This window comes from Pelophylax lessonae (genome assembly GCF_965119305.1).
Source record: "Pelophylax lessonae genome assembly, chromosome: 2".
Lineage (NCBI taxonomy): Eukaryota > Metazoa > Chordata > Amphibia > Anura > Ranidae > Pelophylax > Pelophylax lessonae.
Window position 1 is genome coordinate 353,967,694 of NC_138769.1, and position 144,179 is coordinate 354,111,872.

General features: G+C 44.0%; 2 protein-coding genes across 2 annotated transcripts in view; both read right to left on the reverse strand.

The window, feature by feature from the left end:
* Nucleotides 1-30,699: 30,699 nt before the first annotated feature.
* On the reverse strand, nt 30,700-100,500 carry RRAGC (Ras related GTP binding C). Its single transcript, XM_082248351.1, has 7 exons — nt 100,201-100,500; nt 81,207-81,410; nt 61,721-61,920; nt 52,969-53,083; nt 41,197-41,339; nt 35,063-35,211; nt 30,700-31,926 (listed from the first exon to the last, which is right to left on the reverse strand). Exons 1-7 carry the CDS (start codon nt 100,378-100,380, stop codon nt 31,775-31,777), a joined length of 1,143 nt encoding a protein of 380 aa, XP_082104477.1. The 5' UTR covers nt 100,381-100,500; the 3' UTR covers nt 30,700-31,774.
* Nucleotides 100,501-141,553: 41,053 nt separating this feature from the next.
* The window catches only part of MYCBP (MYC binding protein), an 18,609-nt gene continuing 15,983 nt past the window's right edge, over nt 141,554-144,179 (reverse strand). Inside the window, exons 4-5 of the mRNA XM_082246310.1 lie at nt 142,644-142,773; nt 141,554-141,725 (exon numbers count right to left, since the gene is read on the reverse strand). Of these exons, the coding sequence (XP_082102436.1) occupies nt 141,681-141,725; nt 142,644-142,773 (175 nt within the window). The 3' untranslated portion in view covers nt 141,554-141,680. The remainder of the gene's footprint in view (nt 141,726-142,643; nt 142,774-144,179) is intronic.

Here is a 144,179-nt window from a genome sequence, read left to right on the forward strand (position 1 = left end):
AAGGATATATACAGATCACAATAAAGAAACAACGAAAACTCTATATATGTGCATATAATACTAAGTCAATGTGGATCTTGCCACTATAGTGCTGAAACACCTAGTGCCAATTAACTATAACGGTGTGAACCACAAAATAAATGTCCACACAAATAATGCAAATTAAAAAAAAAAAAGAAGTTATACTAAAACTGAATTAAATAAAAGTCCATCAGTGACAGAAGTCCATTAGCTGTTTCCTCATAGTGTTAGGCCGAAGAGAATAATCTCTGTGATTATTCAGTGTACTTCAATTGACAATCTATAAAATGTGCATCACTTGTGCTGCATGCACTGCTCTATTGCTCCACCGGGTGTGCTCTCACCTGGGAAAATGGATCATATATAATAAAATGATCAGATAACGCTTGTGTTATGTGGTTCAATACTGGAATCGTTTCCTCCTTCTCCTACCAGTCTTTCCCATTAGCCATGTACAGTATCTCACAAAAATGAGTACACCCCTCACATTTTTGTAAATATTTTATTATATCTTTTCATGTGAAAACACTGAAGAAATGACACGTTGCTACAATGTAAAATAGTGAGTGTACAGAACAGTGTAAATTTGTTGCCCCTCAAAATAACCCAACAAACAGCCATTAATGTCTAAACCGCTGGCAACAAAAGTGAGTACACCCCTAAGTCATAGCTCCCAACTGTCCCTGATTTCGAGGGACTGTCCCTGATTTGGCACAAAGTCCCCCTGTCCCTCTTTTCTCCTCATTTGTCCCTCATTTTGGTCTGTTCTATATAGTTGTATATAAAATGCATTTTTTAGCTTTCCAAAAAGTGTTTCCCAATGCTAAACCTTTCATCCAATTTCTAAATTGCTGCATTTGAAGATGTCAAAAGCCAATATAAAGGAATAGTAGTGGTAAATAAAAAACACTTGTGGATTTACCTAACCATTTTTTTGTATAATTCTCCTTTAAGGGGGGTGTGACAGGGAGTGCGTCCTATGCCTACATACTTTTACTAATTGGTGTCCCTCATTCCCATTTCAAAACGTTGGGAGGTATGCCCTAAGTGAAAATGTCCAAATTGGACCCAATTAGCCATTTCCCCTCCCCGGTGTCATGTGACTCATTAGTGTTTCAAGGTCTCAGGTATGAATGGGGAGCAGGTGTGTTAAATTGGGTGTTATTGCTCTCACTCTCTCATACTGGTCACTGGAAGTTTAACATGGCACCTTATGGCAAAGAAATCTCTGAGGATCTGAAAAAAATAATTGTTGCTCTAAATAAAGATGGCCTAGGCTATAAGAAGATGGCCGAGACCCTGAAACTGAACTGCAGCACGGTGAGTAAGACCATACAACGATTTAACAGGACAGGTTCCACTCAGAACAGGCCTCGCCAAGGTCCACCAAAGAAGTTGAGTGCAGGTGCTCAGCATCATATCCAGAGGTTGTCTTTGGGAAATAGACGTATGAGTGCTGCCAGCATTTCTGCAGAGGTTGAAGGGGTGGGGGGTCAGCCTGTCAGTGCTCAGACCATACGCCGCAAATTGCATCAAATTGGTCTGCATGGCTGTCATCCCAGAAGGTAGCCTCTTCTAAAGATGATGCACAAGAAAGCCCACAAACAGTTTTCTGAAGACAAGCGGCATAGGTTAGCGGCTCTGACGCCACAACGCTCTAACACAGAAGAATAACTCTAACACAGAAGAACACAGAAGAATAACTCTAACACAGAAGAACACAGAAGAATAGCAAGTTGCGTTAACATAACATCTCTAAATTCCATGCTGGTGTACTGTACATAGCTGATATGCGTTTTAAAGTTTAATGCACTGCCAGCACCTTTTACATGTGAGTGTAATGTTTGGAGATTTTTAGCAATAAATGGAATATTTAAACATAAAGCACTATTGGCGTTTTAATATTTATACAGTTGTGCCCATAAGTTTACATACCCTGAAAGAATTTATGATTTCTTGGCCATTTTTCCGAGAATATGAATAACACAAAAACTTTTCTTTCACTCATGGTTAGTGTTTGGCTGAAGCCATTTATTATCAATCAACTGTGTTTACTCTTTTTAAATCATAATGACAACAGAAACTTCCCAAATGACCCTGATCAAAAATTCACATACCCTGATGATTTTGGCCCGATAACATGCATACAAGTTGACACAAAGGAGTTTGAATGGTTATTAAAGGTAACCATCCTCACCTGGGATCTGTTTTCATGTAATTCGTGTGTGTGTGTATATATAAAAGGTCAATGAGTTTCTGGACTCCTGACAGACCCTTGCATCTTTCATCCAATGCTGCACTGACGTTTCTGGATTCTGAGTCATGGGGAAAACAAAAGAATTGTCAAAGGATCTGCGGGAAAATCTAGTTGAACTGTATAAAACAGGAAAGGGATTTAAAAAGATATCCAAGGAATTGAGAATGCCAATCAGCAGTGTTCAAACTCTAATCAAGAAGTGGAAAATGAGAGGTTCTGTTGAAACCAAACCATGGTCAGGTAGACCAACTAAAATTTCAGCCACAACTGCCAGGAAAATTGTTCGGGATGCAAAGAAAAACCCACAAATAACTTCAAGTGAAATACGGGACTCTCTGAAAACATGTGGTGTGGCTGTTTCAAGATGCACAATAAGGAGGCACTTGAAGAAAGATGAGCTGCATGGTCGAGTCGCCAGAAGAAAGCCATTACTATGCAAATGCCACAAAATATCCCACTTACAATACGCCAAACAGGCCAGAGACAAGCTTCAAAGCTACTGGCACATGATCATTTGGAGTGATGAGACCAAAATTGAGCTTTTTGGCCACAACCATAAACACTACATTTGGAGAGGAGTCAACAAGGCCTATGATGAAAGGTACACCATTCCTACTGTGAAACACGGAGGTGGATCGCTAATGTTTTGGGGATGTGACCGCTACAAAGGCACAGGAAATTTAGTCAGAATTGATGGCAAGATGAATGCAGTATGTTATCAAAAAATACTGGAGGAAAATTTGCATTCATCAGCCCGGAAGCTGCACATGGGACGTACTTGGACATTCCAACATGACAATGATCCTAAACACAAGGCCAAGTCAACCTATCTTTGGCTACAGCAGAATAAAGTGAAGGTTCTGGAGTGGCCATCTCAGTCTCCTGACCTCAATATCATTGAGCCACTCTGGGGAGATCTCAAACCTGCAGTTCATGCAAGACAGCCCAAGAATTTACAGGAACTGGAGGCTTTTTGCCAGGCAGAAAGGGCAGCTTTACCATCTGACACGATAAAAGAGCCTCATCCACAAATACCACAAAAGACTTCAAGCTGTCATTGATGTTAAAGGGGGCAATACACGCTATTAAGAACTGGGGTATGTAAACTTTTGATCAGGGTAATCTGGGTAGTTTCTGTTGTCATTATGATTTAAAAAGAGTAAACTCAGTTGATTGATAATAAATGGCTTCAGCCAAACACTAAATATGAGTGTAAGAAAAGTTTTTGTGTTATTCATATTCTCTGAAAAATGGCCAAGAAATCATAAATTCTGCCAGGGTATGTAAACTTATGAGCACAACTGTATGTACATGGCTGATGGGGGAGACTAGTAGGAGAATGAGGAAGCGATTCCAGTATCAAACCCCAGAAACTACATATCTAGTCTCCTTGGGAGGGACACAAGCGTTATCTGATCATATCACCCGGTGGAGGAATAGAGCAGTGCATGCAGCACAAGTGATGCACATTTTATGGATTGTCAATTGAAGTACACTGAATAATCACGGAGATTAATCTCTTTGGCCTAACACTATTAACCTCCCTGGCGGTATGATTCTTTTGGATTTTAGGTGCTGAAAGCGGTACCATTATTTTAGGTGCTGAAAGCATGTAATTCTTGTGAATGAGCAGCCCAAACCAACTGTATACATTTATTATACATATTATATATATATATATATATATATATATATATATATATGTATACATATATTATGTATACATATATTATGTATACATATATTATATATATATATTATATATATATATATTATATATATATATATATATATATATATATATATATATATATATATATATATATATATATATATATACGTGTACATATATATATATATATATATATATATATATATATAATGTATACAGTTGGTTTGGGCTGCTCATTCACAAGAATTACGTGTATATATATATATATATGTACGTGTATATATATATATATATATATATATATATATATATATATATATATATATAATATGTGTGTGTGTATATATATATATATATATATATATATATGTATATGTGTATATATATATATATACGTATATATATATATATACTGTATATATATGTATATATATATATATATATATACATATATTTACATAAAAAGTACAGTAAAACTGCAGGAAAGGGCACTGGGGGGTAATGTAATGTGATATTTTTTTATTTTGAACGATATCAGTGTGTTTGGTGCATTTTACATTCGAATTTGCCACCGGTTCCACCCCCCGGCGGACGTCACGTCGCCGGAGACGGAAGCCGGGGCTCGCAGACGATCGGGAGAGAGCGCCGCCGCCGCACACCGCTCGCAGTCTTCGCTGGATCCAGGAGAAAAGGTAAGTAAAACCTCCTCCAGCATCCAGCGATCTTCTTAGCGCTACCCCGAGTGTGACTCGGGGTTACCGCTTTTGGCACTAAAATCTTACCCCGAGTCACACTCGGGAATACCGCTAGGAAGGTTAAGAGACAGCTAATGGTCTCCTGTCACTGATGGACTTTTTATTGAATTCAATTTTAGTGTAAGAATTTTTTTTTATTATTTGCTTTATTTGTGTGGACCTTTATTTTGTGGTTCACACCGTTATAGTAATTGGCACTAGGCGTTTCAGCACTAGGATCCAAGTTGCTTTAGTATTATTTATATGCACATATATAGAGTTTTCACTTTTTCTTTATTGTGGTCTGTATATCCTTATACTTGAACAAATCGACACAGTGTATATTGATCATAATATGGTGATGTTTATATATTTTATCTTGGTTAAATTTTTGTATCACTTTTCCTACAGTATTCTGACTGATAAGTAAAGCTTTAGGCCCCTTTCACACAAGCGTCCGTTTTTCAGGCGGATATGAACGGATGCCCCATGCATCTCTATGGGGCATCGGATGTCAGCGGAGACATATCCGCTGACATTCTTATATGTATGGGTGGTTCCTGCGCTATCTGAGGTAGTATGTATTTTCCTTCCTACTGCTGCACCACGGTACTGGTACCAGGAACCAGTTAATACAGGATAAAACAGTTTGGGTTTGTGGCGCGCTTCAGAAGTCAAAATATAAATTATTTATAAAACGATGTGAATATATAAAATAAATAATTTATATTTTGACTTCTGAAGCGCGCCACAAACCCAAACTGTTATATCCGCTGACATCCTATCCAATCCGTCAAATCCGGACGGTCCGTTCTCATCCAATTCCCCCAGAGAGAAGAATGGGGACCTGACAGCTCTGTCTCCGCACGAGACACAGCTGCCATCCGTCTGCTCAGCGGGGGATCGGCGAATCGATCCCCTGAGAGAAAAACGGAGTCCGCCGATGGACTACCATGTGTGAAAGGGGCCTAACTGATCTTCTTGTAGCCTTCACCTTTCTTGTGTAAAGAAATTATTTTCTTGTGACATTTCTCTTCCATGTGGTGCCATTGCTGACAGCATTAAATAGGAAGGGAGTTTTCTATGTTAAGTAATGCCCTTTTATAATCAACTGTCTGCTGGACACCCGTTTAATGAATCATTAGACTCATCTGTAGTTCAATTCTTGTTAATTAGGATTTTGTTGTCTAAAATTTAGGTTTCCTCCTAAGATTTTAATTGGGTTGTATTCATTTTCGCAACATGGTCTTGAATTAATTTGTTAGGAACAATACTTTTTTTATGTGTGTAAATTAACAAATCTTGGTTGCAATCAATGGCCCACATTTGTGGGAGTATTTTGTAGTATAGTGTCCTATAGAACATGTTGATTCTGAAAGGAAAGTAAAGGTTTGCTAACAAATCTGTTGGGGTGTACTCAATTAGGGTTGCACCGATACCACTTTTTTAAGACCAAGCACCGATACTTTTTTCAAGTACTCGCCGATACCGATTACCAATACTTTTTTTTATATGGCAGTTTTCAAAGAACAATACAGACTTATGATATCTTCTTTATAATTATGAAGAACTGTAACTGAAGACATTATAAAAGAATACAACGGTTTTATTTGCTAGTCACAAAATTGTAAAAACTCACTGATAGGTGGCACTGATGAGGCGGCACTGAAGGGCACTGATGGGGTTGGCACTGATGAGGAGGCACTAATATGCAGCACTGATGGGCACTGAACTTATAGGTGGCACTGATTTGCACCACTGAAAGGTGGCACTGACTGATGGGCACTGATAGGCAGCACTTATGGGCAAATATAGTTGGCACTGATGAGACCTGACAGGCGGCACTTATGGGCAATGATAGGTGCCACTGATGGGCACTGAAAGGCAGCACTGATTGGCAATTGGCATTATTAATAACTAATAGGCCTTACTGCAACCTATGTTAATAAATAATAGTTTTTATGTTGTTTTCCCAAGACAAATGGCGGTGTTCCATCAGAATCGGCGACCCGTCAGATTTGGCAAGGGAAGTGACGTTTCGTCAGAACACCGCGATGCTCATCTTGGTATACCCTGCACTCGGCCGCAGTAAGCCTGCAGTCAGAAGGCGGCAGTGGACATCTTGTTACACCCAGCCCATATAGAGAAATTATTTTATAGCAGCTGTGCCCCTGCCCCATCCAACTTATCTGCCAGGGTGTTGTTGACTCCCTCTGTCTTCTTTCCACCCACTGACTTCCAGGAATGAGCAAGTGACGCCTCTTCGTTCCTGGAGGTATCGGATTAAGCATCAGAGCATTTGCACATTGCAAATGCTCGCTATCCGTGCAACCCTAATGCTGAGCACTATATATTGCAGAAAGGCCCAACAGTTCATTTAACATTGTTTCCTATGGGACACTTTCACATCTATGCTTTTTTCAGCTGTTGCATTTTTGGAAAGGGTCAGGGACTTTTTTAAACGCAAAACGGAAGTTTTTTGTTTTGGTTCAATAGACTTCAATGGAGAAGCTGCAGAAAAGCATGTAGTATGTTTTTGCCTCAATTCGCAATTTGCGTTTTTTAATCTGCCCAATAACAAATTGTCCAAAAAAAGAAAAAAGAAATGCAAAACGGAAATTGCTGCAAAATCGCAGTAAAATCACCTGTGCCAAAATGCACAGAAAAAAGCACAGCAGAAACGAATCAAAAGCAAACTGCATAGGTGTGAACTATGGGGGTTATCATTGCTGAACTCCTAAAAATGCTAGTTGCCTGTCTCTGGTAATAACCACTTGCTGCCTGCCCACCGTCAAATGGGGGTGGAGCTGTGCGGCTTTTGTTCTGGGACGACGTCATATGACAGCGCCCCAGAATGGCCACTCTCGTGTGCCCACAAGTTACACAGCATGACGATCGGAGCCGCTCTGTGTGCCTAGGACGTGGCGTGACCCTGATCTTGGTAAAGAACCAATGACGCGGCTCTTTACCCATGTGATCAGCTGTGTCCAATCACAGCCGGTCACATGTAAATCCGGAAGTGCCGTTTATCGGCGCTCCTAGCCTTACACTGTCAGAGCGTGTCGTGAGGAGAGCCAATCAGCGACTCTTCCTCAAAGGGGTGACCAGAACAGGTAATCAGGGCACTGATCATTAGTGCCCTAAATGCAGTATGCCCATCAGTGAACCCAATCAGTGCCCATCAGTGACCCCAATCAGTGCCCATTAGTGCCTGCTCATCTGTGCTAACCATCAGTGCCCCCCACCAGTGCCACCTATCAGCGCCACTTATCAGTGCTCATCAGTGCCGTATATCAGTGCGGCATATTAGGGCCTCCTCATCAGTGCCACCTAATCAGTGTCCTTCAGTGCTGCCTCATCAGTGCACATCAGTGAAGTAGAAAAATTTCTTATTTACAAAATTTACCGACAGAAACTAAGAAAAACTTTTTTTTGGGGGGGGGGGTTTCTTTTCTCAATTTTCAGTCTTTTTTTTTGTTTTGTAAAAAAATTTAAAAAAAAACAGCGGTGAATAAATACCACCAAAATAAAGCTCTACTTGTGTGAAAAAAAAATGATAAAAATTTAATTTAGGTACAGTGTTGCATGACTGCGCAATTGTCATTTAACCACTTTAGCCCCGGAGGATTTGGCAGCTCAATGACCAGGCCTTATTTTGCGATTCGGCACTGCGTGACTTTAACGGAAAATTGCCCGGTCGTGCCACGCTGTACCCAAATGAAATTGACGTCCTTTTTTTCCCACAAACAGAGCTTTGTTTTGGTGGTATTTGGTGAACTTCTCAAATAAAAATGTAAAAATCAAATTTTTTAACATTTTAGGCCAATTTGTTTTCTGCTACATCTTTTTGGTAAAAGAAAATCGCAATAAGCGTATTTTGATTGATTTGGGCAAAAGTTATTGCATTTATTAACTACGGGAAAGATTTATGTCATTTTTATTGTTTTTTTTTTTTAACTAGTAATGGCGGCGATCTGCTACTACACTAATCAGTGCTATAAATATGCACTGTTACAGTAAAAATGACACTAGCAGGGAAGGGGTTAACTTTACTGGTGATCAAGGGGTTAAGTGTGTCCCTAGGAGACCAGTTGAAAAATGCTACCATTTTCTTTGACCTTTTGAACAAAAGCAGGACATTAGTGCTGTTGAGTTATTTCAACGTTATGTGGAAACACCTAATCCTGGGTGTTGGTTGCCTTCACAAATAAGCCAGGTTATAATCAGGAGAATTCATAAAAAGTGTCTTTCTCTATCGTTCATTGACAGACGCAGTTCCATATTCTTCCTAACCATTGAATACGCTGCCCCCTACAGGAGTAGGACATTAGGCAGGAAAAATCTTTACCACGCCTGTGGGGCCGTTTTTCTGCAGTATTCTTAAAGTGACACTGCCCTGTCCCCGGGATAACATGCAGTCCCAGTAGCAAGTCTCACCAAATGATCCCCCTCCTTCGGGTTGCAGGGACCTCTAGGTCGCAACCCTTGTCTGCCTTAATGGCCATTTTGAAAAACCTGGTGTCAAAAGTTGATTTGGTCCTAAAAAAAGAAGCCTAGTAAAAAGTGCCTACTGCCCTCACCTGCCTCATCTGTATCATCAGATGCTGAGGTTGATATGGCCACCACAGATGCAAGTCACCCTGAGGGACCTGCGTCATCGCACTCTGATGGTGATGATGAAATATCCCCAACTGCAGCCACGCGGGAAAACGCACTGGTGGAGGCACTTATAGTGTCAGTGCGGGGAAACTCTAAAAATGGCGGATGATTCTACAGCGTCAGGGATGCAGGTGTCCTTTGGCACACGCAAATCCCAGAAGTCAGGCAAGGTTTCCCCTTGCCTGGAACTTTTTGACACAATTGTCACTGAACAGTGGGGGCGCCTTAAACATGTTAGTGGTGCTGAAGCGCTTTAAAATGCACTACCCCTTTGCGGATGCTGTAGTCAATAAATGGACCGTTCCACCGAAGGTGGACCATCCGGTCTCCAGACTGAACAAATCTACTGTGTTCCCGGTGGAGGAGTCTCCAGTCTTTAAAGACCCTGTTGATATGGACTTCCGGTTCCGGCGCCCATGTAAGCAGCAGCGCGGGACACCGGCTCCAGACATTGCCTGCTATTAAACCGGCTTTATCAGCCCTAACGAGCCGGCGGATGCTGCTAATACCCGCACGTCACCCCGAGGACCGAGCGGTCATGGATCGCTTCCTGCAACACGGATCTACGCCGCCGCAGCATGGTGGAGCTCCGCTGCCCTCACAAATCAAGCCCCCGGCTTCAACTGTGGCCTCCTACGAGATAAACATGGAGGACTCGGCCTTACACACTGGCACTGCGGGACCCGGTCTGCCACCAAGCCCTATACCAGAGGCTCAGATCGCCTCATTAGCCCAGGCAGTAGCCACCCTACTTTCTCCCACCATCAAAGATGCCGTGGACAGAGCCGTCTCGGATGGGATCACGCAGCTGCGGAAAGAAATCGGTGACCATGCTCACAGGCTGACCGAAATGGAACACAGGATGTCTGACCTGGAGGATGAGCTGCAGGGATCCTTCGCTATGGATCAGCAAGCCAGGCAGACCCAAAGGTATTTATTGGATAAGGTAGACGATCTGGAGAACAGATCTAGGAGAAATAACCTCCGGATCATAGGGCTGCCAGAATCCTATGGGACTCATTCTCTTTGCGACATTGCCTCCTCTCGTCTGCCCACGGCCCTGGGGATCCAGTCAGCCTGCTCGGTGGAAAGAGCCCACCGCCTGGGGGCTCCATCCAATGACAGACGCACACCTCGCGCTGTGATCGTGCGGTACCTGAATTATATGGACCGGCAAAATATTCTGAAATCCTTCCGCAATTCTAAGGCCCTGCAAGTTGACGGACACAAGCTCTTAATATTTGCAGACTACTCCCAGGAGGTATCCCGTCGCAGGAAAGCTTTTCAGCCAATTTGCCGACAACAACGGAGCCCCAGAAAAGACCCGGTTAAAAAACGAGTCTCAGGCTCCTCTTCCAGACGCAGATACCTTTGAAGGCGCCCTGGCTGTCAGCTTTCAATTTCATCGCCACCTCTTCTTTGAGGCAAAAAATGCGATCATCCTGTGTTTGCCCGTGCCAAACTATTCCTCTAGTTACCACTGGTAAATATGTCTATAATGTATATGCTATATTATTGTTGGTTTGGTCTACGTGCTATGATTCCTGTTACCCGATCGGGACGCACTGACATGTGTGGATGAGTAATCTGCACATGTCACTGTCCTCCCTCATGCCTATCGGCTGGTTACAAGTATTATGTTCCCTATATTACATCTTCGTGGTTATTGCTTAGTTCATCTACTGCTTATAGTTTGTGTTATATTTGGTGACCGCTCGACCCGCACACCTTTACTAGTACTGTCATCTATGACCCCTTTCGCCGGTGCGGGACCCTCTTTCTGGATCTACTGAACGCCCGCCATTAGTGATGCTTTGTGTTGCCGGCTGAAGGGGCTATGTGATGATTACGTCTGGTAACGCTGTCCGATGCGCGAGCGAGCTCCCATGAGGAAAAAAGAGAAGTCCGTTAACTCATATTGCTCTCTGTTCCCCATACACCCTTATGCCCCTGTTGGGCTGTACCCTATACCTCACCCTCCACCTGTTCCTCCAGCACCTCTTGGATTCTGGTTTTACTCGGCTACCTCTGCACCAACGATTAACAGCAAAAGTACACACCCCACGGCACCTACACTCACGATTGCTAACCGGCATCTAGCTCCACTTCCCTGGAACCCACCATGAGTGTGATTTCGTGGAACGTTAAGGGCCTCAGATCTCCCAACAAGCGCATGGCAGTGCTCAGACATTTGAAAGCTAACATCGCGATCCTGCAGGAGACGCACCTGGAAGCCAAGGACTTCAATCGCATGCAAAAATTATGGGTAGGACAGGTTCTGGGCTCCCCTGCAGTTAAGGGAAAGGCGGGCGTAATGATACTCGTACATAAAAATCTTACTACAACTGTAAAATCGGCCATTACGGATGATGCTGGCCGGGTAGTTGTGTTGCACCTGGCGACCGCCCTTCATGAATGGGCGTTGGCCGGGATATATGCTCCCAATGCTCCAACGGAATCTTTCTTCCAGTCGGTTACTCGCACGTTGGCCCCGTACCTACACCTCCCACTACTGGTGGCGGGTGACTTCAACATACTGATGCACCCCACGGAGGATAGGTCCTCGGCAAAAGACACCCACCTACCCAGACCCTCACGTCACTCTCTTCTGCTGAAGGATTTTGCGGATAGTATCCAACTCTCGGATGTCTGGAGACTTAATAACCCAGAGGGCAAAGAGTATTCCTTCTATTCGAATCCCCATCACACGCTTACGAGAATTGATTACATTTTTGCTAACCCTAAAATGCTCCCCTATGCGGTTTCTCCGCGAATACACGACATAGCCGTGTCTGATCACGCCCCGGTCTCAGTTAACCTCACAATCTACTCGACGGTTGCAGCTGCCAAATGCTGGCGGTTCCCATCCTTCCTAAATAAAGATCCTGGAATTGCCTCACTAATCAAGGAGGTCTGGGCGGATTATGTGCTCCTCAATGACTCGCCTACGGTATCCCCCGTACTCTTGTGGGAGTCGGGGAAAGCAGTGCTCAGAGGGCGTATTATCTCATACGCTGCGGCGTACAAAAAGACTATCGCCAAAGAATTTATGTCAGCCAGCTCCCTGCTGAGAGACACGCAATCTGCGCTAAACGCGAGAAACACCGAGGAAAACAGAGAACGATGGCGCAATGCCAAAGCAGCTTTCGACGGCTGGGCGACGAAACGGGAATTGCTTTACAAATCGCACCAGGATTGGAAGTATCACTTCTTCGGGAACAAATCAGGCAAATTGTTGGCCTCTCTTTGCAGAGGACCCTTTACTCCGACACAAGTCTCTGCCCTTAGAGATGCCGACGGTAACAGGGTAGAGGATCCCCAAGGCATAAACGACGTCTTTGCAAAATTTTATCAATCCTTATACAGTCAAGAGCATATGAACGAGGATGCTGCCTCGGACTGGCTTTCCAAAGTCCCCCTCCCGCAGGTCACTCGGGAACAACTTTCACAGTTGAATGAGCCTCTTTATTAAGGACATAAAATCTCTCACGCCAGGCAAATCTCCCGGCCCTGACGGGTATACCCCGGATTTCTATAAGTTAGCGGCCGACGCGGTTGCCCCGACACTGCAACTAGTGTACAATCATATATTAGACGGCAACCCTTACCTTCCCACGGGCCATCAAGCCCATATAAAATTGATATATAAGAAAGGGAAAGACCCTCTAGATCCCGGCTCCTACAGGCCAATCTCGCTTCTCAACGTGGACTCCAAGCTGCTCTCCAAATTAATGGCGGACAGATTGGCGTCCATAATGCCCTCTATTATTCATCCCACGCAATAGGGGTTCACAAAAGGCAGGTCGGCAACATCAAATATTAGGAAGGTATTATTGGCTTTAGAGGCTTCCAAGGCAGACCCGAGCACGGACGCGGCGATAATCACTCTCGATGCCGAAAAGGCTTTTGATAACTTGAATATCCAATGGCTGGATCGAGTCCTCACTAAAGTAGGCTTTTCAGGCAAATTTTTGCACTTAATTAGGATGATGTACGCGAGTCCGCAGGCGCAGGTGGTGATAGCGGGTCATATCTCTCCCTCGTTCCGATTGTTCAAGGGGACGAGGCAGGGATGCCCACTCTCGCCTCTACTGTTCAATCTAGCTCTAGAGCCCCTCTCCAGGTATCTGCTCTCTCACCCTGACCTTCGGGGAATAAGAGTAGGTGCGGAGGAATTGCGCACCGCTATGTTTGCGGACGACGTGCTTATCTTTACGTCAGATCCAGGTCACGACCTTCCCTTGATCCAGGCCATTTTCGCCGACTACCGTTTGTGCTCGGGTCTCTGTATCAACTTCCACAAGAGCAAAATATTACCCCTGAACACGACGCGCACTCCACAGTGGGCAGCGTCGTCAAGCCTGCGTGTAGCATCCACACATCACCTATTTGGGAGTCAAAATTGGTCGCTTCCCCTCCACCATATACCGTTTAAATTTTACACCGGTACTGGACAAGATGGTAGCCGAGCTAAAATCCTGGGCTAACTTACCACTTTCCTTATTTGGCAGGTGCCACCTGTATAAAATGACCACCTTCCCAAAACTTTTATATCCTATGCAGACGATCCCGATTTTGCTAAAACACTCGGATGTTAATAGACTCCACAAAGCAGTGTCTTGTTTTATTTGGCAAGGGAAAAGGCCTCGTATCTCCCTCAACAAGCTGCATATGTCTAGGAGGGATGGGGGGGTTGATCTTCCTAACACGAGAATTTACAACCTTGCGTGCCTTCTGAGAGGCTGCTTGGACTGGATCAGCAGGGAATCGCGGTATACTAATTTTTCAATGGAGTCCCAATTGGTTGCTCCTCATGACCTGGTCGCGTTGTTGCACTGTGGGACAGGGGATGTCCCCATCGCTCTCCGTCACAATATCCTGATTAGAGATACGGTGGCAGCCTGGAGAGAGGTGAGGAAGAAGTTGGGATCCTCCCAACGCCTGTCCAGATATCTTCCTATTCATAATCATCCTGGCTTCCCACAGGCGCAGCAACATTCGGCATATGGGACCTGGTCCCAAAGGGGGATAAAATTTATGGTGCAGCTTTTTGACGTGGGTACTGGGATTCCTCTAAATTATAACTCTTTTGCCGAGGCACACGATTTGCCGAAAGGCCACTATCTGTATTTCAGGCAATGTATAAGCTATGTGAATGATTTGTGTCGCACATCATCTCTACGATTCCGCCCTAACCTGATGGATCAATGGATTCTACAGGGCAAACACAGGATATCGCAGCTGTATAAGCCTCTCCTCCAAGAACTCTGTCAGGGGTCTGTGCACTCAGTCGCTAAATCCTGGAATAAACTGCTCAATTCACCTGATGCTCAATCCAGGATCTTGAAGGGCTACCTGACAACTCGACAACATGTAAACTGTGAATTCTGGAGGGAGCAACAATTTAAAATTCTCCATGGAGCTTACTACCCTCACATCCGATGGTCGAAAGACCCAGCCCATCATCTCTGCACTCTCTGCAAAGAATGTTTTCCTTCTCTACTGCATAAGCTGTGGCTTTGCCCGCAGGTATCATCATTTTGGGACAAAACGTTACACTATATTACTAGAATGTTGGGGGTGTCTATCCCTATAGATATCTACCCACTCGTGTTCAATTGTCTAGATTCAGAAAGTCTACCAATGCCAAAGGACTCCAGAAAGCGCATAGCACAATTCAAGCCATGGTTGGTCAATTGCCTGATGGCAGCCCGCAGATTGATTCTGCGCCACTGGATGTCTGACACCGCCCCCACTATTGCTGAACTTTCCTCTGATCTCACCTCTTTGAGAAACATTGAACTAGTGGGATCAACATTGGATCCACGCCTAACCCGCACAATCATAGATCGCAAGTGGAACCTACCTACACCCAATCCCCTTTCTCCGACAGGGTCACTAACACCTCCTCTGAACTGATCTGAGACCCCAATACTGACTTGGTGGACAAATGCCCGCACTCATGCGGTTACACTTTATTACACGTTAACCAATAATGCATATGCTGGTGTGCTAGGCAGCTATGGTGCCTTACTTTAGGCTTCTTATGGTGTAGAGGTAGAACTGTCAACTATGTATAAAATAACGGTAGCCATTCTGCAGTTATGAGCACTCTCGAGGTGCCGTCCACCCCTCCTCCCTTTTTTCCCTCACCCCTCCCTAGAACCCCCAAACCCTCCCCACCTACCCCCCCCCTCCCATCAGGCAGTCCCCCCTCCCTCCTACCCACCCCTATTTCCTTATGACTGATGTCAGCGAAAAAGGTACTCAATATCCAATTTATTCTAACATGCTTCTATGGTCGATGGAATCCCTCGACATTCAGATTAGGTTATCGGAGCTCAATTTATTTACAGTTTGAGTTTGTGGTTTGTATGCTATTGTTTCTGCTCAACAATTGTATTACTTTGTACTGAGTTTGAATTCCAATAAAACATTGCTTAAAAAAAAAAAAAAGACCCTGTTGATAGAAGGATTGAGCCTCTGTCCCGCCATATGTGATAGCGGGTTCAATACTTAGACCGGTCTTTGCTATTACTCTGGTGTCTCAGACCATAATGGAATTGGAAAAGTTACTAAAAAGTGATTTGGAAGCAGAGCAGCTTCCACCGGGCCTTGCAGACCTAACAGCCCAAATGGTCTAAGCCTAAACTGTTTATATATGATGCGTCTTTAGATGCGGCCCTCCCTTGCGGATAGAATTTCCACGGTAGGGGTGGCCATAAGATGCATGGTGTGGCTAAAAAGCTAGTCTGCGGACCAGGCTTCTAAAAAGGCTCTGTCAGATCTCCCCTTTAAAGGGGACCGCCTATTTGGTTCTTCGTTGGATGAACTTATCAAAGGGCTTACAGGTGGGAAGAGTACTCTTCTTCCTTAGTCTGCTGAGGGCAAGTCTCCTCGTCACAGATGGGGCTCTTATTTTTCAGCACTCAGGAAGCCCTTTCGTGCCTCTGGCACGCAGGAGAAGATATCTAAGTCATTTGGATCATCTGGGGGTTCCAAGAAGACATGATCGTGTAAGCCGAGAGAAGGCCCCTCCAGATCTGCAGACAAGTCCCCTTCTGCATGAAGGGGCGCCCTCACCCGTAACTGGGGTGGGGGGGGGGGGCCTTAATTTCTTCCAGAAACCATGGACCTTCTTGATTCAGGACAAATGGGTCCAGGAAATGGGGCAGTCCCTGGGGGGTATATACACCCACTCACTCTGCTACAGGATTCAGTTTTTCTCTGCCTAGTTCTGGAGTAGGACCTAGTTCCCTGCTTGGATTTTGGTCCTAGCATGTTTTTTTTATGTAAAAAGGGAACCTTGTGTCTAAATTTTATTTTTTGTAGCTAGTTATGTTCCTGAGAGAACTATAATCAACAGCCGGACTGGGCGCCAGACTGGATATTTTAGATACTTATGGCCTCCCAGTCTGGCCAGCATTCCTAATTGGTGCCAAAGGTGCTTCAAAAAAGTATTGAGCAAAGGCTGTGAATACTTACAGTGGAGAAAATAATTATTTAATCCCCTGCAGATTTTGCAAGTTTGCCCACTTACAAAATTAAGCACATTTACTGTAGGTAATGGAGTGGCCTAATCAGTCTACAGACTTTAATCCTATAGAAAATGTACCTTATTGTTGTTTACCCCACTGTTAATATAGGCTTTTGTACCACAATTTTTTCACCCTAATAAAAAAGTTTGTATACAAAAAAAAAAAAAATTTACGGAGGTAGATGAAACTGCAAGTTGCCAAGGGACAGTCAACAAACCTTAAGGATTTAGAGATGATCTGTAAAGAAGAGTGGACCAAAATCCCTCCCGAGATGTGTGCAAACCTGGTAACCAACTACAAGAAACGTCTTACCTCTGTGCTTGCCAACAAGGGTTTTTCCACCAAGTACTAAGTCATGTTTTTGTTGGAGGATCAAATAATTATTTTACTCCCTGAACTGCAACTCAATTTATAACATTTGTATCGTGTTTGTTCTAGATTTTTGGTTGATATTCTTTCATTTAAAATACACCTATGATAAAAAAAATTATAGACCCTTTATTTCTTTGTAAGTGGGCAAACCTACAAAATCTGCAGGGGATCAAATAATTATTTTTCCCACTGTATGTACATGTGATTTTTTTTCATTTTTAACCACTTCCTTGCCGCTGGACATCATATGACCTACAGGGCTTTAAGTGGGGATATCTGAATGAAGCCTGCAGCTGCAGGCATCATTCAGATATGATTTTTATCCACGAGCGATTCTCTGCACCATAAGATCATAGTGGCTGTTAAGCCGCTCGATCGTTCTTACAGGCGGTGGGAGGGGACAACCTCCCCCTCCCGCCGCCCTCTGATGCTTCTACTGGCTCGCCTGTGCGATCGTCAAGCCGGAAAAGGAATCCGCTGATGGCGAAAGTACACCATAGAGTCTGCCAAGGACCAGATCCCCGGCAGGCTTTAGGACTCTCGGAAGCATGGGCGCGATGTGATGACCTCACGCCCGTCCTGGCAGTTGTCAATACTGCCGTGATCTCGGTTGGATAGCCGAGAAAGTTTTTTTTTTTTTATTTCTTATTGACCCCAGATCTCCCCATAAAGAGGACCTGTCATTCACTATGTTTACTTTCCTTGTAATAGGAATAAAAGTGATCAAAAAATTTAGGCTCCGTTCACATCTAGGCGTTTTGGGGCTTTTTTGGGGAGTTTTTCTGCTCTAGGATCAGCTCTCAAAACACCCAACAAGACAAATCCTATTCATTTCAATGGCCCCTGTTCACATCTGAGCGTTTTGACGCTGTAAGCAAAACGCCCAATGCTCAAAAAAGTACATGAGCTTCTTTTTGGGCAGATTACAGGCGTTTTCCATTGGTTTCTATTCAATCTAAAAACGCCTGCACAAAAAACGCCTGTAAAAACGCCTGTAAATCGCGGTAAAAATCGCTGTAAAAATCGCGGTAAAATCGCGGTAAAAAACGCGCGAAAACGCTACGCTCAGGTGTGAATGTAGCCTAAAAGGGAAAGTGTAAAAATAAACAATAAACAATAAAAAACAAATAATAAAAATTTTAAAGTGCCCAGTCCCCGGGTGCTCGCACGCGGAAGCGAATGCATGCGTACGTCGTGGCCACATATGTAAACAGCGTTCAATTCATACATGTGAGGTATCGCTGCAAAAGTTTGAACGAGAGCAACAATTCTAGCCCAAGACCTCCTCTGTAACTCTAAACCAGTAACCTGTAAAAATTTTTTAAAGCATTACCTATTGAGATTTTTAAGTACTGAAGTATGGAGTCATTCCACGAGTGTGTGCAATTTTAAAGCATGACGTGTTAAGTATCTATTTACTTGGCGTTACATCATCTTATACATTATACAAAAAAATGGGGCTGTCTTTAGGGGTTTTTTTTAATTCCTAAACCTTTTTTTCCCCAAAAAAACAACGCATTTGAAAAATTTCTGCGCAAATACCGTGACATATAAAGGAGCAGTGACCGCCATTTTATTCCCTAGGGTCTCTGCAAAAAAAAAAATATATATATATATATATATATATATATATATATATATAATGTTAAGAGGTTCTGAGTAATTTTCTAACAAAAAAAAATATTTTTACATGTAGGAGCGGAGTGCCAGAAATGGCCCCGTATGGAAGTGGTTAATAAATTTGCAAAGATTTCAAACAAACTTCTTTCACGTTGTCATTATGGGGTATCATTTGTAGAATTTTGAGGAAAATAATGAAATAAATCTATTTTGGTGTAAGGCTGTAACATAACAAAATCTGGAAAAAAGTGAAGTGCTGTGAATACTTTTTGGATGCACTGTATAACTCAATTGAAAAAGGATATTTTGACAGGAGTTTCTTTATTTTCCTGCTTACCTGTGACAAATGAAAATATATAATGGTGCGTACTTGTGTACCATTGGTGAACATTGAGCAAAGTTTTCACTGTACAATGGTCCTACAAAGCCTACATAATAATCAGATTCAGTAGGGTCTGGACAGAGTGGGAGCAGGGGTAATGGGGATGGTAGTCCCCAAGCTTGACACAGCCCAGGGCTCCAGAGTGAGAGGGATTAAACCTCTCAGGGCGCATGGGAGGACTAGATGTGTTTGAGAGAAAGAGAAAAAGAAGTTGGGACCTGTAATATGTGGAGGGAAATAGACTACAGGCTTGCACTGTCCTGAGGCTACTATTTCTCACCTGGGCTATGCTGTTGTGAGCCAGTAGCATGATAAAGGGACCATTATAAAACTTGGTCGCTGAGCGTCAATGCTGGGGACCCACATGCCACGTGTTTGATCCAGCAAGGGACTGCGGCTGTATTCCAGTAAGAGTCAAAAGCTGTACCTAACTTTAAAAGAGACGACCACCTGGAATTGCTGCCATACACCAGCTTGGGGGGCTTCATTGGCCTTTATGGGTCTGCTGGAAACCCAGAGGCAAGCTACAATAGTGAGAGCCCTCTTGGCTACTGACTTTCCCAGTGTGCCTGTTCTGTGCAATAGTGCTGTCTGTTTAGGTTTACAAGACTGTACAAGAGCGCCATGCCCAATGTTAAAGGACCCAATGCCAGCAGGACTGGGTTTAACATAACTAGGCAGTAGGGTCGCTAGAGACTCAGGTTTCCCTTAGTTAGGCCTTGTGGTAATTTGATAGTCCATCGTATAGCTGTGTACATTCCCAGTCTCATTGCAATATTTTGTATATCTGTATCCATATTGACTATCCCTTATTTTTTTGCGTTGTGCGTGTGTGTTGCATCTTGTTAAAGCATTTTTGCCAACCACAAGGTGTGTTAGTAAGTCCTGGGGTCAGTTTTGGGTTGGTCACCACTGGACCAGGACAGAAAAACCTGATCAACCCCTCCGCGTTACGCGCTAAATAGTTATTGAAGAAATAAAGTATAATATTTCCTCACCTTTATTTTACACACCATAGATGAACTCAACTAACACATGAAGCAAATCAGTGAGCTAATAATAATATTCAACATTACAGCAACTGTATTAAGATTAGATAATAACTCACTCACACTAAAATAGAACTAATGCCTCCCATCTAAAGAAAAAAATATATCGTTTTCTTCTAGTCCCCCTTGCAAAGTCCCACAAATACCTGTTGGACCTGTAAGTGATACTGTAATTTTAGGGATATCATTCACAATAACTTCTAAACCAATAAAGGCATTTCAAAAGAGAAGTATGGGTTTTTTTCCCCCCATAAGCATATTCACCTAGTGTCCCCCGCTTGCTCTAAGACTGAGAAACGAGCGATCAAACACCACCGATTGTTACGTTTTTAGGGCTCCCTGAGCAGAGAGCTGGTAATTGTCAATCATTGCTGCCTGCTCTGCCCTACTCCCCCCGCCACATCACTCACTGGAGCACTGCGCTAGGGCGGGAGCGGCCAGCTCAGGCTTTCATTGGCTTGCTGAGATGGATGGCGGTCCATGCATGTGGGCAGATTCTGATGTCACTATTTTGCCCCAGCCTGTACGAGCTTTGTGACGTCAACCTGCTGAAAATGGGTCACAGGAGTGCAGAAAAAACTGCACTCCTGTGATCCACAGGAGAAGTACACCCAAACAAGCTTTAGCTGTACTTCTTTTTTAAAGCATTACCTATTGACAATTTTGGGTAGCATTGTTTTTCACCATTTCACAGGCATCAAGGCTTGAAATGTTTTGTATCCATTTACTTGACTACATCTATAATACGAGGGGTCCTGATGAAGTTTCCGCACTTTTTTTTTTTTTAATTTGTTTTTAAAAAGTGCAGAATTTTTTTGTTAAAAAATTACTTTAAACCCCTGAACAATTGTTTTCCTTTTCTGAAAGTAAAGGCACTTAAGAACAAAATTGTGGCAGTAGCAATTGTTTTGTTGCAGAATATTTATAAAATGCATGTTTTCAGGAGAAAAAAAATTTAATTAAAATGAATTTTAGAGCACACGAACATAACACCCCATTTTTGTTAAAATAAGAGAGTTCTTCAAAAAATGTCTGCAATTTTTAAAAACACTTAAATAAAAAAAGTGCGGAAACTTTTTGAAGAACCCGCTTATTTTAACAAAAATGGGGTGTTATGTTCGTGTGCTCTAATATTCATTTTAATTAATTTTTTTCTCCTTAAAACATGCATTTTATAAATATTCTGCAACAAAACAATTGCAACTGCCACAATTTTGTTCTTAAGTGCCTTTACTTTCAGGAAAGGAAAAAAAAATTGTTCAGGGGTTTAAAGTAATTTTTTAACAAAAAAATTCTGCACTTTTTAAAAACACTTAAATAAAAAAAAAAAAAAGTGCGGAAACTTTTTTAGGACCCCTCGTATTATAGATGTAGTCAAGTAAATGGATACAAAACATTTCAAGCCTTGATGCCTATGAAATGGTGAAAAACAATGCTACCCAAAATTGTCTATAGGTAATGCTTTAAAAGAGAAGTACAGCTAAAGCTTGTTTGGGTGTACTTCTCCTGTGGATCACAGGAGTGCAGTTTTTTTCTGCACTCCTGTGACCCATTTTCAGCAGGTTGACGTCACAAAGTTGGTACAGGCTGGGGCAAAATATGCAATAATAATAATGCAATGCAAAAATAATGCAATTGTTTTGTTGCAGAATATTTATAAAATGCATGTTTTCAGGAGAAAAAAATTCATTAAAATGAATTTTAGAGCACGCGAACATAACACCCCATTTTTGTTAAAATAAGAGGGTTCTTCAAAAAGTTTCCGCACTTTTTTTATTTAAGTGTTTTTAAAAATTGCAGAAATTTTTTGAAGAACCCTCTTATTTTTCCAATTTTTTTTAGTGACTTTTTTCTCCTGAAAACATGCATTTGATAAATATTCTGCAACAAAACAATTGCAACTGCCACAATTTTGTTCTTAGGTGCCTTTACTTTCAGAAAAGGAAAAAAATTGTTCAATTGTTCAGGAGTTTAAAGTAATTTTCTAGCAAAAAATGTAGAGAACGTGCAAAAGAAAAAAAGAGAAGAAAACTTGCCCTGGTAGAGAACAAGTTAATCTTAGTCTTCTATTATTCCTGTAAGATTCCACTTTTCTTCCCACAGTAACACGTGTAGTGTACTTCTTGAAGCATGTGCTTTCACTTTTTTTCTCTGCTTTTGAATCAACAGCAACATCCAAGCTTCTTATCCATTTTTCTCTGCCAAGGACGGTCAGAACTAAAACCTTACGTTCTTGGCATTCATTCCCTTCTGCTATAAACTTATAGTCATTTCAGCAGCATGAACTTGTAGTAAAAGGGTACTCCTTCCTCTGCTGATCAAATGACTGGCTATGATCAGCAGCTGAAAATCCACTGATTATAACTATTCATTCAAAATGTGATGTTCCTTAGACACCACCTGCAGTGTTCCCTGCCTATCAGTGATGCTTCTTCACTGTGTGCCTGCATTCTGATCCCGAGTGTCCCGTGTGCCCTCTACTCTTTCCCCACCTGTACCCATAGAGGAAACTTTTGGAGAGAACACAGTAGAGAAGAATGTGGTCACATAGCAGAAGTAACGACTGGCAGGATAGAGACTAGGGGAGTCAGTAAATACAACATGCATGTTATCAAAGGTCAAGACTTATGTCCCTCATCTTTAATAATAATAATAATAATAATAAAAAATAAAAAAAATCGATCTTAAAAGTATAAATAGTTTTTAATGTCCATTAAGGGATATAGGGATTTTAGGAATTCCTAAAAAGTTAGGACATCCAAAAGCTGGCCAACTGAGGTGTGGGCAAAACCCACTTTGGTCATATGGAGAAAGGCAGGGGTCTCCAAACTATGGCCCTCCATTTGATCAGGAACTACAATTCCCATCATGCTTGTCAAGTCTGTGAATGTCAGAGTTTTACAATGCCTCATGGGACCTGTAGTTCCGCAACAGCTGGAGGGACATAGTTTGGGGTTCCCTAGACTATAGAATAGACTCTTCAGGGAAGAACTCCTGAGTGTGCAAATTCAAATGGGATAATAATCCCAAGAACTGACCCCTACTAGAGTAGCAATTTTGAGGTTGGAACCAGAACTAGGGAAAACGGATTCTGGTGACAACCAGGAATCTCCCGCACTTTCCTTTCTGTTCGGGGTTTAAGTCAGAAAATCTCCCCAAAGAGTTATAGATGGCAAAAAGAAAAAAACCGGGGTTATACTCTCCCTTATTCCATCCAAAATTGAAAAGGTTTTGGCTCTAGTTCTACTTTAAGCTTGCAGAACTATAGGCACAATAGGAAGTGAAAAGAAGTCCCTGCTAATAAAGGGAATCTTTTGAGGACCCCCAGGTCAACAGAACTAGTGTCCCCATTGGAAGATTTCCCCTATATTACTGTTCTGGGGACAACCCAAAATGTGTGGATTTTCTTTCAACGATAAAGGTAAACAGGACAAATAGAGAGGGGGGATCTCCCTAACAGGGACACAGACAGCAATAAAAACTGACAGGTGTTTCAATCCCTCTCCACTCTGGCCAAAACTAAAAAAAAAGTTTTGCCTTTGGTTATACTTTACATATAATAGTCCAATTTAAAATACAAGGGACAGTAATAATACAAAAATATGTATCTTTACATAAGTAGATTAATTTAGGCTGAATGATTTTTGGCCAAACAATTAGTGAATGCACGCTAGTATTCATCACCAGTCAAACAACACTCTAAAGCACAGGTGTCAAACACAAGGCCCGCGGGCCGAATCCGGCCCTCCAGGTCATTTTATGTGGCCCTCGCACCTCTCCTGTAGCTGCAGGAGAGCTCCAGTCCTCCTCCAGACCTTATACTTTCTGCTTTCCAGCAATTCCTCCAGCTTCTTCCCAGCAGCACCGCAAGGTAAGGGAGGTGCACTGTGATGTAAGGGAGGGTGGGGGACTCACTTTTGATGGTGGAGAGGCTCTTGACGTCTTATGTAAGGGTAGGGGATGCTCTTGACATCTAGTATTATAGATACAACCGGCTTTGAGTTTGACACCCCTGCTTCTAAAGGGACATGTATTTTTTTCGTCAAGTGGCCATCTCGCTTTAACTGGTCATGGGAGGAGACATGCTGATTGTGAAGTTGTAAAGAGTCGATCATGAACTACTGGAAGAAGCTTAACAAAGAATGACCAGAAAGGGGAGGCAGAATTGTAGCCAATTTTTGAACAGAAAAGCAGGCTCCACGTAAAAGATATTGAATATCTAACATGCCGGTGAGTAGTATATAAAACATCACTCTCTTTAAGAGCTATGGATGCTGTTAGCTGATGGATACAACAACCTATTCAAAAACAAAATGCAAAACATATTTGTATCGATATAAAAAAAAAAAAACACATTATAAATACCTTTTCCCCATTTTTTAAGTGATCACATTCCCTTTGTTCTCAGCTACAAAAGGAGAAGCAGCAGCGCACTGAGCTTCCCAGTGAAAGGCTGTGCAGGGGAGGAGGGGGTGTGAGGACATGTCTGATCATTGGAGGAGAACAGGCTAAGTTCCCAGCATAGCTAGAGAATGGACCACAGTGTGTTTTCCTGCTTAGTGTGGTCAGTTTTTAACCCGAAAGCTAGGATACTAGCAGGAATCCCAGGGATTTCACACAAATGAAGCAATACAAAGAAAACAGGATACTTTTTCATACAAGTACATGGTACAACAGGCACATATCAGGAATATGAAAGGTTGGGGTAACAAATGCTTTAAGTCATCTGCTGCACCCTGTGGTTCCTCCTGCCTGTTATTAATAGGAAGGTAGGGTTACTGTAGGTGCGTTAAAGTGTTACTAAATTCAGATCCTGCATTCACTATATCTGGTCTCCCACAGTACATGGAAATGCAATAACTTTAGTAAACATAAACTGCTAAATACCTTTTCTCATCAGCAATAAGAGCAGCCTTGTGTCACTGTCTGGTTAAAGCTTGTATGAGGAGTTTTACTTTTACGATAAACCTCTGTCTGGACAGTGCTGATTGGCCCTGTGTTGATCACATGCACCCTTCCAAGGAAAAAAAATAACTCTCTAGCAATACACACCAAACTAAGCACGTGCAGCCTGACTGCTAATGCTCTGGTCTATCAGGAAATGGTCTGAAGTCAGTGGAAGAAGATGAGGATCAGAGACAGGATCAAATAGCCTTTATACACAATGCAGAGGACTAGCCCCTTAGGTTCCCCAGTATGCTTTACTGCATATAGACTGATTTTACTGTTGCGGATTTAGTAACAATAACTGAAATGGTAAAATTTCACCATGTCAGGAAAAAAAAAAAAAAAATTCCTTCATCCATTCTAAAGAGAAAAAATGTGAGGTGAGGGTGGAAACTGCTAAATGAATGTATGTTCCACATTCCCTTATTGCCCCAAATAAGGGCAATATTATCTTCATGGGGAATCAGTGGCTAAGTGGTTTGCACTTCCACCTACCAGAACTAAGGTCATTGGTTTGAATCCCAACCACAGCACTACCTGACTGGGGTTTGCATGTTCTCCTTTGCGTGCGTGGGTTTCCTTTGGGTACTCCAGTTTCCTCCCACACTCCAAAGACATGCTGGTAGGTTAATTGGATCCTGTCTAGTATGTGTATGTATGATTAGGAGTTAGAAACCCTAGATTGTAAGCTCCTTGAGGTCAGGGTCTGATGTGAATGTAATTAATTATATATCTCTGCCTAAATTGACGGCGCTATGCAAGTACCTGTAATAAAAAGACGAAGCACATCCATAAAAGCCATGCATAAAGTCCATCATTAGAGGGTAGGTAGACATGCTCTGCTCAAGGCAGGGAACTAGTGAATGTGTCCAAAAAGATCCTTTTTAACAGTTCATCTAAGATAAGCTTGATATTAGCCATATTTGCTGGAAACCCCAGTTTGAGAGAAGGGGTTTGCTGATCACCTCCGCTCTCTCATCCTTAAATTGGGTGAATGGAGAAAAAGCAGACAACACATGTCCTTTACCGTTTAACATAAGAAGCTGTAGACAACGTTGACAAATAAACTGGGAAACAAACACTAAATGTAATTTTTATTTAGAAACATCAATTACAGAATACTACTGAAAAGCATAAACCAAAATTATATAAGAACCACAATTATGAAGTTGTGTTTGTTAGGCGACTTGGACCACCACTAGAGGCCACCAACCGTGCATTCGGACAGAATAAAAACAAGAAAAAAAAAATAAAAAAATTATATATATTATATAGTGAAACCATAATTTGTAAATTTGTATATTGTTAAAAGGCAATAACGTGATGGTCTGAAAAGTTGGAATACATGCTGTTGGGAAGTAGCAGGCACTGCCATGGGTAAATATCTTAAATCGATAATCCTGGTTTTACATAAGTCAAATATAAATGCATTCTTTCCACTGTCTATAGGCTTTCACTCAAACATATGAATACCCAGTAAATCAGCTGCTCGTCAGGATAACCAACCATGCAGAATAGAAGAGGTTCATACACAGACAGGGCACACAGTTTTGCAATTATCCAGCACAAAAGAGCCTTTGGTAGAGCAAGAGGTGCAAAATAGTGGAATAGAATAGCCTTCATATTAATATAGAACTGTGGATTAAACTATGTGGAACACAGAATTACCCTGGAAATCACAAGTTGCAGCAAGTGCTGACCTCAAAAAACGCATAGTATTTATAAAGGACTGAACTGAAAACACAAGATAATTCTGCCCAAGACTGAAAGCTCAGTGTTGGTAGAGGTTTGAGAGGCTGATTATATACTCCTTTTTAAGTAGGCTGTTTGCTGAGTAAGCAGATTTAGATTTTTTTTTTTTATTACCATGTAATGCTGACCATGGTAGTCTATGCCTGGTCAATTTAGGCTATGGTTAGAATGCCAGCTTTAGTGGGGAAAAGAATGTGCATTTAAACTGGAAAATTTTGAGACTGTTTAAGCGAGCAGAAAACCACCAAATTGTACCAAACAATTATTTTTCAGAGTTTGAGGGCATTATGCTTAAAGTGGTTGTAAACTTCAGACAAGAGATATGAACAAAGCATATACTTCTATAGTGTGCACTTGTCCCAATTAAGAGCACTAAGGCTCCATTCACACCTGTGTATAGTTTTCAGGCTTTATTTTGGGCATTTTTTTCAGGGGTTTGGAAGCCAGCATTGACATCTAATAAACACACTTGTAATCTGACAAAAAAAGAAGCTTATGTACTTTTTTGAGCTTCAGGCGACAAAACGCTCATATGTGAACAGGGGCTATTGAAATGAAAGGGATTTTGCTTGTTGGGCGTTTTGAGACTTTAGAGATGAGCGTTTTACGAGCTGAAAAACCCTCAGGTGTGAACAGGCCCTAAAGCCCCGTACACACGTACTGATCGTCGGCCTAACGATCAGCCGTCTTTTGTCCAGGGCTGTCGTGTCTGCTGAAAACTGCAAAAGACTGCACACGAATTTTGTCGGCCAACAACAGCCGACTGCAGAAGTGATGTCATGTGATGGTTAACTTTCCTTGTCTTTTTTCTTTTCTGAGCATGCCCAGTCTTGCTAATCTGCTGTCTGTCGGCCGAAATCTGTACTGACTGGCGAACAATCGGCCTTTCTGGTGACGGCCAACAAAAATTTTAATGCCTGCACACCCGATTCTGTTCGGCCGAAAATGCGCTGTCGGCTGTCGGAAGCATCATACTAACAAGCCTACAATCGGCCGAACGGTCATCGGCCGAATATTTACGGCCGACAATCGGTACGTGTGTACGGGGCTTAAGTGTCATTTTTGTCTGCGGCTTCTTTCCTCTGCATGAATCCATTGACAAGTTTTCCTGACACCAAGATAAGAAATGACAGGGGAGGGACCTCCAGCTGATTGCAGGAACACAGGAACAGAGCTGAGGCTGCAATCAGCTGTCAGAGCTCTCCTCACTGAGCTCTTCAGTATGCAATTTCAGCTCTCCACCCCCTTTTTTCTGACATCTCAGACCAGCTGAATAGATTCTAGCCTTTGAATGATGTAGAAAAGAGAAGACTGCAGATAAATTAGGTACAACTCGTGTAGGATTTGTTTCATCTCTATGCATCAGCTGAGGCAAGTCACTTCACTGGCTAGATGTAAGGGTTCACAACCACGTTAAAATAAGGGAGGTAGTGTTACTGCAGGTGCATTAACAACAAAAGAATATAAAAAATAAAAGACACATTATACATGTACTGTTAAAGCAAGGTCCTCACACCCCAATATTATTATCTGTGACACTTTAAAGTGAACCTGCATTTCCATTCATTTTGCTAAACTGCCATTAGAAAAGTAATGCAGAAGGTAGAGGGGTCTGTATGTACCTTGGATGTCTTCCAAAGTACCACAGGAGCATCAAAAAACATAGGCAATCAGTTATACAAACAGTGGCTTTAGTGCCTACTCACAGTTCTGGACAACTTTTTCTGTCTTGTGCACCTCACTAATGGTTTAACAATGTGATGCATGGTCATACTGACTCATATTGAGGTGCAATCAAGTGGCTGTCTAGAGTGGCACTTCTGAGCCTAAGGCTGTATCTGCATAAGTGAACGCTCCAAATTTCAGGGCTCCTAGGACACTCCGTAAGATATGCAAGGAGCTTTGCTTATCCTTGGAAGGAGGATGCCACTTAAAAGTCAGCACAGGTTCACCTTAAAGTGGCATATCCCAAAAAGGTAGGCTGTGATGTGAGAGCAGTGTTAAACATACTAATGCATTGTGCATCAATGCATACCAATCTGCTCCTACAGAATATTACAGGTCAAGCTATCCAGATCTCCTAAGATAATGAGCTGAAATAATTAGTGAGATTTATTTACCACTTAATACACCTGTACTCCTACCTGGACGTCTTGTAAAAATGACCAAATTATAGTTTCCAAGGATTGGAATAGGAAATGCTTGTCCACATCGAGGAAAAAAAAAAGGGGACATTTTTGAAAGCTAGCACAATCAATTTCTTTTGTTTACCTTTCTTAATTGGGTTTCAGCCCACGTTCACACCTTCGCATTTTTTGTGCAACGCGTTAAAAAATTAAAAAAAGAAAATCCTGCTTGCTGCATCTTTGATGTGCTTTCATCAGAACGCATGTTTAGTGGTAACACCGAGCATAGATGTGAACTGGGCCATTCAGTTTATGGTTTGCCAAGCAAAAAATTAACAGTTCTTTTAAAGCTGAAATTCAGGTGGACAATGAAAAAAAAATATATTGCAGCTATGTATTAAAATTATATGTATTTATTTTTAAATGCAGCTAATGCTACTATCTAAATCTGACTTGGTATCAAGCCTCTCATAACCTCATGAACAGCAGCACTTGAAAGCAACCAGGTATGCTGCACAATCATGTGCAGACAAGAACATGCAGACATGAGGAGAGATCATCGTAAGCAAAGAGTAACTCCACTTTTGTTGTTGGAGGAAAAAAAAAAAAACAATCCTCTCTGGGTGACCAAAATAAATTGCAAGCATATTAATACATTTTGTTGCAGATTCCTACCAATTTCTGCTCTGAAGGAATAGCTGTTTATTCCACTTTTCTTCCTTTGGACACTCATTCTGAATGGGAGGGACATATTTATTTTTATCAGCCGATTAATTTTTTGTATTCCGATGAGAAAAGTTGCAGTGTTAGCGTCCCTTTGGAAGTGATTAGCCATTAAGCCTAGGTTCCCACTAATGCGGTTACATAACCCTGCATTTTTCAGTGTGTTTTTGTAGTGCATTTTATACCTAAATATAAAACCCTGCCAAAAACACACACATGCATTTTACATATGCTCACATTGAAGTCTATGGGGCCAAAATGCAGCAACAAAGAAGCACCTGCACCTTTTCAAAAATCACACTGCACCATAAAGAATAATGAGACTCCCATAGTCAAGCATGGCAGCACTATGGCAGGCGCAGGAGAAAACCCACTAGTGTGAACAGAATCTTAGGGACATTTTTGTTGCAGAGGATGCCTAAAACCTGGCTTGTGGAATGCTTGAGGAAATTACATTTTTAGGGGCCTTTTGTACAACAACCGTATACAAAAAAATCTCCAAGTTGCTACATTGCATTGAATTTTACAGAAAATTAGCTGCAGCTTGAAAAGAAAAATGTTATTTTAGTAACAATAAAATTACAACATGGCCTGTGCAGCAATTGTATATGCTATATATATATTTAACTGCTTTATTTTTTTCCTGCGAAAGAAGTTACTTTTAAGGTGCTGCTGCTTCCCCATGCTATCACTGACTGGGGGCCTAGCTTTATTGCAGCAGAGAAAAGTCAGGTCACCCGTCAGTCTGACAGAGCTAGATGTAAAGGAATACAAATCCTATGGCAGTAAAAACAGTCCCATATATATGTATTTCCCCTGTGTATTATAGTCCTCTGCCAGCTTTAAGATAAGGTGCAGTCGGGGTGCCTTGTGTTACTCATTTTGTAAACATTCCAAAATATTCATTACATCACGCACTCACCACCATAGTTCAGAGATCAGTGCAGTCAATTAGCAGCTCACACAAAAATTCTCTTGCACCATAGTTTACTTTTAGACAGAATTTAACAATTATGCAAATAAATCATTGACATTACTGATAGCAAAACTTTCTTCAATCAGCTGTAAAATGCTAAATACTCATTCAACACCGGTATGGCACCATTTTTCTTAATGTGCACTTTATCCCACATCAAAAGCTTCAATCCAAATTGAAAAATCTAATAAACTTTCTCAATATATATAGGCACCTGCCCAAAAAAGGCATTTGGAATTAAGCAACTTGTAAGAGAATCAGAAATGGTATATTTGTCAGCTAGAGTAAAAGCTATACAGTGAAAAACTACTCATTGATATCCCAGCTGTTGTCACAAGTCTCTAAAGAAGGGAATGGCGGAGCTTCCCAAGTTAGCTGCAAGTCTTCTGCTTCTTGAGTAGCACTTCGAAGCACTGCAGGATAATGCACTTCCCGCCTCTGTAGAGTCACCTGACGAATGCCAGTCCCAGACATAAAAGATGAGCACTTGCATCCTTTTTTGGAATGTTTTAGGGTCTTAACGAGGCTGTAATTTGCAAAGCTGAATAACCCCAAGTGGAGTATTGCTTTGGCATTCTCCCACAAGTATCTTGTACACTTTGAAGGCCAACGATGTGCAAATCAGTCAACTATTTACCAGAGAATATCTGTGCTAGTCAATATATGGTGCAAATTTTTACATGAGCACTGGCTCGGAGATTTGTGCTCCAAACCAAAAAACGGATACATTTCAAATGGCACACAGATGAACCATTGAAAGAACTAAGCATAAGGGCATGACCCCAACGCCTCAAGGATGCTGAAGAGCGCATTTTGGAAATCTGCAGTTTGTTCCATGTGTGCTACCCTGTAATTCTTTCACTGGTCTTGTCTTAGGTGACATAATCCATGTGGCGGGCAGTGTTCTTGGGCTACAGGTTTTTGAAGAAGAGTCTAAGTTTTCAGTCTAGACTGTGTTTGCAGGAGTGCCATTGTGAGTCACTGCATTAAGGTTGGGACTGCTGGCTTGATGGCTGAAGGTCCGATGCGTGGAAGCTCCTACCTCAAATACCTCATGGATAGCTTTTCGAAAGCAGTGAAAATTGTAGTCTATTAAACCTACAGAGAAAAAAATAACAATTAAGGACCAATAACGTGCAGGAAACACCACACAACTGAGTTTCTGACATCTTAACTTAATACACAATACTTTTGTTGGAAATACATGACTATGCAGAAGTTTTAGGCAGATGTGAAGAAATGCTGTAAAGTATGAATGCTTTAAAAAAATATATATTTTAATTGTTTATCAATTAACAAAATGGAAATTGAGCAACGAGAAGAAAAATCTAAATCAAAATTTGGTGCGACTATTCTTTGTCAAACCAGTATTAATTCTTACATTTGCACAAAGTCAAAGATTTTAAAGGATTTGAGTCAGGTGTACGATTCATTAATTATACCAAGCAGATGCAAATGATAATTATTTCATATGTAGACAAACACTGTCTGGCCAGAAATGGTCTTTATGGAAGAATTTCATCCAAAAAGCCATAACACTGACATGGAAACAAGGCTTAGTGACTCAAATATTCACAAACACATAGGAACTGGGGTGCAGAAAAATGTCAGCAGGTGCTCTGGACTGATGAGTCATAATTTTAAATATTTGGCTGTAGCAGGAGGCAGTTTGCTCACTAAAGGGCTGAAGAGTGGTACAATGAGTGTCTGCAGGCAACAATGAAGCATAGTGGAGGTTCCTTGCAAGTTTGGGCCTGCATATCTGCAAACGGGAGTTGGAGATTTGATCAGAATTAATAGTGTCGTCAATGCTGAAAAATACAGGCAGATACTTATCCATCATGCCATACCATCACGGAGGCGTGCAATTAGCCCAAAATTCATTCTACAGCAGGAAAACCACCCCCAAATATACAGCCAACGTCATGCAGCACCCCCACAGCCTTGATCACATCATGGAGTCTGTCTGGGAATACATGGAGACTGAATGATTTGAGGCAGCCTACATTCACAGAAGATCTGTGGTTAGTTCTTCAAGAGGTTTGGAGTACCTACCTGCCAAGTTCCTTCAAAAACTGTACAAGTATACCTAGAATAATTGATGTGGTTTTGAAGGCTGTCAAACCAAAATATTTATTTGATATGGATTTATCTTCTGTTCATTTACTTCTATTAACTGATAAAAATAAACTATTACATTATTATATGTCTCTCTATCGCTCTATACACACACATTTACAAAAGTGAGTACACCCCCTCACGTTTTTGAAAATATTTTATTATATCTTTTCATGTGACAACACTGAAGAAATGACACTTTGCTACAATGTAAAGTAGTGAGTGTACAGTTTGTATAACAGTGTCAATTTGCTGTCCCCTAAAAAAAAAAAAAAAAAAAAAAAACTCAATACACAGCCATTACCGGCTAAACAGCTGGCAACAAAAGTGAGTACACTAAGTGAAAATGTCCAAATTGGGCCCAATTAGCCATTTTCCCTCCTCGGTTTTATGTGACTCGTTAGTTTTACAAGGTCTCAGGGGTGGTGAATTTGGTGTTATTGCTCTCACTCTCACATACTGGTCACTGGAAGTTCAACATGGCACCTCATGGCAAAGAACTCTGAGGATCTGAAAAAAAAAAAAAAAAAAAAAAAAAAAAAAAACGACTTGTTGCTCTACATAAAGATTGCCTGAGCTATAAGATGATTGCCAAGACCCTAAAACTGAGCTGCAGCACGGTGGCCAAGACTTTACAGCGATTTAACAGGACAGGTTCCACTCAGAACAGGCCTCGCCTAGGTCAACCAAAGAGGTTGAGTGCACGTGCTCAGGGTCTTATACAGAGGTTGTCTTTGGGAAATAGACATAGGAGTACTTACAGCATTGCTGCAGAGATTGAAGGGGTGGGGGGGGGGTCAGCCTGTCAGTGCTCAGACCATACGCCGCGCACTGCATTAACCTGGTCTGCATGGATGTCGGAAGCCTCTTCTAAAAGATGATGCACAAGAAAGCCCGAAAACAGTTTGCTGAAGACAAGCAGACTAATGTCCTGTGGTCTGATGAGACAAAGATAAACTTGGTTAATATGGTGTCAAGCGTGTGTGGCGGCAATCCGGTGAGGAGTACAAAGACAAGTGCGTCTTGCCTACAGTGAAGCATGGTGATGGAAGTGTCATGGTCTGGGGCTGCATGAGTGCTGCCAGCACTGGGTAGCTACAGTTCATTGAGGGAACCATGAATGCCAACATGTACTGGGACATACTGAAGCAGATCATGATCCCCTGCCTTCTGAGACTGGGCCACAGGGCAGTATTCCAACATAACGACCCCAAACACAACTCCAAGACCACCAATGCCTTGCTAAAGAAGCTGAGGGTAAAGGTGATGGACTTGACCAAGGATGTCTCCAGACCTAAACCCTATTGAGCATGTGTAGGGCATCCTCAAGCAGAAGGTGTAGAAGTGCAAGGTCTCCAACATCCACCAGCTACGTGATGTCTTCATGGAAGAGGGCTCCAGTGGCAACTTGTGAAGCTCTGGTGAGCTCCATGCCCAAGAGGGTTAAGGGCAGTGCTGGAAAATAATGGGGGCCACACAAAATATACACTCACTATACATCTATACATTGTAGCAACGTGTAATTTCCTCGGTGTATCACATGAAAAGATACCATAAAATATTTAAAAAAAATACGAGGAGTGTACTCACTTTTGTGACATAGTGTGAGTGTGTATATATACACACACATATATATATATATATATATATATATATATATATATATACATACACACACACACACACACACTTTAGATTGAAAGTGTGTTTTTTCCCCATTTGGCCCCACTAGGAAGATTCCTGTCTGACGTCTCAACTAGGCAGTAAGAAAAAAGGAATATCACCAGTGGGAACATAGCCCAAAAAATTTTTTTTCATGTCATCACTTACAAATAACTCCTACCTGGAAGTATGGAAAGCTTAACCTGTTGAGGCAACATTGCCTGCTCATGTCCTGAAATACTGCCAAGTGCCTCCTGACATAGATAGTACATGTATATTATTTAAAAATGAATCGGATTGCTGAAAGATCTTTCCCCGTATTTTATAAAAAGTGCACATTTCAGAGAGCCACTGCCCTAAAAAATGAATTTCCCAAAGAGGTCTGTTGAAGTAATGAAAACCCAAAACCAAAAAACCAAGCTCATTCCTTTCACAAAATGGCCACTATGCTCACCTTTTCGTTCAAAGCTTTCTTCTCGAAGAATGCAGACGAGTGATAGGAACTTTGTCACTTCTTTTAAATAAAGTACTGTGGTGTTGTTCAGCTTGATAATTGCCATGGATTCCTTGTCATACGCAGTGCCATTGCATTCAGCATGCAAACTGTGTAAACAAGAACTTTATTCGTTAATGAAGAAAATAAGAGAAAATGGGACAGGCTCTCTGCCTACAAAATGTATCTATAGTACCAACGCATGGCTTTATTACACAAATAGAAACTGCTCACCCCCACCATGAGAGGACACCATAACTGAAGCTGAAGCTGAAGTGGTTGCCCTGCCAGGGAGGTGTAGTATCCATATGACAGATAAGCTAACAATCAGGTATCCCACTGTCTGAAAAATTGCCCCGACAAGACATGCCTGCCTGTTTGACAAAATCTTGGCTAAACAAACTGCTGAAGCACCAGCTACCAATAACCTGTAATACTATTAAAAAAGGGAGCAGGCAAAAGGCAAAATATTCTGGTATTCCAGCTTAGATATATTAATATATTAATTGGTATATTAGAAACAAACTAATTTTAAACAGGCTATATGCTGAAAGCTAAACATCCCCTAAATGATTAGTAGATACAGAAAGGATTACTTCGACAAACTCCAAGTGAAAAACTGGATTTTTGACTTGCTGTAAAATCCTTTTCTCTGAAGTTTACTGACAGATGCAGCCATTGGGTTATGCTTCCCCCTACAGGAGTAGGACACTAGGCAGGGGAAAAAAAAAAAAAAAAAAAAAAAAAAAAAAAAAACACTTTACCACGCCTATGGGGCAGTCCCTGAGGTCATACACCCGCTCACTCTGCTATAGGATTCAGTTTTGTTGCAAGCAGTGTCAGAAGTAAAAAACCCCAACCCACTCAGAAATAGAGGGGCGGGTGCTGCGTCTGTCAATGAACTTCAGAGAATAGGAATTTACGGTAAGTCAAAAATCAAGTTCTCTCTATCGTTCATTGACAGACACAGCTCCATATTCTTCTTAACCATTGGGACGTCCCAAAGCAGTATTTGCATGAGGGGTGGGAAAACAACGCAGAGGAAGAACATAATTCCCCAAAGGCTAAACTTAGCCAACCAGGTAACATGGAGCTCAACCAGGAACTGGAGCTCACCTAGAAACATACAACCTCAAAAGAGAAAAAAATTGCTCTTTTAAACAGCAGCTTGCAAAACCTTGCAGCCAAAAGCAGCATTTGAGGATGCCAACACATCTACTAGAACATGTGCACAGACGACCTTGCAAACATTTATTACTGATGCCTGATGGTGAAAGGCCCAAGGGGCACTCAGCGCCCTAGCAGGAAGCACCTTAAAATGCAAAGGTGGAACCTGACCCTTAAGTGAATACGCCTGTACCACCGTCTGCCTGACCCATCTGGGTATGGTCGCAGCAGACGCAACCAATCTCTTCAGAGGTCCTTCCGTGAGGACAAAAGGGGAGTCTGATTTCCTGAAAGACTCAGTAACCGCCAGGCAAACCCTAATTGCCCGAACCACAGCCAAAGAGAGCAAGGCAAATTCCTTGGGATGCTTGGGCTTGAGACAGAGTGAAGGCAGCACAATGTCTTCATTCAATGGAAATCAGTAACCACCTCTGTAAGCCACTAGAGAAGGAGAACGGCAGGACAGCACCGCCAATTCAGAGGCTACCTTCTGTGACAGTGTAAGCAGAGGAATCTAAGTTTTTAAAAGGGAGGGTTTTTGAAGAACAGACCATACCAAGTTAAGATCCCACAGAGGTAACGAGGACCGTATCGGAGGAGCCACATGACGAACTCCCTGGATAAAAGTGCAAATCAAAGAATGCGTAGCTAAAGGGTATTGAAAAACCACCCCAAACACGACACCTGGCCTTTAATAGTACCCAAGGCCAACTTCTTGAGTTTTGACTCAACCGAATCAGATTGTCCAAAGATTTAGGATCCTTGTTCCAGTTGACAAGAATACCCCTTTGTAGAGGTCTCATGCAAATTCGTAATGAGGACAGGGTGCTGGATAACGGCAACCTAATTGCCCTCTGCAACTTTTGCAGCTTTTCCGGGGGAAGAAACACCCTTCCAGAGGCTGAGTCCAGAGTCAGTCCCAGATAAACCATTTTGGAGGCTAGGACCAGAGCAGATTTTCTGAAATTGATGGTCCAACCAAACTCTTGCAGAGTCCGTACAGTGATTGACAGATCGCCAACCAAAACTGAGTGGGAGTCTGCCCTTAAGAGGAGATTGTCCAGGTACCCTAGTACCGCATTCTTCCGCTGTCACAGTAATGCCAATACCGGAGCCAACACAATGGTGAAGACCCTGGGGGAGGAGGCGAGACCAAAGGGTAACGCCACAAATTGATAATGTTCCTCTCCTACAGCAAAGCGAAGAAAACGTTTGTTTCCAGTGTAAATAGGTATATGCAGATATGCGTCCTCGATATCGGTAGAGGCCAAAAAGTCTCTCCTTGGTGTAGGAACGCCACTACCGTGCAAATGGACTCCATTCAAAACCTCTATACCCGCACAAAGATTCAGAACCTTGAGGTTCAAAATTGGACGCACTTTCTCTTTCCTGGGAACAGTAAATCGGTTTGAAAAAAAACCCTTGAAATCATTCCCGAGATGGAACCGGCACAATCACCCTTTGCGACAGCAGATCTTGTACCGCCTCTCGTAGATCACTTAACAGATCTGAAGATAGGCGTAGATTGGACGGGAAGAATTTGTCCGACGATTGGGACCTGAATTCGATCTTGTGACCCGATCGGAGCAGCTCGTGGGCCCATTTGTCCTGAATCAAGGAGGTCCCTGGTTCCGGGCAGAAAACAAAGACGTCCCCCTACCCCAGGTATGGTTGAGGGCGTCCCATTATGCAGTTGGAGATTTGTCCACAGATCTGGAGGGGCCTGTTCTCGGCTTACCCGACCACGTCTTCTTGGAACCCCCAGATGACCTAAATGGCTTAGGTCCTTTCTCCTGCATGCTGAAAAATAAGGGCCCCATCTATTACGCTGTAACCTGCCTTTAGCGAATAGAAGAAGAAGAGTACTCTTCCCACCTGTGAGTCCTTTGAGCAGTTCATCCAACAAAAACCCAAATAGGCGTTCCCCCATAAAGGGGAGATCCGATAGAGCCTTTTTAGAAGCATGGTGCGCAGACCAGCTTTTTAGCCACACCATGCGTGGTTACCATTATTGCGTTTGGAACAACTCCACTGATTTGCGACAATTTTGTCGCAGTAGACAGGAAAAGGGAGTACCTCTGCCACTTTTAGGGGATCTGCGGGCCCCGAGGGGACCGGCGCCCCCCATGTTAAAATTTTCTGCACCGATACAGTCAGTTCATCCGCCAGCGCCCTTGCATGCGCAGTAAAAAAGGGAATCATCCTCACCGCACAGCACTCAGTGTGTGAACGCAGACCCAGTAGAGTCGCTATATGCTAAGCTCACCCTGAGAACATAAGCAGGGGAGATGGCCGACCACAGTCCCACAAGAAGCTGGCTAAAGTTCCACAAAAATAACCCTATTATACCTAAGGGTCGCCCAACATAAATGACATAAAAAAGGACATAGCCCCCTAAAAAGAGGAAGACGCAGATGCACAGGCAGAGTACCCCCCACAAAACAATGCCCCCATCTGCTGCTCTATTACCCCGGTCAGCAGCTCAAACAGCCTGGTCAACAGCTCAGTCAGCCAGCTGTGAGTAGGCTGAGTAGGCTGCAAAGGTGTTACCTAAATTTGGGCCCCGATCCAGTTCGCCGTCAGCTTGGTTAGGCACTCAGACAGCCAGTTCCATCAGCCACGAGTAGGCCGCAAAACGCCACCTCAATTTTTGGCTTGATACAGCCGCGTGAGGCATCCGCCGGTCAGCTTGCGCAGGCACCTCATCTCGGTCAGCTTGGTCAGGCACTCGGTCAGATGAGAGTAGGCGACTTCGGGGGGGGGGGGGGGGGGGGCAATTTCCGTAGACATCTGTGCAGAAACCCGCTGAATCAGCGGAACTCGCATGATTTCAAAAAGGCCTCAGTGTAAACCTGGGCTAAAGTTAAAACCTTTCACAAGAAAAACAGGTGCTTCCAAAGCAATATTCTTTATGGAAAGGTTAGTTTCCTGGCTGTCACACAACCTCTAGTTTTAGTACTTTTGGGTTGAGCATCAAGGGGTTAGAACCACTTGCAGTAATTCCAAAACTTTACATACACTTTATGCCAATATCGCCAGACAGCTAGACGTTTTAGAAATGGAAGTGGCACATATCTGCCATAACAGGTTTTCTTTAAAGTTGAAATCCAGCCCAAACTTTTTTCTAGCTTTGGACTGAGTAGGAAAGATACAGAATCTCAGGTAGTCACTGTTTTGTGGAGATTTTCCTTCATTCCCTGTCAGACATAAGATAGGAAAGTAAAGGAGATATCCCAGAGTATAAAAAAAACAAAAAAAAACACTTTCATAAATGTTAAAAGTGTATCCTTTTTTTGTCCTGTCACCAAAAGTCATCACAGAGGTTCTCACATTTCCCACTTGCTCTAATGTTTTAATTTGGCCTCACAAATGGAGGCAAGTAGGTAAAGTAATGCCATTCTTACATGAATACCTAAAGGATATGTACATCTTTGGTAAAATGTAAACCGGTATGTAGGGAGGGGGGGGGGGGTGGAGGATTCCTCTGCCCACATGCGCTGTCGTTTTTTTAAAACTGCTCCACCCACACAGCTGCATCATTTATTCAAAGAGATCTGTGAATTAAAAAAAATCAGCATGCTGAAAAAAAAAAGATCAGCATGCTGATCTGCACATTTATAGTTCATTCTTCTTCTACTTTGAACTGGATATAAAGGCACACACCTGGAGGAAGACTGAGCAGGAGCCTGACATTGCAATGCTCTGAAGGGTCCTATAAAAAAAAATAAGTAAACTCATTTTTTAGAAGTATGGGCAAAGCTTTTTTGGCTGTACTTCTCCTACGGATCACAAGAGTGCAGTTTGTTCTGCAATCCTGTGACCTGTTTCCAGCTGACAGTGCTCTAAAATCACTCCACCAGTCCAGGGGCTGGATCGATCCCAACTTTACAGTTGGGATCTACCCAGATGCCTGGACCAACATTTAGTTCCGCCACTCAGCAAGTCGTTGAGAGACTGAGCCAGCCACTCCTGCCCCCTCACAGCCCTACGCTCCAGTGAGCACTGGGGGGGCAGAGCCAAGAGACTGTGACCAACAGTCACGGCTCTCTGCTCTGAGCAGCGGGGAGAACTGAGCAGCTGGTGGTCTTTGATCGCTCAGTTCTCCATTCAGAGCTGGCCAGGAACAGATGCAACATTGGATCAATGCTTCATTCACCTAGGGGAGTATAACTTTTTATTTGGAAACCCCATACTTCTATTTTAACCTGCAAAATCATGTGTAATTTTTAATTTTTTTCCAAAGTCACTCAAGTGAAAATTCAAAGTCCGCAGCTACAAAAAGTGTAGCTGCTGACTTTTAATAAACAGCCACTCACCTGTCCTATGATCCAGCAGTGTGCTCACCCTAGCCGCTTTTATCCTGTGCCCTCCCTTGCTGGCATCTTTACTATGGGTACCTGGCTGTGACAGCAGCTTCACAGTCGTGTGCCCACTTTGCATGCTCGAGCGGCGCTGCGCTCTGTGACTGGTCCTGCAGTATTCTGGGACCGGTTATGTGTCCCAGAAGACTTCGGGAGGAGCGGGAAAGAAAACCTGTCAAAATCTGGTACTTGCTCCCCTCCCCAAAAGCTTCATTTTACAAAAAGGATCAGGGAAGGAGGCCCTAAAGTGGAACTTACCCATTTTGGGTGGAGCTCCGCTTTAACCTTTAATCTACCCACAAAAACAGCAGCAGCATCAAAAACTGGAAAGAGCAGACACTGCCTAACTCCATATCTCCATTTGATGCAGATGGTTTTACTTTAAAGAAAATACCCTAATAAGAAAAGGGCAGTTAGATGGACTGATCAACCTTAACCAAGACTGCTATACTTCTAAAGCAAAATCATTTAAGAAAATATTCTAAAGTCCTCGATTTACCAAAACTATACAAAATTACTTGCTTAACATGCCAAAGGGTAGACAAAAACAAGCCCACACATAGTTACCTGTATATACAAGAAACATCTATTACTACATCTATCATATCGCAGCACAGTTCATATGACTGCATGTCTACAGGAGAACTGTCTGTGGCAATGTAGATTTTACTGACCACATCAAATAAGAAGGCTTTTTCGATGCCTGAATTCTGAAATAGAGAAAGTTGAAACAGATTAATGTTCTGTTGGATAATAACTTTTACAGAATAGAATAGAGGAAATACAAACAGTTGTAGTGAAGTACAAACTTCTGTCCCTCCTGGGCACTGATTAAAAAGTTCCTGTGGGAAATTCACAAACATTTAAGGCTGACAGAATCTGAAGAATCTGTGCATAGTAACCAATCAGCTTCCATCTTGAGCTTGTTCATTTAATCTTTGAAAAACGAAAGATGGAAGCCGATTAGCTGCCATGCACAGCTGCTCCAGATTTCACCTGCTCCAGTCTAGGTATATTCCCCTTCCAGGCTTTTTTACCAGCTGTGTGTTTTACCTGGCTCTTTCCAATTGTCAAATACTACAATGAGCCATTTGACCTAAAGCAGTTTGTTTTATAGACCTTTTTCATGAGGCAAGCTGTATATAGGGTTAGCAGCCTTTTAAACATATTACCAAGTCTGCTTTTTAAAGATCTGCTTTTTTCTCACAAGCCAGGAATCACAAGTGATCTTGAAGTCACATGTCAATGAGACAGACATTCCAAGTAATGTGCTTCATGCATGCTTTGCAGATGTTGAAACTCAGAACTTCAGCTTTTCTTGCATTTATACATTTCCCTTAAAAGGTCTTAAAACAACGTAATTGATGTTACACACAGGAAAAGTCTAGAATGTGGACGTGCTACATAAGATTAGAATAAAAAAAAAAAAAAAATGGTTTCATATGTGTGCACTAGGATGACCCTACATATGGCCCTGAGCTGTTAACCCTACAATTTTAGTATTTTCTATATTATGCCTCATTGTATTTGGTTTTCTAAAGCGAATAGTTTTTGTTAAACTATCTCAAAGTTTCTTACATAAAGATCCTGCCAGTAACAGCACTTCTAGGCTGACAATGGTAGCACACTACCTCGTAATTAGCAGCAGCATTGCCAGCTTTAGTTCTATGAGATAGGCAGCCCAAAGACCAACTAAGGGCCTGTTCACACTAGTGCGATGCCAGACATCGCATGTGACTTGCGTTATCAGCCATAAAAACTGTATGGCTGAAATGGCATCTCATTCGCACCAAAATGGTGCAGTACCCTATTTTTTGGTCCGCACTGGAATCAGATCGCATAGGTGTTCACACCTATGTGATTTGATTCCTGCACCATTTCACAGTTTGCACTGCGAACCGATCTGGGGGGTCATTAACTTTAACCCCCAGCGGTTCACAGATCTCAGTGTGAGCCACTGTGCGATTCTGGTGCGTGCAGGATAGGCACTGAACCGGGACTTAAGGAGTGCACGTGGTAGCCTGACAATGCTGATGCAAACTGAAAAATGTAGTGGCTGAGCGTTGTCAACCTTTAACAGGACTAGAGTTACTGGTAGAATCTATTTTGCAAAAGATTCTCAAAAAAAAAAAAAAGGATTTGCTTAAAAGGGATTCTAAGGCCTCTTGCATGCTGCTGCTTGAAAAAGTGCAGTACAGCTTTTTTTTCTTAACTGAGCTAAAATACAGACCATTAATTGTAATGTGCCTATGCAAACAGGTGCGTAAACAAGTGCCGTGCATTCTTCAGTTAAAATAAATAAATAGAAAAATTTGTTTTTTGGTCAGTAATTCACGCCTCATGCACATAAATGCGCTCAAATACCCATTTATATATTGTGCAGAACAAGAACGCAAAAATGCACGTAAATATGCACAAATACATACAAAAAAATAAATAAATAAAAAGTCTAAAAAAGTAAATGCTCAACAGGAGTATCATGTGCAAGAGGCCTTAAGGTTGTAATAAAAATAATAATAATCATAAATATGTCAATACTTACCTGCTCTGTGCAATGATTTTGCAGAGCTGCCCTGATCCTTTTATTTTTGGGTCCCTTGCTGGCAGTCCTGGCTCCTCCCCCCTGCCATGTACCCCCAATAGCAAGTCTCTTGCTATAGGGGCTTCTAAGCTGAGCTCCTGTGGATGGACGCTGTCCGGAGTGCAGCTTGGCCTCGCCCACGATCGCTCCTTTTTGGGTCACTGGCTGTGATTGACAGCAGCAGGAGCCAATAAGCCCCCACTTCTGTGTGAGCCAATGAGGAGAGAGACAGACCTGGGAGAGACTTTGCTCTAATGCACATCACTGGATCGGGATGGGGTTTAGGTAGGTAGAAGAGTGGGGTGGGGAGGGAGCTGCCTTAAAATGCATTAAGGTAAAAAAACCTTCTGCCTTTAGAACCACTTTAACTATATACAGTCAGCCATGATGCTAAACATACTGAAAAAAAGATTTTGAGTCTACAAAACACCTTAAAAGTGGATTGCTACATTATCTTTGCTCATCTTTCTAAGCTTTTATCCTATAAAAGATTTCACATTTTTTTTCTTGGGTACAGGGCTAACTGTTGTATTTACAGTATTCCTTACTGTATTTAGTAAGTGTTACTACTGCTAAACTACAGAAGTACAAAGTGCTCGGTTGGGAATTCCCATGACCTATTAATATCATAGTCTGTGTGGGGAAGGCGCAACTTCCTACAAACGCTAAGCACTTGTAATCTATTGATTTTGCATTTTTCAGTGTCATTACTAAAGTATAGCAAGTGAAAAACAGTATTTGTCTCCAACACTTTAGGATGGTTGACTAAACATGAAACTCTTTGTGCAAAAAAACGAACATTTGATTATTACCGAATTTACCTATTACTATTCTAGGTTTTGTCTTTCGTACACCGCTTTTTTCCATGTAAAATTTCTTTGGTCATCAGCTAACAAAAATACTGTCAAATAAGGTCACATATTTAAAGTCAATTAGCAGCACGCAAATGTATATTTATAATTTGGATGACAAAATTACAAGATGATAAAATTTATGAATGCCAAAGCTCTGCATTTAAAAATGGCAGTTTACCCCAACATTCTGTACAGGTCAGCAAAGAAAGGTTTGTGGCCAGTGTAGATCCCTGGTGCCCAACCTGTGGTCCTCTGGTGTATGATGTGTGGCCCAAGGACATAAGCAGTCTGTTGTGGGAACAGATTAGATTAATAACATTGATCTCCACTAGCCTCATATAACCTGTTCCCAGATTCCTATGGTCCTCTGCAGCACGTCTCCAGTCAAAGCATGTCCACACTCCCTCACCCTCATTTCCTCCATTAGGAACGCAGTTTCTGACAGACTCTCAAGCATTACATATATTGATCATTGTGTGTGGCCCTTTGGTGATGTCAGGGGCCGCATTTGAGGCCCTCTTTAGCTCATAAGCTGACAACCACTGCTGTACAGAAATACCTGCAAGTTAGACTACTACTGCATGCTTTGGTGATATAGGGTTTGTAGGGATGACCCAGAGTGCCCAGTGGGAACGACACTAATCAACAAAACCATAAGTCCCTGACTGAAATGGTTACTGAAGCTCTTTAACCACTTTGCCGCTGCTCACTAGAGCTGTACTGCGGCAAAGTGGCTCTTGTAGGTCTGACGACGCAGACCTACGTCGGCAGACCCTCCCCCCTCTAGGCGGCGCGCGTGCCGCCGGAGGCGCGCTCCCGCTGTATTCAGTCACAGCGGGAGTCGGGCCAGGGGAGGAGCAGTGGCGATCGCCGCTGCTCTTCCCCGATCGTCGGGGAATCGAGTGTGGAGATCCGCCCGCCTGTGTAAACACAAGCGGGCAGATCTCCTAAGTGACAGGCAGGGTCAGATTGCAGGGTTCAGCATAGCTGAACCCTGGATCTGTCCTTGTGTCACTCAGTCACCTCCCCCCACACACGTCAGTAAGCACCAGGCATACATTAACCCCTCCCTCTCCAATAAAATTAACCCCTTCACTGCCAGTGTCATTTTTACAGTAACAGTGCATATTTATAGCACCGATTACTGCAGTAATGTCCCTGGTACCCCCAAAAGTATCAATAATGTCAGTCAGGGGTCCGATCTGTCCGCCGCAATGTCGTAGTCCCGCAAAAAAAAAAAAAATTGCAGATCGCCCGCCATTACTCGTTAAAAAAAAAAAAAAAACACCAAAAATGACAGAAATCCTTCCCTTAGTTAGTAAATGCAATAACTTTTGCACAAACCAATCAAAATACGCTTACGTTTTTTTTTTTTACCAAACATAGGTAGCAGAAAACAAATTGGCCAAAAATTTTAAAAAAAAATTTTGATTTTTACATTTTTGGGGGGGGGGGGGGGGGATTTCATATAAAAAAAAAAATGTGAAAAATAGTATTTTTTCAAAATTTACGCTCTTTTTTTGTTTATAGCGCAAAAAGTAAAATTATAAAATAAAAAAAAAAAAAAAAAAAAAAAAAAAAAAAAAAAAAATCGCACAGGTGATCAAGTACCACCAAAAGAAAGCTCTGTTTGTGGGAAAAAAAGGACGTCAATTTCATTTGGGTACGGCGTCGCACGACCGCGCAATTGTCAGTTAAACTCGCACAGTGCCGAATAGCAAAAAGTGGCCCAGACATAAGACAGCAAAATCCTCCGGTGGTAAAGTGGTTAAGAGAGCAAAAGCTTAAAAACGCACTGCCTGCCTGTGAGGAAATAATGGCCATACATTTGTTTGGATTTCACCCACTTCCTGATAAGCCAGCTGAAATTCTCTACATGTGTGGCTCCATCAGCCCCCTCTCACCAGACATCCTGCAACTGATGAATCAAACGAGCCAGGTAGAAAAATCGCTGGCCGACCAAGTGGCTGCATCTAATTAGTACAAATGGCCAGCAGGTGGACTCATCCATCTGTACTGTTTAGCATGGATGGTGGCGTCGGTTCGATTTTTTCTTTCAGCCCATAGGCTGAACAAAAGAAAAAAAAAATCTAATATTGTGTGGGCAGCTAAAAGTATAACACTGAACGGAAATTTGAAGCAAATAAACACAGCACTAGAGATTAACTTGCAGTAAGTAATTAATTTAATGCCAAAACCTAAAAATTAAAGTGCTTTGCCTCTCGTTTAGGGCTGGTTCACATTGGTATGCACGCATTCTGGTTTTGACAACCCATTCATTTCATTGGACAGTCAAATGTATTTTAACATGAAGAAAGTAGTGCAACTATTACCTTTTTCAGACTGTGCCGCTTCAAACCACATGGTACTGTGGCACCATGCGGTTTGGCAACTGCAAATGTGCTGCGTCCTTCACACAAAAGGAAGCAATACAAAGAGGAGGGTACTTTTTCATACAAGTACATTGTACAGCAGGCATATGTCAGGAATAGTTTAAAAAAAAAAAAAAATTGTAATTTTATTCCCTTTGGGTAACAAGCATAATAGAAAAAAAAAATGTAAATCTATGTGGGTTAATCTCAGTGGAAAAAAATAAAACAAATGAGAAAAAAACAGGCCTTTAAGTACAAATTAGGAAGGACACCCTTGGCATTTTAGATTTACAAGGAAAGCAACGAGAAATTCAAAAGGAGCAGTCAGATGGCTACAGCAGGTAAAACAAATCCCCATTTTTTTTCAAATATATCAGTAGTAAAAAGGTTATGAAGTCAGAGATATGCACAGATCAGTCACAAAATTACAGGGAAAAGGCAGATAAATTAAATGTTTTCTCTCTTCAGTTTTTAACGGATGAAAATAATGGGCTTTATGGTCTTAGTAGTATTGCCAATATTTCTCTAGAGGTTCCTCTGGTGATCAAATCACCAGGTCTAAATGGCTTACATCCGCGAGTCCGCTTAGGGTAACTAGGGTAGGTATAGCCAAGCCGATATTTCTAATTTTCAAAAGACACCGCACTGACTGGAATGGTACCAACTGAGTGGTGTAGAGCAAATATGGTACCGGTTTACAAAAAAAGGATAAGGATATATACTGAGAAGCTACAAACCAGTCAGCCTAACATTGATAGAAGAATGTAGGGTATCCGAGAATATGGTAAGAAACAATATACAGAAATTTGTCTGCAATAAAATGTATCATAAGTGACAACCAGCATGGAATTATGAAAGACTTCTTTTCAGACCTACCTTTTGTCATTCTATGAGGAAGCAAATGAGAAATTGAATGGCGGAAGTCCAGTGGATGTAGTTTATCTAGATTTTGCATTAGACATTTGGCACTGTACCTCATAAATGTTTCATCTATAAAATAAAGCCTGTGGGAGTTGATGGAATTGTATGTTCATGGATAGGGAAAACTGGTTACATGAACAGGTCCAGAATGTAGTGATAAATGACTAAAGTTGTGAGCGGTGTGCCACAAGGTTAAGATCCGAGCCACTGAAAAGGATATAGAATGAGCGCCAAATTTACTCACACCAAGAAATGTACGCTTTCCACGTACAATGGTATATCTTGCTGGAAGGAGACTTCCTCGCCTTCACAATAGTAGGGAATCACTGATCCAGACAGCCCTCTATCCCTCAGTACCTGGCTTTCAAAAGCGAAGCCAATAAAACCAGTGACTGTAAAGCAGGATGGTAGATCAGCCCTTGGGATAACTGTTCTACTCTGAGAGGAAGCCCCCAAGAGATGTTTACAGCCACCAGGATGATTGAAAGATCCTCGCTCTTGATTCCTCACAAGAACTGCGGAAGACGCCTTAGCCGAGGATGATGATACTAGCCTTACCGTGGCCCTTGGACGCCTGCGGCATCTGTCAGAGGACCCCGTGACCTCGTCACGTACTTCGGTATCCTCTGGTGGAGCCGAACCTGCTAAAGGAGCTGCATGCAAGACTGTGCAAACAGAACTGTCTTGAAGGTGGATGCCACCAGACTCAGAACCTGTATGCAAAATGGGGAGAGAGAACTCGGTGTGAAAGCAGCCGATGAATAACAGCCTGTGGTCCCTGAAGTTTGTGCAGAGGAAGGACCACCCTGGCCAGAAACAGAATCAGACCTAGGTAAATCAATTTCCTGGACAGGGATAGGGGGGACCTTAGGTAGTTCAGACATCACCTGAACCTTTGCAGGAATTAAATCCGCACAAGGAGAATCAGGACCTAATAAACCTGAAAAGGACAAGCTGTGTCCCCCTTTCTGGGTACCCCCAAAGAAAAACATTTCGCAGATCTCCTTGATGCTCACCAAAAAAGTCCACAAGGCTAGGAACCAGCAAAGATGTACCCCCCAGCCCAATAATGGGTGAGGGCAGACCTTCATGCTGAAGGAGTCCTGTCTGCTGGTCCAGGGAAGCTAGCTCCAAGCTTACCAGACCAAGGTGGCTTGGAAATCCCCCCTCCCCCCGGGAAAATTTAAAAGTTCCATTTCCCTTATTCTACATCCCACAAGCACAAAATAAATTTTCATTGAGCCAAGCAGGGGGCCCCCCCCCCCCCCATCTGCAGCAAGGCGTTTTCCCTTTTCTTGACTGTGGTAGGAAGGTACTCCTCCCTCATTTAAAAACTCTTAATGTCATCCAGGGTAGCCCCAAACAAGTGATCGCCTTGAAAGGGCAGATCAATGAGAGTTTTCTTAGAGGCCTTGTCTGCAGACCAATTCTTATGTCACAGCACGCGCCTAATCACCACTGCTGAAACAAAGTTTGGACAGCACAGGAGCTGTATCCAAAGCTGCATCACATCACAAATAAATTGCAGCCTATGGACCAATTGGTCCGCTAAATCAACATAAGCAGCGGGGACCTACTCAGCCTCCAGGCCCTGGCGCAAAAGCTTGGCCCATTCAGTTAAGGTTTGAGACACCAGGGCCGAGCCAAAGACTGGCCGCAATGCCGAACCCGGCCATAGTAAACATGCTACATGCCACTGCCTCGGTTTTCTTGTCAGCCGGGTACTTAAAAGGATGGGGATTCCTCTACTGGGATCATAGCTGCTTTATTCAACCTTAAAACAGAAGGGTCCACCACTGGTGGACTAGTCCACTTTTTGTTTTTTTGTTTTTAAAAAGGGACTCCTCAAAAAGGATAACGTAAAGCAAAACGTTTGGAGACTACAAAGGGTAATTATTGTTGCTCCTATACCTTACAGGAATAACCAGTCAAAATAAGGCACATAATGAAACACCTTTGGAGTATGATGCAACTTATGCGTACCAAATGACACAGCCACGACGGTGGCTACATCAGCCGCATCCTCCATCTCTAAAGTCTCACGCACTGCATTAATAAGTGCGTCTACCAGCAGCTTTTTATTTGCTGCTGCGACCATAGAGGAATCATCCTCACTATCGGATGGATCAGGTGGTATAATATTAGGTCCCCCTGGACAAGCCACGTCCACGGCAGCATCAGGCTCAGAATCAGATGAAAACAGACTGAAAAAGGGGGCCGCTTCCTCCTGGGCCTTTACCCACACGCCACTTCCATCCGGGACATCAAGGACTGCAGGACCGCCGTCAGTGCAACCATGGGAAGCTGGGGTTTTAAAGGGACCTGCCAGCTCCATGGGGGGGGGGGGGGGTGGTCAGTGTGGGAGATGTGACCCTGAGGCTCCATAAGGAAAGGAAGACCTTGCAGTACATAAATGATCTTTTGGAACCACTACAAGGATTTTCCAGAGGCTCAGGGTACCTATCAGCAGAGCGAGAGATAACAGGGACCCCAAAGACTCACCCTACCGACCGGAGGAGCGCTGAGAATTCGAACCCAACATCATCATAGTCACTATCCCGGTTCCCATGTCCCGGACACAGGAAGAGGAAACTAAGAAGGAGGAGCTTTGGCATGCCCACGAGCCTTCAGTTGTCTCCTGCATCTCCCAGACTAAGGGAAAACGGCCCCGTGACATCATCCGGCTACACAAACATGGCCGCCAACCGGAGACCAGCCTGGCTAAGGGCAAATGGCCACCATCAGCTAAAAACACTGAAGCATGCTACCAGGATCTTTCCTGCACCCTCTGCAAGGGTAACACCACCGCCCCCCCCCCCCCCCCCCTTGTGAATAAATCACAAAGGTTTTAACAAAAAATAGTGAAATATTGAACAAATAACTGTGAGTGAAAGTCCCTTGTAGTTGAGAGTCCCAAGATGGGGTGCCTTGCAAACCTGCATCACTGATGTCAGATGACGGAAGGCACCGAAGGCACTAAGCGCCTGAGTAGTGTGTGACTTAACAGGGAAAGGAGGAACCTGACCCCTTATTGAATAGGCCTGAATCTGTCTGGTCCATCTGGAAATGGATGCAGCAGAAACAGCCAACCCTTTTCTAGGTCCAACCGTAAATACAAATAGGGAGGCTCCGACTCCCTAAAAGACTCCCTAGCTGCCAGGTACACCCTGATTGCCCGAACCACATCCAGGAAATGCAGAGTAATTTCCTTAGGGGGTTTAGGCCTGGGACATAGGGAAGGCAACTCGATGTCTTCATCCAAATGGAAATCAGAGAGGACGTTGGGAAGGAACAACGGACAGGGACCAAGAACCCCCTTAGTTCCGTAAACCAACAGGTAAGGTGAATGACAAGACAACGCCGCCAGCTCAGACACCCTGCACGCAGAAGTAATAGCCAACAAAAAGGTCCCCCTTCTGGGACAACGTAAGCAGGGGAACCTCCTGATATTTTCGAAGGGAGATTCCTGAATAATTGACAACACCAATTTGAGGACCCACAGCGGTAATGGAGACCGCACTGGAGGAACCAAGTGTTGGGCTCCCTGGATCAAAAAGGTACGCACCAAGGAAAGTGTGGCCAATAAATGTTGAAAGAAGACCGAAACCTGGCCCTTGATGGTACTCAAGGCCAGGCGCTGCTCAACACCGCAGTTGTAGGCAAGCCAAGGTCGGAGCCACCAAAAAGGAGCAAGGGAGAACTCCAAAAGACTCACACCACGCAACGCAAGTCTTCCAAATATGATGGTAGATCTTCCTAGAGGTAGATTTTCTAACCTTTAACAGCACAGGAATCATCAATTCAGACAAACCTGTATCCTTCAGCACCTGGCTTTCAACAGGCAAGCCGTTAGAAACCAGCGACTGTAAAAGCAGGATGGAAGATTGGTCATTGACACAGCACATCTTCCCTGAGAAGATGTCTTCAAGGAGCATCGGTGACAAGCCAGACCAGATCAGCGTACCAAGACCAGCAAAGCGAGTCTGGAGCCTTCTGAAAGACCGAAATCAAGGCATAAATCAGACGATACTGACGCCAAAGGAGCCACTAAAGCGTCCGCGGCATCAGCCAGAGGATCCCGAGACCACAAATCTCTGTACCTTCCATGGAATATGTACAGCAGAGAGGGCTGTAACAATCGTTCTGCCCCCCTTAGAATACCAGCTACTTCCCGATCTGCCAAGACACTTCTTGTGCATCCATGGTGATTGACATAGGCCATGGCCATGGCATTGTCTGATTGAATTCGTACCAGACACCCCTGAAGACGAATTGTCCAATGATCCAGACAAAGTCTGATTGCTCGAAGTTCCAGTACAATGATCGGCAGTCTGGACTCTTCCGAGTCCAGACCCCCTGAGCACAAGTTGTGCCGAAGACACCTCCCCATTTGAATTGTCTTCTGCAATTTCTGGAGTTTTTCTAGAGGAAGCAACACTCTGGCTGAGGCCAAATCCACCCAGATAGTCCAGAACCAGAGCAGACTTCTGAAGGTTCAGAATCCAACCAAACTCCCTCAGGAATCACAGAGGGATCTCCAAGGTGTTCATCAGAGCAGTCGGAGGCTCTCCAGTACCGCGATCCTCCGCTGACGCAACAATGCTAGCACTGGGCCAACACTTTGTGAAGACCCGAGGAGCGGAGGTGAGACGAAAGGTAAAAACGCCACTAACTGATAATGCTCGTCGCCCACGGCAAAATCGGAGGAAGAGCTGGTGACCAGCACATATTGGAATGTGAAGGTAGGCGTCCTTGATGTCGAAAGAAACGAGGAAATCCTGCAGATGCAAGGACGCAAAGATGTCAAAGGATTGATTACTAAAACGTAACTAAAAACGTAAATACCATCTATAACATGGAAGAACCCCTGGCCATGCAAAGAAATCCATCACATGCTTTCATAAACCGTGGAGATTCAGGAATATTTTATCTCTTTTGAGGAGTTTAAAGAACTCCCAAGTTCTTGAAATTATCCAAATTCCTGTTTACAGCCCCCACATTGCTTTTAGGAACGTACAGAAACACTTCCCAAGTGTCTGAAGGTATCAACCACTATAGTTTAAAGAGTACCCTGTGAGAGCTACACCTAGACCATTTTCTTGTTATATTGATGGTATAGAACAAAAAAACTACAAGACACAAATGTTCTAGATTGGCTATAATGCATTAGCCGAGACACGTACTCATCCATTTAATAGACATTTAAATGGTTTTATCTCTAAAATGCTGTATTCCCCATATTCCCTACCCCATCACCCTAACTTCCTTTTTGTTTTTACTAGGATTTCTGTTAATTTCTCTTGTTTATAACAACTTAATATTTGCCGATAACCTTATCCAGATTACATATTGTTGTCGCACACCAAAATATGCTGTACTAACGTTTATTTTTCTATATGGCTGTATGCACTTATAACCATATACATTGTTATGTACAGTTTTCATATTTCAACAAACTATTTTTTTTTTTCCCACAATAGACGCATCATGTTAACACACCATAACCGTATGAATGAGCTCTAAAGGTTTTTTTCTCCTTATATGTAAAACAAAGCTTTAATCCTCATTGGAAAAGTAAAGTACAGTTGCAGACCAGAAATAAAATACTTACAGATATAAAAATATTTAGTAAGTTTTCTAAAGTTGGCAACTGTGGGATAAGTTTCTGCACAACCTTACTGAACGCCTCGAATATAGAGTGGTCATAAATACTTGTCAAGTAGAAGCTGCAAGAAAAAGAAACATGCATAAAGACTTACGAAAAAGTAGCATAAAAAGTATTATTCTGCATACGGTATCTAGAACACACAATATACACCATTTTATATACAATCAATTAGCTTATGACAAATTCTAGAGAAAACGTAAAGCTTATATAAGTCACTAACTTTAGCTATGCAACTGTTCAATCCTGACTCGGGATCTCTCCATCCATTTACAGATATTATGTCTGAATTCCATTTGTCCCCCCTTCACAGGTTTTATTACAACCAGGCCATTACTTCCGTTCAATCTCTCTGCCCCTGCAAACCCAAGCGGTTCTATCCCTCCTTTCTGGATGGCCTCATACAACAACGATCCTACTCAATCTCGGATATCTACAAACGCCTACTGCTAGACCGACACTCACCACCGGAGGGAATCCCCACTTCCTCCTGGAGTAAAGACTTCCCAGGACCCAGCCTTGACAAGCGGATCACCCAGGGATATCTTAAAATCTGCAAACATATGATTAATGAAACATGGAGGGAAACGCAGTTTAATATTTTGCATAGGGCGTACGCCCCCTTCAACTCATCAGACAAGACCAGGCCTTTCCACCTACATTGCCCTAAATGTGGTCTTCACAAACCCTCTCTGCTACACAGGCTTTGGGACTGCCCACTTATAGCAGATTTTTGGGATCAAATAACCTCTTTTTTACAACTATCTCTGGACACTACATTCCCAAGACTCCCCCTCCTGTACCTTTTTAGATGTGACGCTTCTCCCTGTCCCGACCCCCTGGACCGGCATGTAAGTGTGTCTCACATATGCCTGCTTGCTGCCAGGAGGGCCATTATGAAAACATGGATCGTTCCTACCCACTGCCCCCCCCCCCCCAGTATCTATGGTTCGAAAAGACCCAACAGATCTTCTGTACAGAGAAAAATTGGATACAGAAATACAGAACTATGCCCCGACTAAGAAATTTTTCTCACGTTGGAGGAATTTCATTGAACGCTCTTTTTCACATACAGTTTTCTCCCCTTAGCCTCTCCCGTGAGAAAATGCTAGATGCTTCTACTTTTCTGTTTATCTACATAGTTTTTGGAATTTCTACAAGATGCATCCGATAATTGTACCCTAGTCCCTTCCGTGTTATAATTTGATAGATACTACATATCTACCTCTCCTCCTTACGCTGTTATGTTCTCTCTTGTAAGCCATTTGATGATCCCTCATGTTTATCTTGTGAGCGCTGTCTTGTGACCTGAAATGTCGTTATCCTTTTATTTATTTTTTTAACCTATTTTTATTCAAATTTTTCAAATACAAAACAACAAATCAAAAGTAGTCCAATCCCGCTTCCGATGTCCTGATGCAGCAAGGCAAGTGGATATTGTAAACTAGAACATGCCTTGTGTTACTGACAAAATCACCAGGTGAAAATAGAAAAAATGCGAGAAACCAGAACACGAACAAAGCCACCACACGTTAAGACTGGTAAGCTGCAAAATAACGGAATTTTTGTAAAATCTTACCTGTAAAATTCCTTTCTCTGAGTCCTCCGACAGTCGCCACCTCTTCATATTCGTCACTAATGGGGTTATTGACCTTTGCTCCGTAGGAGTAGCTAGGCAACAGAATATATTAATATCAAAGCTTTTAGCATATCCCACCCCCAGGGGGTGGTCCCCTCAGTCAATACCTCCCTGCTTCCTGCATACCAACTCAGTTTCAGTAGAATAGCAGTAGAGTACATAAACAAACTCCAAAAGAGGGGCGGGGCCGGCGACTGTCGGAGTAGCAGTGTAGACATGAGGGGTGGGAAAACAGCAGCCGCGCCTAAAGCAACGCAATACCCACATCAGAGAAAGGAACCTTACCAAAGTAAGAGAACCAACTGGGCAACAGGAAAACGTGCTCAACAGGAGCAACAATCCAGGAAAAAACAAGTAACCTAGGGGTAAAAACACCCCAACAGCCAAAGGACCCAAACAAGGGACCCTAAGGCACTGCCGCACTAAGAACTTTACGGCCAAAAGAAGCATCTGCCAATGCCTGAACATCCACCTTGTAAAATTTTGAGAAGGTGTGAACGGACGACCAAGTCGCCGCGTTACACACCTGGGCCACAGAAGCCCGATGATGACAGGCCCAAGACGTACTCAAAGATCTGGTAGAGTGCGCCTTCACAGGCACGGGAGGAACCTTCCCCCTCAAAGCATAGGCCTGCTCAATGGTCTGTCTGATCCATTTGGCGATGGTAGAAGCCGACGCCGCCATGCCCTTCCGAGGTCCCTCAGGAAGGACAAAGAGAGAATCCGACTTGCGAAAGGATTTAGTCGATGACCGGTAAACCCTGATCGCCCTAACATCCAAGGAATGTAAGGCCACCTCCTTCGGATGCTTAGGCTTTGCGCAAAGCGAAGGCAAGACAATGTCCTCATTGAGGTGAAATTCAGAGATCCTTTTTGGAAGAAAAGATGGGTTAGGTCGCAAGACCACCTTATCCAAGTGAATCACTAAATACGGAGACTTGCAGGACAAGGCCGCCAGCTCTGACACCCTGCGAGCCGAAGTGATCACCACTAAGAAGGCAACCTTCTTGGACAACAAAGACAACGAGATCTCCCTGATATATTCAAAAAGGAGCATGTTGCAACACGGACAGAACAAGGTTCAAATCCCATGGAGGCAAAGTCTCCCTCCTAGGAGGGACCAAATGTCGCACCCCTTGAACAAAGGTGCTAACCAAAGAGTTAGACGCCACAGGACATTGAAAGAGAACGGCCAGCGCAGAAATCTGACCCTTAATCGTGGCCAACGCCAAACGCTGGTCCACGCCCGTTTGAAGGAAAGCCAACACTCTCGACACCGAGTATGAGCGAGGGGAATACCCCCTGGACTCACACCAGGCAAAGTAACCCTTCCAAGTACGGTAGTAAATCTTCCCCGAAGAGGCCTTCCTAGCCTTGATCAAAGTGGGAATGACCTCAGGGGAAAGACCCCTATCCTTCAGGACCTGGCTTTCAACAGCCAGGCCGTTAAAGCCAGCGACTGTAAAGCAGGATGGAATATCGGTCCTTGAGACAGGAGATCTTCTCGAAGTGGCAGACGCCACGGAACGTCGACCGCCAGATTCATGAGGTCTGCGTACCAAGACCGGCGAGGCCAGTCCGGTGCCACCAGAATCACCGTTTTTGGTTCCCGAGGCCAACCTGCGAAGGAACCTGGACAGCAGCTGAATCGGTGGAAAGGCATACAATCAGGCGATACTGATGCCAGGGCGTCACTAACGCGTCCGAGGCCTCCGCCCGAGGATCGCGCGTCCTTGCCACGAACCTTTCCACCTTGTTGTTTAGACGAGACGCGAACAGGTCCACATCTGGGGACCCCCACTTCGCGCACAACATCTGGAAGACATCCGGGTGAAGGGACCATCTCCCTGGTCCAGGGTCTGGCGGCTCAGATAATCCGCCTGCCAGTTCTCCACCCCCGGAATGTGAACTGCAGAGATCGCCGGGACTTACGTCTCGGCCCAAGACAGAATGTCGGCTACTTCCCGAGCCGCCCGGGCACTCCTGGTGCCCCCTTGGTGGTTGATGTAGGCCAACGCCGTGGCATTGTCCGTCTGCACCCGAACTGGACAGCCCTGACGCCTGTCCGTCCAACGTAGAAGACAGAGATTTATCGCTCACAATTCCAGAATGTTGATCGGAAGGGAGGATTCCTCCTCCGACCAAGTTCCCTGGGCGGACAAAACGCCCAGAACACCACCCCAGCCCGACAGGCTGGCATCCGTGGTGATCACCGTCCACGACAAAGGACGAAAGGACTTGCCCCCCGACACCGCCGGGGACTGGAGCCACCACAAAAGACCCCTGCGGGTGAGATGGCTTAACGACAGCCGCAGATCCAGAGATTGCGGACGCCCGTCCCATTTGGCCAGGACCTCCGCCTGAAGCTCCCGTGTGTGAAACTGGGCGAAGGGAATTGCCTCAAAGGCCGAAACCATCAATCCCAGACACCTCATACACGTCCGGAGGGACGAGCACTGATTGACCCTGAGGGACCTGACTTCACACTGAAGTGTCCGAAGCTTGTCTTCCGGCAGGAAGACCTTCGCCTGAACAGAGTCCAGAATCATCCCCAGGTAGGGAAGACGAACCGACGGACACAACGTCGATTTTGGAAAATTTATCGTCCAGCCGATTTCCTGCAGAGTCTGCATCGTGATGGACAGGTCGTTCACCAGACCCTGCCTGGTCGCGGACCGAATCAGGATATCGTCCAGATACCCCAGGACAGAAATGCCCTGGGCTCTCAGTAAAGCCAGAACCGGCGCAAGCACCTTGGTAAAAAAACCCGCGGAGCTGAAGCGAGACCGAAGGGTAACGCCACAAATTGATAATGATCCTCCGCAATGGCGAATCGAAGGTACCTCTGGTGACCCTCGAAAATGGGGATGTGTAGGTACGCATCCTTCAAGTCGATGGAGGCCATGAATTCCCCCGGAACCAGGGCAGCCACCACCGAGCGCAGGGATTCCATGCGAAACTTGCGAACCCGCACAATGCGGTTCAGAGCTTTCAAGTCCAGAATCGGACATACTTTGCCCTCCTTTCTGGGCACAGTGAACAGATTGGAATAGAACCCCCGAAATCTGTCCCGATGAGGCACCGGAACCACCACTCCCTGGGCCCGCAGGTCCCGCACCGCCAGGTGCAGATCCTGCAAGCGCTCCGGAGTCAGCTGAAGGTTTGAGGGGAAAAATCTGCCCGCCGGCCGAGAGAGAAACTCGATCTTGTACCCAGATCGAACGATTTCCTGAACCCACCTGTCCCGAATGCGGTCCAGCCAGGGTTGAAGAAAACCGAGCAAACGTCCCCCCCACCCCAGAAACGGGTGAGGGCGCCCCTTCAGGCCGCATTGTTATGGGTAGCGGATCCGGACTGGCCGGACTTCTGCTTACCCGCCCACGGCTTCTTCTGGGAGCCTTGGCCTTTGAAGGGCTTGCCCCTATAGTGCGACCGAAAGGCACGAAAGGACCCCTGAGAGGGCCTAAACAAAGCATTCTTCTTACCGCGAACAAACTTATTCTTGTGAGATTGGGGCAAGAGAGTGCTCTTACCCCCCGAAATACCCTTTATCAGAGTATCCAAAGAGTCGCCAAAAAGGCGCGATCCCGCGAAGGGCAAATTAGCCAAAGTCTTGCGGGAAGATTGGTCAACCGACCAACATTTCAGCCATATCAGGCGACGGTTCAATACCGCCACACTAGAAAGACGCGCAGCCAAAAGGGACCATATCTAAGTCCGCATCACACAAATACATGACACCCTGATGAATCTGATCCACCATAGCCAAAGTTGTCGGCGGGGCAGAGTCAGCCACCAGGGTGCGCCTGAGCACCTGCGTCCAATCTGCAATAGCCTGGGCTGCCATAATGGAAGCAAAAATAGGCTTCAGCATAGAGCCAGCAACCGTATAGGCATGACGGGCCAGAGATTCCAATCTCCTGTCCGTCGGGTCCCGGAACACCGGGGTATGCTCAGCAGGGATCGCAGTCGATTTATTCAAAATCGCCACCGCGTGATCCACCTGAGGCGGCACACACCAACGCTCATCAGTAGCTGGTGTAAAGGGATAACGCAGCTTGAACCTATTGGCACAGCAAAAGGCTTTTTTAAATTGCGCCATTGCTCATCAACAGCGCGCTGAAATTCCGTAGAGCAAGGAAAAACCTGCGATGTTTTGCGTTTCCTTTGCGTCCCATAAGAGGACATCAAAGCAGGAGGACATGGTTCATCCTGCAAATGCAGCGTTTGCTTGATAGAGGCAACTAACTCATCCATGAGTGCAAGCTCTGCAGACGACCCAGGGGGAGAATTATCAACCCCTTCCACCTCAGCCTCCCCGTCAGACCCCACAAGGTCTAGGGATGAGTGAGACCCTGAGAAGGGCACTCCAGCCATAGCAGCCCCATCACCCTCTGAATCAGAGGAAATAGACACCCTGGGCCTTTTTGTGGATCGATCAGCCACCAGCATCTGCACCTGAGCAGCTAAGTTAGCCACAATAGTGGCCAGATCAGCCCCCTCGGGGGAAGCAGCAGCCCCTTGGCCCCCCACCAGGGTGGGAGGAAACTTGCAATCCTGAGAATCCATGCCCCAGCAAAAAAATTAATAAAGGATACTGCCCCTTTAAGATCGCGGTGAGCGCTGCCCACCACACCCACTGACCCCCACAGGGATAAGAAACTGGGCAAGGAATACAGGAAAAAAGGAGATATAAAACCTGGAGAGCTCACACAGGCTGCTGCACCGATCGCTGTCCCAGAGGAAAAGGAAGTGATGCAAGACTGACCGCCCCTATGAAGCCTCTGTCGCTGGCTGAGGACAAAACCCTGGGCAAAGAGAACATGGCGCTGACATGTGGGATCGATCGCTGCTCAAAATGGCGACGTTTGGCGCCAAAAACGTGTGCAGTACCTCACAGGACCTGCCACCATAATTTTTGCCCCAGAAAAAATGGCGGATCGCCGCACAGCATGTCTAAAATCTTACTGCTTCATCTGACACCCAGCAGAGCGGGAGAGCCCCCCCCCCCTCACAGCCCACACACAGGCAGCAAGTGCACACAGGAGCCGACAGGGAGCACAGCAGCCACACAGACATGCAGGGTCACACAGTCCCAGACTGACACCCAAAAAAGACAGGTCCCCACATAGAGAAACACTTACCAGTCCGGATGGCGTGGGGAGCCCGCTCCAGCGACCAAACCGCAATACTGAGGACAGGGAGTGTTGCAAGCATGACGCAGTGGAGTTGCGGTGCGAAACCGCAATGGCGTCCAGTGAGGTAGCCACCTCACCGATAGCATCCCTGCAGCGAACAGGGATGGGTCGTTCAATGTGCCAGTGCAAAACCTAAGCTGAACGCTCGATGGCAGGCTGGGAAGCCCCTGGCCCTGAGCCCTGGGATCCAGGGTGGCCAGACTGAGACCCAGCTCCGCACGATCATCTTCATCAGAAGAACTAACTAATGCTGGAAATAAACAGCTAAGTAAAAGAAAGAGAAAAATCTTCAAATAAAATCAAAAAAGAGAAAAGTGGCTGAGACTAAGATCCCCAGCACAGGAACAGCCTGCGTACTCCTGAGCTAGGCAAGTGAAACTGAGTTGGTATGCAGGAAGCAGGGAGGTATTGACTGAGGGGACCACCTCCTGGGGGTGGGATATGCTAAAAGCTTTGATATTAATATATTCTGTTGCCTAGCTACTCCTACGGAGCAAAGGTCAATAACCCCCATTAGTGACGAATATGAAGAGGCGGCGACTGTCGGAGGACGTAAGAGAAATTACATTTTTGGTTCTAGGTTCAGGGAAACTTAAAAAAGGCTATCGATGAAGGAAAAAAAAACAAACAATACATAAAAAAAATCTAAACATTAAAAAAAAAAAAAAAAAAAAAAAAAACACAATCTTTCATGCACAGTGCTCACTTAAGTTTTTTTTTTGTTAAACTAGGGCTGGAGCATAATGAATAGAATATGAGTTTATATTACTGCAACGATTTAAAATTCATGAGAGCAAAAGAGAATGGGCAAACAAGGACGAACAAGCAAGGGCAAGAGCGAGGGCTGAGAGCGAAGAGCGAGCAAGAGCAAAGGGAAGAGGCAAGGTTAAAAGAAAAAAAAAGGGCAGAGAAAGAAAAAAAAAGAAAAAAAGGCGAGCAAAAAGAAAAAAAAGGGGTGGATCAAAAGCAAAAAAAAGACAGATTAAGAGAAATACAGTGCCTCGTCAATACTTTGTAGAACCACCTTTCACTGCAATTATAGCTGCAAGTCTTTTTGGGGATGTCTCTACCAGCTTTGCACATCTAAAGTTAATTTTTTGCCCATTCTTCTTTGTAAAATAGCTCAAGCTCTGTCAGATTGGATGAAGAGCGTCTGTGAACAGCAATTTTAAAGTCTTGCCACAAATTCTCAATTGGATTTAGGTCTGGACTTTGACTGGGCCGTTCTAACACATTAATATGCTTTGATCTAAACCATTCCATTGCAGCTCTGGCTGTATGTTTAGGGCCGTTGTCCTGCTGGAAGGAGAACCTCCGCCCCTGTCTCAAGTCTTTTGCACACTCAAACCGATTTTCTTCTAAGATTGCCCTGGATTTGGCTCCGTCCATCTTACCATCGACTGTGAAGAGAACTGTATATATTGGCAGCAGAGGGCCACAAGGAAAAGCATATATCAGATGAATCAAGAAATAGAGGGCGCACTGGCCTAGCGCATTATCCTCAATACAACTGCCTCTATTGGTAAAAATACAAATTCATACTAAACAAACATGTTTGACAAACGGACCTCAACGTCAAGATTATCGCATCACAGGTATGAAGTCCTCAATACGACTGGCTTAAACGTTTCAAGGTCTTGCCTCTTCCTCAGAGCACCAGGAGATTTAACATACTGTCAATGTGCTTTCATAACTTTCAAGCATGCAGCAGTTTCTGAGCAATGAAGTGCACATTTATGGTTTGCTGAAAAGCATGTCATTACCCGACATCAAAAAAAACATAAAAAAAAAAAAAAAAAAAAAGAAGAGGCATGGATAAGGAAACCCAGAAAATCTTTACTATAAAATGCCAGGTTCCTACCTTAAGTGAAGTTTTTCTAGTCCAACATCTGCAAGATCGTCATTAGCCCTCTGGTGAATGTCTCTCTGAGTTTCTATCTTATGGTCATCTGACAAGCCATCTACTTTATGGATAAAAACTTCAAAATTCATATCAGGATTTGCTTTGTAGGCTTTGGTAACTGTCACATGAAGTCTTGCTAGCGCTTCCATATAGTCATCCTGCAAAAAAGAACAGGTTAATAAACATCAACTGCACATACTTGTTTAACAAAATAAGAAAAACTTATCTAAAAACTTGATCCATCTAGGCTTACTCAGCCTATGGCCACATGCCAGAAAACAGTACTATCGGTAAATACGTGTAATTAACTAAAATGACTCTAAAACAAACTCCAGACAGTGCAGCAAAAGGTTTCCAATGCCCAGTCTGAAATTGTATAGGGCTGTAAATACATAGCTGGAGATCATGTAGCTGAAGTTTATATAGCTGGAATTCCAATACTCTTCTGCAACACACAGCTTTTGGGTCTGAGATTTGTTTATACTGTTCCTCATCTTTCCTGTTTGGGGAGGATAGTGACAACCTTTGCTCTGTTATTGCTCTGTTCTATTACACCGGTTTTAACAACATTATTCTGGTTTATGGCAGGATGTAATGTACCCTTAAGAAAATATGAAAACGGCTGTTGGTTTAATGATCAATTCTACATCCCCGATCTCACCTTAAAGCCATAGGAAATACCTAATTTACAGGTACAACTGAAAAAAAAAAAAAATGGGAGTTTTTGACTTACCGTAAAATCCGTTTCTCTGATGTTCAATAATGGACATAGCTCCTGATACTCTTAATTATTAGGTTATACTGCCCCCTACAAGAGTAGGACACTAGGCAGAAAAAGTCTGGCTACGGGCAGTCCCAAGAGATATACTCCTTCTGTCTGCTATAGGTACTCAGTTTTGTTACAAGCAGTGTCAGAAGAATACAACTCCACAGAGGGGCGGATGCTGTGTTAGTCAATGAACAGCAGAGAAATTGATTTTACGAACACAGCACCTGATATTGTGAACCATTGGGACGTCCCAAAGCAGTGTTAAACATGAGGGGTGGGAACAGCAAAATAATTCCCAAGGCTAAAACAGTAGCCAACAGGAGCTCAACCAAAACAACTGGAGCAAACCTGAAAAAAAAAAAAAAAATACATCTTTAAAGAGGATCAGGTCCTCTCAACAGCAGCCTGCAAAACCCAGCAGCCAAAAGAAGCATCTGCAGATGCCAACACATCCACTTTATAAAACTTTGTGAAAGTGTCCGCCGATGACCAGGTGGCCGCCTTGCAAATCTGCGTCACTGACGCCTGACAGAAGGCCCAGGAGACACTAAGCGCCCTAGTAGAGTGCGCCTTAACAGGGAAAGGAGGAACCTGACCCTTGATGGAATAGGCCTGAATCACTGGGCCTTATCCATCTGGAAATGGTCGCAAAAGAAAGTGAACAACCCTTTACGAGGCCCATCCGCAAGCACAAATAGGGAGTCTGACTTCCTGAAGGACTCTGTAGCCACCAGGTACACCCTAATTGCCCGGACCACATCCAAGGCATGCAAGGCAATTTCCTTCGGATGTTTAGGCCTGAGACACAGGGAAGGCAACACAATGTTGTGTGTCACTCAAATGAAAAACACAGACAACCTTTGGAATGAACGACGGACAGGGGCGAAAAACCACCTTCCCTCTGTGAATCACCAGGTAAGGCGGATGACAGGATAAACGCCACCAGTTTCAACACCCTGTGCGCAGAGGTGATAGCCACCTTACGGGACAGTGTAAGCAGGGGAATCTCCTAAAGATTCCCAAAGGGAGGCTTCTGGAGGGCCGAAAGCACCAAATTGAGATCCCTAGGCGGCAACAGAGACCGCACTGGGAGGAACCAAATGTCGAAAATCTTGAAGAAAGGTACACACCAGGAAGTGTGTGGCCAAAAGGTCGTTGGAAGAAGAGTGCCAAAGCCGACACCTGGCCCTTGATGGTCCCCAAGACCAATTTCTGTTCAACCTCCCCTACCGTTGAAGGAAGGTCAAGATCCAAGCCACCGAGAAGGAGCGCGTATGAATCCCAAGAGACTCTCACCAGATCTTCCTAGAGGTAGGTTTCCTAGCTTTTAACAGTGTAGGAATCGCCAAATCAGATAAACCTCAATCCTTCAGCAACTAGCATTCAACAGCCAAGCCATCAAAGCAAGTGACTGTAAAGCAGGATGGCCCCTGAGACAGCAGATCCTCGCTGAGAGGAAGCTTCCAAAGGAACGTCGGCGACCAGCCACACCAGATCGGCTAATCAAGCCCGGTGAGGCCAGTCCGGAGCCACTAGATGGACCGGAATCCCTTCTGCCTCGATCATGCGTAGAAGCCTTTGCAGAAGCATGGGGCCACCAGCCCATCTGTGGCATCCGATCCCGTGACTGAGGCCACAAACCTCTGCACCTTTCTGTTGAGCTGAGATGCCAACAGACCCACCTGATGAAACACCTCCGGGTGAAGGGACCACTCCCCTTGGTCCAATGCCTGCCGACTGAGGTAATCTGCCTGCCAGTTTTCCACCCCAAGAATGTGTATAGCAGAGAGGGCTGGAACAAACTGTTCTGCCCACTTTAGAATGCCAGCTACCTCCAGAGCCACCAAGACACTTTTTGCATCCGTAGTCTGGACTCTTCCAATGTTCGGATGCCCTGAGCAAAATGCTTGCCGAGGACGCCTCCCCAGGCGGACAGGCTGGAATCCGTGATGACCACCTGTCCAATACAAAAAAAAAAGGACAATGTTTTTAATCCCTCCCAGACAGACATGAAGAGAGCAACAGAAAGCAGAGAGACTACCCATTCAGCTGCATAACAGACCTAGATTAAAATCAGCACAGGGAAAATTGAAGATGGTTTAAAAAAAAAAAAAAAAAAGATACAATCTTTATTGGACTTAAAGATGTTCATACCAAAGAAATTAGTATATTTTCTACTAATATTGCTGACCAACCATAGCAGGAAACTAAGTACCATAGGAAAGCCAGCAATAACTGATGAGGGCAAGGAGGAGCCAACAACTGCCCAAATTTACCTCTGGTGATAACTAGATAAATGCACTGGGCTATGTTCCATAGCAGCCTTTTTCAACCAGAGGATGGATCAAGCCTGTCTTTTTCTACACAAAGGCGAACATTTTTTGTGCAGCATTAAAAACCTTGGGCACTGGGTGGGCCAGCTAACCACTGATGACATCATAAAGTAGGTGGCTAAGGAGGACAAGACGCCCAAAGATGTCCTTGTTTTCCCCTCCACTCAGCACTGGGGTCATGTTAGCTGATGAAGAAAAACTGAGGGAGAAGAGAAATGCTGAAATACCAGTCAGTACCGGTATGCAAAGGTGTATTTGCTTTGGAGGAATAAATAATCTCTAATGTTGGCTATCCAATGAGTGTAGATGCTACTGGGTTATGAAAAAATTATTGGTTTCGTTTTTCTACATTCTAGAATGTAAAAAATGAGGGGGGTGCCTCGAGGTTGTGCAGAATTTCAAAAGGGTGCCTTGACTGAAAAAAAGTTTGAGAAACACTATTCTAAAGTACACACAGTGGCCTTTCCTAGCCATTTAAAAAGTGGTAGCAAAGGTGTTTTTTGTATTTATACCTACAGGTAAGCCTATAATAAGGCTTACCTGTAGGTATAGTAAAACACCTTCTAAATGTGTACAGTTTAGGAGAGATTCGCCTAAGAAACGCCAGCCATGTCATTGGCACATGTGCACTGCGCTCTCAATGACGGTGATGTTTGACCTCCATTGACAGAGCCGTACCGCGGCTGTGACATCATGGCTCAGCCAATCAGATAGCCGCAGCTCGGGAACCGGGAAGGAAGACCAGGTGAAGATGAAAGCGCCTTCTACGGTGACAGTGTGCTACTGGAAGGGCTTAGTTTACAGGTAAGTCTGTCATAATGTGCCAGTATATAATGCATACTAGAACATTATGCCTTTACCTTGCAGTTTCTTTTGCAGTTTACTACCGCTTTTTAAATATAGTCTACATCCATGTTTATTTGTAGCGTTTACATATGATATATAAGAAAATATCTACGCTCTTACTTGTTAATTTTTTTTTTTTTAGTAGTAATACAGGCAAAATAATGCAGTACCAGACTAGCCAAACACATGTGAACTGCATTTACCAACTGCCCCCATGCATGTTAAAGCTAGAGGGTTGGGTTCTACAAGAGGTAATAAAGCTTCATCTGACATTTTAAATGGGTAAATACTTGTGTCTAGCAAAGCAGAAACATTGTACAATACCTAAAGAGTACATATGTACAATACCTAAAGAGTATGTCCAGGCAATACCCATAACCTCCCTCTTGCTCTCTTAATCGCTTACCACCCGCCCACTGTACTTAAACGGCTGGGTGGGAGCTTCATTGTTCTGAGTCGACGTACATTAACTGGTACATTGCTCAGAATGGGGCCTGAGCGAGGCCGCGCAATCCTGTGACCTTCAGATACAGCCCATCACATCAGGATATGGCCGCTGTGATTGGCCCTCCCTAACACGTGACCTGTGTCCAATCACAGCCCTCACAGTGTAAACAGAGGCGCATGTCCCCAAGTCAGTTCTCTCTTCCCCCCCGCCGCTGAGATCAGTGCAGGGAGGGGGTTAGTGGGGGATGCTGCTGACAGCTCTCTGTGTAAGTGATTTTACACAGAGAGATTTTACGGTAAGTTAAAAATCCGCTTTTCTCTATCGTTCATTGAGGGACGCAGTCTCTGATCCATATCAGTAGGGACGCCCCAAAGCAGTGCCATAAAATGAGGGGTGGGAACAGCAGAAAAAAATAAGTCCCTAAGGCTAAACATAGCCAACCAGGCAACATAGGACTCATCAGAACATCAAGAGGAGGCCCACCTGAAAACAAATAGTAAACACCCTCAAGGAAGACCAAGAAGCCCCCTCAACAGCAGCCTGCAAAACTGCAGCCAAAAGAGGCATCTGCAGATGCTAGCACATCCACCTTATAAAATTTGGTAAAGGTGTGAACAGATGACCAGGTAACCGCCTTGCAAACCTGAAGCACAGATGCCTGATGGTGAAAAGCCAAGGAAGCGCTAAGCGCCCGAGTAGAATGCACCTTAATAGGGAAAGGAGGAACCTGACACTTAATTTAATAAGCCTGCACCACTCTGTCAGCCATCTGGAAATAGTTGCAGCAGATGCAGGCAGACCTTTCTTTTGGACCGAGTACAAAGAGCGAATCAGACTTCCGAAAAGACTCGGTAGTCTCCAAGTACACCCCCATTGCCCGAACCACATCCAGAGTATGCAGTGCAAATTCCTTAGGATGTTTTTGCTTAGGACACAAAGAGGGTAACACGATGTCCTCATTTAAGTGGAAACTGGAAACCAGCTTCGGAAAGAAGGATGGATCTAGACGAAGTATCCCCAAGTAAGAGCCAGGGGGAGCCCCGAGAGACTCACACCACGCAATGAAAAACTTTGATAGATCTTTCTAGAAGTCGCCTCCTCACTCTAAGAAAGGGAATCACTGAAGTAGACAATCCCCCTGTCCTTCAGCAACTGACTTTCAAGTTTGGCCCCTGAGACAGCAAATCCTTTCTGAGAGGAAGTCTCCAAGGAGCGTCTGCGACCAGCCTGACCAGGTTGGCCTACCAAGCTCAGCGAGGCCAGTCCGAAGCCACAAGAATGACTGGAATTCCTTCCGCATTGATCCTGCAAAGAAGTCTTGGCAGCAACTTGAGAAGAGGAAAGACATACATCAGCTGATACTGACCCCCACGGGGCCACCCATGCGTCTGCCAGAGGGTCCCCGGAGCTGGCCACAAACCTCTGCACTTCTCTGTTGATCCGAGACGCCAACAGATCTACACCTGGAGTGGCACAACTGCTAGAACACCTCTGGATGGAGGGACCATTCCGCTGCATCCAAGGCCTGTGGACTGAGGTAATCCACCTGCCAATTTTCCCCTCCTGGACAGTGGAGAGAGCTGGAACAAACCGTTCCGCCCATCGAAGGATACCTGTCACTTCCAAGGCCGCAAGGACACTTTTGGTGCCCCCTTGGTGATTGACATAAGCCACGGCCGCGGCATTGTCCGATTGAATGTGCACTGGCAAAGCTGGATTGATCTCAGCTCCAGAACATTGATCGGTAACCTGGATTCCTCCAGGGACCAGACGCCTTGAGCAGACAACCTGCCAAGAACTCCTCCCCACCCAGACAGACTTGCATCCGTGGTGACAATTGTCCAATATATAGGGAGGAAGGATTTTCCTTGCTTGAGCATCGGGGACAGAAGCCACCAGATCAGGGACTCCCTGGTCACCTGGCTCTGATTGTCCAGGGAATTTGGATTTTTGTTCCATTTGAGAAGGATTTCCTTCTAGAGGATCCTCGTGTGGAATTGAGTGAAGGGGACCGCCTCGAAGGACGACACTACCAGTCCCAGGACTCTCATACAGGTCCGAAGTGACGACCATTTGCTGGACAGCAACAGCTGAACCGCATGCAGTCTGGAGTTTTTCGGGAGGAAGAAACACTCTGGCTGAGGACGAGTCCAAAGTCAGGCCCAGGTAGTCCAGTCTCATGGAATGGACCAGGGATGACTTCTGAAGGTTCAGAATCCACCCGAACTCCTCCAGAGTGCTCATGGGGATTTACAGATATGTCACTAACACCTTGGGAGACTCTTGGGAGGTAACCCAGGACCGATATCCCCCGCTGCCGTAACAGCGAAAGGACCGGAGCCAACGTCTTTGTGAATACCCCAGGAGCAGAGGCGAGACCAAAGGGCAATGCCACAATCTGATAGTGATCCTCTCCCACTGCAAAAATGGAGAAAACCGTTGGTGACCTGCACAGATTGGGATGTGAAGGTAGGCATCTGATGTCTATGGAGGCCAGGAAATCCCCCTGATGTAGGGAAGCCACCACCGTGCGAACTGATTCCATCAGCATGTTGTCAAAATATGCGGGAAAGGGAAAAACCTTTGCCGCTCTTGATGGCTTTTAAGTGCCAAACTTAACCTGCGCCTCAGTCGCAGCTGCGTCCTCCATTTTTAGGGTTTCACGCAGATACATCCAGTGCGTCCACCAGTACCTTATCTTGCGCGGCAGTGGGGGTAGAAACGTCATCCTCACTGTCAGAGGAGACAGGGTGCAAGGTAGCAGGCCCGGCAGGGAGACCCCGTCTGTGGTGGCTGAGTCAGACCCCAAACCTGAGATATCAGATGAGGCAGGGGTAGGCGGAGGGCTTTTTTTTTTTTTTTTAACCACTTAAGCCCCGGAAGATTTTACCCCCATTCCGACCAGGGCCTTTTTAGCGATTCGGCACTGCGTGACTTCAATGGACAATTGCGCGGTCGTGCGACGCTGTTCCTAAACAAATTTGATGTCCTTTTTTTTCCCACAAACAGAGCTTTCTTTTGGTGGTATTTGATCACCTGTGCGATTTTTACTTTTTGCGCTATAAACAAAAAAAAGAGCGTCAATTTTGCAAAAACAACAATATTTTTCACATTTTTTTATATGAAATTCCCCAAAAAAAAAAAAAAATGTAAAAATCAAAAATGTTTTACATTTTTTAGCCAATTTGTTTTCTGCTACATAGGTTTGGTAAAAAAAATAAAAAAATAAACGCAAAAAGCGTATTTTGATTGGTTTGCGCAAAAGTTATTGCGTTTACTAACGAAGGGAAAGATTTCTGTCATTTTTGGTGTTTTTTTTTTTTTTTTTTTTTAAGCGTAATGGCGGCGATCTGCCTTTTTTTTGCGGTACTGCGACATTGCGGCGGACAGATCGGACCCTTGACTGACATTTTTGACACTTCTTTGGTTACCAGTGACATTACTGCAGTAAATCAGTGCTATACATATGCACTGTTACTGCAAAATGACACTGGCAGGGAAGGGGTTAACTTTATTGGGGAAGGAGGGGTTAAGTGTGTCCCTAGGGGCGTGCTTCTTATTGTGATTGGACATGGCTATTGGTGTAGGAACAGTGATCAACGGTCCTACATAGTAGAACCGTATGATCACCATTCCTACACAGGGGAGAATGACAGGCGGCTTGTTTACATCAGCCGCCTGCCTTTCTCCCTTCACGGCGGGCGATCGCGAGTGACTGGCAGACATCGGGTCCGCCGGTCACACGCACGGACTTCCCAGGGAACGAGCCGGGGCGGGCGCGCGCTCGCCCGTTATTGGCTCACAAGTGACAGGCTAGTGACGTACCGGTACGTCACTTATACTGCCGCGGTCAGCCCCGGCCAGGCAATGTACTTGCGGCGGTCGGCAACCGGTTAAAGTCCAACCGCGCTACAGCGCCCCCCAGAGGTCAGGCAAAGCGCACTGGAGACCCCCCAACAGAGAGAAAGACCCCCAGACTCACCACCCTGTACCAAATATGCACCAGGAGGCCCAGAACATCTGCACAGCACGTGTCAGCAGCAATCTCGATCCAAAAGGGGAGGATATGAGAAGACCAGAGCAGAGAAGAACAGATGAAGATTTTTAATAAACTTTCCAAAACGTCTCCTGTCGTTATTTACATACACTGCCTTTTACGGGGTGAATGGGTAGGGGTACAGTGTACCCCATACCCCTTCACATAGGGAGGGGGTCCGGGATCTGGGGGGCCCCCTTGTTAAAGGGGGCTTCCAGATTCCGATGAGCCCCCTGCCCACAGGCCCCCACAACCACCGGCCAGGGTTGTGGGGATGAGGCCCTTGTCCTCATCAACATGGGGGCAAGGTGCTTTGGGGTGGGGGGTGCAGAGCTCCCCCTGCCCCAAAGCACCAACACCCCCCATGTTGAGGGCATGTGGCCTGTTATGGTCCAGAGGGGGGGTGGGGCCGCTCGCTCGTCCCCTCCCCCTTCCTGCCCTAACGGGCTGCATGCTCGGATAAGGGTCTGGTATGGATTTTGGGGGGGTACCCCACGCCGTTTTTTAGGCGTGGGGCTACCCTCAAATTCCATACCAGACCCGAAGGGCCTGGTTTGGAACCTGGGGGGGACCCCCACGCAGTTTTTTTCCCCATTTTTGGCGTGGAGTTCCCCCTCAAGATTCTCACAGCGCAAGTCGCGCCGCAAGTCGGATCATCCTGACCCGACTTGCGGTGCGACTTCCATTCAAATGAATAGGCTCCCATAGGGAACCATTGATTTTGAATGGAAGAAAAAAAAAAAAAAACTTATAAAAACGTGGCTGAACGTAGGTTCATCACGTTCGGTCACGTTTCTGCGTTTGAAACGCCGGGAAACACACATTCGAACACAAATAATTGCGTTCCAAAAAACGTCCCTGAACTCAACTGCCTGCAAATGACTGTAAACGACTCTGTGTATATGGACAGATAAGATAAAATGTAGATGGGTTCAGGGGCTTCTGAAAAAAACGCCCAACTGCTCCTAAACGGCCATTTACAACGTCCCGTGTACATGGAGCCTTAGAATGAATAAATGAATAATGCCTGCAGGTGCTCTTTGGATGCTGCGCCTCTCTATGTGGCCAGGCTGTGAAAAAGTCTCACATGTGGTATCGCCATACTCAGGACGAGAAGCAGAATGCATTTTGGAATGCGCCTATGTCGTGTGTGAGAAATAACTTTAATTTCTTAATTTTCCAAAGGGCCCTTTCAAACAGGCTTTCCGATCAGGTCCGCCTGCCAGTTTTTCAGGTGGACCTGATCAGACCCTCCTTTTCACCCCTATGGAGCGGCGGATTTCAGCAGGGACATGTCCGCTGACACCCGCAGCTATCAGATCCTGTCCGCAAATCCAGACGGCTGGGGACCCTATTTTCCATCCGTATGGAAATCTAATCAATGAAAACAGATAGGCGGTCCATTTTCATCCCATCTCCTCAGAGGAGAGCAGGATTCTGACAGGTCTGTCTCAGCATAGTGAACAGAGACAAACCCGTCATCCTCAGCGGGGATCAGCAGATCCATCCCCTGCTAAGCAAAGTGGAGTCCGCTGAGCAGACTGCTCCTGTGAAAGGACCCAAAGAATTGTGGAAAAAAATTACAACTTCAAAAAACTCACCATGCCTCTTATAAATACCTTGGACTGTTTACTTTCCAAAAAGGGATCATTTGGAGGATATTTGTACTGTCTTCGCACGCAAGGGTCCTTTCACGTGGGCTTTCCGCCCGGCGGACTCCGTTTTGCTCAGCGAGGATCGATCTACCGATCCCCGCTGAGCAGGCGGATGACAGGTCCATCTACACTTACTTTGCCTGTCCGTTTACATCCGATCCTCCAGATGTATGGATAGCAGCGGATCGGATGGGATAGCCTGTCACAGCTGACATCCGCTGCTCCATAGGGGTGCATGGAGCGTCCGACCAGGTCCGCCTGAAAGAAACTGACAGGCGGACATGATCGGAAAGCCTGTGTGAAAGTACCCTTAGAGCCTCAAGAAATCAGGATGCCAGTACATCAGGTGTGATCAATTTTCAATGACTGGCACCATAGCTTGTAGACTAACTTTCACACAGACCAAATAATACACTGATTTGGGTTATTTTTTACCAAAAAAATGTAGCAGTATAAATTTTGGCCAAATTAAATTCAGTCTTTTAATTTGTAGCGCAAACAAAAACAAAACCCAGTGGAGATTAAGGCCCCTAAAGGCCCGTACACACGTACCGATCGTCGGCATACAAACGTCGGTGGACGAAGGATCTGCCGATTGTACGCGTGTTAGTATGGTGCCTCCGACAGATGTCTGCGCACAATCCGCGGACAAAAGTCTTTCTTGCAAACATGAAAATATTTGTATGCCGACACCAGAACGGACGATTGTTCGCCTGTCAGTACACAATTCGGCCGACAGACCGCAGATTTGCAAGACTGGGCATGCTCAGAAAATAGAAAACACAGGGAAAGTTAACCATTACATGACATCACTTCTGCAGTCGGTGGACAAAATTCTTGTGCTGTCCTTGTGCTGTCTTTGCACTTTTCAGCAGACACCGACATCCCGGGGAGAAAAGAGGAACATTTGTAAGCCGACCATCGGTACGTGTGTACGGGGCTTTAATCGCCACAAATTTGTCATGCAATTTTGGACATCAGAGTTGCACGACGAGGCATTCCCCATGTTTTCTAATGATAACCATTCATAGATGCACAATTTTAAGTTGTTCATGCGCTACTTTGGTCCAACTTTCATGCAACTTGAGGGCCATACACTTCGATGTTAACCCTCATAAGTTGCATGAAAGCCATACAACACAACTTGTGTGCAACAGTTGTCTATTAAAACTGGTCAAAGCCAAAGTCATATACAAGTTGCACCCATCCAAAGTTGCATCTAAGTTACACTCCAAAGTCGGCGCAACTCTGGAGTCGTACAAGTGTGAAAGGGGCCAAAATACCACTAAAAGCTCTATTTGTGTGAAAAAAAAAAAAAAAAAAAAAAAAAAAAAAAAAAAAAAAACTTACCGTTAGTGTACTGGCCTTTCTCTTAATCCTTCCAGGACGGCCTACATATGAGAGATTGTGGCTCCGCCTCACAGGAAACAACTAATTTGCAGCTGTTAAAAAGGTCCCACCCATCCTTGAGCTTCAGTAATAGAAAAGTACCTTTCCAACCGAACTTTCAAGGGATACAGTTATTCAATAACATACAGCTACACATATATACATATATATACATTTTCATCTCACCACCATCTTGGGCGGGAAGTAGGCCGGCCGTCCTGGAAGGATTAAGAGAAAGGCCGTTACCTGTACACTAACGGTAAGTTTTCTCCTTTCATCCTTCCAGGACGGCCTACATATGAGAGGATAATAAAGGAATCCATACTGGCCTACCTTAGGGCGGGACCACTGCCTGTAAAACCTTTCTGCCAAAGGCAAGGTCTTGTTGTGACAGTAATTCCACACGATAGTGCTTTAGGAAGGTATCTTGGCTGGACCAGGTGGCTGCATGGCGGATCTGCTCCCAGGATGCTCCGGCTTTTTCGGCCCAGGAAGTTGCCATGCCCCTTGTGGAATGTGCCTTTAGATTTGTTGGTGTGGGGGTACCTGACACCTTATATGACATACTAATTGCTTGTTTAATCCACCTAGAGATCGAGGGTTTTGATGCTTGTAATCCCCTCCTTGGTCCAGAATGTAGAACCAATAGGTGGCTAGATCTCCTAAAGCCCTTGGTTCTTTCTAAATATGCTAGAAGGCACCTTCTTACATCTAAGCAATGGAATTTTCGTTCTTTTGCACACTTAGGTTTTTCACAGAAAGATGGGAGAACCATCTCTTGATTCCTGTGAAAGGAAGACACTACCTTAGGTAGGTACAGTGGGTCTGGTTTAAGAATCACCCTGTCTTGGAGAATTCGCATAAAGGGTTCCTTTTAGGGATGCACCGAAATTTCGGCCACCGAAATTATCGACCGAAAATGAGCCTCTCTCATTTCGGCCGATAATGGGTTAACATTGCCGAAAATAAATATGGCCGCCGTGGGGGAAGGAGGAGGGCGCAGCGCAGCGCAGGGCAGGTTTTAAAAGTCCCGCCTCTGGCCGGCCGTCCGCCTCTTAATGACGTCCCTACTACGATCTGTGCATTATGAATGGACATACCAGGTGGGGGGGCGGAGCGAGCGGCCGCTATAGATCTATGTGAATTATCCCTGTCAGCTCAGCACGACTATGTGTGAATGAAAACAGAACTGACCTGACACCGGGCGGGGGGGCCGCCATTAGCTGTAACTATGTGAGCGCTTCACTTCCATGACAAGCATGTATCTCCGCTGACAGTGAAGTGAAGCTCTCACATAGTTACAGCTAATAGCGGCCGCTCCGCCCGCCCCCCCGCCCGGTGTCAGGTCAGTTCTGTTCTCATTCACACATAGTCGCGCTGAGCTGACAGGGAAGGATCACATTAGTTCTATCTATAGCGGCCACTCGTCCTGCCCCCCCGCCTGGTATGTCCATTCATAATGCACAGATCGTAGTAGGGACGTCATTGAGAGGCGGTGCCGCCGGCCAGAGGCGGGACTTTTGAATGAAGGACACCTGAGGAGGGGGACGCTGAGGCAGTGGGGGTGGGGGGGGAGGGGAGCTGAGTCAGCTTACCAATGGTATTTGTATTATGAAGCATGAGGGGTTAATGTATTGTCACTGCTGGTCACTCATCTATTAGTGATCGACCAGTGGCAGGTAATTAACCCCTTTGTGCTGCATTAGTGCAAACAGTATCAGTGTTCATTAACACTGGTTGCACTGATACTGGTTGCACTAATGCAGCACAAAGGGGTTAATTACCTGCCACTGGTCGATCACTAATAGACGAGTGACCAGCAGTGACAATACATTAACCCCTCATGCTTCATAATACAAATACCATTGGTAATTAAATTAACCTCTTGCCAACCCATCACAGTACATATACTGTGACAGGGTGGCAGCGACAGGTGTACGTCACTACCTGTTTTTGGCGTATGCCCCTGTTCTATCAATTTTAATTTTTTTGGGGGGAAAAGGTAATTTTCGGTTTCAGTTTCGGTTTTCGGCCAAGGGCATCCTGCATTTTCGGTTTCGGTTTTCGGCCCAAAATTTTCATTTCGGTGCATCCCTAGTTCCTTTATGGATAAACTTTGTAAATCTCCCAATCTCCTGGCTGTGGTGATTGCTAACAGAAAGGTTAACTTGATTGACAAAATGTTTAAACTAATTTTGTTCAAAGGTTCAAATGCTTCACTAGATAATGTCTCTAGTACTAGCGTTAGGTTCCAAACTGGAACATTAGTTCTGTTAATTGGAGATACTCTTCCCCGAGCTAACAGAAACCTTTTAATTAAAGGCTCTTTGGCCAGACTTTTGTCTAAAAAAAACAGAAAGTGCTGCTACCTGTACTTTAAGGGTGTTCACTGCCACCCCCTTATCTACCCCATCCTGTAAAACATCCAGGATCATCGGGATTGAGGGAGAGGAATCTTTCTTCTGACTCTGCCAAGTACAGAATGTTTTCCAGATTTTGGAATAAAATTTTCCTAGTTACTGGCTTTCTACTTGAAAGGAGGGTCTCAATGACTCTGCCTGAGCATCCTTTTTCTTTTAAGATTTGGCGTTCACTACCCAGGCTGTTAACTGAAAGAACTGCGGTCTGGAGTGAATCAGAGGTCCTTGTAGTAACAGGTCTGGAACTTCTGGTAGTTTCCATGGTGTTGTCACTGATAGGGATACCAAGGTTGCAAACCACGTCCTCTTTGGCCACCCAGGTGTGACCAGGATGAGGCGTAGTTGCGGCCATCCGCTGAGTTTCTGCAGAACTCTCGCAATTAGATTCTGTGGGGGAAAGGCATAGGCTAGCCTGAAGGGCCAAGGTTGTGCTAGAGCATCCAGGCCCAGCATACCCCTCTGCTTTGTCAGAGAAAAGAACTGTCCTACTTTTCGGTTCTGCCAAGTGGCAAACATGTCCACTTCTGGCTGACCACATTTTTGGACTAGGCGTTGAAAAATTATGGGGTTCAGTTCCCATTCTGCCTGTTTGATGTGATGACGACTGAGGAAGTCCGCTTCCCAGTTGTCCTTCCCTTTTATGTACATGGCTGAAAGGGAAATTACTCTTTTCTGCCCAGCTCAGTGTCTCCTGTGCTAAACTTAGCAGAGAGACTTTGATCTGGTCCCCCCCTGATGATTCAGGTAAGCTACTGCTGTAGCATTGTCTGAATGGACCTGGACTTCTTTCCCTAGAATGTCCTTCTCGAAGGCTTTTAAGGCCTTTTCCACAGCCTTCAGTTCCCTGTAATTGGAGGAGGCTTGACTCAGCTTCGTATCCCAGGTACCCTGGGTCCGTGCTTCTTTTAGGTGAGCTCCCCACCCCTCGGAACTTGCGTCCGTGGTAATCCTTACGGGCAGCTCTTGACCCCATAGTCGCCCCTCCTCTAGGTTTTGGGGGACTGTCCACCATTTCAGTGACAAAATTACTTGCGGGGACAGTAATTTTCTCGTCTATGGAGTCCTGTCTCTTGTTCCAAGAGGCCAGGTGAAAAAATTGGAGGTCTCTTGAATGTAGTTGGGCCCACTCTACAGCTGGAATACATGCTGTCATTAGCCCTAGAACTCGCATGATCTGTCTCCTGGAACACCAAGGATGAGAGCAGATGTCTCTTACCGCTGAGACCACTTTTTCCACCTTTTCCCTTGGGAGGAAAAGCTTTTTGAGTCTGGTATCTATTTTGTATCCTAGATACAATTGGTCCTGGGCTGGCTGTATTGAGGATTTCTCCAAATTTAATAGCCATCCTACCGCTTGAAGAACTGACATCACCTTTTAGGTGTCTGCCATAGCCTGTTTTTCTGATCTTGCAAAGATCAACATATCATCCAGATACGGGATCAACTTTAGGCCTTGTAGGTGAAGATGGCCTACAACTTCGGCCAAGATTTTTGTCAAGATCCTTGGACTTGCTGCCAAGCCAAAAGGAAGAGCTCTGAACTGCCAATGTGCAGTGCCTTCTTCCGTCACAATGGCGAATCTGAGAAATGCTTGATGTTCCGGATAAATTGGGACATGTAGGTAAGCATCTCTTAAATCCAATGTTGTCATAAAGACATTCTGGTACAGATTTTTTCTGACCGCATAAGTGTTCTCCATGGAGAACTTCTTGTATATCAGAAATTTATTTAGTTTCTTGAGGTTTATGACTAGTCGGAATTTTCCTGAGGGTTTTGGCACCACAAATATGTGGGAGTAAAAGCCTTGGAATGCCTGACCCTTTGGTACAGGTGCAATTACCCTCTGCTCTGCTAGTTCCTGAATACCCTCTAACAGTGCCTTCCTCTTTTGTTCTATTTTTGAGGGATAGGTTACTGTTATTTCTGGCACCGGCTGGGAGGCAAACTCCAGTGGGTACCCTTCCCGAATTATCTGGAGAATGTAGGGGCTGGCAGAGATGTTTTCCCATTGGGAACAGTTGGTTTCTTTGGACTTAGGTCCAGGTTTAAGGAACAATAAGTTGGTTCCTTGTTTTCCCTTTTCAGGACCACCTCTCCTGGCCTGTCCCTTGAAAGGCCTTCTTTGATTTTTGTCCTGGAAGTTCCGAAAGGAATATCTTCCCGTCTTGTCCTTTCTCTTACTGGGAATTTTTTTCCCTTTCTCTGCAGATCTGGACAAGGCATCATCCAGTCCTGAACCGAACAGCAAAGAACCCTCAAAGGGTAATGCGCAGTCTTACTTTGGAGGCTATATCACCTTCCCATGCTTTGACCCAAAGCGCCCTTCTAGCAGAATTTAATAGTGCTGCTGTTTTTGCAGATGCTACTATTGACTCCACAGCCGAGTCTGCTAAGTAGGATACTGCTTTTCCAATCATAGCCAAGGAATCTATCAGGTCTTGTGATCCCGCCATTGTGGGGACATGTTTTTGACAGTTCCTTGAGCCAAAAGTCTGCATTCCTGGCCATACAGGTATCAGCTAAGGCTGTAGTCATATTATATGCATTAGAATCCCAAGCCTTTTTTAATAAGGATTCAATCCTGCGATCCATAGGATCCTTAATATGACCGGCATTTTCAAAGGACATATCTGTTCCTTTTGATAGCTGTGCCAGGGGAGCGTCCAGTTTTGGATTTTTTGTAAATACCTCCAATTCCTGTGGCTCAAAGGGATACCTTCTTTTCCAGCTATTTGGCCTGGATAAGGCATGCGTAGGACATTTCCATTCCTGGTGTATTATGTCTTGTAATGACTGATGAATGGGAATGGTTCTGTACTGGGCTCTTTCCAAGCCTTTGTACACTTTGTCTTTACTGGAAGACTCCTTTACTGGGGTAGGGATTCCTTCAGTGGCATGTACCACTTTAAGGAGACCCTCCATGTATTCCAACGAAAAAAGGTTTTTGTTACTTTTAAACTTCTCTTTTTCCTCCTCACTGTTACTTTGAGTCCTTATCCGAACTGGAAGGACCTCCCATGTAACTAGTGCCTTCCCCTGGATCCTCCTGTTCCCTGACTTGTGTTGAGGGAATGGTTTGAGACCCTGACCAGAGAGATGAGGGTCCTCTTGACCACCCACTATCCTGGGAGGATAGGCTATCCTTGGATACTTCCTCCACTGGGGTTTGAGGGATAGCTGCTGTAGTCCTAAACGACTGAATAGTAGCTAACATTTCCTCTTGCATTGATTTAAGAAAATCTTTCATTAGGATTGATGCTTCCTGCCCTGCTAACTTATTAATACAAGTATGGTATAAGGGCTTTAAGTAAGACTTAGACAATCTAACCCCACAGTTCCCACATTTTCTAGACATGCTAGTGCTGACTGTGGAAGGGGGTCTGGCAGGGGCTTCCTGTGCCGGTGGCAGACCTGTGTATAACACAAGAAGACAAAAAAAGAGACACAATAATGTGACACAATAGCATCTCTTGTTTACCACTGCGGCTAATATTAGGTCAGGAAAATGGCAAGGCATGCCTGTCTTGCAATAGACAGCAGTCGGCCCACCACCGGTGTAGTCACTTACCCGTTCCTGTCGCCACCTGCGCTGCCGCTTTTTCCTCTGTAGGGAGTGCGGACATCCGTGTCTCTTTTTGAGGCAATTTCAGCCCTCTCGTAGCCGGAGAATCAGCCATGAGCTCACATGGACCCGGCGTCTCCTCCACGCTGTGCCTCTTCCGGGTATCACCCGCCCCGCCTCTTCCGCCGGAACTTCCGGTCTCCATAGCGAGGCTTGAGGCGCGCTCACTGGCGGGAAATTCGAAATCCTTACCGCCCAAAGGAGCTAATGGAGGAGACTTCCTGCAGAGACAACAGGACTTCAGGTATAGAGGGACCTTCACTGTAAGGTAAACCGCACTACCTGGCATGTTGGCGACCTGGAAGCTCCTGTTTCCAGGATGCAGATAGGGAGGAACCTGCCATTAGGCCGACTGAAGCTGCCTTCCAGGGGTACCTCTCAGACAGTCCTTTGCCTTCAGGTTAGTAAAAAAAAAAAAACAAACGTTCCGATGGGAGGTTGGAAACACAACTAAACTGAAGCTCAAGGATGGGTGGGACCTTTTTAACAGCTGCGAATTAGTTGTGTTTCCTGTGAGGCGGAGCCACAATCTCTCATATGTAGGACGCCCTGGAAGGATGAAAGGAGAAAATCGTAAAATTTCATATGGGTACAGCATTGCAGTAATTACTATTCAAAGTGCGACAGCACTGAAAGCTGAAAATTGGCCTGGGCAGGAAGGGGGTGAATGTGCGCAGTACTGAGGTGGTTAAGTACGTCCCAGCATTATTCTCATTTTACCTTGTTCCTGTGGCAAGAAATAGTTCTCATTACGCTCTGTAATATCACTAGGCTTTTACAATTCTTACAGGGGCTGTTGAAAGGTCATAGCCCAAGGTTTTAGATACACTCTGCCTACATTTACTGTGGCGCGGGAAAACTGTGCCGCGAGTTTGCATTTTCTCGCGGCCAGTGGTCAAAACACTCCTATCCTGAACATGATTCTTCTGCATTTTAGGAGAAGGAGGTTGGTTAGCTCACCTAACCGCAGCAGCTCATAATCCCTGCTAAAAGCCCATATGTACATTGACACCGGCTTTTATGGAGTGGCGTTTAGGAGCTTTGGCAAAAAAAAAAAAAAAAATTGCCAGATCTGTAGTCAACCAGGCACACAGCGTTGTCAGCCCAAACTGCAAGTTAGGAGCACACTGATTTTTGTACTTGCAGAATTTTTAAAGAGGCAAAATATAGTAAAATTTCCAAGTATTGCAAAGATGTAATGAATGTTTTTTTATGTTTTTGCCTTGACATACACTACCCTTAAGTCATCTAAAATGCTGGGTAATAAGCCCTGGTTAACATTATAAAAATCACACAGGAAAGCACTGCGCATTACTGTTCGTCGATTAACAGGTTATTCAGCTTGGTGCGATTTAAACCCATTCATTTTGAAAAGGCTCAAGTCACACTGCATTGCACGGCTATGGGATCTGCTGCAGGCAAATGCACTTGGTGTGTGACCTGCAACTGGGGTAACGTTAACACTAACACCTGTTAAGCATTGCAACTCCAGTGCGTATTTAACAAGAAGTGAGAAACACGCACGGAACGTGGAATTCCCGCACTGGGTTCCTTTGAACGTAGGACTATCATGCATCAGGACTTCACTATTTTCCGACCATGGCAAAACAGTCTAGCTGTACATACACAAATAGATTAAAAAAAAATACAGTTGAGGTGTACATATATAAAATCAATCACTTTCCAAATATTTGTAAAGACACGAGAGAAAAAAAATAATGATAGATATATATATATATATATATATATATATATATATACATACATACATACATATACACACACACACATATACATACATACACACACACACACATACATACATACACACACATACACACGTCACAACGCAATGTCCTTTTTTTTATTTATTTTCAATGTGAGCCCCCAGAATTTTATTCCCGTTTATGGTTAAAAGACATTTACCTGGGCATCAATTACATAGATTAATGCTCCTGTCCCCCTGAAGATCATTTCATAATCAAAGGTGGAGTCAAAAAAGTCCACTTGTCCTGGGAAGTCCCAGATTTGAAAATTGACAAAAGAACTATTCGAAATGTCATCTTTGTAGATTTTGTTGGTGCTCTCCAAGAATAACGTTTCATTTGGTGACATCTTGTGAAACACAACCTGCAAGATAATGAGAGTATTAAATAAAGTATAGGAAAACATATGACAAAAGCTAAAGTAGCATTCTGTTTGGTTGTTAAAGTGTTACTAAACCCACAACAGTAAAATCAGTCTGTATATGCAGTAACGCATGCTTGTTATACTCACTCCCACTTTCTCACTTATGTGATAATCCTCTGCATTGTGTAAAAAGGCGGTTTGATCCAGTCTTCTCTGCTCCTCCCCTTCTTCCACAGATCCCAGTCTGGGGAAAAAAAAAAAAAACTCTAGCAATGCACACCAAACTGAGCATGTGCAGTGCTTCCAAGGCTATGTACTATCAGGAGATGCCTGATAGTACAGAGCCTTGGGGGCAGTCAGCACATGCTGGAGTTTGGTGTGCATTGCTAGAGTTTTTTTTTTTTGGGGGGGGGGGGGGGGAGTGCATGGGATCAGCACAGGGCCAATCAGCACTGTCCAGGCAGAGGGTAAGGGGGGTCATGCAGCCTCATAGGACATTCAGAGGAGAATGCAAACTACTCCTACAAGCTTTAACTAGCGCTCAGGCAGACACTGACAGAAGTAATACAACTGCTATATATACTGCTGATGAGAAAAAGTATTTAGCAGTTTATATTTACTAAAAATACAATTCTATTTCAATGTTCTGTGAACTGGTGGGAGACCAGATATAGTAAATGCAAAGTCCTGGGGATTAGTAACACTTTAAATTACATTAATAAAGAGAAGTCAAATATTTTTCCCTATCCCCTCATTTTGAAAGCAAGGTTCTCATCAAAAAACGTAGTCATCTGTCCATACATAAGTATATAACCACATTACTACATCTATACATGCAGCAGTACATAAACTAGGACTAATCCCTGCTGTATACAAGTAGGAAATAATTTACAAGGAAAACCATACCAAACACAATATATTTCTGCATGGCTGCAGACTTAGAGGAGTTCTCTTGTGCTATCAGATGCTGAATAATCGTTAAAAGTAGGGATAGTTTGGTCACAACGTATCAGTATCAGCCGATATTTTGTACATTTAAAGTTTTGAAAAAGACAATTTTTGACACAAATCTGGTACTGAACATGCTCATTTTTGCTTAATGCTTAATGGCAGGCTTGCTGGCACCCTGTGGTGGGTGGGTGGCTGGCTGGCTGGCACCCTGTGAGAGACTCAATCAAAGGAGCTGTCAGATTTTCAGAACGCATTTCAGGGGCCAAACCATGCCTCTTTTCATCAACTTTCTGATTGGCTACAGCATCTGCATTCCTGTTTAAATCACAATCAGAAGGCAGATAAGGCATGGGTTGGCCCCCAAAACACTATCTGATTGGCTACAGCATCCTGGACATCTGATAGCATCTCTGACAGATTGAGTATCTCACGACATCTCCCCGCGGCTTGTCTGGATTCCTGCTTCAGCTTCCCAGCACTTTCTCCAGCGGTTCTAGTGGGGACTACATTTTGGACTGGGGGCTCCCCACTGAGCCGGTTTTATGCCGGTCACCAGCAATGTCTGAGTGCAATACTGTTTCATTTTAACCCTTTTATTGAATAAACATTACTCACTATTGGCGGCTTAGCTCCTCTCTCGCAGTGTAGAAAACTGCATGTGATTCAGACAGGAATCGCACTGTATTCCTCTTCAAATCACATGCGATTCTTTGCAGTGCAATTTGAGTCCATTAATTTTGTATGGGCTCAAATCACACTGCAAGGTATCAGTTTTAGGTATTGGAGCATTTGCACGAGTACTTGTGCAAATTTTTAGTATTGGCAGTGGCACCGATGCCGGTATAACACTACTGGGAAGAGCTAAGCAAGAATTCAGTACAGCCAATCCAGAGTTTTAATGAAGCTAAAAAGGTCGCTGGATTTCCAGTTGGTCTGTACAGTCTGTTTTCTAAAATGGGAAATGTGTGTGTACTAGACAGATAGATTTATCTGCCCTATGCTGAATAACAATGGCAATCAGGTTTAAACAAGTATATTCGTTAGGCTCACTTGTGAGGCATCTGACAGGCATGTGCACATTTTGCCAGCTTCCTCAAAAGGAAAAAATCTAAAGAAAGCGGGTAAAACGTGACTGGGTGTATAAAAATAGCAATTATATGCTTTGGGCGCAGTGTTCAAAACAAATATTTCATAATTACAGATTTACTCCAAACACTACCTAAGGGAACACAGACATTTCAAAAGTGACCCTTAGAGCCGGTTCACACTAATCTGACTCAAAGTCGCCCCGACTTTGAAGTCGTCCGTGGCTTGCAAAGGACTTCTCATGATAGAAGTCAATGCAAGTCGCTCCGACTTCGCCAAAAATAGTGCAGGAACCTTTTTCTAAGTCCGATTAGAACGGTTCCATTGCACAGCATTGGGAGCTACTTGTCAGGCGACCAGGTCGCCTGACAAGTCGGAATAGTGTGAACCGGCTCTTACGATTCTGTTTGCTACCTAATTTAACAGTACCTGTGAATCTCTAAAAAAAAAAAAAAAAAAAAAAATCAACCTTCTCTTCACAAATCTGCCTAGATACAATTACATCATTACTCCTTTTCCTTCCTAGAAATTCCACAGCACAAAATCACTGATTGTGCCACAACAGACTGCACGTCAAACATATACAATTGCCAAGTTTCAATGTTTCTACAGGTGTGGTTATTTTTAGGCCTCCAGTACACTGTGTGATTGCGCAAAAAAAAAAAAAAAAAAAAAAAAAGCACCTAAAGCCAAGTTTTGCACACATTCCGGCGCATCAATCATTTTAGCATTAATGGACTCCATTAGCCAGAATATGAAGTTATTCTGGCCACTGAAATGAATGCTCAAGCATTATAAAAAGTCCAGCATTTAGGCTAAGTTCACATGTAGGCATTTTGGGGCGTTTTTCTGCTCTAAAATCAGCTCAAAAAACGCCCAACAAGACAAATCCTATTCATTTCAATGGCCCCTGTTCACATCTGAGCGTTTTGACGTTTTAAGCAAAACGCTCAACGCTCAAAAAAGTACATGAGCTTCTTTTTGGGCAGATTACAGGCATTTCTATTTTTTTCCATTGGTTACTAGTCAACCTAAAAACGCCTGCACAAAAACGACCGTAAAAACGCTTGTAAATAGCAACGCCAAGATGTGAATGTAGCCTAAAGGCCCGTACACACGTACCGATCGTCGGCATACAAACGTCGGCGGACGAAAGATCTGACGATTGTACGCTTGTTAGTATGGTGCCTCAGACAGCCGTCAGCGCACATTCTGCCGACAAGAGTCTGTCTTGCAAGCATTAAAATTTTTGTATGCCAACACCAGAGCGGCCGATTGTTCGCCAGTCAGTACAGAATTCGGACGACAGACCGCAGATTTGCAAGACTGGGCATGCTCAGAAAAGAAAAAACACAGGGAAAGTTAACCATTACATGACATCACTTCTGCAGTCGGCGGACAAAATTCTTGTGCTGTCTTTGCACTTTTCAACAGACACCGACAGCCCAGGGACAAAAGACGGCCGATCGTTCGCTGACGATCGGTACGTGTGTACGGGCCTTAAGGCTCACGTAGATGAGTAACACGCGCTAACACCAAGTGTTTTCTTTTCCTACCCAAAAGCTCCTGTCCTGATCACACTGGTGAGGTCTGCCTATAAAGGCTCCTCTTCTAATACACCTGTAAACACCTGTGTGTGTACGCATGGACACATAGGCTAGCAGAGCTCCAGTTACGGGCAGAAAAAACAAAACAAAAAAGGTCAAATGTCTGTAAAAGCGGCACTCGTTTTTGTAATGCCAGTGTGCATAGGCCCCTAAAAGCATCAAAGCCATTAGCGGTTTCACATAGTCCATCATGCTGTAAAAATGTTAGCACCAAGTGCTCAACCTCATCAATCTGTCAAAATAAAGGGAACAGTAGAGTGTGGCACGGGTTCCTGTTTACCTTTACAAGCAATCTAAAACACATTTAGTCCTTTACACAGCAATAAATTCCAGTGTTTATAGAATTCAAAAGAAGCTTACATCACATGATCTGCTAACACTTTCAGCCAGAGACAACCTTGTTCCTAGCACTAAATTATCCTATAATTACAACAGTTCCATCCAAAACGCGTTTGTGGATCATTTGATGTAAGCCTCCTTTAGATTCAATAAAGATCAGAATTGATTGCGGAGTGCAGAACTATATGGATTTTATATCTCTGCACCCCTGCCAAAGAGCAAGAACACAACAAGCTACTGGAGCCAATAAGTCTGTCAGGAACTTGTAGTTTGCCATTCAGGGGACTGAGTGAATGATGTATGTGACCAGTGGGTGGAGTCTCACTTGGTTACGTTGTTTTCAAACAAGGACAGTGGGCGCACGGAGATGCCTGCCCGCTATCACTGGGGAGGGGGGGGGGGGGGAGGGACAGCGGCTGTAGGAACATGTTACATGTTCCACCCTAAATATGGGTGGAACACGTAACATGTTCTAAAAGGTGAACTTATCCTTTAAGTTGCAGCACTGAATGCCACTATGTTGACAAGAGAGCCCTGGCTTTAGTCTTCTCCAGAAACCAACGCTTCCACGAGTGTCAATCTTATGGTCCCCTCAATGCTCAATGTATTGTGGTTCTTTTCACCAAACTCCATTTCACTACAGGTCACAGTGATGTGGAGGGCAATAGGAGGAACCACTGAAAGTCGTACAATAATGAAGCCAATCCTGTGCTCGGCCTCAGAAAGCATTAGTGCGGGGGGGGGGGGGGAGGGTGTTCAACCTGCAAAACGGCTACACAAACACATCAACCAAGTTAAAAATGTTTGTTTTTTTTTTTATTTTTTTTATTTTTTTGTAAAAATGGGTTTACACTTAGCAAACACATGCGGCCGAAGAAAAAACTAGACTTTTAAAAGTTAAATTCCCCCCCAAAAATATCCCACTCTTCACAATCATGCTTTATTCAGGTCATCAGTTTTTGGCAACACCTACATTTGTGAGCAATTATTTTGAAGATGAAGCACACAAAACAGAAAAGTTAGAACCACAATTATCTGAGGAGCACCTTGAGAATTCATTGAGAATTGCTACTACACCCATTAAACAAGATATTTGTGCTTTAATTTATCAAAACAATGTCTAACATCGCACCAGTTTTTTGTTGCCCTTTGTATTACTCGGATAGGTACATTATCTACAGTGCCTTGCGAAAGTATTCGGCCCCCTTGAACTTTGCGACCCTTTTGCCACATTTCAGGCTTCAAACATAAAGATATAAAACTGTACTTTTTTGTGAAGAATCAACAAGTGGGACACAATCATGAAGTGGAACGAAATTTATTGGATATTTCAAACTTGTTAAATAAAAACCTGAAAAATTGGGCGTGCAAAATTATTCAGCTCCTTTACTTTCAGTGCAGCAAACTCTCTCCAGAAGTTCAGTGAGGATCTCTGAATGATCCAATGTTGACCTAAATGACTAATGATGATAAATAGAATCCACCTGTGTGTAATCAAGTCTCCGTATAAATGCACCTGCACTGTGATAGTCTCAGAGGTCCGTTTAAAGCATCATGAAGAACAAGGAGCACACCAGGTCCGAGATACTGTTGTGAAGAAGTTTAAAGCCGGATTTGGATACAAAAAGATTTCCCAAGCTTTAAACATCCCAAGGAGCACTGTGCAAGCGATAATATTGAAATGGAAGGAGTATCAGACCACTGCAAATCTACAAAGACCTGGTGGTCCCTCTAAACCTTCAGCTCATACAAGGAGAAGACTGATCAGAGATGCAGCCAAGAGGGCCATGATCACTCTGGATGAACTGCAGAGATCTACAGCTGAGGTGGGAGAGACTGTCCATAGGACAACAATCAGTCGTATACTGTACAAATCTGGCCTTTATGGAAGAGTGGCAAGAAGAAAGCCATTTCTTAAAGATATACATAAAAAGTGTAGTTTAAAGTTTGCCACAAGCCACCTGGGAGACACACCAAACATGTGGAAGAAGGTGCTCTGGTCAGATGAAACCAAAATCAAACTTTTTGGCAACAATGCAAAACGTTATGTTTGGTGTAAAAGCAACACAGCTCATCACCCTGAACACACCATCCCCACTGTCAAACATGGTGGTGGCAGCATCATGGTTTGGGCCTGCTTTTCTTCAGCAGGGACAGGGAAGATGGTTAAAATTGATGGACCATTCTGGAAGAAAACCTGATGGAGTCTGCAAAAGACCTGAGACTGGGACGGAGATTTGTCTTCCAACAAGACAATGATCCAAAACAAACCAAAATCTACAATGGAATGGTTCACAAATAAACATATCCAGGTGTTAGAATGGCCAAGTCAAAGTCCAGACCTGAATCCAATCGAGAATCTGTGGAAAGAACTGAAAACTGCTGTTCACAAATGCTCTCCATCCAACCTCACTGAGCTCGAGCTGTTTTGCAAGGAGGAATGGGCAAAAATTTCAGTCTCTCGATGTGCAAAACTGATAGAGACATACCCCAAGCAACTTACAGCTGTAATCGCAGCAAAAGGTGGCGCTACAAAGTATTAACTAAGGGGGCTGAATAATTTTGCACGCCCAATTTTTCAGTTTTTTTATTTGTTAAAAATGTTTGAAATATCCAATAAATTTCGTTCCACTTCATGATTGTGTCCCACTTGTTGATTTTTCACAAAAAATTAGTTTTATATCTTTATGTTTGAAGCCTGAAATGTGGCAAAAGGTCGCAAAGTTCAAGGGGGCCGAATACTTTCGCAAGGCACTGTATATCGGTGATCATTTGTGACCTGCCTGACTTTTTCTGCTCATCAGCTTTTCTTATTGTAAAGCCCCGTACACACGTAGCGATTGTCGGCCGAACGAGCGGCCGTCTTTTGTCCGGTGCTGTCCTGTCGGTTGAAAAGTGCTAAAGACTGCACACGGATTTTGTTGGCCAACAACTGCAGAAGTGATGTCATGTGATTGTTAACTTTCCGTGTGTTTTTTCTTCTCTGAGCATGCCCAGTCTTTCTCATCTGCTGTTTGTCGGCCGAATTCTGTACTGACTGAGGAACAATCGGCCGTTCTGGTGTTGGCCAACAAAAATTTTAAAGCCTGCACACCAGATTCTGTTCGGCCGAAAAGTCGCAGTCGGTTGTCGGAAGCATCATACTAACAAGCCGACAATCGGCCGATCGGACGTTGGCCGAATATTTACGGCCGACAATCGCTACGTGTGTACGGGCCTTTAGTGTATTTTATGTATGGCCCAAGACAATTCCTCTTCTTCAAATGTGGCCCAGGAAGGTCAAAAGGTTGGGCAACCCTGCACTGGAGAATACTGATGGATGTAAAGTTTGGACTGCTGTGCCTAAGATCAAAGGAAAATAAAAGGCAGGATTTCACAACCTAATCTAAAACATGTTCAACAAATGTACTTTTTAATTAAAAAAAAAAACCTAAATTATATGGAGGTTTATGTTCACATGTAAATGGAGTTCAGCTTTTCCATGTATTTATTTTGGAATGGAATTTCCACCCTCAAAATGTACTTTTCACCATCCGCTTGCTTTTTTCTACCTGAAAAACAATCGGATAATTACAATTTTTTTTTTCATTCACTTACCTTGTTTTTAAAGAAAATATACTTACCTTCCTTCCACTTCCTCCCTCTACAGACACGGCTGTCGACGTCACTTCCTGCTTGCATTGACTCCTGGGAGATGAACATCATCGATCCCAGGAGTCAATGCGCCTGTACCGGCCCTGCTCGTCACTTCCGGTGCAGGCGCAGCATTCCCTGCTGAACAGCTTCTGGGCATGCCCAGAAGCTGTGCAGGGATGACGTGCCTGCACCGTAAGTGACGAGCAGGGCCGGTGCAGGGCATTCTGGGACTCCGACGTCACCAAAGAGGACACAGAAGAGGACGCTCCGGCTTCATCTGCCCACACCTGAGATGGCAGCGCTGGACAAGACATTTTCAAGGTAAGTATTTCTTCAAAAAAGTAAGTGAAACAGGGGACAGTTCAGAGGCTATCGTTGCTTAAATGCACTAGCCCTGACTGTCCCTGGGGTATTTTTATCTAAAAAAAAATTTTTCCAGGGTGGAACTCTGCTTTAAGATTCACTTAAAAGGTGGCTTCAAAAAAGGAATTATGTCTCCAATGTTTAGATATGCCGTAAACAGCATATGACCAGCATATGATATGACCTGGCCCTTGGTTAAGGATGATAAAGTATACAGTACAAAGTAAAAAAAAAAAAAATGATATTAAAATATATATGCACATATACAAAACTGAAGGCTGCCGTCTTGTCAGGTATGGGATTTTGTGGTTTTGGATTCTGTAGTAACAGGGTAACTTTCCTTTTCAATAAAACATGGAGTTACAAAATCCCAAAGATGTTTTGACTGAAGTTAAAACAGTACAAATGTTATGTCATCCTCAATGTTATGATAAGGGGATTTAAAAGTCAGGCAGAAACGGTCACATTGCCCATTCAAGGTATGCCCAGTCCTGTGTATGGATCTGCATGTAACATACTCATGATGCTGTGCTTTGGCCTGAATGGCTAATAGTCAAACAAACACGATCACGTAAAGAGGAGGAAGAGAAAGATAATGCTGTTTAAGTTCTGACACATAATGGGCATAGAAGTCACTACTAGTCAGGCTCGAATCATACATGGAAAATTTTGTAGTGTGTGTCCACCATTAATTTAATATGTGCACACTACAGTAACAGATAACCTTGGGATGAAGTAGCTAGGAAATACGGAGAGAAAATCCCTTAAATACTATATTCTATTGTGAGTACAGAGAAAAGTGCTCATTGTTTTTTTACAGCCTGTAGGGTTCTCATACAATATGGTCCGAGGCATCTGCCAAGAAAAATGGTATGATTTTTTTTACCATCAGCTTGGTAACTGACCTTGCATAGCCCTGGGAGGGTACCAGGATGGTGGCTACAGTTAGGTTGCTTTCAGAGATTCTCATAAATCTACCTGCTCATGTTTACAAATGTGTGTGGAAAAGAAAAGGGAAAAAAAAAAAAAAAAAAAACACGTTCTGGGTAGCTTCAAGTGAACCTGGAATCAACTAAAACCTACCAGCCTTAGCAGAGAGCCTAAAGCACAAAGCGGTCAAAGCACCTTTCTAATACCAAGCATTGCAGAAAGGCCAACAGCAGCCCAAAAAAAATGCAGATCTGTGCTCTCAAAATTGATATAGCATTATCTCTAGGCAAAACTATCACGTGGCAATGGCTAATCCTGCCAATTGGTCATTCAGTCACCAATACGGCAATGTGAGATGGCCTAGACTACACTGCAGCAAAGTGGAGGAACTTCAGAGTGGCTACAAGCTGACTGATGCTAGGATAATAGGTATGTAGTAAAAGCGTATTCTGTCAGGTTAAATTGACCATAAACTATCGGACAATCTCGAAGACCAAATTATAGCACTACTGGAGGTATTGGTCTTTGGCATAGTCCAACCTGAGCACTTGAATTTATTTAGTTTCCTAGTATCCTTTAAAAACCTTTTGTGATGTATTTCCTATCATCTGAGTGATCTTTTCCATATATGCCCACCCAATGTAGTACATGCTGCATTAATTAAGTCAAGTTTATATAAAAAAAAAAAAAAAAAAAAAACCCCAACAGAAAAAACAAGCATCTGCATTGCAATAGTGAAGCCCACATCTGTTTACCTTACCACTTAATGGGGCAGTACAGACGAACGCATTTACGTCACTCTAGTTTTGCCTGGGAATGTTCCCATTAAAGTGAATGGGACTAGATTTTGATCATAAAGGGTATTTTACATTATATTACTGCTCCGCAACTGCCATAACTGCATTTCGCACATAGTTGCGGAAAAGTATTTACATTTTAAATTCTCCTTGGGGTAGAAAAACAGGCATTTGAGGAGTAATTTTGCCTCCTAAATGCCTGTAAACTAACTCTTACCAGAGGTTGCTATTCAGAGCCTGCCGTCCGTGTAAAAAAAAAAAAAAAAAAAAAAAAAAAAAAAAAAAAAGTCTAAGGCCCCTTTCACACAGGCAGATCTGAACGGTCACCCCATGCATCTCTATGGGGCATCGGATGTCAGCGGAGACATGTCTGCTAACATCCGACCCGTCCAATCTGGACGGATGGAAACCCTATTTTCCAGACGGTCCGTTCCCATCCGATTCCCCCATAGAGATGCATGTGGACCTGACAGCTGTGTCTCCGCACACAGCGCGGAGAACAGCGGTCTAGGGCTGCCACGACGCGTCAACTACAAAAAATCGTCGACGTGTGTGAAAAGCGTCGACGCGTCAACACGTGACGTCACACGCCCCCTGGCCGGCCGCCGCGCGGCGCTTGAAGCATTGCCGGCCAGGTGAAATTCCCCCGCCGGGCTCCGTCGGAGACAAGAGGTGAGCGCTGACCGTCTCCAGCACCCCTGTACTCCCTGTACTGCCACAGCTTCTCCTGCAACACACATTCGCCATCCTCCCCGATCACCCAGCTACTTAGACATATCACATGTGCGGCGCTACACCGGCTTGTAATGGCCTGTACTAGGTGGGAGGGCTTACTGGGGGGTCTGTACTGGGAGGGGGGGGCTTACTAAGTGGTCTGTACAGTACAGACCACTTAGTAAGCCCCCCTCCCAGTACAGACCCCCCAGTAAGCCCTCCCCCCTAGTACAGACCCCTTAGTAAGCCCCCCCTCCCAGTGCAGACCCCTCAGTAAGCCCTCCCACCTAGTACAGTCTGTACTGGGTGGGAGGGCTTACTGAGGGGTCTGCACTGGGAGGGGGGGCTTACTAAGGGGTCTGTACTAGGTGGGAGGGCTTACTGGGGGGTCTGTACTAGTGTACTGGGAGGGGGGCTTACTAAGTGGTCTGTACAGTGCAGACCACTTAGTAAGCCCCCCTTCCAGTGCAGACCCCTCAGTAAGCCCTCCCACCTAGTACAGACCCCTTAGTAAGCCCCCCCTCCCAGTGCAGACCCCTCAGTAAGCCCTCCCACCTAGTACAGGGCTTACTGAGGGGTCTGCACTGGGAGGGGGGGCTTACTAAGGGGTCTGTACTAGGTGGGAGGGCTTACTGAGGGGTCTGCACTGGGAGGGGGGGGCTTACTAAGTGGTCTGTACTGGGTGGGAGGGCTTACTGGAGGGGTCTGTACTGGGAGGGGGGCTTAGTAAGTGGTCTGTACTAGGTGGAAGGGCTTACTGAGGGGTCTGCACTGGGAGGGGGGCTTACTAAGTGGTCTGTACTAGGTGGGAGGGCTTACTGTGGGGTCTGTACTGGGAGGGGGCTTACTGAGGGGTCTGTATTAATTACAGGATTAATTAGCTAATCAAAAAAACACTAAATTAAGCAAAAAAAATAAACTAAAAATAATCGTTAGATTAGTCGACTAATCGTAAAAATAATCGATAGATTAGTCGACAGACAAATTAATCGTTAGTTGCAGCCCTACAGCGGTCATCCGCCTGCTCAGTGATCGATCCCCCCGCTGTGAAAAACTGAGTCCGTCCGACGTGTGAAAGAGCCCTTACAGTGGTACCTAGTGCTTGGCAACAGGCCTGTGGAAATCAATATCCACCCTTATGGTATTCATATACAGGCAGATCACACTGCAGAATTGAGGGCTCGTTTACTCCTCTGGGTTTCTCATTTGTTGCAATTTGATTTTGATTAGTTGAACATTTAGCACCATTTGTCGATAAAAAGAAAAAAACTTCTTGCAAATCATGCAAGCACCAAAATCTGTGCCTGACAAACTTGAATGTCTTTATTTCCATTGCACACCAATGGGACCCTTGTTAAGGGACATTTTTGTTATTTGCCCTAAATTAAAGAATATCTAAACAAAAAATGATAGGGTTGCACCCCAAAGCTCCTTATATGTGATGGCTAGAGATGGGAAGGCCTTTCCATTTTTTTTTCCAAAACAATTTTTTGTTTTTTCTCTGAAAATTTTTTAAAATTAAAAAGAAATATATCTATGACATGGTATAGAAACTATAACAAAAGACCTTAATGAAAGATTCCTGAAACTTTATGTAAGTTTTAAATTATTGCAAGTTTTTTTTAGCTTACGACAAGCAAATCCTGGAATAAAATTCAAGTAATGCCTCGTACACACGTACCGATCGTCGACCGACCGATCGGCCGTCTTTTGTTCAGGGATGTCCTGTCCGCTGAAAACGGCAAAAGACTGCACACAAATTTTGTCGGCCAACAACAGCCGACTGCAGAAGTGACGTCATGTGATGGTTCACTTTTCTTGTCTTTTTTCTTTTCTGAGCATGCCCAGTCTTGCAAATCTGCAGATTGTTGGCCGAATTCTGTACTGACTGGCGAACAATCGGCCGTTCTGGTGTTGGCCAACAAAAATTTTAATGCCTGCACGACAGATTCTGTTCGGCCGAAAATGCGCTGTCGGCTGTCGGAAGCATCATACTAACAAGCCGACAATCGGCCGATCGGTCATCGGCCGAATATTTACGGCCGACAATCGGTACGTGTGTACGGGGCTTAACACTGTAGTTCTCAAACAAGAGAAGCATGCATTTCTGCCACTTAGCAGGCACTGCAGGTGGAAAGGCTCCAGTTTAGTTTGCTTGTGGGCTCCATCTTTTATCGCCTTCAGTTAGGAGGTTGTTGGGATAGATAATAGTTGATTTCCTCTCAGGCCTTAGCTGACAGGTAAGAGGGTAAATTTGAAAAATTAGTTTAACTTTTAAATGATTCCTATTAAATGTTTCCCTTTAGTCTGGTCAGTAAATTGATTTTACCAACATTTGGAGTTTGGAAACGTTTCCTTTGCAATTTCTACTGAGCGCAAAGCTGCAATTTGCAAATATTGCGAGAAGAAATATTATTTTCCAATGCTACAAGGATGACCAAACACATGCTGGCATGCCAGAGGTGCCCTAAAGACATTAGAATTTTTTTTTATGCAATGAAGCAATGAGGACCAGAATTAAAGTGCGAGTAGCTTTTCCCTCTAGAGTTCTCAGTCTAGGCAAGTTTAGATTTACTGAATAAGCTGTGCTCTTATTTCAAGCATAATCATTTTATATACACTGTATTTCACCTTCCCAGTGTAACAAAACAACTTTCAATTTGTAGAACTACCCTATAATGAATTTTTCCTTCAATTTTCCAAACATATTTTTAACATTTTCTTTTTTTTTCCCCATGGCTTCAAAATTTCCAGAAACTTTACATCTCTAGGTAGTGGCTGCATTAATTTTATTAATTTCACATTCATTTATTTTAACCACTTCCAGCCATAAGGACATACCTATATGTCCTTGGGCAGAAGTGGTTATACCAGGATTATGGCTACAGTTATGATCCAGGCATGAAAATGTTATGCTTTTGGGCTTTACTGTAAAAGTGATGCAAACAGTGCTACAGCTGCCATATTACTTTTACAGGGCATGGATGCCCTCCACTTTTCCAGGCTCTCCTAATCCTCCAGGGAGCCCAGGACCGCCACACACAGTCAGGCTAGCTAAACAATGAGGAGAAGGAGGAACTGTTCCTCCCCTTCATCTGTGACAAATGATCCTGGAAGAAAAGAGGATATCATTACTTTCGGTTTTGGTTTGTTGATTACATGCCATTACCGGCCATACAAGCATCTGATCAAAATGATCGCGATCTGATTGGATGCTTTGGAGGAAGCCTTGATCTCGCACTGCCCATGCTATGACAAGGATGTTGATCATCCCTTTACTGTAGCTGCTGACTTTTAATATTAGGCCACTTACCTAACTAGAGTCCAGCAATGTTGGCACCACAGCCGATGTTTCCATCGGCTGTCGGGTGCTGCCATTGCCAGTAAGGGAACCCGTCAGTGAAGCCTTCTGGCTTCACAGGCGGGTCCCTATTGCGCATACGTGAAGCACACTGCTCATTCGGATTGGCTAGTGGCAGGGGGAAGGAGGAGGGGGCCAACCTTCCCAGAAGTGGGGAGCAGGTACCTGTCAAAACAGGTACCTGCTCCCCCCTGAAAGGTGCCAAATGTGGCACCGGGGGGGAGGGGGAGGAAGTAAATGAGCAGACAATCCACTTTTGTGTGGAACTCCGCTTTAACCACTTGCCGACCGCCGCACAACTATTGCGGCGTTCAGCCCCATACAGGCAAAGTGACGTAGTACTACGTCGCTAGCCTGTGAGCCTCTAGCTCGTTCCCCAACAAGTCCACGTGTGTGACCGGCGGACCCGATGTCCGTTGGTCACTCTAGATCTCCCGGTGGAGAGGGAGAAAGGCAGGCGGCTGATGTAAACAAAGCCGGCTGTCATTCTCCCTGATCTAACTGCACCCCCAAAAGTGTCAAAAATGTCAGTCAAGGGTCCGATCTGTCCGCCGCAATGTCGCAGTCCCGAAGAAAAAAAAAAAAAAAAAAAAAAAAAAATCACAGATCGCCGCCATTACTCATTAAAAAAAAAAACACCAAAAATGACAGAAATCTTTCCCTTAGTAAACGCAATATTTTTTGCGCAAACCAATCAAAATACGCATATTGCGATTTTTTTTTTAACCAAACATATGTAGCAGAAAACAAATTGGCCTAAAATGTTAAAAAATTTTGATTTTTACATTTTTTTTGTGGGGAATTTCATATAAAAAAAGTGAAAAATATTATTTTTTCAAAATTGTTGCTCTTTTTTTGTTTATAGTGCAAAAAGTAAAAATCACACAGGTGATCAAATACCACCAAAAGAAAGCTCTTTGTGGGGGGAAAAATTACGTCAATTTCATTTGGGTACAGCGTCGCACGACCGCGCAATTGTCCGTTAAAATCACGCAGTGCCGAATAGCAAAATAGGGCCTGGTCAGGAAGGGGGTAAAATCTTCCGGGACTTAAATGGTTAAGATCGCAGGGAGAAATATCAACAACCTGAGATATGCAGATGATACCACACTAATGGCAGAAAGTGAAGAACTAAAGGGTCACTCAATGAAGGTAAGAGAGAAGAGCGCAAAAGCTGGCCTGAGATTGAACATTAAGAAAACTAAGATCATGGCAACTGGTCCCAACACTCCTTGGCAAATAGAAGGAGAAGAAATTAAAACACTGACAGATTTTATCTTCCTAGGCTCCAAGATAACAGCAGACAGCGAGTATAGCCATGAAATTAAGAGATGCTTGCTTCTTGGGAGAAAAGCAATAGCAAACCTAGACAACTTTATTATAACAAGCAGAGACATCCCCCTACCGACAGAGTGCCATACAGTCAAAGCTATGGTATTCCCAGTAGTAACCTATGGCTGTGAACCAGTTGGACCATAAGGAAGGCTGAATGCCGAAGAATTTATGTTTTTGAACTATGGAATTGGAGAAGACTCTTAACACAGATCCTGAAGCTGAAACTCATACTGTGGCCACCTAATGTGGAGAGGACTCATTGATCCTGATGCTGGGAAACAGGAGAGAAGGACGACAGAAAGTAAGATGGACAGATAGCATCAAGGAAACATTGAACATGTAGTTAAAGCGGAGTTCCGGCCACAAAATCGACATAATTGATTTTGGGCCATCCGCTTGCTTTTGGTCACCTGAAAAAGCAATGGATAGTTATGATTTTTTTTTTTGTTTACTTACCTTGTTATTGAAGAAAAATATACTCACCTTTCTTCCACTTTCTCCATCTGCGGCCGCGCCCCCCCGACGTCACTTCCTCTTTGCATTGATTCCTGGGAGCTGAACGTCATCGCTCCCAGGAATCAATGCGCCTGCACCGGCCCCGCTCGTCACTTCCGGTGCGGCGCCTTATTCCCTGCTAAACAGTTTCTGGGCATGCCCAGAAGCTGTGGAGGGATGACGTGCCCGCACCGGAAGTGACGAGCGGGGCCGGTGCAGGCGCATTCTGGGAGAAGAGGACACGGAAGAGGACGCAGAAGAGGACGCGCTGACTTCAGCTGCCCACATCCGAGATGGCAGCGCTGAAGAAGAAATTTTCAAGGTAAGTATTTCTTCTAAAAAGGTTAAGTGCGACCCGGGACCAATGTTACCTCTAATTTTTTACTGTGCTGAGCAAATAAAAAAATTTCTGAGCGCAAACCTTTAGACTGAGCAGACTAATTGTGCGCCAGATTTTAATAAAAGGAACAGTGTTATTACTCATATTCATAACATGTGATGTGCACAATCCAAACAATTAAAATCAAAAATATATAATCCTTAGATATGTGTCCTTGTAATTTACAAGGACGCATATCTAAGGATAATATATTTTTGATTTTAATTGCGCACTTCACATGTTGTAATAACGGTGTGATCATCCACAGTGTCCATACAAAATGATATCAAAAGTGCAGTACTCCCAAGTGTCCACACAAACAATCCAGTATTCCTTTTTGAGTGATCTATAATCCCATCATGTGAAGTGGTCTCTCACCTCCACAAGCCCAGGAGACTCCAGCCAGCCTCTCCCCGATTACATAAGGCACAATGCAGGCGCTTCAATCGCGCATAGCAGTCAGCTAGCCTAGTACAGTTCCAGAAAGAGAGACGGTGTAACGTTAAAAAACCATACCTCGTGAAACATACCTACCCTCGTCACTTCCTGTTACATACATCATGGAACAGCTGAGCAGCTTAGCACTGCGCATGCTCACAGCTCCGGATACGTCATGGAACAGCTGAGCAGCTTAGCACTGCGCATGCTCACAGCTCCGGATACGTCATGGAACAGCTGAGCAGCTTAGCACTGCGCATGCTCACAGCTCCGGATACGTCATTGAACAGCTGAGCAGCTTAGCAGTGCGCATGCTCGAAGCTACAAAGGGTAGGGAATTTTCATGGTAGTGTGCTGTAACATTACCCTGCATCAGCTGTTGCCGCGGTTACATTAAAACATCTCGGCTGCAACATAAAATCATCTCCGCTCCTACCCCCGTCACTTCCCTGATTTTGGCTCCTATATGTAAAAGTGGCAGGTGTATGAAAATATGAATCACGGAGATCTCGGCTCCGTGATTTATATTTTCATAGACCCGCCGCCGCTTTTACATTTAGTAGCCGAGATCAGGGAAGTGACAGGGGTCGGAGCGGAGATGATTTCATGTTGCAGCTGAGATGTTTTAATGTAACCGCGGCAACAGCTGATGCAGGGTAATGTTACAACACACTACTGTGAAAATTCCCTACCCTCCGGAGCTCTGAGCATGCGCACTGCTAAGCTGCTCAGCTGTTCCATGATGTAGGTGCACCGGAAGTGACGAGGGTAGGGAATTTTCATGGGTATGGTTTTTTTCATGGAACACCAGCATCCAGCACGCAGGCTCCGCCCCTACGTTACGTTGGCGCTTACCAAACGTTGACTTCTTCAGTAGGGGTCACTAAAATCAGACCGGGCAGCCGCAGATGATGTGAAGGTAGTGACTCACTACCTTCATGTCGTCTGCGCAGTCTGAATTTGTGCTGCGTGGGACCTTCAATTAGACTGGCAGATTAAAGGGAACATTGCTCGGGACAGTACAGAGGCTATCCATTGTGGAATGTACTAGCCCTGAGTGTCCCGGGGGTATTTTTATTGAAAAAAACATTTTCGTGGCCGGAACTCCGCTTTAAGAAAGCTCCGGAAGTCAGGGGAGGACAGAAAAGCCTGGCGCGCTATGGTCCATGAGGTCACAAAGAGTCACACATGACTAAACAACAAAACACCCCAAGGCCCCTTTAAGGCCCCGTTCACACTGGGGCGATCCGACTTCCAGGGGCGACCTCCGAGGTCGCGGTGCGAGCAGCGCACCGCGACCTCAGAGCGGCCGGCACGGACTTCATAACATTGAAGTCTATGACGGTCGCTCCAAAGAAGCTCCGGACCCTTTTTCTAAGTCGGAGCGACTTGTGTCGCTCCTATTAGAACGGGTCCGCAGCTTCCCTATGGAAGGCGACCTACGGCGACCTGTGAGGCGACCAGGTCGCCCCCAGTGTGAACGGGGACTTACACATGTGGACTGTTCACTTCATCAGCTCAGTCAGGTCAAAATGGATTAAGTATTCATCAGTTTTTCATCAGCTGATCATTTTTTTCCACTACCAATGCAAAATGGACCGTCAGTTTACATGTTTTTTGTCCAATCCATTTTTTTTTTTTTTTGAACGTTAGAAAAATAGAACTTTGATCTGTTTAAAAAAATGGATGTTGACAGATGACAATGATCATCCATTTACATCCGTTTTACCATAGAGAAGCACTGCTGCTTTTTTTTTTTTTTTTAAATCTGTCGATGGATGAAAAAATAAATGAATAAAAACGGACAAAAAGTCTGCGCATGTGTGAAGGGGGGTCTTACACAAAATACAATAATAATTATTTTTTTGTTCAGGTTTGGGCGTTTATTACTATTAATAATTAACTTAATATATTTAAGTTTAGGGCCGATTCTTACATAATAATACAATTTGTATTAATGAGTTATATCGTTAATTGTAAATTTTACGTTTTCATTTGCAGATTCGATTTTTTTTCACTTGAGCTGAAAAATCACGCAAAAACATGCGGCAAAATAGCACGAATGCGCACAAAAACGCTTCCCCATTCATTTCTATGCGTAATTAATTTCTATGCGTATAAAAACACGCAAATCTGCCCAATTTGAGTTACGTAAGCTCCAGAACTTTGCTTGCGCTTCAGGCGACTTGGTGTAGAGATGTGAACCATTTCCATAGAGAATTATTGATTTTTTTTCCTCCTTCAAGCTACAAAACAGTGAGGTGTGAATGGGGCCTGATAAAGGTTTGAAGGGAACAGAGGCCCAGCTATCCTCACAAGGGATGCTAGAAATCAGAGTGATCGGTAATGGAGGCCTCACCTTCTGGATGGAGGATTTCCCGCTGCGCCTCATCCCCATGAGCAGGATCCGGGGTTTGCTGTCTGAGGAGGTCGAGCTCTCGTCCATCTCCGACTCATCAGCCCCATAGCCGAAGTCCTTAGGGAAGGAGTCGGCCACCCCATAGCTGAGCTGTTCCTCCCCGGGGTACTGTATAGACATGTCGCTGGATAGTCACTAGCACCGCCGCTGCGATCCCCCAGTCACCATAATCTGGCTGCCGCTGTGTCACGTGACGCCCCGGTCAGCCCGATACACCTTCAGGCCGGTCCTGGTCCAACAACACCCTGGAAAGGTACCCGCTCGTTCTACTACACACCGCCTGATTATTTCTCCCTACTTCTTTTTTTTTCTGGTAGCTACCGAATCCTTCCTGCAGCACCAGCCCTGTTTCTGCGTAGCGCCTCCTCATTGGTGAGAAAGCTGAATGCTACTGCTTTCTGATTGGTTAAGAGGCGAGTTCGCCAAACAAACCCGCCCAGCAAGGTCGGTTGAACATGCAGTCATGTGGGGAGCTGTCACCTGACCGAGTAGAGGAGGGGGGGGAGGTGGCTTGTGACCTTTAACCTACAGCGCGGTGCCCTGACTGAGGGAGAAAGGTTTCCTGACTAGGCGGAAATAGATGTCCACTTTGCAATAATATGGCCGTATATTATCGTATTTGTTAGAGCTAGGCGCTGTGCGTGCCATTGTAAAAGCTGCAGGAAAAATGACGGAGAGATTCTTAGAACAACTGCAGTGTGCACAAGGTGGAACTTGTTTAACCACTTCCATAAGGGGCTAATTCGGACATTCCTACATGGAAAAATCATATTATTGCTAGAAAACGACTCAGAATCCCAAACATATATATATATATATATATTTTTTTTTTTTTGGCAGAGACCTTAGAGAATAAAATCGTTGCAATTTGTTATGTCACCCGGTATTTATTTGCACATTAATTTTTCAAACGCATTTTTTTGGGGGGGAATACACTTTAACCACTTGAAGATGAAGCCTTTCTCTCATATTTGTTGCTTACAAGAAAAAAAAATCTATATTTTTTGCTAAAAAATGACTTAGAACCCCCAACCTTTTTACACTTTTTACAAAAAAAAAAATGAAAGGAACACTTTGAAAACACATCAGATTTAAATGGGGAAAAATATCATGCTGGATATGTATACTGATGTGGACTGGGTAATGTGTTAGGAATGAAAGGATGTCACTTCGTTTGATGGAAATTAAAATTATCAACCTACAGAGGACTGAATTTAAAGTGGAGTTCCGGGCAGAGAAACGTTTTTTTTTTTGAACATACCCCCGGGACAGTCAGGGCTAGCACATTCCACAATGGCTAGCCTCTGATCTGTCCCGGTTCGCACTTACCTTTTAGAAGAAATACTTACTTAGAAGTTTTCTTCCACAGCGTTTCCATCTCGGTTGTGGGCAGCTGAAGCCGGCGCGGTCCTCTTCTCTGTCTTCTTCCGCGTCTTCGTGTCCCAGAATGCGCCGCACCGGCCCCTCTCGTCACTTCCGGTGCAGCGCCGCATTCCTAAACAGCTTCTGGGCATGCCCAGAAGCTGTTTAGCAGGGGAATGCGGCGTCGCCCGGAAATGACGAGCGGGGCCGGTGCGGCGCATTGATTCCTGGGAGCTATGACGTTTAGCTCCCAGGAATCATTGCGAGGCAGGAAGTGACGGGGAGAGCCTCGGCGCTGGAGGAGGAAGCTGTCATAGGTGAGTATTTACGATCGTCAATTACAAGGTGAGTTTTAAAAAAAAAAAAAATCTAACTATCCAATTCCTTTTCAGGTTAGGCTGAACTAGCGGACGGGCACAAAAAAAAAATATCGTTTTTGTGCCCGGAACTCCGCTTTAAAGACAATCTGAAAATCAAAATGAAAAAATGATGCAGCAGGCCAGTCCATGTTGCTAAAATGTTATTGCAGCAACTCAAAATGGTACTCCCACCTGCTTGTATGCATGCCTGACAACGTCGGGACATGCTGTTAATGAGATGACAGATGTTCTGGGGTATTTTCTCCCAGATCTGGACCAGGGCATCACTGAGCTCCTAATGAGACTGAGGTGCAACCTGGCAGCGGCGGATGGACTGAAATATAATGGTGTTCTTTTGAATTTAGGTCACACGAGCGTGGGGGCCATTCAATGATATCAATTCCTTCATCTTCCAGGAACGGGCTGCAAACTCTCACCACATGAGGCCGGGTATTGTCGTGCACCAGTAGGAACCCAGGACCCGCTGCACCAGCATGGGGTTTGACAATGGTGATACCTAATGGCAGTCAGGGTGCCATTGTGTAGCCTGTAAAGGTCTGTGCGTCCCTTCATGGATATGCCTCCTCAGACCATCACTGACCCACCACCAAACCGGTCATGCTGAACAATGTTACAGGCAGCAAAACATTCTCCACAGCTTCAACCTTTTGCCATCTGTCACATGCTCAGAGTGAACCTGGTCTCATCTGTGAAAGGTACAGGGCGCCAGCTGTGGACCTGCCAATTCTGGTGTTCAATGGCAAATGCCAATAGAGCTCCGCCGTGACAGGCAGTGAGCACAGGGGCGACTAGACGACATCCTGCCCTCAGGCCACCCTCATAAAAGTCTGTTTCTGATTTTTTTGGTCAGAGACATTCACACCAGTGGCCTGCTGGAGGTCATTTTGTAGGGCTCTGGCGGTGCTCATCCTGTCCCTACTTGCACAAAGGAGCAGATACCGGTCCTACTGATGGGTTAAGGACCTTCTACGGCCCTGTCCAGCTCTCTGAGAGTAACTGCCTGTCTCCTGGAATCTCCACTATGCTCTTGAGACTGAGATGGGAGACACAGCAAACCTTCTGGCAATGGCAGATATTGATGTGGCATCCTGGAGGAGTTGGACTGCCTGTGCAACCTCTATAGGGTCCAGGTATCGCCTCATGCTACCAGTAGTGACACTGACCCTAGCCAAATGCAAAACTAGCGAAAACCAGTCAGAAAAGATGAGTAGGGAAATAAATGTCAGCGGCCTCCACCATTCCTTTTTTAGAGGTTGCCTCATTGTTGCCCATCTAGGAAGGCCAGATCTGGGTTTGAGCACCCTAACAGATTTGCCATGTTGGGTGAAGATGTGGAGGTGGCAGCCCTAGATGTCACTGCTATCCCTAACAGCCAGGAGAGCAGTCAGTCTAGTAGAGGGGGTGAGGGGACTGTAGGTAGGCCTAGACAGTTGGTGGTAATTGGGGATTCTATAATCAGAAGGACTGATAGAATAATTTGTCTCCAGAATCACCTCAACTGAATGGTTTGCTGTCTCCCTGGTGCCAGGGTTCGGCACGTGGTGGACCGGGTTGATAAATTACTGGGAGGGGCTGGGCATGACCCAGCTGTCTTGGTCCACATTGGAACCATTGGCAGAATATATGGAAGGTGGAGGCTCCCTAAGAACCAATTTAATGAACTAGGCTGCAAGTTGAAGGGAAGGACCTCCATGGTGATATTCTCTGAAATATTGCCTGTGCCATGCACAACACAGGAAAGCAGGGGGAGATTAGAGAGCTGAATGCATGGCTAGAGACCTGGTGTTAGAAGGAGGGATTTGGGTTTTTAGAACACTGGGCTTACTTTTCATTGGGGTGCAACCTATATGCTAAAGATGGTTTGCACCTAAATGGAAGGGGGTCTTTTGTGCTAGGGGAGAGGTTTATGGGAAGGCTGGAGACGTTTTTAAACTAGGATTTAGGGGGAGGGTGAATTAGATTATAACGGGGCAGACAGGGGTCAGCCCCTATTGGATGGATTGGAAAATGATGGGGCGAGAGTTATGGCAGAGGATAAGAAGGTTCCCATGTTACAAACAACCATTGGAAATGTAACTATTTGTACCAAAACTAAAAATATGCAAAATAAGTGTGCAAAATGTGACAATGATTTAAAGTGTTCACCAATGTCAGAAGTCTGCCAAGCAAAATAGGTGAGTTGGAAGCTCTGTTTCACGAGGAGAACTATGACATAATTGGTATTGCTGAATTTTGGCTTCATTCTTCATATGACTGGGCTATTAATATTCCTGGCTATGCTCTCTTTCTGAAAGACAGGGTAAAACTGAGGGGTGGTGGTATCTGTCTCTATGTGAGAAGTGATCTCAAAGTGAGTGTGAATGAGGACCTAGTTGATGGAGAGTGTGCTGAGTCCAAAGCAGTATGGGTGGAAATGTACATGGGTGTGCATAATACAAAGATTATCATTGGAGTTTGTTATAGACCTCCCAGTATTAATGAGGAGGTGGAGACTCAGCTCCTGGCACAAATAGAAAGGGCTGCAGGGGCTGGGACAGTGTTAATAATGGGGGATTTTAACTACCCAGACATTGACTGGAGTAATGGCACTGCTGGAACAGTTAAAGGGCAAAAATGTATAAACCTATTACAAGAAAATTTTATGGTGCAGTTTATTGAGACCCCCACTACAAATGATGCTCTGTTGGACCCGGTAGTCTCAAACCATGCAGAGCTTATTAATAATGTTCATATAAAAGAACATCTGGGTAGCAGTGACCACAATATGATTTCTTTTAATGTTAGCTGTAAGCAAAAAATGCATACAGGAAGTACAAAAACACTTAACTTTAAGAGAACAAATTTTACAAGAATGAGGGCTGCTCTCCAGGATTTAGACTGGGAGAGAATATTGCCATTGATGAGCACAAAACAGAAATGGGAAATTTTCAAAAAGACTTTATGCATACTCACTGCAAAGTATATTCCCGTGGGTAATACGTTTAAAAGGCTAAAAATAAAACCTATGTGGCTCACGGCCAAAGTTAAAAATGCTATAAATAAAAAGAAAAGAGCTTTTAAAAAATATATAAATCAAGGATCACTATCGTTGTTTAATTGTTACAAAGAATATAACAGAATATGTAAAAAAGAAATCAAGGACGCAAAAATTCAAAATGAACGACAGTTTGCAAAAGATAGTAGGACAAACCCCAAAAAATTCTTCAAATATATTAACAGTGAAAAGGTTAGGTCTGAGCATGTAGGCCCCTTTACAAAATAATCAGGAGTGGGTGACTGAGGACAAAGAGAAGGCAAATTTATTAAATACTTTCTTCAGCTCTGCATATACAAAGGAGCACGGGGGAGCTCATGACCATAATGAGGATGGTATTGACAGGGCCCCAAATGATCCACAATGGCTCAAAAGTGATATGGTCCAGAAATATTTAGACAGAATAAGGGTGGATGAAGCACCTGGGCCAGATGGCATCCACCCATGCATTCTAAATTAATTGAGCGCTGTAATTTCAAAGCTTTTGTTTCAAATTTTTAGGGACTCATTAAGGACTGGAATAGTACCACTGGATTGGCGTAGGGCCAATGTGGTGCCTATATTTAAAAAGGGATCAATGTCTTTGCCAAGTAACTATAGACCTGTTAGTTTAACTTCTATAGTCAAGAAGATACTGGAGAGTTTAATAAAAGACCACAAAGATAAGTTCTTGCTGGAAAAAATATTTTAAGCAACAGACAGCATGGATTCATGAAAGGCAGATGTCAAACAAACCTGATTTATTTTTATGAGGAGGTAAGTAAAACCTTGGACAGAGGGGTGGACATATTAAACTTGGATTTTGCAAAAGCGTTTGACACAGTTCCCCACACACGGCTAACGTGTTAGGTAAAGTATAATGTGTTAGGAAAGTATTAGTTTGCAAATGGATAGAAAATTGGCTAAAAGATAGAATTCAGAGAGTAGTGGTTAATTATTCTTACTCTGGATGGTCTAAGGTTATCAGTTGTGTACCCCAAGGTTCAGTGTTGGGAGTCTTACTTTTTAATATCTTTATAAATGATATAGGGTCTGGGATTAAAACTACCATTTCAGTCTTTGCAGATGACACCAAGCTTTGCAGTGGAATAACTTCTTTACAGGATGTCTCCAACTTACAAGCTGATCTCAATGCACTGTTTCATTGGGCAACTATGTGGCAAATGAGGTTTCTTGTATTAATAGTTAAAAGAAAATTGCCCAGCGGGGCTTTATAGGAGGTGGACCCAAAAGTCATAATACTCAAGTTGGAATGTATCTGGTTTATTGTGTAGAACCAACATACAAAGTAATACAACATCAATATTTGACATACACATAACAGAACGTGGTCATACAGAATATCATAAAAGCATATCATAACAGTAACAGTATGCACATCAATATATATGATATATATATATATATATATATATATATATATATATGATCAGGATCATTTGTTGACTGCTATCCTACAGGAAGTAGCTGTATACTTACCCACATGTATACTCTTTCATTTAGAGATTGGCCAGGTGTTTGACTGGTATACCTACAATACATTCTCATCGCGCTCCATGTGTCGAGCACAATGCCTCTGGATCCTGCCCCCTCAGCTCCCATGTTGGACTATTTGGCTGTCGCCGTGTGGCAGCACTGGTTTTAAGCACAATGACGTGGCTCTATAAGGAAAGACTACAAGCACTGAACTTATTCTCTCTGGAGAAGAGACGATTGAGGGGGGATATGATATCAATGTACAAATATTGTACTCGCAACCCTAGCATATGGAAAAACCTATTCAGAGAAAGGAAATACAATAAGACATGTGGCCACTCACTAAGACTAGAGGAAAGGCGGTTTAACCTTAAAATATGCAGGGGGTTCTTCACTGTAAGAGCAGTAAGAATGTGGAATTCTCTTTCACAAGCAGTGGTATCAGCAGGGAGCATTGATAGTTTCAAAACACTATTAGATGGGCACCTTAAAGACCACAACATACAGGGGTATACAATGTGCGGTTAGCAGCAAACACACAAACACATCATAGGTTGAACTGGATGGACTGGTGTCTTTTTTCAACCTCACTAACTATGTAACTATATGTGAGTATGATGTCTCCCCACATGGGTCTTATTTTGACTTATAAGAGGCCTGGAGGAGCTCAGCTATGAGAAAAGATTAGAGGAACTGAATTTATTCTCTCTTGAGAAGAGGAGATTAAGGGGGATATGATCAACATGTATAAATAAATAAGGGGTCCATATAGTGAACTTGGTGGAACTCTGGCTAGCTCACTAGATTACTTTAAAAAAAGGTTTGGATTCCTTCCTGGGTGTACTTAATATACAGTAAGTGGGTACTAAAAAATAAAAAATAAATTTATAGGTAAAGTTGATCCAGGGAATATCCAATTGCCTCTCGGGGGATCAGGAAGGATTTTTTTCCCCTGCTGTAGCAAATTTGGGTCATGCTTTGCTGTTTTTTTTTTTTTTTTCGCCTTCCTCTGGATCAACTGCAGGTATAGGATTGTGTATATGGGATTGTATGGTTGGGTTTTCAATATTGATTTTTTTTTTTCTTTTTGTTGGTTGAACCAGATGGACTTGTGTCTTTTTTCAACCTGACTAACTATGTAACTATGTAGTGCACCTGTTGTTAATTTCATTAACACCAAAGCAGCTGAAAATGATTTACAGCCCCCTCTGCTACTTAACTGACCAGATCAATATCACAGGAGTTTAATTAACTTGATGCAATACTCTGATTAAAAGTGTTCCTTTAATTTTTTTGAGCAGTGTATATATTTATTTATTTATCTTAACAGAGACCGTAGAGAATAAAATGATGATAATCTCAATTTGTTATGTCACACGGTATTTGCGCAGCAATTTTTAGGGGAAAAATAAACAACCACTTGAAGATGAGGCCTTTTTTTGACATTTGTTGCTTACAAGTTAAAATCAGTATTTCTCTTACGTCCTCAGACAGTCGCCGCCCTCTTCATATTCGTCACAATGGGGTATTAGACTTTGCTCCGAAGGAGTAGCTAGGCAACAGAATATGTTATTACAAAAGCTTTTAACATATCCCACCCCCAGGGGGTGGTCCCCTCAGTCAATACCCTCCTACTTCCTGTATCCATGCTTCAGTTTCAATGTCTAGCTTGTCAGGAGTGGCTGGCTGTTTCTGTGCTGGGGCTTTTTGCCTCGGCCTTTCTCTTTCTTTTTTTGATTTTATTTGAGTTTTTTCTCTCTTCTTTACTTAGCTGTTATTTTACCAGCATACTTAGTCTACTGATGAAGAGGATCGTGTGGGCTGTGTCTCGGGCTGACCCCCCTGGTCGCAGGTTGTGGGTCAGTGGTTTCTCGGCCCATCATCGAGCGTTCAGTCAGGTACAGCTCCTGGCAGAATGAACGACCCATCCCTGTTCCGTGCAGGGATGCTTTGGTGAGGTGGCTACCTCACTGGACGCTGTGCGGTTTCTTAACCCACCTTTGTGCTGCGTCCTGGATGCGACTCTCCCTGCCTCATGTGCGGTGGCTTGTTCGCCTGTGCGGGTTCCCCACGCCATCCATGGAGGTAAGTGTATTTATGTGGGGACCTGTCTGTTTGGGAGGGCTGTCAGTCTGGGACTGTGTTACCCTGCCTGTGTTCACGCTGTGGAGTTGTTTGTCCCTATCTCTCTGGCTGCATGCTGTGGGCTGCAAGGAGGGGGGGCTGTGCTGCACTGTACCTGTGTCAGACTATATGTGTGAATAGCTGTGTGCTGTGGGGCATGATTAGATCATGTTTGGGGCACGTTACAGCGCCGCTGCGGCGGTCCGCCATGTTTTTTCTGCAATGTGGTGTGTTTTTACTCCACTTTATGGTGGTGTAGGAGCGGCGGTTTCGGCGCCAAACGACGCCATTTTGGATGTGTTCGCTCCGGCCGCATGTTACACAGGCAAGGGGCCATTTTCTTGTAGCCTCGCAAAGGCTCGCATGGAGCGTCCTGCATGTCAGCACTTCCTGCTGAGAGCACCGATCGAGGCAGCAGCGGACCCTCCAGGTGTTTTTCCCCTATCTCTGTACCCATGCCTGTATTGTAACTTCTCCCTGTGGGGGTCGCATTGTGTGGGTGTGTGTGTGTTGCGGTGGGCTGCGCTCGCCGCGCTTTTTAAAGGGACAGTCACCCTTTATTTGTTTCCACATATTTTTTTTTGGGGGCATGGATTCTCAGGGAGGCACATTTCCTACCATTTTGGTGGGGAGCCAGGGGACTGCTGTTTTCCCCCCAGGGGGGGATTTGGCTGCGATTGTGGCTAGCCTTGCGATTCAGGTGTAAAGTTGCTGGTGGCTGCTCAATCCTCTAAAAGGCCCAGAGTTTTACTTTCCTCTGATCAGAGGGTGATGGTGCTGGGGCTGCTGTGGCTGGGGTCTCCCTATCGGGGTCCCGTTCATCCCTGGATCTTGTAGGGTCCGAGGCTGAGGTGGAGGGGGTTGATAATTCTCCCCCGGGCTCGTCTGCAGAGCTTGCGCTCATGGATGAATTGGTTGCTTCTATCAAACAAACGCTGCAGTTACAGGATGAGCCCTGTCCCCCTGCTGCCTTGGCAGCTTATGGGACGAAGCGCAGACGCACAACGTCGCAGGTTTCTCCTTGCACTGATGATTTTCAGAGTGCGGTTAAGGAACAATGGCGCAATATCCGAAAACCTTTTGCTGTGCCCAGTAGGTTCAAGCTGCGGTATCCGTTTACGCCCGCTACTGACGGGCGCTGGGGTGTACCACCTCCGGTGGATCACGCAGTGGCGGTTTTGAATAAGTCCACTGCGATTCCTACTGAGGATACACCGGTGTTCCGGGATGCCACGGACAAGAGGCTGGAGTCTCTTGCTTGCCATACCTATTCTAATATGGGTTCTATGCTGAAAGCTCTGTTTGCTTCACTGATGGCGGCCCAGGCTGTCGCGAGCTGGACGCAGGTGCTTAGGCGCGTTTTGGTGGCTGATTCTGCCCCTCAGGCGTCGTTGGATATGGTGGATCAAGTCCATCAGGGTGTCATGTATTTGTGTGATGCGGACCTGGCTACGGTTCCGTTGGCCGCACGTGTGCACGGTGTGGCGGTGTTGTCTCGCCGCCTGGTCTGGTTGAAGTGTTGGTCTATGGACCAGTCTTCGCGCAGGATCTTGGCCAATCTGTCATATGATGGTTCTCGCCTTTTTGGCGAATCCTTGGATACACTGATAAAGGGGATCACGGGTGGTAAGAGCGCACTCTTGCCCCAATCTCACAAGGTTAAGGCGACTTCTGGTAAGAAGCATGCTTCCTTTCGGCCCTCTCAGGGGTCCTTTCGTGCCTTTCGGCCACACTATAAGGGCAAGCCGTTCAAGGTCAAGGCTCCCAAAAGCAGCCGTGGACAGGTAAACAGAAGTGCGGCCAGTCTGGATCCGCTGCCCACAACAGTGCGGCCTGAAGGGGCGCCCTCACCCGGTTCTGGGGTGGGGGGACGCTTGCTCGGTTTTCCACGACCATGGCTGTCCCGTGTTCGGGACAGGTGGGTTCAGGAAATCTTTCGTTCTGACTACAAGATCGAGTTTCTCTCTCGGCCGGAGAGCAGATTTTTCCCATCAATCGGGGGTTATATTCAAATCTGTTCACCGTGCCCAGGAAGGAGGGCAAGGTGCGTCCAATTCTGGACGCGATGAAGGCTCTGTACCGCTTTGTGCGGGTTCACAAGTTCCGCATGGAATCTCTGCGGTCGGTGGTGGCTGCCCTGGTTCTGGGGGAATTCATGGCCTCCATCGACTTGAAGGATGCGTTCCTACACATCCCCGTTTTCGAGGGTCACCAGAGGTACCTTCGATTCGCCATTGCGGAGGATCACTACCAGTTCGTGGCGTTACCTTTTGGCCTCGCTTCGGCTCTGCGGGTTTTCACCGAGGTGCTTGCACCACTGCTGGCTTTGTTAAGAGCCCAGGGCGTCTCTGTCCTGGGGTATCTGGACGATATTCTGGTTCGGTCTGCAACCAGCCAGGGTGTGGAGACGGATCTGTCCGTCACGGTGCAGACTCTGCAGGAGTTTGGTTGGACGATAAATTATCCTAAGTCGACGCTGTGTCCGTCGGTTCGTCTTCCCTATTTGGGGATGATCCTGGACTCGGTCCAGGCGAAGGTCTTCCTACCGGACGACAAACTCAAGACTCTTCAGGGAGAAGTCCAGTCCCTCAGGGACGTTCCGTGTTCGTCTCTGCGGAAATGCATGCGGTGTCTGGGACTGATGGTCTCGGCTTTCGAGGCGATTCCCTTTGCCCAGTTTCACACGCGGGATCTCCAAGCGGAGATCCTGTCCAGGTGGGACGGGCATCCACAATCTCTGGATATCCAGATTTCGTTGAGCCATCGCACCAGAAGGGATCTTCTGTGGTGGCTCCAGTCCCCGGCGGTGTCGGGGGGAAATTCTTTTCGTCCTCTTTCGTGGACGGTGATCACCACGGATGCCAGCCTGTCGGGCTGGGGTGGTGTTCTGGGCATTCTGTCCGCCCAGGGAACTTGGTCGGCGGAGGATTCCTCCCTTCCGATCAATATTCTGGAGTTGCGTGCAATATTTCTCTGCCTTCAACGTTGGACGGACAGGCTGCACGGCTGTCCGGTTCGGGTGCAGACAGACAATGCCACGGCAGTGGCTTACGTCAATCACCAAGGGGGCACCAGGAGTGCCCGAGCGGCTCGGGAAGTGGCCGACTTTCTGTCTTGGGCCGAGACACACGTCCCGGCGATATCGGCGGTACACATCCCGGGGGTGGAGAACTGGCAGGCGGATTGTCTGAGCCGCCAGACCCTGGATCAGGGGGAATGGTCTCTCCACCCGGATGTCTTCCAGATGTTGTGCGCGAAGTGGGGTCTTCCGGAGGTGGACCTGTTCGCGTCTCGTCTGAACAACAAGGTCGAAAGGTTTGTGGCAAGAACGCGCGATCCTCGGGCAGACGCGTCGGACGCGTTAGTAGCCCCGTGGCATCAGTATCGACTGCTGTATGCGTTTCCGCCGATTCAATTGCTGTCCAGGTTCCTTCGCAGGTTGCACTCGGAACCTCACACGGTGATTCTTATGGCGCCGGACTGGCCTCGCCGGTCCTGGTACGCGGACCTCGTGAATGTGGCGGTCGGCGCTCCTTGGCGTCTGCCTCTTCAAGCAGATCTTCTATCTCAAGGGCCGATATTCCATCCTGCTTTACAGTCGCTGGCTTTGACGGCCTGACTGTTGAAACCAAGGTCCTGAAGGATAGGGGTCTCTCCCCGGAGGTCATTCACACTTTGATTAACGCGAGGAAGTCTTCCTCGGGGAAGGTCTGTTACCGTACTTGGAAGGCCTATTTTGCCTGGTGTGCGTCCAGGGGGTTTTCACCTCGCACGTACTCGGTGTCTAGGGTGTTATCCTTCCTTCAGACGGGTGTCGACCAGCGTTTGGCGCTGGCTACGGTCAAGGGTCAGGTGTCTGCGCTGGCCGTTCTTTTTCAACGTCCTGTGGCGTCTAACTCTTTGGTTAGTACTTTTATTCAAGGGGTGAGACATCTGGTCCCTCCTAGAAGGGAACCTTTACCTCCTTGGGACTTGAATCTTGTTCTGTCCGTGCTACAACATGATCCCTTTGAACAGATCAGGAAGATCTCGTTGGCCATGTTGTCCAATAAAGTCGCCTTTTTGGTGGCGATCACTTCGGCTCGCAGGGTTTCGGAGCTAGCAGCTTTGTCCTGCAAGTCTCCGTATCTGGTCATTCATCTAGATAAGGTGGTCTTGCGACCTAATCCTTCTTTTCTTCCGAAGAGAGTTTCGGATTTTCATCTTAGTGAGGACATTGTCCTGCCTTCGCCTTGCGCGAAGCCTAAACGTCCGAAGGAGGTGGAATTGCATTCCTTGGATGTTGTTCGGGCGATTAGGGTTTACCTGACGTCGACTGAATCTTTCCGCAAGTCGGATTCCTTGTTTGTCCTTCCTGAGGGACCTCGGAAGGGCATGGTGGCGTCGGCCTCTACCATCGCAAATGGTTCGGACAGACTGTTGAACAGGCCTATGCTTTAAAGGGGAAAGTTTCCCCTGTGCCTGTGAAGGCGCACTCTACCAGATCTTTGAGTACGTCTTGGACCTGTCGTCATAGGGCTTCTGTGGCCCAGGTGTGTAAGGCGGCGACTTGGTCGACCGTGCACACCTTCACAAAATTCTACAGAGAGCCGCAAGGTTCTTAGTGCGGCAGTTTCCTTAGAGCCTCTTGTTTAGGCTCCTTGGCTGTTTGGGATATATGTTCTTATCCCTGGGTTATTTGTTTTCCTGGGTTATTGCTTCTGTTGAGCAAGTTTTTTTCTCATGTCGCCCAGCTGGTTTCCTTCCTTTGGTAAGGTTCCTTTCTTTGATGTGGAGACGGCGTTGCCTTAGGCGCGGCTGCGTTTCCCACCCCTCATGTTTGCACTGCTTTGGGACGTCCCCATTGTGACGAATATGAAGAGGGCGGCGACTGTCGGAGGACGTAAGAGAAAACGGAATTTTTGTAAAATCTTACCTGTAAAATTCCTTTCTCTGAGTCCTCCGACAGTCGCCGCCCCCGCCCCTCTTTTGGGGTTGGTTGTATACTCTACTGCTATTCCACTGAAACTGAAGCATGGATACAGGAAGTAGGAGGGTATTGACTGAGGGGACCACCCCCTGGGGGTGGGATATGTTAAAAGCTTTTGTAATAACATATTCTGTTGCCTAGCTACTCCTTCGTAGCAAAGTCTAATACCCCATTGTGACGAATATGAAGAGGGCGGCGACTGTCGGAGGACTCAGAGAAAGGAATTTTACAGGTAAGATTTTACAAAAATTCTGTTTTTTTGCTAGAAAATTACTTAGAACCCACAAACATATATATATATTTAGCAGAAACCCTAGAGAATAAAATGACAATCGTTGCAATTGGTTATGTCACACAGTATTTGCGCAGCAATTTTTCAAACGCAATATTTTTGGGGAAAAATACACTTTATCCACTTGAAGACGAGGCCTTTTTTTTGGCATTTGTTGTTTACAAAAAAAAATCTGTAATTTGTGCTAGAAAATTACTTATAACCCCCAAACATTATATATATATATATATATATATATATATATATATATATATATATATTTAGCAGAGACCATAGATTAATAAAATGGCAATCGTTGCAATTTGTTTTGTCACAGTAAATTTTCAAAATGAATTATTTTTTGGGGAAAAATACACTTTAACCACTTCAAGAAGAGGCCTTTTTAGACATTTGTTGTTTACAAGAAAAAAATCTGTATTTTTTGCTAGAAAATTACTTAGAACCCACAAAAATTATACATACATATATATATATATATATATATATATATATATATATATATATATATATATTTTTTTTTTTTTAAGCAGAGACCATAGAGAATAAAATGGCGATCGTTGCAATTTATTTCACATGGTATTTGCGCAGCAATTTTTAAAACATAAATATTTGTTTTTGAAAATTACACTTTAACCATTGAAGATAAGGGCTTTTTCTGGCATGTGTTGCTTACAAGAAAAAAAATCAGTATTTTTTGCTGGAAATTACTTATATATACAAATATATATATATACACAGTGCCTTGCGAAAGTATTCAGCCCCCTTGAACTTTTCGACCTTTTGCCACATTTCAGGCTTCAAACATAAAGATATAAAACTGTAATTTTTTGTGAAGAATCAACAACAAGTGGGACACAATCATGAAGTGTAACAAAATTTATTGGATATTTCAAACTTTTTTAACAAATAAAAAATGGAAAAAAATTGGGCGTGCAAAATTATTCAGCCCCCTTAATTTAATACTTTGTAGCGCCACCTTTTGCTGCGATTACAGCTGTAAGTCGCTTAGGGAATGTCTCTATCAGTTTTGCACATCGAGAGACTGAAATCTTTGCCCATTCCTCCTTGCAAAACAGCTCGAGCTCAGTGAGGTTGGATGGAGAGCATTTGTGAACAGCAGGTTTCAGTTCTTTCCACAGATTCTCGATTGGATTCAGGTATGGACTTTGACTTGGCCATTCTAACACCTGGATATGTTTATTTGTGAACCATTCCATTGTAGATTTTGCTTTATGTTTGGGATCATTGTCTTGTTGGAAGACAAATCTCCGTTCCAGTCTCAGGTCCTTTGCAGACTCCATCAGGTTTTCTTCCAGAATGTTCCTGTATTTGGCTCCATCCATCTTCCCATCAATTTTAACCATCTTCCCTGTCCCTGCTGAAGAAAAGCAGGTCCAAACCATGATGCTGCCACCACCATGTTTGACAGTGGGGATGGTGTGTTCAGGGTGATGAGCGGTGTTGCTTTTACGCCAAACATAACGTTTTGCATTGTTGCCAAAAAGTTTGATTTTGGTTTCATCTGACCAGAGCACCTTCTTCCGCATGTTTGGTGTGTCTACCAGGTGGCTTGTGGCAAACTTTAAACAACACTTTTTATGGATATCTTTAAGAAATGGCTTTCTTCTTGCCACTCTTCCATAAAGGCCAGATGTGTGCACTATACGACTGATTGTAAAGAGAAAAATTCCCCTATTGGTGGGACTTTGAAGGCACTCCAATATAGATATACACAATGTTTAAAAGTATTACATTTTATTAACAAATTACAAAATAACATAAAAGACAGTAAGTTCAATAAGATACATCACATTTGGCAGATAATGGATAACCACACCATTCCAGGGTGATGACCCAACTAGTTTCGGAGTTTTGTGATAGATACTCATTCTTCAGGGGGAGACCCTGGGTAGTGGTATTCACTGCGGTGATGATTGACACAATATAAACTTGCCATCAAGGTATTAAAATCAAGTGGTCACCTTGCTCGACCAGATCCACCCATTTGCTTTGTACGATGTCTAACTGAAGTGGTGTTGCCCTTGTTTTAATATAGAGCTAAATTATAGTATATAGTAATCGGCCTTGGGGTGCACCAGAAGGACAACTGGAACCCACATGTGGTGAATCCGCTTATGAAAGCAGATTGATACGCCGACAATGTCAGGCACCCTCCAATGTACGACTGATTGTTGTCCTATGGACAGAGTCTCCCACCTCAGCTGTAGATCTCTGCAGTTCATCCAGAGTGATCATGGGCCTTTTGGCTGCATCTCTGATCAGTCTTCTCCTTGTATGAGCTGAAAGTTTAGAGGGACGGCCAGGTCTTCGTAGATTTGCAGTGGTCTGATACTCCTTCCATTTCAATATTATTGCTTGCACAGTGCTCCTTGGGTTGTTTAAAGCTTGGGAAATCTTTTTGTATCCAAATCCGGCTTTAAACTTCTCCAAAACAGTATCTCGGACCTGCTTGGGGTGTTCCTTATTCTTCGTGATGCTCTCTGCGCTTTAAACTGACCTCTGAGACTATCACAGTGCAGGTGCATTTATACGGAGACTTCATTACACACAGGTGGATTCTATTTATCATCATTAGTCATTTAGGTCAACATTGGATCATTCAGAGATCCTCACTGAACTTCTGGAGAGAGTTTGCTGCACTGAAAGTAAAGGGGCTGAATAATTTTGCACGCCCAATTTTTCAGTTTTTTATTTGTTAACAAAGTTTGACAAATCCAATAAATTTTGTTCCACTTCATAATTGTGTCCCACTTGTTGTTGATTCTTCACAAAAAATTACATTTTTATATCTTTACGTTTGAAGCCTGAAATGTGGCAAAAGGTCGCAAAGTTCAAGGGGGCAGAATACTTTCGCAAGGCACTGTGTATATTTATATATATATATATTTTTTTTTTTTTCTTTTTTAGCAGAGACTGTTGAGAATAAAATGGCGATTGTTGCAATTTGTTATGTCACATGGTATTTGCGCAGCAATTTTTCAAACGCAATTTTTTTGGGGAAAAATACTCTTTAATGAATTAAAAAAACAATAGTTACGCCAATTTTTTATATAAAGTGAAAGATGATACCTAACATGTCATGCTTTAAAATTGCACACACTCGTGGAATGGCGGCAAACCTCGAACTGTAAAAATCGCTTTAAATTTTTTTTTACAGGTTACCTGTTTAGAGTTACAGGAGTTCATGTGCTAGAATTATTATTGCTCTATCGTTCACAGCGATACCTCACATGTGTGATGCGAGCGTAACCTATATACAAATTGTGTTCGCTTCTGCATGCGAGCATGAAGGGAAGGGGGCGCTTTCATTTTTGTTTTATTATTTATTTTATTTTTATTTTGTATATAGTCCCTTTCATTTATTTTTATTTTTTTCACATTTTTTCCTATTACAAGAAATGTAAACATCCCTCTGAGCCTGGTCTCTTTGGCTCCCATTCCGAAAACCGCAGCAGGTGAAACAACGTGTGCATCGTGGGCCTGGCTGCGGTAGGGGAGGGTAGGGAACCCCTTATGTGTTGGTGGAAGATCTCTTGCTGACCCTGCTGCCCTCTGTGCAGCTCTCTATACTTCACAGAAGAGAGGGCACATCACGTGCTACCACAGCCAGGACCCATGGGGTCACCTCCACGCATGCTAATCCTTCAGCTCCTGAACTTCAGGGATTGGGATGAGATCCTATGGGCTGCAGGCGAACTCACCTATCAGAATGGAAGATTGCTGATGTTCCTGATATATACTGTGGAGACCCAAAAGCTAAGCAGATCGTTTGATGCGGTCAAGGCTGTCATGAGGGCCAAAGGCATCAAGTACGGTATCCTGTTCCCGGCCAAACTGCACGTAGTGGGCGATGAGGCTGTTAGGTTTTTAACCACCCCCAAGGATGCCGCAACCTGGTTGAAGTCCCTGCCACCTGTGAGATGACTGTTTTCCTTATTGTTTTAATAACTTTTTCTCACTGTGCGGTTACCCTCAGGACTATTACCCAGTGCATATTGGAGAACTTCTGTTGTTCTGGCTCAATCCAGCTGTATTTCCTGGCTTGATCCAGATTCCTATACAACAGACTCTCAAGATTGTGCCCTTGGTCTGACCAGGTGAATTTTGGACTTACAGTATGTCTTATAAAGTTTCTCTAGCATCTCTTGATAGGTATGCTGATGAGTGCTCCCCTTTTTCTTTTTGTTTGATATGATAACCCTCACATGATATGTGAAAGGGTATTTCCTATCTGCTGCTGATTGGAGTACGACTACTGATTACTGTTAACTCTTGGGACTGGTTCGGGCTCTAATGCATTTCTCCAGTTTGGGGGATCTGCGGGGTGGGGGGAGGTGTGGTCAGATGTTGCTGACATCAATTGGTTTTTCTGCTTTTATGTTTCTTTGGTAGTATTAGCATGCTCCTATTTCATTTCTTTCTACGGCATGGACTCTTTTATTTTCTGTATGTTACTGCATTTTAGCAATGGTACAGCATGGGGAAAGATCGGTTATTCCTCCTGGACAGGGCTGGGCCCTTTCATATCCTGGGGTCATGGTGATAGCAGTCCCACAATTATCCACCTCCATACACTATGGCTAAGTTCTCGGTACTATCATGGAATGTCTGGGGCATGAACTTGGCTGTTAAACACTCCTTGGTATTCACTTTTCTTAGGAAATTTACTCCACAATTATATATTTTACAGGAGACCCACTTAGTGGGCTTTCACATCCTTAGTCTTAAAAAGGCCTAGTTGGGTTCTCACTATCATGCTACCTTCTCTAGCTATTCTAGGGAAGTGAGCATTCTGGTGCATAGATCCCTTATTGATGTGAAAATTGAGGCTGGTTGTAGATATGTCATTCTACAAGCTCCGATTGCTTTCACTGTGTATGTGCTGGTGGGACTCTACTTACCTCCCCCTGCAGATATTATACTCCAGTACAATATTATGCAAATTGTGTTGCATTATGGGGTTCCTAAAGTGTTATTACACAGCAATTTTAACTTGGTTCCGTGCCCAGCTTTAGACAGACTCCACCCCACTGATAGATGGTCCCCTGGGCTGTCGCAGTGGGTCTCTACTTTTGTTTTGGTGGATATTTGGTGCCACTACAACCTTCCTGTAAGAAATATACTTGCCATTCCTATACATCCTGGACCCTCTCCCCCATTGGTTTTGCATTTACTACCCAGAGCTTTCTACGGAGGGTTCTGTCCGCTGTTATCCTTCCAAGGGGCATTTTAAATCATGCCACCATGAAAGTCACCATACTGAGAGGTCTATCTGTGGGTCGGGGGCTGTGGAGACTAACTGGATGCTGGGTCACGGATCCAACTGTCCAAGAGGGTATGCCTGAAGCTCTGTGTCATTATTGGTTGAATAATGAGGGCACAACTGACCCCCCTGGTAGAGTGGGATGCATTTAAGGGATTTTTAAAGAGGGAATACATAGCATGCATAACTAAAACTAAGAGGGAGTATGTGTGATCTCTGGAGGAATTGGAGCTTGCTCTCCAACAGAAAGAGGCTGCATACATAGCTGACCCTACCCCTTTTCATTATGGTGCCTGGCAGTGTGCTGTGAAGGCAGTGTCATTGTTCCATGTCAAAATGAAGTCTATGCTGGATACTGCTTAGTGGAAATTTTAGCATGGAGACAAAAACAGCAAGCTACTAGCCTGGCTGGCTTGAGGGCAATTCTTGACTACTCATGTGAGGGACGGTGATGGTGCCTTTCTTGCTTACCCGGACAGTATTAGCCATAGATTTCAGCAATACTATTACTCCTTATACTCCACTTGGGGCCTACTTAGACCAAATTTCCTTTCCTGTTCTTACACCACTAGGTTGGACTTGAGCGAGATATATCTCGGGAGGAAGTGCAGGAGGCTAACTCAAGCCTGGCAAGGCCCCTGGGGCAGATGGGATTCCTGTCAAATTTTACTCCCTCTACCAGGATATGCTAGCTCCTAGACTTACCTCCCTATTTGCTCAGTTCTCCTCTCTGGGGTTCCTACCCAGTTCCTACCCGGGGCAATGTTGGAGGCGGTGATTGTGCTGGTGCCTAAGCCAGGTAAGGATACTGGGGAGTGTGCATCCTATAGGCCAATCTCCTTGCTTAATGTAAATGCAAAGATTCTGGCCAAGATCCTCGCCAATCCTTAATCATTGCTTTTTTTTTTTACAAGCTTATCCATGTCAATCAGACCGGATTTATGCCTGGTAAGGGCACCGACATTATTTTGATATGCCTTTTTCTCAAGTTATCTACCAAAAATTCCTACAGTGGCACAAGAGTCATTGAATCTCTAGATGCCCAGAAGGCATTTGACTCGGTTGAGTGGGGCTACCTTTGGGAGGTGATAATCAAATTTGGATTTAGTCCTAATTTTCTTAGATGGTTGGGTATGCCCATATTCGTGTTAATAGTAAGATCTCTGAACCCTTTCCCCCGCAAAGGGGTACTCGTCAGGGTTGCCCCTTATCCCCTTCACTTGTCGCCCTAGTCCTGGAACCATAAGCCATCTTGATTTGGGATTCTCATCTGGTTGAGGGGCTGCGGGTCAGACCTTTGGAAGAAAATATTTTGTTATATGATGATGATGCTCTCCTATATTTACACAACGCAAATTCCTTCCTGCAGGCAGTGCTGGCGCACTTCGACGACTTTGGACATTTTCTGGGAGTCTGCATTAACGGAATCTGTGCTTTTTCCCTTAGACGCTCAGGCTTGGGAAACGGCAGTGGCTACTTCATTGATGCGGGTTGATAGCTTCAAGTACCTAGGCATACAATGCATCAGCGGAACCCTGCTAGTTTTTATAGCCTTAATCTGCATCCCTTGCTCTCGCAATTGCGTGACAGATGCTCCTCCTGGGGAACCTTGCCCCTCAACCTGATGGGCCGTATTAACCTTATCAAGATGGATTTTCTCCCTAAATTTAAATTACATATTCTGCAATCAATTGCCCTGTTTGGATCTCTACTTCCTTTTTTAAGGAGGAGGATCGCTGTGTTGGCTCCTTCATTTGGGGTGGGTGCTCTCCCTCACCTAATAAATAAATACTAGTGTAGCGCAGTCCGGTATCTGAGAATTATGACAATTAAATGAATTCTTAAAACGTCACAAACATTTTTTAAAATGTATGGTAGTAAAAAAGTTCATAAAGGTAAAATTCAAAGATGATAGGAAGAAAAAACACACAGTCCACTGGTGATCCGGTGAAATAGTTAATATGTGTGACTTGAGTGCTCATAAAATCCCTTCACCCGGCATTCTCTGCCTCTCACCTCCAGAACTTGACCCCCCGGGGTCTAAAAGCATTAATCAATATCCACGATGATCAGCCAAAACTATAATAACAGGACCAGATCGATACCTCCAGCATACCGATGTCTCAAAACCACAGAGGATATTCTTTCCCAAAATGCTCCACAACATAAGGGTAAAAAGAAACCATCTAGTGCTCTCTGTTGCGGTAATCACATATTTATTGCTCATAGTATAATATTGCACTTACATTGTGTCCCGGTTTATTTAGCATAATGATAGCAGAGCATGCAGCGTGCTGTGAGGTGTCTGGCTTCCGCGTTGTATGCTCTCCCTCACCTGCCAAAATCTACTCTCTGTCTTCCTGTGAAATGTGGGGGGTTGGCATTGCTTAATTTCCTGGTATATTACGGGGCTGCTATTCTAGTCTGAGTTCGTTGGTGGTTTGTTAGTTCTCAAGCCAATGCAGCAGTGTGCCTGGAGGCCGCACTGCTGGATTCCCTTAGGGAGCCTAACAACCTGGTATATAATGGCCCCAGGGCATATGCTGAACTCCTACTTCTAGCCAGGGTGACATTTAGGGTGTGAGTCTTGGCCAGGAGGCACTTGAAAACCTAGGTACTGGCCTCATCAGCCACTATGGGGTAACCCCAACCTGCTAAATTTCCAAACAGTGGCGGAGCCAGAGGGTTAGCTGGGGTGTCAATTGACACCCCAGAAAAAGTCCCTGCCACCCCTGTTGCCACCCCGATCCAGGCTGACAGCGGAGGAATCACAGGCAGTGGTGGGATGGGATCAGCCGGTTCGCAGAACCGGCTGATCCCTCTAAGCTGGCGGCCAGGGTCAGGGAGCAGCAGAACAGTGCGTCCCGAAGCCGAGCCCGCCCATTCTGTGACAATAGCGAATGAAAATTCGCTATTGTCACATGGATCCTCCTCCGGCCAATCAGGGAGCGGGTCCTCCCGCTTCCTGATTGGCCGAATGGCAAATGCCGTGCCATTGGTCGAGGAGGCGCCGGCGGGAGGACTGAGAAGATGCAGGGAGCCGCGGACCGATGAGAAGTTGCTGTGATGACCGTCCGTCCGTGAGGTAAGTAAGCCGGTCTCATGGGGGGGGGGACGACGCTGGCACTCTGCAATGATTGCGGGCAAATGCTGTGGCACTCTGCAATAATCATTGGGGGCATTGCTGTGGCACTCTGCAATAATCATTGGGGGCAAATGCTGTGGCACTCTGCAATAATCATTGGGGGCATTTCTGTGGCACTCTGCAATAATCATTGGGGGCATTGCTGTGGCACTCTGCAATAATCATTGGGGGCATTGCTGGCACTCTGCAATAATCATTGGGGGCATTGCTGGCACTCTGCAATAATCATTGGGGGCATTGCTGGCACTCTGCAATAATCATTGGGGGCATTGCTGTGGCACTCTGCAATAATCATTGGGGGCATTGCTGGCACTCTGCAATAATCATTGGGGGCATTGCTGGCACTCTGCAATAATCATTGGGGGCATTGCTGTGGCACTCTGCAATAATCATTGGGGGCATTGCTGGCACTCTGCAATAATCATTGGGGGCATTGCTGTGGCACTCTGCAATAATCATTGGGGGCATTGCTGGCACTCTGCAATAATCATTGGGGGCGTTGCTGGCACTCTGCAATAATCATTGGGGGCATTGCTGTCTCACTCTGCAATAATCATTGGGGGCATTGCTGTCTCACTCTGCAATAATCATTGGGGGCATTGCTGTGGCACTCTGCAATAATCATTGGGGGCAAGGCTGTCTCACTCTGCAATAATCATTGGGGGCATTGCTGTGGCACTCTGCAATAATCATTGGGGGCAAATGCTGTGGCACTCTGCAATAATCATTGGGTGCATTGCTGTGGCACTCTGCAATAATCATTGGGGGCATTGCTTTCTCACTCTGCAATAATCATTGGGGGCATTTCTGTGGCACTCTGCAATAATCATTGGGGGCATTGCTGTCTCACTCTGCAATAATCATTGGGGGCATTGCTGTCTCACTCTGCAATAATCATTGGGGGCAAGGCTGTGGCACTCTGCAATAATCATTGGGGGCATTGCTGTCTCACTCTGCAATAATCATTGGGGGCATTTCTGTGGCACTCTGCAATAATCATTGGGGGCATTGCTGTCTCACTCTGCAATAATTATTGGGGGCATTGCTGTCTCACTCTGCAATAATCATTGGGGGCAAGGCTGTGGCACTCTGCAATAATCATTGGGGGCATTGCTGTGGCACTCTGCAATAATCATTGGGGGCATTGCTGTCTCACTCTGCAATAATCATTGGGGGCATTGCTGTCTCACTCTGCAATAATCATTGGGGGCATTGCTGGCACTCTGCAATAATCATTGGGGGCATTGCTGGCACTCTGCAATAATCATTGGGGGCATTGCTGTGGCACTCTGCAATAATCATTGGGGGCAAGGCTGTCTCACTCTGCAATAATCATTGGGGGCATTGCTGTCTCACTCTGCAATAATCATTGGGGGCATTGCTGTCTCACTCTGCAATAATCATTGGGGGCATTGCTGGCACTCTGCAATAATCATTGGGGGCATTGCTGGCACTCTGCAATAATCATTGGGGGCATTGCTGTCTCACTCTGCAATAATCATTGGGGGCATTGCTGTCTCACTCTGCAATAATCATTGGGGGCATTGCTGTCTCACTCTGCAATAATCATTGGGGGCATTGCTGTGGCACTCTGCAATAATCATTGGGGGCATTTCTGTGGCACTCTGCAATAATCATTGGGGGCATTTCTGTGGCACTCTGCAATAATCATTGGGGGCATTGCTGTCTCACTCTGCAATAATCATTGGGGGCATTGCTGGCACTCTGCAATAATCATTGGGGGCATTGCTGGCACTCTGCAATAATCATTGGGGGCATTTCTGTGGCACTCTGCAATAATCATTGGGGGCATTGCTGTCTCACTCTGCAATAATCATTGGGGGCATTGCTGTCTCGCTCTGCAATAATCATTGGGGGCAAGGCTGTGGCACTCTGCAATAATCATTGGGGGCATTGCTGTCTCACTCTGCAATAATCATTGGGGGCATTGCTGTCTCACTCTGCAATAATCATTGGGGGCATTTCTGTGGCACTCTGCAATAATCATTGGGGGCATTGCTGTGGCACTCTGCAATAATCATTGGGGGCATTGCTGTGGCACTCTGCAATAATCATTGGGTGCATTGCTGTGGCACTCTGCAATAATCATTGGGGGCAAGGCTGTGGCACTCTGCAATAATCATTGGGGGCATTGCTGTCTCACTCTGCAATAATCATTGGGGGCATTTCTGTGGCACTCTGCAATAATCATTGGGGGCATTGCTGTCTCACTCTGCAATAATCATTGGGGGCATTGCTGTCTCACTCTGCAATAATCATTGGGGGCAAGGCTGTGGCACTCTGCAATAATCATTGGGGGCAAGGCTGTGGCACTCTGCAATAATCATTGGGGGCATTGCTGTGGCACTCTGCAATAATCATTGGGGGCATTGCTGTGGCACTCTGCAATAATCATTGGGTGCATTGCTGTCTCACTCTGCAATAATCATTGGGGGCATTGCTGTCTCACTCTGCAATAATCATTGGGGGCATTGCTGTCTCACTCTGCAATAATCATTGGGGGCAAGGCTGTGGCACTCTGCAATAATCATTGGGGGCATTTCTGTGGCACTCTGCAATAATCATTGGGGGCATTGCTGTGGCACTCTGCAATAATCATTGGGGGCATTTCTGTGGCACTCTGCAATAATCATTGGGGGCATTGCTGTGGCACTCTGCAATAATCATTGGGTGCATTGCTGTGGCACTCTGCAATAATCATTGGGGGCATTGCTGTGGTACTCTGCAATAATCATTGGGGGCATTGCTGTGGCACTCTGCAATAATCATTGGGGGCAAACCTGTATCCTGTCTGTATCCTCTGATCACTACCACCTGTATCCTGTCTTTACTAGTAATGGCAGCGATCATTAGAGGGACTGCGACATTGCGGTGGACGAATCTGACACTAAATTACACTTTGTATATTGACCCCCCAAAATAATACCTAGCCACCCCTTTGCCACCCCTGTTTTAAAAGTCTAGCTCCGCCACTGTTTCCAAACAAATCCTGACCTTCAAATTTGGGAAAAATGGCATTACAGTACTAAGAGACATTATGCCCACTGGTATTTTACGATCCTTTCGAGATCGCTCTAGTACATTTAGGTTACCTAGATGAATGTATTTCTTGCTATCTGCAATTGCAGCACGCTGCCCAGGCCCAGTTCTTGCAGTCCCCTACGCTGGTTATGGATTCTATTGAGAAGATCTTGGCTACTCAGGAGTCTCTGACTATGCCTCTCTCTACCCTTTATCTGGCGCTTCTCAGTCTTGAATCAAAGGGAGAGGGAGATTGGGAAGACTGTTTCAAGGACAACTCTAAATGAGTTATTCCTCTAGGGACAAACTGATACAAACTACATTTCTGCATAGGGTCACAGAAGTTGCACAGAATTTACTATCAGAGGAACCCTTACTTGTATGCGATGCCACTCAGATGGTGGTACACACTTTTACATGTTCTGGACCTGTTCTAGGGTAGCACGGTATTAGTCGGAAGTCTTCGAGTTTATTCATGTAATGACTGACTACTGATGTCCCTCCCATTGTCTCCAGATTTAGCGCTGCTGGGCATACAGGATGATGATCAGAGGCCTCGCGGTACTAAATTATTGGTGTCATATATTTTGTACTATGCTAAACAAGCAATACTATGTAAGTGAAATGCACCCTCCCCCCCTTCAGTGGTCTTGTGGGAAAATAATATAATGAATGCAGTCTTATCGATGTACAAACTGACCTATTTGAATAGGAACTATCTAAAGAAATTCGACAGGGTTTGACAGCCATAGACAGCATAGGAGGAATTATCTCTTTTGTTATACTGCCCTTTAATTGCTGGATATGGGTATATTGCTTTACTTCTTGCTAACATTGTTATTATGCCCTAGGGCCTAGGATGATGTTTGACGTATTTGCATTATCAATGTGTCCTTGACTTTACTGTACCTGCATATGTATAATTATTTTGTCCTTAATCTCCAATTGACTGTTACATGTTGTACATGTACCATGCTGATGTTTTCAATAAACTACCATTTAGACCGTTAAGGGACATCATACGACATTCTATGGGCAGGAAGTGGTTAACGACAATTACAATCAAGCTACATGCTGCATGGGTCACGTGTACTGTATATTTATTGCAGGAACAAAACAAGCCTGCTGGAAATCCCTCAAAAAAATACATGTGGAGCAATTGTAGCATAGGTGTGAACTGGCCTTCTTATCAGAAGATATATTACGACATTATTCTTGTCATCCACTGACATCCGCAATCCCATTGACATGCATTATGTCCGTAGATCACCCGCAAACGGATGGGGTGATATACGGACATACGGAACGCCCGTGTGAAAGAGGCCCTAATCTCACTCTCATATTCAAGTGTGACCAGCAAAAAAAAAAAAAAAAGGACTGTGGACAAGCTAAACAAAAGACAAGACTAGGGAAGCTCATGCCCTAGTAGTGAATGACACAAAATTCACTCACATGCTCCCAGAATGACACCAAGCTTATCACATAACTGAGAATCTACCTTCAGAACCTTGTATGGATGCCACTAGATGTAATCCACTTGGGTAAAGGCTCCTCTTCCCTGTGTCTGTGTGTTAGGCAAGAAAGAGAAGAACCTGAGCCGGCTGCAATAGCTGCTTGTGTATGACAGCTGCCAGGATTATGGAGAAACAGCAGTCATTCAGTAGAGCCGCATACACCCAAAGGGGGCTCTGTGGGTTGCCATAGGTTTGAGGTTGCGTGCCCCATCAGACAACACCATAGGCCACGGGTATAGGCCAGTTACAGTGGGGAAAATATTTATTTGATCCCCTGCAGATTTTGTAAGTTTGCCCACTTACAAAGAAATTAAGGGTCTATAATTGTTATCATAGATGTATTTTAAATAATAGAGACAGAATGTCAACCAAAAATCCAGAAGAAAAACATATACAAATGTTATAAATTTAGTTGCAGTTTAGTGAGTAAAATAGGTTTTTGATCCACCAAGCAAAACATGACTTAGGACTTGGCGGAGAAACCCTTGTTGGCAAGCACAGAGGTAAGATGTTTCTTGTAGTTAGTGACCAGGTTTGCACACATCTCAGGAGAGATTTTGGTCCACTCTTCATTACAAATCCTTAAGGTTTCTTGGCTGTCGCTTGTCAATTTGAAGGTTCAGCTCCCTCCATACATTTTCTATAGAATTAATGTCTGGGGACTGGCTAGGCCACTTCATGGCCTTAATATGCTTCTTCTTAAGCCACTTCTTTGTTGCCTTGGCGGTATGTTTTGGGTCATTGTCATGCTGTTGGACCCATCCATGATCCATCTTCAGTGTTCTGGCTGAGGGAAGGTGGTTCTCATCCAAGATTTTACAATACATAGCACCATCTATTGGCTCCTCAATGCGGCAAAGCAGGCCTGCATCTTTAGCAGAGAAACAGCCCCAAAGCATAATGTTTCCACCTCTGTGCTTGACTGTAGGGATGATGTTCTTAGGGTCATAGTCAGCATTTTTCTTCCTCCAAACATGGCCAGTCCCCCTCCTCAAGAAGGCACATGTACAGTCATGCCAATGAACATCTAAAAGATTCAGAGAAGGATGGGGAGAAAGTGCTGTGGTCAGATGAGACCAAAATTGAGCTCTTTGCCATTAACTTGACTTGCCGTGTTTGGAGGAAGAAAAATCCCCACTCAAGAGGGTGTGACCCCAAATCCTATATTCCTTGTATTCTGTCATACCAGGGGGACAGGTTGTACAAATCACAAGAGATGGTGAATTGTTTTCATGACTTTTATGTAATCCACTATTACAGAGGAGGAAAAGTACCTGGTTATGAAAGAGATGAAACTCGATCAGACTCCTGGCCCTGATGGGATCTCAGAACGGTTAGCCTCAATCTTTGTTTGGGCCAAAACTCTCTCGCTTTTGTATACCCATGTTTCCAAAGGAAGCAAAGGAAGTAATACTATACGTAAACATTGTGCAATTTCCCTTCTAAATATTGACCTAAAAAGGTTTACAAAAATCCTGGCCAACCGCTTGATACCCCATTTGAAGCATCTTATTCACAAATTCAGGCAGGTTTTATACCGACCAAAGAGGTCAGGAATAACACCATTGGGGTTTTGAACTTGGCCCACTCTATGATTTCGACGGATAAGGAGAAGGCCTTCGACCGAGTGGACTGTGAAATCTTGAAAGGCAAGCTCCATTATGAAGGTTTAGGAGAGCACATATGCAGATGGATTGATGCATTGTATTCCCGCTCATCGGCAGCAGTTCTAATTAATGGCTTTCTCCATATTTCACTCTCTGTAACAGCATACGGCAGGGGTGTCCTCTCTCGGCTAATCTTTATCTTGTCCTTGGAACCCCTTCTAATGTGGTATAGGGGCAAATTTGAATATTAAAAGGTTTGCTTTGCATAAGATATTCTCACAAGGTCATGGGTTATTCTAGAGGACCTCATGTTTTTATTACTCAACCCAAAACCATGCTACCTGTTCCCCTGAAAAAACTTCCACTATATAATTCTCTGTCGAATTATAAAAATCAATGTTGGGAAGTCTGAAGCAATGAGAATTAACATTCCCCCACATAGACTGACTTATCCAAGCTACCCTCCCCGTTTACATGGGTGACCAATAAACTTAAGTACCTGGGTGTTTACATTACACCTTCCGTCTCTGACATTTTCCACCAATGTTGGTAGTGATCTGCTCATTGATCTTAAACTATGGCACTCCCAATCCTTTACCTGGTTTGGAAAGAAGGATATATTGAAAAGGAATATTCTGTCTAGGCTCCTATAGCACCTGCAGACCTTTCTGCTCCATGGTCCCTCGGCTTTTCTTCATTCAGTGAAGGTGGCGTTTGTTCATTTCTTCTGGGCTTATGGGGTCAGGAGGATTTTGTATTGGTTGTAATCTCTGCCTAAGATTCGAGGAGACATGGGGTTTTCCAACCCCTTCAAATATCACCTAGGGGTGCATATGAGTGGAGTACTGGACTGAATTAAGCATGGGGACGTAAAGCAGTATGTGAATCTGGAACAAGAAATGGCTTTGATCCCATTGCCAACTCTCCTGTGGCAATATGTGACTCTTCCTCCAGTAATTCAAACTCACCACATAATAGGCACCACTTTCTAAGTGCTGTCAAAATAGACACCATTATCTGGTCCATCAGCTCTGTCTTCTGTCATTGGAGCCACAGGCTGTCTAGTATCTTGCAGCCATGCTTTACACCTTTTCGGCTGTAATTCAAAAGGAGGAAATTACTGCAACCTTGACGTGAAAAAAAATGAACAGCAATGGAAGCCTTGGTTTTACTGGACCGTATTCTTTTATTCTCAAGATTGCCACACGTACCTCGTGAATGATGGCTAGATTGGAACGGCTGTGGAGTGCCCATGACCCCCACTTGGGGTGATGTACATGCATGTTCTTTTGCAGCTGATGGTATATTTCTCTTTCCTGCTTCCATTTTTTTTCCTTTCTTCTTTCGCGTCTCCTTTCCTGTACTTTTCTACTGTTTCTCTACCCTCTCTTTCTGGTTATTGTAGCCAGATTTTGGTTTGCTAAATATTAACGAGAAAATTGTGGGTCCTCTTGCGCAGTGGCATAAGAGTCCACTGAGGTGGGTGGGTGTATTTTGTGATCCTTATACCTTGTATGTATGTTTAGATTACTTGTTACACTGTATATGGCTTGCCAACTGCTGATTGTGCTCTTGTACTATCGATCTGGTTTCTGTTCTAGTCAGCTAATGGGAACAGGCTCTGCAATTAAAAAAAAAAATCTAAATTATTTTTTTTTTTTAAATCTAAAAAAAGGTAATCATAGGTTATCACCTGCCAAAAGGAGCTTTCCATATAAGGAAGGGAACACTGCAGAAGGGCACACTTCAAAATTTGCACATTCTGCCATAATGTGCAAATATACAGTGGTTTATTTCCACTTGTTAAGCAACCGAAATTCAAACTCAATTTTTCCATTTTAATAAAAAGGGAGGTCTGTTTTTCTTCTGTGTTTTTTTCTAATGTAGCCCCTTTGCCAAAAAATCGCAGACTGTAACAGACAGACTTCCTTATTTCTGCAATCAGTTTTTTTGTAACCGTCATCTCTCCTACTTTTAAAAATTCTATAAAAAATAATAATCTTATATAAGATGATTAAAAATCTACATGTGGGTAAATAAACAGAATTTGAGAAAATATTGGTTTAGCACCTCTGTTTATGAAATATCAGAGCCTAAAAATGTAATTGGATACTAAAAAATGTCAGTAGGACACAGGTAGCTTTGTTATAAAGAGTTTCACATATCAAAATATTTATTTTACTATTTATTTATTACAGGGACTTATTTAGCACCATCAATTTACACAGCGCGCTATATATTTTTGCATCAGTCCTGTGCTCAAAGAGCTTACAATCTAAGGTCCCTAAGTCACATTTATTCATACAATACAATCCCAACTCCAATAAAGTTGGGATGCTGTGCAAAATCGACATAAAGCAAGAATGCAAGGATTTGCAAATCTCATAAACCCACGTTATTCAAAATAGAAAACATCAAATGTTTATACTTAGAAAATGTACCACTTTAAGAAAAAAATAAGGTAATCTTGAAATTGATGGCAGCAACACGTCTCAAAAAAGATGGTATAGGGCAACAAAAAGCTGTCAAAGTAGGTGGTACTAACAAGGAAGAGCTGGATTTTGTAACTGATTAGGTCAATTCACAGCAGGTCAGTACCATGATTGGGTACAAAAAGAGAATCAGAGTATCTCAGAAAAAACATGGATAGAGGTTCACCAATCTGTAAAAAAGCCGCATCAAAAAATTGTCAAACAATTTAAGAATAATGTTCCTCAATGTAAAATTGCAAAGACTTTATATATAACATATGTGCAAAAAGGGGATAATAAACTGCGCTAACTGAACAAACGAAAAATTTACAGCTGCTGGCATGAACTGACAAAGTTGGTTAAATACAAGTGAACAATATAAAGTGCAGTGCTAAAAATTTGAGTGTAAAGTCCAAAAAATTACATTGGATATGACAAAATAAGATAAAGGTGAATACAAAAAAGTGAGTCCCAAGTGCAAGGGTGATAGCAATTGTCCAAGGTGATGTATGTGGTCACAGATGCTGTCAGATCCCAACAACATCAGAATGTGAAATTAATATGCGCTCACCAGAGAATGTGGATCCAAACTACCATATAGCAAATGGGTCAGACAAGGTTCACATGGTATATCATACGATACCCCAACAATTCCTGTATCCTCGGATAATCCAGTTTGCAGTCATATGGTGAAGGTAAGGAAGGTGGAAAACTCCCAATCAACTTATCACATATGGAGAGAAGCCAAATAATACAAACATAGTGTAAATCCGCTAAAACAATTTATTAAAAGAAAAAGGGAATACACACAGACATCCAGAGGCACAAGCACATATAATGTACAATCGATTCAGACTGTCTTTGGCATGGTACTGATGCGTTTCGTCATAGTTGACTTTTTCAAAGGATTTCACAGCCTCTGTGACCACATACATCACCTTAGACAATTATTATCACCCTTGCACTTGGGACTCTCACTTTTTGTATTCACCTTTATCTTATTATTTTGTCATATCCAATGTCATTTTTTATTTTTTTGGACTTTACACTCAATTTTTAGCGCTGCACTTTATATTGTTCACTTTTAAATATAACATTACCAAAATATTCAGAAAGACTAAAGAAATCAAGGGGACAAAGCTGAAATGCAATATTGGATGCCTGTGATCTCTGAGCCCTCAGGTGGCACTGCATTAAAAACAGGCATGATTCTGTGTTGGACATCACCGCATGGGCTCAGGAATACTTCCAAAAATTGCAGTCTATGGACATAGTTCGCTATGTCACTCAAAAATGCAAGGTAAAGCTCTATCATGCAAAGAAAAAGCCATATCTGAACATGATCCAGAAAGGTATAAGGTTTGCAAATCATTGCATTCTGTTTTATGTAGATTTTAGTTTTACACAGCATCCCAACTTATTTGGAATTGGGGTTGTACTAGGACCAGTTTAGACAGAAGGCAATTAACTCACCAGAATGTCTTTGGAGTGTGGGCGCAGACCCATGCAGACATAGGAGAACATGCAGGTAATGCCGTGGGTGGGATTCAAACAGACAATCCTAGTGCTAACCTAGGCAGAAGTGCTAACCACTTAGCCACTAAAATATAAACATTTACAAAAAAATAATAATACTGTAATGTACCTAAACCAGAGTCAACTCGAACTGCCACCTTTAGCAGAACCTAAACCCCCAAACCTGACAAACACTGAAGGGAACTAACAACAGCATTTTCTCCAGGAAATCTAAAAATATCAGCCATGCTCAATTCACCTTATGAGAAGAGGCCTTTCAGCCATATTGGGGGATCACTAACTCAAAGTGCAGGCTCTTAGCACCTCGGCTTCAACAGCAATGTCATTAAACCCAGTAACCAAGTAGAAGGGTGCAATATTTGGTCTGAAAAGATGTCTGGATGAATAGGTGGAAGCCACAGGATTTCAGTAACCAGATCAACCAGGTAGAAGTGCCAGGCTTTTCAAGACCAGTCCGAAGTTGAAAATTCCTTCAGATTCAAGTTGAGGTTTAGGTAGAAGGTTTCAGCAGTTAGTTAATTTACATATACATGCTCTGGCATGGAGAAATCAGAACATTAAATGATTCCAACCTGTGGGTTTCTTGTTCATCTTGCAATTTTAACAGAACACCATCAGATCCTGCATTCTCCACCGCTGACAAATCTGAAAAATATTTATAGTGGAGAGTCAAGATGTATACCACTCCTGGTATATGGGCTACAAAGAAGGCTAGGATCTTGGTCTGTGGCCCACCTCTTGAACTGCAAGGCCTTTTGTTCCACCCTGATTATTTATGTAGATCAATAATATTCATCACCAGTGTGGAGAGACTTCATAGCCAAACAGGCTAACATCTGTGATGAGAATCTTCCAGCAGAAGGGATCTACCCCAAGACACCATCCAGAACAGAAGTCAAATCTTATTTATTTATGCCAAAGAAACAAAAAGGGAACATTTCTTGTTTACATTTTACAAATGATACAACATATTCCTTATACATTCCAAATTTCATTCATTATTGATCACATATTATCCATATCTTGTTTACTCTTCAATTGTAACCTTCCATATTAATAGATTACCTTATTTCCCCCTGTTTCTCCCGTTTTTCTCCCTTTTATTCATTTAAAAATATCCTGTATCCAGAGAGGAGGATAGTTAAGAAAACAACAAAACAAAAAAAAAAAAAAAAAAAAAAAAAAAAAAAATTATTTCCTCCCGACTAGTTCCCAAGCCCCATCTATTCCCTCTTCTGAGGGCACATCACAACCCATTCTAGGGGGGTGCATTCTTTCTGTTGTATATCCCCTGCTAGTGTTCCTCTATTAGTCCACATAATGTTTCCCTCCTCATGAGGGAAGTTTCACCGGAAAAAGGGGAGCCCCGCCCTAGGGGGTTCAGAGGGGGCGAGAAGTGAGGGGAGAAAAGCGGAGGAGAGAGAAAGAAAAGAAAAAAAAAAAAAAAAATTTCTATCTTATTGTGTAAATATGTGCCATAACCCCTCTGCAATTTCCCATTTGTGTCTGATACTTTATTGTGCTCCTCTTTCCCCCTCTCTTTCTTACATGTTCCATTTTATTTTAACCCATCACCACATGACCCCTGCGGGGGCTCATCCACAAATACAGAAAAAAAAAAAAAAAAAAGAGGACCAATTATGTGTACTTAGACCTAGTGTCACTTCTCACCCAAGTGTCCTTTTTCCCCTTCCCTTATCTATCTCTCATATTTCTATCCTCAATTTTGATTTATGTGCAGATTTAAGACTCTCTCTCCCCTCCCCCCCTCCCCCCCCACCCCTCCTCCCCCTCTCCCCCATCACTGTATTTATATTGTTCCCTGATCTTCCATATTCAGGGCTTTCCCTTCCTCAGAGGCTATAAATTGGTTCCACAAGGCCCACTTTTTAGTATATATCTCTCTTTTACCTTGCCCAGTTAAAATCATGTCCTCAAATTTATTTATTTCTTCCACTTTGTGTAGCCATATACTGATGGTTGGTGGGTTTGGATCTCTCCATTTTAGAGGAATACACGCTTTAGCTGAGTCAAATAAATGTCGTAAAATCGATTTTTTATATTGTCTATCTGACATTTCTGGTGCTTGAAAGAGGAAAAATATAGGATCTTCTGGGATATCATATTCAGTAAATTTCTGAGCTATTTCCTTTATCTGACTCCAAAACCTTTTTATTTTTGTGCATTGCCAGAATATATGAAAAAGATTCCCCCTTTCCTCTAGACACCGCCAGCATCTGTCCGAATTTTGTGCGGCGATTTTATGTAACCGGGTTGGTGTATAGTACCACCTTGATAATAATTTGTAATTTGTTTCCTGTATTCTTGTACATACTGATGACTTAAATGTAAATTTTATTATATGTTGTATTTGTTTTTGTGTAAATGTGATCCCTAATTCTCTCTCCCATCCTTTGAAGTAAAACGGTCTGTATTCTGAGGATGGATCTACTATCAGAGAGTATGTCTTTGAGAGTATATGAGAAACTGTTCCCTTCTGTGTACATACTCTCTCAAAAACAGTCATGGGTCTAACGAATTCCACAGGGGGGGGGAGTGTTTGGAGAAAATGATTCAATTGCATCGCCCTCCAATGATCTAGGCCAAAATCCTCGTCTGGGTCCTTCAGTACATTTACAGTTACCCAGGCGCTCGCCCTTATAAAATGGGATGCCTGATATTTCCCTCTTTCTCTTAATTTATTGAATCGGGTGTCCTGAAATCCAGGGGTGAATGCTGGGTTCCCTAATATAGGGAATAAAGGTGTGTTTTCTGAAGTTATATCTGTGTTTCGAAATACCTTTTTACATATCCTTATTGTAGTTCCTATTGTTGGGTGTTGCATCATTTCCTTTATTAATGGGCCTGGGCACCATGAGGCTCTATTTAACGGTATTGCACTTTGCATCTGCTCTATATTAGGCCATATTTTAATCTTGGTATGACAGCACCAATCTATTAATCTGCCTAGATGTACAGCCTGGTAATATTTTAATATATCTGGGACTGCGAGTCCCCCATTCTTTTTAGGTAGATGTATTAATGTTCTTTGGAGCCTAGGTCTTTTTTGGCGCCATATAAACTTTCCAAATTCTGATTGTATCTGTTTGAAGTAGTTTGATGGTATTGTAATTGGTATCGCCTGGAACATGTACAGAAACCTCGGGAGTATAGCCATTTTGAGGATGTTACATCTTCCAAACCATGAACTTAATCCGGTTTGCCACCCTCGCAGTTGTTCCTTTACTTTATTCAGGAGTGGGGGAAAATTTAGCGTATACACCCGGGACATCTCAAACGGCAAGAGTGTTCCTAGGTATTTCAACGCCTCTCCTGTCCACTTTAGAGCAAAGTTAACGCATAATTGGGATCTTAGTTCATTAGTTAGTCCTATTCCCATCGCTTCGGATTTACCTAAATTAATTTTCAAATTTGATAGCGCTCCATACTGACGGAATTCCTGTAAAAGATTAGGTAAAGAGATGAGGGGGTTTGTTAACGTGAATAACATGTCATCTGCATAGGCAGAGACTTTCTGTTGAGTGCCTGCTGCGTTTATTCCCCTTATGTCCTGATTGTTCCGTATGGTGCATAGAAAGGGCTCTAGTGTTAAAGTGAATAGTAATGGGGAGAGGGGGCATCCCTGTCTTGTGCCGTTAGCTATCTCAAATTCTTTTGACAGAATTCCATTTGCTTTGACCCGGGCAGTTGGTTTTATATATAGTTGGTTAATCCAGTCTATCATCCTTTCTCCTATCCCCACATGTTGTAGTACTTTAAACATGAATTTCCAACTGACCCGGTCAAATGCTTTTTCTGCATCGGTCCCTATGAATGTGCAAGCTTGTTTAGAGTCATGAGCCAGTTGTAGAAGATTGAGGGCTTTTACTGTATTATCACGTGCTTCTCTATTGGGCACGAAGCCCACTTGATCTAAATGTATCAGGGAAGGGAGGTGAGACTGTAGTCTGCTCGCTACAACCTTGGAAAATAATTTTAAGTCTGTGTTGAGTAATGATATAGGCCTGTAACTGGGGCATGTTGTCGGGTCCTTTCCCTCTTTTGGTAGCACCGTTATATGTGCTCGTAACATGTCTTTATGTACTGGTGTTTGTACCGAAGATCTATTGAATAGATCCAACATCTTTTGGCCTAATTTATGGAAGAATGTCTTGTAGTATTGTATTGGTAGTCCGTCTGGCCCTGGTGCCTTCCCTATTTTGGTGTTTTTAATTGCTTTCTGAAGTTCTTCCAATGTTATATCTGCAGACATTGACTCCCTCACCTCCTCTGATATACCCGGCATACCTGATCTTACTAGATATTGAGTCATCTCTTCTGGCTCCTGTTTTTGTGTTTCTAGATTATATAGTGACTCATAGTATTTACGAAATTCTTCAGATATTTCTTCTGGTTTCTCAATTCTCTCCCCTTTTGGTGATATTAGTTTGGGAATATATGCTCTTGTTTTTGTATCCCGTATAGACCTAGCCAGCATTTTCCCACATTTGTCCCCTGACTCATATATTGTTTTTCTGGTTCTCTGTAAGGCAGCTTTAGCCTTATATTGTAGAATGTCATTTATCTGTTTACGGGTGTTAGTTATTTCTTTAGTTAATTCTTCATTAGTAGCGTGTTTATGTCGGGATTCCAGTTCATTTAATTTCTGTAAAAGTTGGTTCATTTGTTTTGTACGTAATTTTTTAAATCGTGCTCCATGTTTTATGAATATTCCCCGTATCACTGCCTTATGGGCCTCCCAAACCACAGAACAGAAGTCATAATAGCAAGGACACATTGGTCTGTAGCTCAAGGCATATTCCCATGTCCAAATAAAAGGGAGAGGTGTCTGCTTCAGGTGAAGGGGATAATGAAACCATGAGATTGAGGAATTGCAATAGCGCAGAGATATACTGCACTGGATAGTGTTTGGAAAGGTTAAAACCCATGTCATGTACACTGCTTAAAAATGTTTAATTTTTTAAATCAGAGTATAGCATCAAATCAAATAAACTCTTGGGATATTGATATGGTCAGTTAAGTAGCAGAGGAGGTTGTTAATCAGTTTCAGCTGCTTTGGTGTTAATGAATTTAACAACAGGTGGTGCACTAGATAGGCAACAATAAGACAACCTCCATAACCGGAATGGTTTTACACTAAGAGGCCACTGACAGTTTATTTCCCTAGTCCTCTTTTCTGACTGGTTTTCACTAGTTTTGCATTTGGCTAGGGTCAGTGTCACTACTGATAGCATGAGGCGATACCTGGACCCTATAGCGGTTGCACAGGCAGTCCAACTCCTCCAGTATGGCACATCAATACGTGCCATTGCCAGAAGGTTTGCTGGGTCTCTCAGCACAGTCTCAAGAGCATGGAGGAGGTTCCAGGAAGACAGGCAGTTACTCTAGGAAAGCTGGACAGGGCCGTAGGAGGTCCTTAATCCATCAGCTGGACCAGTATCTGCTCCTTTGTGCAACGAGGAAGAGGACAAGCACTGCCAGAGCCCTACAAAATGACCTCCAGCAGGCCACTGTTTTGAATGTCTTTGACCAAACTATCAGAAACCGACTTCATGAGGGTGGCCTGAGGGCCCGACATCCTGTAGTGTACTCTATGCTCACTGCCTGGCACCGTGGAGCTCGTTTGGCATTTGACATTGAACACCTGAATTGGCAGGTCCGCCACTGGTGCCCTGTGCTTTTCACAGATGAGATCAGGTTCACCCTTCACATGTGACAGAGGTGAAAATGTATGGAGAAGGTTATGCTGCCTGTAACATCGTTTAGCATGACAGGTTTACTGTTGGTGTACAAAAAATAACCGCGCTAAACACACTATAAAAATATCAAACAATACTTAACCTGTGTTAAAACAGTGAAAAAATATTGAATGTAATAAAGCAGCAGCTGTAGTGAGAATACACCAAATAACAAATATAAAGAATAAAGCTGTGCTACCTTGAATTATATATAATCAAACATATGCATGAAAGTGAATAAATAAACAGTGAATAATTAGATGCAAAATAGCAATAACACAACGTCCATATGAAATTATAATGTTCATGATATTTAAAAAACCATCAAAAAGGAGAAAGGTAAAGATAAAGTCCAATTTAGATTTGCAAGGTGCAGAAAATAGAAATCATCCACCGCAATAATGTGACTTCCTCTTCAATCCGTGACAAGTGCTAAGGCCACGCTATGCGCTTACCAGAAGGCAGATGCAATAAAGCCCTTCAATTAATATAAATGGTGTGGCTCCGGTCTGCTCCAATCGGCAATACACTGACTCCTTAGACTGGTCCAACCTAGCAGCGACACCGATCAGGAACAGCACCGCAATACGGACCATCATAGTCCAACACTCAAGTCTATCATTGTGACTGATCAATTAGAGCCAGACATTTTTTAAGTCAATGACAATCCATTGATCTGGACAGCAAACCAAGTTCAAAATAGCTGCTTCAGGTAAGCTGAAAAGAAAAATCCTGCGAGAGTGGTTCAAGGGTGCCAGTATAGCTCGTCCATAGATGCACGTCAAAGAAAAGTTCTGGAATTGCTGTACTCCTCGAAATCTTTTATTGTTTATCATAAAAACATCCCAGACACCATGGGGATATCACAGATGGAACATGTTTCATGCTAGTAGTAGTGCTTCCTCAACCTGGTTTGTATGTTTTGGTCCATCAGATGCTGCCAGGTTGCAGCTCAGTTTGTTCAGGATCTCAGTGATGCCCTGGTCTAGATCTGGGAGGATATACCCCAGGACACCATCCGTTATCTCATTAGGAGCTTATGTTTTTAGGCATGCATACAAGCACGTGGGGGCCATACAAACTACCAAGTACCATTTTGAGATGCTGCAATTAAATTTCAGCAAAATGTTTAGCCTGCTGCATAATGTTTTCAATTTGATTGTTGGGGTGTCTTTGAATTCAGCCCTCTGTAAATTGATCATTTTCATTTCCATCAAACGATGTGGCATTCTTTAGTTTCTAATACATTATCCAGTCCATATCAGTATAGATATCCAGCATGATTTTTTTCCCCCCATTGAGATCTGATTGTTTCTTTTAACTTTGAGCAGTGTATATATTTTCTGCTATCCTGTGTCCTGTTGGGGAGAATTCCCTTGCTTCTGGTACCAGAAAGCAAAAGGAAGTGAGAAGAAATATCTACAACGCTCAAGGAATTTCCCATCATAGACCTAGGTAAACGTAAGTGCAAAGGAAGACACAAAAAACCCCTAAAAGAGCTCCTTATCCTTCCTCACTCTATCCAAAATTAGTTTTGGTTTTCAGATACACTAAAGAGGCCATTCACTTTTTTTGCAGTGCATTAAAAGATGTGCGTTATGTCATGCTTCAATAAGCAGTATGTTAAGACAGCCTATTCAAAATGAATGAGCTGCCAACGCACTCCAATGTGCAAAAAATTGCCCATGAGCCTTTTTTATAATGCAACACACTAACATACTTTGGGGCACGCTACAACACAGGTGCATTGCCTTGCCATTCAAAATGTGTTAATGAGACACAGAATTGTGAATCCAGCCTAAAGCCGGGAACGGGAAAAAAAAAAAAACGAAGTGTGTACCAGACTTTAAGGTCTGTACTGTACGGTTATCAGTGTTTGTTACCAAGATTGTTTGACCTGACCACTAATTGAACTTTGCTTTTCCTGACTTGCCACATTCTCAAATCTGACCTCTGTATCTGTTTAGACTGTGTGCTTTTCGAATCCTAACTCAACTCCTATTTGGGCAGTAACACTGTTCAAGCTCAACGAACCTACACAAATCCTGGGGCACCCAAGTATAGCTGAAGCACACAAAGCTCTGCAGCAGTGGTTACAACGTTTTAACTGAGGTTAGGCAATTACAGTAACATACAAATTTTACTTCCCACGCAGAGTATTAAGGATCTCATCCCCCTCTTCCCCTATGGTCATACCCTCCCCCCCCCCTCACCCCACCGGTGATGGCGGGGGGGGGGGGTCCAGTGTGGAAAAGACATTAGGAGTGAAGGTGGGTTTAGACTTTAGAGAGCTTTGTTACAAAAGGCAAAGTGACAGATTCACTTTAAAATGATACAAATAAGTCGCTGCTCATAAGCATCCCTAATGGTTCTAGTTCCAGGCTGTCAGGTGCCAGCACAAGATCGAAGCTTGTCCACACTCACAACAAAATACATGATAAGAGTCTGGCTGCACATCAAATATTCCGTCATTCAGGAAAAGCGCAGGCTTCATTCACACTTGTGCAACTTATGATGTCCAAAGTCCCATGACAGGTTGCAGCCCATTCTTTTAAAAAGGCACCTGTTCAAATCGGTATAACTTAAAGTCACAGCAACTTTAAAAAAAAGGTGCCTGTAATGAGACTTTGACTCAGAAAGGGTAAAGTCAAGTCAAAGTCGCACTGGAAATCATACGTCTTTTGAGTGGGGCTAGTGCAAATGTAGCCTCATTTTTTCATGCACAAAAAAGCCCCACCTGGGACCTCCCTCTCTGGCAAATTTCACCCCAAAATAAACAGCCTTAATCGTAGAAGTCATAAGCAGTGGAGGTGGGTTTAGTGAGAATTGCAACAACATGTAAAGTCACAGGTTTACTTTTAAGTGACTCTGTTGCCAAAAAAGAAGTACCCTGTTGAAGAGGAGGAATAATACTTACATGTCCTGCTGTCTGTGCCTCTGTCCTTGCTCTCCTGCAGAGCTATAACAGCTGAAGAATCTTTAACATCTGACACATTCAGAGAGTGTTGGACACTTACATGCTGTGGTTCCTCTTGTTGGCCACTTTATTACTGCATAACAATGATGACATAACAGCCTTTTCTTGTTGCTTTAGGACAGGCAAAATACTCAAGATGCATTTTTGGCAGACTGCAGCAACACAATCCTTCTACACAAAAACTGCAACGCATAAAGCTCTGACTTTTATGACTTTAATCTCACCAAAAGCACATATATTAATCTTAAGAATCCGTGACCAGTTTTACAAGATACAGAAAACGTCAAATTATAGTTTTTTCACATGTTGTTTATTTAAGGTAACAAAGAAATTTCAACAAGTGTTCCCATGTACCCCGAAACAGAAAAAATCCTAGGTGTGTATATATTATTTACAGTTCCAGTGCAGCATTTAAATAAGGGAGTTCAAGATAAGCTTGTTCAGCTCGTTATTCAGCTCGTTTTTCATCTGTTGGAGGTTCAAGTTGGGCAAGCTGCAAAAATTAACACAAAAGAATTTATTCATTTAGTGCAAGGGGGACAGAGCCTATGCTACAGTAATCAGCAATTTGCCTTCCCAAAATCTGTGCTTCACTCGTTATGTGCCATTGCCAGTCTGTATATGATTGGGGACTATGGATATGACAGACAGCTCTAATAAGATATTTGAAAAAAGCCAATAGTTACACTAAGGCCCCTTTCACACATACGGTCCGTTTATCTGTTTTTCATCCATCCATTGACGGATGAAAAACGGACGGCAATGCATCTCTATTTAAAAACGGATTACAACGGATGATCATCACCTGTTAACATCCGTTTACATCCGCTTCCCTCAATTTCCGTTTTTTGGAATGGATAAATGCCCTATTTTTCATCCGTCAAAAAAACAGATTGGATGAAAAACGGATGTAAACGGACAAACGGTCTGTTTTTTTTTGCAATGATAGTGGATGTAAAAAAAACGGACGGAAAACTGATACATTTTGACGTGGCTGAACTGATGAACTGAACGGACCGTATGTGTGAAAGGGGCTTAAGTTGTATGTGAGAAACAAAATCTGCTTTGTTTAGTTAGTTCAGGTGTCTCAAACTCTATTTAGGTACAGCCTTTATTACATGGAGAACATCAGGGACCTAATTCAATTTAGATCCTAAAACTGGCTGAAAGCCATAAAGAAGAAGGAGCAAGAAGGCTACATATGGTTCAAAAAGCCCCAATTTGCCAACAGCAACATAATGAAGCAGAATGTGTCCCAAGTCTTATTGTGCACAAATATAAAACAAAATAAAAAAGGACAAAAAAAATTGCATCCTACACAGTTTACAAAGAGTAGATAAAAAAGTAGAGAATAGTCACAGGAAAAAAGAAAAATGAAAAAATTAATTACTCCAAAAGTAAAAACACAAACCTTTGCTTTCAGTTCTTTATTTTCCTCTAGAACAGCTTCATACTTTTGTTTCAGTTCTGCGACCTCCAAACGCAAAGCTTCCACATCTGGTGTTTCTGGGCCTGCGGCACCTAAGTGCTGTTTTAAAAAGCTGATTGTACAGATCAGGAAGCACAACAGTCACTAGTCTTGTGACAGTAACATTTCTCAGTCATCAGTGTCTTTTAGAAGAGATTATAGAAGTCTAGGCTAAAATAGATGGAAGATAGGTAAGCTTGAGGGGTGCAGAGCACAGAGTGGTTTGCTGCAGAGCCTGGAAGAGAAAGTGCTTGGAATCTCTCAGATGAACAAGTCACCATGCCAACACACAGGTAGGCAAAGGCTTGTTCCTCAGGCAGCTCCCAATCCCTTCATCTATTCATCTTGGTGTTCTCTATTTTTGCACTATATTATAAAAACGTTTCTTTCATCCCTTTCATCTACATAAGGATCAGAATGAGATACTGACATGGAAGAATATAATGCAAAATTTACATCCTATACTATATAAAAATGTAATTTTTGACTTACCGTAAAATCCCTTTTTCTGATGTTTATTGACAGACACAGCTCCTGATCTTCTTGACCATTGGATTATACTGCCCCCTACAGGGGAGATTATACTCTCCCTCTTTGCTATAGGTACTCAGTTTTGTTACAAGCAGTGTCAGAAGTAATACAACTCCATAGAGGGGCAGGTGCTGTGTCTGTCAATGAACATCAGAGAAATGGATTTTACAGTAGGTCAAAAATCCAATTTTTTCTTTCGTTCATGGACGGACACACCTCTGGATCCTCTTGACCATTGGGACATCCCAAAGCATTGTCAAACATGAGGGGTGGGACAAACAAGAAAAAATTCCCAAGGCTAAACCGTAGCCAAGCAGGTAAAAGGAGCTCAACCAAAACAACTGAAGCCCACCTGAAAAACATTGCACCCCCAAAGAGGGAACAAGCCCCCTAAACAGCAGCCTGCAAAACCTTGCGGCAAAAAGAGGCATCCGCAGATGCCAGCACATCCACTTTATAAAATTGTGTAAAGTGTGCAGCGACGACCAAGTAGCCGGCTTGCACACCTGCGTTATTGACGCCTGATGACGAAGAAGTGCCAAGAAGCACTGAGCGCCTGCGTAGAGTGCGCCTTCACAGGGAAAGGAGGAACCTGACCCTTAATCGAATAGACCTGAGTCACTGTCTGTCTGATCCATCTAGAAATGGTTGAAGAAGAAGCGGATAGTCCTTTTCGAGGCCCATCCGTAAGCACAAATAGTGAGTCTGACTTCCTAAAAGACTTCATAGCTGCCAGGTACACCTGACTAACCCAAACGACATTTAGGGAATGCAACCCAATTTCCTTAGAATGTTTTGGCCTGGGACACGGGGAAGGCAACACAATGTCCTCGCTCAGATGGAAATCAGAGACCACCTTTGGAAGGAACGACGGACAGGGACGAAGAACCACCTTATCTTTGTGGACCACCAAATAAGGGGAATGACAAGACAACGTTGCCAATTCTG

Bases quoted from the DNA above. Each gene is read 5' to 3' on its own strand.
- RRAGC (XM_082248351.1), bottom strand. From the start codon at position 100,380: ATGTCTATACAGTACCCCGGGGAGGAACAGCTCAGCTATGGGGTGGCC. The intron at 61,921-81,206 runs GTAAATGTCTTT...TCTTTTTTGCAG, and splicing joins TCTATGTAATTGATGCCCAG to GATGACTATATGGAAGCGCT. The intron at 53,084-61,720 runs GTAGGAACCTGG...TTTTTCTTGCAG, and splicing joins CTAGAAAAACTTCACTTAAG to CTTCTACTTGACAAGTATTT.